This window comes from Delphinapterus leucas, chromosome 2 (assembly GCF_059928025.1).
Source record: "Delphinapterus leucas isolate spDelLeu-1000000601 "Yukka" chromosome 2, BTC_Dleu_Yukka2, whole genome shotgun sequence".
NCBI lineage: Eukaryota > Metazoa > Chordata > Mammalia > Artiodactyla > Monodontidae > Delphinapterus > Delphinapterus leucas.
The window spans coordinates 154,027,716-154,146,481 of record NC_143130.1 but is presented as its reverse complement, the minus strand read 5'-3'; the positions used below and the strand labels follow the sequence as shown (position 1 = coordinate 154,146,481).

Genomic DNA, 118,766 nt, shown 5'->3' with positions numbered 1-118,766 from the left:
GCCTCTCCCGTTGCGGAGCACAGGCTCCGGACGCGCAGGCTCAGCGGCCATGGCTCACGGGCCCAACCGCTCCACGGCATGTGGGATCCTCCCGGACCGGGGCACGGACCCGTGTCCCCTGCATCGGCAGGCAGACTCTCAACCACTGCGCCACCAGGGAAGCCCTTTTTTTAAATTTTTCATTTAATTTTTATTTTTGGCTGCGTTGGGTCTTCGTTGCTGCGCGTGGGCTTTCTCTAGTTGTGGCGAGAGGGGGCTACTCTTGGTTGCGGTGCGTGGGCTTCTCATCGTGGTGGCTTCTCTTGTTGCAGAGCACAGGCTCTAGGCACACGGGCTTCAGTAGTTGCGGCACACAGGCTCAGTAGTTGTGGCTTGTGGGCTCTAGAGCGCAGGCTCAGTAGTTGTGGCACACGGGCTTAGTTGCTCCGTGGCATGTGGGATCTTCCCAGACCAGGGCTCGAACCCGTGTGCCCTGCATTGGCAGGCAGGTTCTTAACGACTGCGCCACCAGGGAAGCCCCATAAAGATTCTTTTTAAGAGTCAACCTGAAGTGCTTTACACATTGACTTGCTGGCCTCTTATTTACCCTCTACCTCCATTCCCCCAAAAAACAGTTAATAAATTATGTCAGTGAATCTGTAGTTTATAAAGTAGTGGTTCCCAACATTTAAGTGTAAATACTTTAACATCAAAAATGTCTTATTTCTCACTGATATTTTATAGAACATAAATAATGAATGAATTCAGCAAAATGTGTAAGTGAATTTAAATTTAATTGTCTCAATGGTGTATATGTTAAATAGTTGTACATGTTCTACAAATTATTAGCTATTCAGTCTGCTACAATGATATCTCATATAGCCTGAGCCCCATGAATAATATGAATTTTTCTAGTACCACATTTAAAAAGTAAAAGAAACAGTTGAAATTTATTTTCTTTTATTTTTTAAATAATTTTTATTGGAGTATAGTTGATTTACAATGTTGTGTTTTTCTGCTGTACAACAAAGTGAATCAGTTATACCCATACATATATCCATTCTTTTTTAGCTTCTATTCCCATATAGGTCATTACAGAGTATTGAGTAGAGTTCCCTGTGCTACACAGTAGGTTCTCATTAGTTATATATTGATATTTTATATATAGTAGTGTGTGCATGTCAATCCCAATCTCCCAATTTATCCCTTTCCCCCTTGGTAACCATAAGTTTGTTTTCTACATCTGTGACTCTATTTTCATTTTGTAAATAAGTTCATTTGTACCTTTTTTTTTTGTTTTAGATTCCACATATAAGCAATATCATATGATATTTATCTTTCTCTGTCTGACTTACTTCACTCAGTATGACAATCTCAGGACTTCCCTGGTGGTCCAGCGGGTAAGACTCTGTGCTCCCAATGCAGGAGGCCCAGGTTCGATCCCTGGTCAGGGAACTAGATCCCACATGCATGCTGCAACTAAGAGTCCACATGCCGCAACTAAGAAGCCTGCATGCTGCAACTAAGACCTGGCACGGCATGCATGCATAAATAAATAAATATTTTTTTAAAGTACAACAATCTCTAGGTCCATCCATGTCACTGCAAATGGCATTATTTCGTTCTTTTTGATGGCTGAGTAATATTCCATTGTATATATGTACCACATCTTCATCCATTCATCTGTTAATGGACATTTAGGTTGCTTCCATGTCCTGGTTATTGTAAATACTGTGAAATTAATTTTAATAATACATTAAGTCTAATATATCCAAAATAGGATGTCAACATAAAATTCAATATAAAAATGTAAAAATGACTGAGATATCTAACATTCTTTGTTCCATATAAAGTCTTTGGTGTGCATTTTATGGCTACAACACGTCTTACTTCAGACTAGCCACAATTCAAGTGCTCAGTAGTTTCGTGTAGCTAGTGGTTACTACATTGGACAGTGAAACTATAGACTTTGCTAAGTACTTTGGTAGTTTCTTTAATATTACCAGTAAATCTATGGCCCCTGGGAATCATCCATTCACAAGAGATGATAGAGAACTTCTGCTATATAGCATCCTAACTATTCACTTGTTAAAATATAAAATGGAAATACTGTTTTTTACCAGAAGCACTTTGAAATCAGTTATACCTTTAAAATGGTGAGTATTTCTGGTCTTAAGAATATTCCAAAGTCAGATATTTAGTTTCATTTTTATCTAGTACAATGAAGTGCTGAACTTGAGTTTCTGTTTTGTATTCTCTAAGATGGAACAGGATATTTGTTAAGCTTTTTATCTATGCATTATAACTAGAACATAATATCAGGCTAACTGTCTAGTTCCATATTGCAAAGATGCCAGAAAAGTGAATTTTTAAGCTTTGGCTGAAACCTACTCAGCTCCTCTGAATGAAAGTCAGCACTTCTAGCTATAAGTAATTGTTTTTTCCATTCAACTCAAAAATCACTTATTGATCATCTATTCTATTTAATGTGCTGAACTAAACTCTGGAGTAGACCCAGATAAATAAGAAGCAATACCTATCCTCACTCAAAGTGCCTTCTAATTAATAGGAGGAGGTAGATGGAATGTCCTCTCTCCAGCATGATCTCCGTACTTTCTTTAGCCACCACTGACTTAACATTTTGCATATTCCTCCAGGAAGTCTTCACTAACCCAGCTAGTTTGGCTTGGAAGGGTGCCCCTCCTAAATACCTTTCTAGAAGATTGTACTTTCCTTTTAATAGCACTTATATACGGTTGTAATTGCCTGTTTATTTGTCTGTTATATGGATTGTAAGCTCCAGGAGAGTAGGAACCGTGTTTATTTTGTTCTCTTGTAACCCAGCACCTGACACAAGTTGGTGCTCAGTGTTTGTTGGATGAATGAATTGAAAGTTGAAAACTATCTGTACAATCTAAGAACCCCGGAATGAAACCAACAAAAAATTTAACAGGGGTTATCAGTCAGTCAGTCTTGCATTTTGGTTTAAAAACTGTTATATATGTATGAAGTAATAACGACCTGATATTCTTTCAACAAATAATTTTTAGGCCTGTAATATCAAGCACTTTTCTAGGCACTGATGATACGTAGTTGTGAAAAAGAGGGCAAAATCCAGGCTCTCATGGAGCTTATATTCCAATGAATGGTGATAATCAATAAAGTAAACAAGCAAGACATCAATTTTATAGATAAACATTGTGAAGAAAATAAGGGGTGATGTGATCTGGTGGGAGAGCTGTGTAGTGTTACTTTGCATCAGATTGGCTGTGAAAAAGAGGTTTGGTTAAATACAAGCACAGCGTAAGTAGATCATCATGAAGTCTGGTACAATAATAGAAAAAATGGATCCAGATCAAGGAAGACAGAAGTCCCTTGTACCCTCCTATTCAGACCCAATGTGGAAGGTTATGCAGAGTGTAGCATATCATACTTTAAAAGGAATATTGATGGGGCTTCCCTGGTGGCGCAGTGGTTGAGAGTCCGCCTACAGATGCAGGGGACACGGGTTCGTGCCCTGGTCCGGGAAGATCCCACATGCTGCGGAGTGGCTGGGCCTGTGAGCCATGGCCGCTGAGCCTGCGTGTCCGGAGGCTGTGCTCCGCAACAGGAGAGGCCACAACAGTGAGAGGCCCGCGTACCGCAAAAAAAAAAAGGAACATTGATGAACTCTAGAAAGGTCAGAGGAATGTGAGCTCATTAGCTCTCATACCCTTCACCCCATTCTACCAGTTCTCTTCCTCCTGTATTTGCTGTCACTATCTACCTAAAAACAAACCTAGATGTGAGTCTCCTGGACTCAGATTTGCCTCACCAACCATATCCTAACTGAGCACAAAGTTCTAAATGTTCCTCAGATGGATTTCTTAAATCTGGGTCCCTTTTCCACTCACAGTGATAGTACCTCAGCGCTTGTCTCCCAGCCTCCAGTCTTTGTCTTCCATATTGTCATCAGAGTTCTTTGTAAAGTACAGCTTTGGTCTATGTAAGGTGATCATATTGGTTTTTGTCTGTGCTGGGCACATGAGCAAAAGAAGACTTACTAATTATGCGAGGGGGGAGGTATAAACTGGGACATCACATCCCCCAGCAAATCAGGACATATAGTCACACAAATCATATACTCCCCTGCTTAAAAATCTCCAATATTTTCCATTGCCCACAGGAAAAGCCAAATTCTCTAAATAAACATTTGAGGCCTTGTCTTCTGCTTCTACCCCACATATGCCATGGCCTCCAGCCACATTGCCTTCTCTTAGCCCTCAAACATCCTGCTCTCTGAAAAGACATCTGGAGCCATGTTGCTGGCTTTGACTCCCAGCTCCCCTCACTACCTATGTAACACAGAGCAGGTTACTTAACCCTTCTCTCTCAGTTCCTTTTGTAAAAAAAAAGTAACCTTGAAGGGCCTCCCTGGTGGCGCAGTGGTTGAGAGTCCGCCTGCCGATGCAGGGGACTCGGGTTCGTGCCCCGGTCCGGGAGGATCCCACATGCCGCGGAGCGGCTGGGCCCGTGGGCCATGGCCGATGAGCCTGCGCTTCCGGAGAGGCCGCGACAGTGAGAGGCCCGCGTACCTTAAAAAAAAAAAAAAAAGGAACCTTGGAGATGTAAAGTTGCCCAAGGTCACATAACTGATGGAACATGTTTTTCCACTGTATTGCAATTTTTTTAGTGACTTTAGGGCGGGGAGCACCCTTTGCAGATTCCCCACCTCCAGATACAGTATCTGGCAGTGCGCAAAGAATGTTGCACGAGGTCAGTTGGTCAAAGATTTGGAAAGACACGTAGAAGGAGAATGTGAAATCTGGAAAGAGAGTGTCAGGAGAGTTGACTTAAAATATTCTTGACGTTATGTGGAAGATGGAGGGACCCAGCGTAGTCCTGGGTAGGTCTGGAAGAAACAACTGGGCCCACTGACTGAGATGACAGGAGGCAAGTATTTCCGCTGGGGGGGGGGGGAAGGTATAAATTGAGGGGAAAAGGTATAAATTGCTTACTAAACAAAGAGCGCTGTGCGGTGTTGGAAGGGACTGTTTCCCCAGTCACTGCCCTTGAGATAGGCCTGGCGCCCATATGAGACTGGATGACCTCTGGACGTCGAAACTGTCTGAGCCTAGAGTCTGTCATACAGAGTGAAGTCAGAAAGAGAAAAACAAATACCGTATGCTAATGCATATATATGGAATCTTAAAAAAAAAAAAAATGGTACTGATGAAACTAGTGGTAGGGCAGGAATAAAGACGTAGACATAGAGAATGGACTTGAGGACGTAGGAGGAGGGTAAGTAGCATGGACGTATATACGCAACCAAATGTAAAATAGATAGCTAGTGGGAAGCAGCTGCATAGCACAGGGAGATCAGCTGGGTGCTTTGCGACGATCTAGAGGGGTGGGATAGAGAGGGTGGGAGGGAGGATCAAGAGGGAGGGGACATGGGGATGTATGTGTGCATGTGGCTGATTCACTTTGTTGTGCGACAGAGGCTAGCGCAGTATTGTGAAGCAGTTACACTCCAATAAAGATCTATTAAAAAAAAAAACTGGGGACCTGGCCAGCAATCAGGGGAGGGGTCTGCAGACCCGTCGATGACGCCCTTGCCCCCGCCAGAGCCACTGGACTCCACGCCGGTCTCCACCAGGCGCCGCCACCACAGCCCGAGGCCTCGACTTTCCAGACCGCCCGGAGGAAAAGCAACCTCGCCGCTAGGCTAAACTAGCGACCAGCGAAAGCGGAGGAAACCCCGCCGGGCCGGAAGCACCCAGAACTGCTTCCGGGTCAAGGGGGAAGGTCCCACCATGGAGCCTCGCTGGGTGGCGGGGTGGCTGGGCTGACGGGGCCGCGGGCTGGTGTCTGAAGCGGGAGAGGCGCAGCGCCGCCCGGGACACGCAGGCGGGTCCCGCGGCCGCCGCCATGTCGGTGCTGGGCGAATACGAGCGACACTGCGATTCCCTCAACTCGGACTTTGGGAGCGAGTCCGGGGGTGGCGGGGACTCGGGCCCGGGGACCAGCGCTGGTCCGGGGCCCCGAGCCTGCGGCGGCGCGGCGGAGCAGGAGGAGCTGCACTACATCCCCATCCGCATCCTGGGCCGCGGCGCCTTCGGGGAGGCCACGCTGTATCGCCGCACCGAGGTAGCGGCCCCCGGCTCCGGCCGCCCCCGCCCCCGCCCCGCCTGCGCGGCCCTGCTCTCCCTGCTCGTCGTCCTCGCTTAGTGTTAGGTCCCCGAAGGGTATCTGTCTCGGGGTCTTCATCACTCGTTCAACTCTCCTGCACTAGGAGTTCGTTACAGCACTGGTTTTACTGACTGGTCGTTTTTGTTTAAATCAGGCAACTGAACAAGTCATTGAACCTTCTCTGAGCCTTAGTTTCCCCATCTGTAAATTAGAGTTAGTGATAGCTACGTACCTTAAACGTAATATTTACTTTTTAAGGTTATTTTGTGAATCGAACAAAGATACTTTGCAAACTGTAAATTAAACTAGTTTATGAATGTGAGGTATTGTCAAAACTTCCTTCCTATTGTGCTGTACAGCTCTCCAAGGTCGAGGTGGAGAGGAGGGGATAGCTTCAAAATTCCCACATCCGTGGCAGCTCCTCTGCCTTTGCCATATCTTTATGTTCAGATATGAACACGCAGTTGGAGATTTTTCTTGAAGATCATGGGGAAGATTGTAGCGTGTTAGTTTCTTCAGTGATTATCCAGCAGCGTTTATGCGTGGGAAATACTTTTTTATTTTTGGTATATTCTAAGCCATTAGTTCTTAACCTTGGGAGGGACAGGACTCCTTTGCGAATCTAATGTAAACATTCCCTCCCCCCAGTCCACTACTGCACACATACAAATCCTTTGAAGAGATTTGTGGGTTACTGACCCTCAAGTTCAGAATGTATACTGATTAAAACCCTATACCGAGGAGTCTACTTCCAAAAACTAACCATAAACAGGGTTTGATCACTGAAGTCTTAAAACTCTAGTTTTAGAATAGGTAAGGATCCATGAGAACTTGCTGGGATTGCTGAAGGCGATTGATCTATCAGTGACCTATCTGTCTGCAGTTCTGGTGTGTGTTCCAAGGTACTTTTAAGGCTAAAAGATGGAGGAGGAGAGAGGTGGTTGCAAGATTAATGTATAAGGTTAGAGTTACTGTTGGTATTCTGTTTTCTTATTTGTACTCAAAATATGAGAATGAGGAGATGAGCTTTGGCATTCCTATTTTATAGTTAAAGAAACTAAGATAGTATATTTAAGGACTTGCCCACTTAAATTAGAAGCAAATCCTGGGCTAGAATGGAGTTTCACATCTCTTTGTCCATGCCTTTCCATTATTATCATGTTGAACTTGATTACCAAGGTTGTTTTAAGTTTGATTGCACTTTCCCTAAAATTGCACAGTATTATCCATAACACCAAATGTTTATTACAAGGGTTTAATTAGAAGCAGCCCTTTCCCTCAAGAAGCATATATTTCATTGGGAAGACATGTTAGTCTTGTTAGTAACAAATAGCGTTTAAGTTGTATGGGTATATAAGGGGAAAAGAATGGACAAATATTTTAGTGTATGAGCTCTGAAAGTTAAGGAAATGCACAGTGGAAGGTTCATTGATCTTCCCCCAAAGTTTCAAAGGCCTAACGAAGCCATTCTAAAGGATAGGGAGGGTTATTTAGGTGGGGATGCTCCTGGGCTGGGGAGCAGTATCTGTAAGGAATTAGAGATGTTATAAAACGGAGTGAATATTGGGAGCCACAGGTAAGTCTTCATGAATAGAAGAAAACGTGATAACATAAAAGTGACAGTAGAAACAGAGCTGCAGAATGGGACAGGGTGAGGAAAGTGAACTCAGAGCCCTTAGACCTGGCTTATTCTTATCCAGAAAGGATAAATGAAAATCACGAGAGAAATCTAAATTTATAAAATTAGAGGCAATTTTAACATTTCTATTTTACAAGAAACTGTGGTCAGCCATAGGTAACCATTTTCCAGTTCTCTATTTCTCCAATACAATCCTCATCATGACTAGCAGTCTTTCATAATGTCCCTCAATAGAATCTTTGAGACCTACCTCCATCCCATATTTTTTACCTGGAATTGACATCATGTAAATTAAGTGTAGAAACAATGTAACAGCATCTTTTTTTTTGCGGTACGCGTATGCGGGCCTCTCCCTGTTGTGGCCTCTCCTGCTGCGGAGCACAGGCTCTGGACGCACAGGCTCAGCGGCCATGGCCCACGGGCACAGCCGCTCCGCGGCATGTGGGATCTTCCCAGACCGGGGCACGAACCCGTGTCCCCTGCATCGGCAGGCGGACTCTCAACCACTGTGCCACCAGGGAAGCCCTGTAACAGCATCTTAATGCTTTCCCAGGCCTGCAGTAAATTATGGTGCTTGGTTGTATGCAGAACCTTTAAAGTCTGTTCATGTTTAAAGGAAAAAAAGGAGTCAGTCTAGGAAGTTTTCTTTCTAGGCTTACAGATCCGGGTGTGGATTCATTCTCTGCCAGGCGCGAGGAAAGCATGATAGCTCTATTACTGTGTTACAGGATGACTCATTGGTCGTGTGGAAGGAAGTTGATTTGACCCGACTGTCTGAGAAGGAACGTCGTGATGCCTTGAATGAGATTGTTATTCTGGCGCTGCTGCAGCATGACAACATTATTGCCTACTACAATCACTTCATGGACAACACCACCCTGCTGATTGAGCTGGAATATTGTAACGGTAAGGTAGAATTCAGTGGGACTTCCTCCAGTGAGACATTCCTGTGCTTATACTTACCTTAAGGGGGAGAGAAAAAGAAGATACACGTACAAAGAATAAGAACTTTAAATGGATTTCTAGAGTTCAAGAGAAATAGTTCAGGCCCTGGAGAGTTTTGAAATGATCTACAAAATGAGGGGAGGGATTTTTCCCCTGCATACTCAGATTCTCCTTTGTGATGATAATTCCATCTTCAAATTACTTGTTCAGTTGAATTTTACATTCATTTTTCAAGGTTTTTTCCTTATGAAATGACATTAGTCAGGCATTAGAGACATAGCATGGTTTGACACTTGATATAATATATAATGAAATGGCTTGATATATAATGAAATCTTATAGGTAATATTTATTTATATTGACTTCAGCTAAAGCCATTCTATTGAAAAGTGGTCCAAACATCATAGCTGACTGAAAATGAAAATGATTTCTTTGAACACTTTTGCTTGTAAAATAGCAGTATAGCCTGTTTGTTAAGAAAATAGACCCCGAACCCATATCCTAAGCTTCACTACTTTTTAGCTCTGTATCTTGCATTAGCAACTTAACCTCTCTGTGCCTCAGCCTCCTTATCTTAAGTGAGCTTGATGATAAGCAATAGTTACCTCCTAGGGTTGTTGTATGAAATGAATATGTAAAGCTCCTAGCATAGTACTTGATATGTAGCAAATTTTTGATAAATACTGTACAAGCTATTATCCTTATTACGTAAGAGAACCCCCAAAGCCCTTTCTTGAGCTGCATGCTAAAGAGGTCCCAGCATATTCTTCACTTAAATCTCTTAAGAGAAAGCTCCTAGACTTCTAACTTTCTTACTAGATTCTTGTGTACCATGATTGTTCCTGTGTTCAACCCTAAATGCATGAGATTATATTAGAAATTTTTGAAGTAGCAGAAGCTTCAAATAGCTAACTTCCTTTGTGGTTAGGAGGAACTAGAATGAATGGTGTATTTATTGAAACTCTGAGTTACTAAATTGCAAGGGGAAAAAAGTTGTGAAACTTAACCAGGACTACAGTGTAAGTTACAGCTGCAGGTAGGAAATAAAATGAACCATCATCATTTGCAGTCTGTATTACTTGGTAATGAAAGGGAGAAGCAAATTCAGACTTACTCTGCAGGAAGGAGTTAGTAAAGGGAGTAATGATTGGAAACAATCTAGAGTCTACCCTAAATTTTGGGCAACTTTTTCAGCGTGAAGTGGAAAGAAAAAGAAGTTGATGATATACACCTGTATATACAAAACATCACATCACAGCTGTAACCCAAATGTTCTAATAGTCACACTGAGAGAGTTGTTACCAAAATATTGCAGATTCCTTTAAAAGGAGTTTTGGAAAAGAAAGTCATCTGATTTTGAAGACTTTCAAAGTAATTTTATAAATTAGGGCACTATAGAAAGTGTCTTTACTCTCATCTTTTCTAAAAATGCTGTACTTCCCGTTTTCATATTGAGTCTCTTCTGTTAGGGAGGGGAATCTCTGAAGAATATTTCAGATATAGTCCTTGACAGATGGGAAGAGTTTTGTACCCATGTACCCAAGAGCTGAGAAGGAAGAAGGGGTATCTTTTAAGAGGAAGCAGAATCCTTCACTTACTGTGGCACCTGTTAAAACCCTAGGAGCGTTGATCTCTATTAAGCAATTCAAACCTGTTTCTTGTTTTATTGCAGGAGGGAACCTGTATGACAAAATCCTTCGTCAGAAGGACAAGTTGTTTGAGGAAGAGGTAATTCATATTTCTGTGGAAGGAAGCTAGAATTGTAATGTAGTGATTCTTGCATTCTAGTTCTGTATTTACTCTTACAACAATGAAGAGTGTTTTTTTCCTTTTATTCAGACTCCTTCCAGGCTCTGATTGATATTCATGAGAAAGGAAACCTCTAACAAGGAAGCTGACTATAGCTGCTTCCTAAATGGTTTACCTCCACATCATGATTCTCTATGAGCTTTCTTTCCTGGTTCTGTTACTGCATACTGGTATGCCCAGTTTTCTATACCTTTGCATTCTTCCTGGATTTCTTTCCACAAGTCTGCTTCATCATACTATATAACAATATTGGAACTATTTTATAATGATCTGCTTTTTTTTTTTTTTTTTTAAACCCCTACCACTTTTCTTTGCCTACTCAACTACAAGCAAGAAATGTCAAGTCATGTTGAATCATAACCTCTGGTTGCAGCTTCCTTTGTTTTCTGTGTTCGAGTGTGTGTGTTTATATGGTTTTTTTGGTTTGTTTCCAGTCCAAGTATAATTTATTTTTTCTCTGCAGATGGTGGTATGGTACCTATTTCAGATTGTTTCAGCAGTGAGCTGTATCCATAAAGCTGGAATCCTTCATAGGTAATGAGTGAAAGAATGTGGGATGTATTCCTTTCCACCAGTCCAACCCTCACCTTGGGTACCTCCCATCAGCACTATTATTTTCTTGATTAAGCAGTCAAGGCTTTTCCGTTGATATAATTTAGGAAGGTAACAGTGAGTAATGAGGGGCGTTATCTTCACTTCCTAAAGTTAAACTGTGATCTAGGAAGAATCTCCTCAGTAGCTAAGTACTGCTCAGTCATCTCTTTAAGAAGTATTTTAGAGGTGAGTTCATTAATTCATCAGTAAAGCCTAGAAAGCCACAATAAAAGTGGTATTAGATTGGTTGGAACTCATAGTAAATGTTTTCTCTGAGCAATAAAATGGGCAATTGTTTTTAATTTTATAATTAAGTCTTTTAATTTAAGTAAAAAGGGCTTCCCTGGTGGCTCAGCAGTTAAGAATCCGCCTGCCAATGCTGGGAACATGGGTTCAAGCCATGGTCTGGGAAGATCCCACATGCCATGGAGCAACTAAGCCCGTGTGCCACAACTACTGAGCCTGCGCTCTAGAGCCCGTGAGCCACAACTGCTGAGCCCACGTGCCACAGCTACTGAAACCCACGCGCCTAGAGCCCGTGCTTCGCAACAAGAGAAGCCACCGCAGTGAGAAGCCCGCATACCACAATGAAGAGTGGCCCCCGCTCACCACAACTAGAGAAAGCTTGCATGCAGCAACAAAGACACAACGCAGCCAAAAATAAATAAATAAATAAGTAAATAATTTAAGTAAAAAGCTTATTCACTTTGTACAATTAATTATGCAGTTTTACCAGAGCTTTGGCCAGGGGAAACAGCTTTCTATTCACTTCTAGCTATAGGAGAGAACCATTATAAGAACATTTCCACGTCATTATACCCTGCTTAAGTGAGTCATGGACCGTTGTTAGAGATTAATGTTAATACACTAGCATTTCCCTTTTTATTGATTTGTCCATTCAGTTACCATATATATCTTGATAGCTGTCGAGTGGCTACAATTGTGTATTGTTACTTTCTTTTCGACAATTACAAAGAATATTGTTCTGTTTTTTTCACATCTTTCAGTAAAGGAGGCCAGAGTATGAACTAGACACAGTTTATTTGTGTTACTTATGGTCAATTCATCTTTAGAAAGATAGTGATTTTATTTAGGTGATCTGCATAGCCTAATCATTTTGCTGCTGGGATGTGCTGTCTCTTCTGTTCTGTCTCTTCTGTTCTCTTGCCTTAACAAATTTGAAACTTTGGCACCAACCAAGTGTTAAAATTGCCTTGATAATCACTTATTTCAAGGCACAAGTGTTAATTGAAGAGGCAGTACACCTTATAGGAATTATGATTACCTAGGGCACCATTTTTTTTTTTTTTTGGTCTGACCCTCTCAACTTTTCCTAACGACTTCAGTGTTTTTGGGGACATGCCTGTGCTGCGAAACCACGGAGGATGAAGTTAATTCTCTGCCTCCACTCCCCCAAGTCCCCTTCTCAGTGTTAAAACGTATGAGAAAGTGATGACCACTCTTTGGGATCCCGTAACAACCTGAGCAGTGGTAACACACTCTTTTTATTTTGTAATAATTTGGGGCGGGAAGGGGGATGAGATAAAATAGTTGAGTATATGGGTTTAATATACAGCATCTTTTTTTTTCAGAGATATAAAGACATTAAATATTTTTCTGACCAAAGCAAACCTGATAAAACTTGGAGATTATGGCCTAGCAAAGAAACTTAACTCTGAGTATTCCATGGCTGAGACGGTAAGTCAGTGTTATCCTTGACTTGGTTGGTTTTGTTTTGTTTTTTGGTGGCGCTATGCAGCATGTGGGATCTTAAGCAAAGTCCTAACCACTGGACCGCCAGGGAATTCCTCCCGACGTAGTTTTTTTCTTTTCCTTTCCTGCACTGTGAGATATAACTGTACCCCCTAAATTTTGCACACTTTTCTCAATATTTTTACAAGTTCTCCATACTTCTAAAGCAAGTCTTCAGGAGTCTTTTTCCTGGACCCACTGTCATTTACATGCTCAGGTGTTTTTTCAAGAGCCATTGTCCACATAACAGCTCTGACATCATTGGCCTTTCCAACACTGACTAGAGACTTTTCTAAAAGCAATAAAATACTTTACCATTTTTTCCAGCCTAGGATCTTTAGTAGATTTCACTTTATCTCTCATTTAATGTTTGTTCTTAGGGTGTTAGACATCTCTGTGTTTCCTTTGAGTTTTTTCTGGTTCAGAAACCCTATATTACAAATAAAGGCTGATGCCCAAAGAACAATCTCATCTTTAATATGATACACAGTCTGGACCGCAGAGCTCCCTTCTCACCTGATCCTATGAAAGACCATTTGTAAAGAGCAGACATAAGCTGATCTTTAAAGACAGTGATCCTTTTAGGACTTATAAAACCCAATTGTTACTCTTCTGGTTTCACAATGCTTTGTCTTTAAAAGAACTTGAAAATGTAAACTAATAAAATTAATTTTGTCCTGATGATTATTTTTGATAATGTTGAGATGTGCCTACAAGCAATCTAGAAATATCCAAGGATACTGATAGCCAAGGTTGGGAGTCGGCTTCAGGGACTCAGTTTGCTTGTATGACGGTGCCATATTGAGTTTCTGAGGAAGTAGTCATGTTGTTGCATGGATTTTTCTCATCAAGAGTAATCCGATAAAACCAAGATTTAACTTTTTTAACCCAGTTAAATGCAAAGAAGGAACGATATGTAAGCCATCTGAAAAACTGCTTTGCTTTGCTGATGAAAGATGGCTGTCAGTTTTATTAGAATTTCCAGGGTACTCATTGTCTCTCATCTTGGGAGAGGCATGACCTCCATTTAGGGCATTTTTTTTCCTTCCAACACATTCTTGAACTCAGAAGGTCTTTTTAAATTTGGAAGAAATTCACTAGCTGTGTTAGTATTACAAATGTTAAATTGAGCCATTTACAAAGTTTCACTACTATGCGTTTCAGTTAGAACTTTTAACCTGTTTATTCAATTACCATCTCTGCACTACCAGTTTTTTTTTTTTCCATTAGTGAACTTTTACCAAGTATGCTTTTTATAAAGTCTGTGAAGTCTTAAGTGGGTCTTGAATGCCTAAATCCTCTGTGATCCAGGAATCACAGAGCTTTTCTGTCTCCCAAATTACCATAGGTCTTTACCACAGAGATTGGCCCAAGAGATCTGATATGAATAAGATTTCTCCTCATAGTGGCATCATCTCATAAAAACCATTTTGGGATATGCTGATGAATGTTTTGTAATTGTTATCACTAGTTCTAGGAAATTTAATTTAGTTGTTGAAATATTAATATAGTTACCTCAGAAAAGAAGTTATTCTTTGATTGCTTTCTTTGTTGTTCAGCTTGTGGGAACTCCATATTACATGTCTCCAGAGCTCTGCCAAGGAGTTAAATACAATTTCAAGTCTGATATCTGGGCAGTGGGCTGTGTCATTTTTGAACTGCTTACGCTAAAGAGAACGTTTGATGCTACAGTAAGTTGATGTATTATCCCTGCATTGTCCTTGCAAATGGTACAGCTTGGTTGAGAGAATCAGCTTTATCCCTGAGCTTCTGATTTCTTGAACAGAAATCAGCTGTAGGAAAAATAACCAGTATTCAGGCACTGGCTTAGTAGTGTATTACTAAAATTCTATAGACAAGATTTATTTCCAACTTGAATTCCCCACTGAAATAATCATAATCAAGTAGTTTGAGCACGGTCCTTGAATCTGTTGACTATAATTTTAAAACTGGCTCTAGGATCGACTGTGTGATGCAGCAATTTAGATAAGCTATTTCATTTCTTACGCTTCAGCTACATCATTTTATAAAAGCTAAGGCAAGTTATATAATACTGATTAAAGTGTTTTGATCTTTTTTATGAAAAATTACACCCTGACTCTTACTAAAGATTGCTACTGTTTTATAAACAACAAATCCCTTTAAGTCTCTTTTCTTTTCCTCTTAAGTAAAGCCCAGTATAAAGCAGTGCTTGCCAAACTTTAATATACATAGGAAATCACCTGGGCATCTTGTTAAAATGCAGACTCTATTTTAGTGTGTCTGGAGCTAGGCCTGATATTCTGCATTTCTGACAAACTCCCAGATGATGCCAATGCTACTAGTCCATGGGTCACAATTTGAGTAGCAGAAGTGGATTCACATCCAATATCCTCTACAAACCAGATGTGAGAACTTAGGCAAATCACTTCATGTCTTTAATCCTCTATTCCATTAGCTATAACAAGGGAAAAAATACATATTCCTCTCATAGAGATGCTGTGCTAATGTATATGAAAATGCAAATATAAGATAATGCAGAATTCTTTGGCCTTTTATGAGACCTGTTTATTTTTCTAAGTGCTGAAGTTTATTCTGATCTGTCATCTAGTTTTCTTAAATAACATAGTGGAAAGAAAATGAGTTTTGGAGTCAGATAGACTTTGGTTGAAATTATGGCTCCATTTTTACTATCCGTGTAGTCTTGGGCAAGTTACTTTACATCTCTGAATTGGTAATGATAACCTTGCATGGTGTTTGTTTGCAAGGGTTAAAAAACATTATATGTGCAACTTATGTTTCTATTGGTCTCAGTAAAGGTGGTGGTGGCACTGTTATAATAATTTCTTATCATTATGAACTTATTATTCATTGCATTGTCTATTACAGCAGAGTATCACCTGTATAACCATTATTCGGATATATAAATTAGGAGGCAAATTAGTTGGCAAAGGACATACTTAAAGCCAAGGAGCATAGCTAACCTTGCTTTCCTTTTTCTTAGGATTCAGTTGAAGGGTCAGATTATAATATACTCTGAGTATTATTCTATTGGTCGCATATTATTCTATTGGTCGCATATTATTCTATTGGCTCCATGTTGGCCAGTTGGCTTCATTCTCTGACAGCAGTAATGCATCCCTAACCATTTCTTTTTTTTTTTTTTTGCGGTACGCGGGCCTCTCACTGTTGTGGCCTCTCCCGTTGTGGAGCACAGGCTCCGGACACGTAGGCTCAGCGGCCGTGGCTCACGGGCCTAGCCGCTCCACGGCATGTGGGATCTTCCCGGACCGGGGCACGAATCCGTGTCCCCTGCATCGGCAGGCAGACTCTCAACCACTGCGCCACCAGGGAAGCCCCCCTAACCATTTCTTGCTGATATATACCAACGGTTGTAAAAAGAAGTCAGACCTAATTCAGAACTATTGCCATTTCTTTATATGATAGTCACAGGCATCTCAAAGCCCCTAATAGTAGATTATAATGTCATCTTTATATAACCAAGGACAATACAATAATCATTTTCTCATAGAACCCACTCAACTTGTGTGTGAAGATTGTACAAGGAATCCGGGCCATGGAAGTTGATTCTAGCCAGTACTCTTTGGAACTGATCCAAATGGTCCATGCATGCCTTGACCAGGTAAGTGTGACTTAACATATTGATTTCAGTTCAGTGCTTTCCCTTCCAGCCTCAGTGTTTGGAGTATGGCATAGATGAACCTGCACAAAACCACATCCACTTCCCCAGGGTAGGATGTATTTGGGGCTGTATCCGGGAGAATAGGCATTGGCAATTCATGATAGTTGTTTGCTTCAGCCAACAAATTCTTCCTTTACTAATTTGCGAAATGAATTTACCATGTAAATTGTGCTCCCCTTTTTATGATCAAGATTAATTTTTTAAAATTGATTTTATAAAATAATAGAGGTAATTTAGAATTCCTAATGTGCAGAATGTATACAGTTCTAAATGTCACAGTTGCCTTGCAGTGCAGCTCTAGGTCAGTATTATTCAAAGGTGGTCCAGGAACCACAGGCGTTAGAATCGCCAGGGGATGGGGGAGTTTTACAAGAAGAAAATGAAGATTCCTGGGCCCCACCCCAGACTGACTGGATCAGAATCTCTGTGGATAAAGCCCAGAAATCTTTATTTGTAACAGGCACTCCAGGAGATTCTTATGTACTATGTATACTGAAATTTGAGAACCACTGCCCTGACAGTCAAAACAAGTGAGGAAGGTACATTCTCATTCACATATAAGTGTTGATGATAGTGAGCATGAGGCATAGAATGTGACATAAGAAATAGGTTTTTTGAAACAGAAGGATGGTATATAGTGATCTTTGAATAACAAACCTCCAGGCTTCTAAGAGGAAGTAAAATGCGTCTTTAAATCCCATTTTGCCCATTCCATTTATTTATTTAAATATTTATTTTGGCTGCACCAGGTCTTCGTTGTGACGTACAGGATCTTCATTGCGGCATGTGGGCTTCTTAGTTGGGGCACATGTGTTCTTAGTTGTGGCATGCACACTTCTTAGTTACAGTATGCATGCAGGATCTAGTTCCCCAACCAGGGATCAAACCCAGTCCCCTGTATTGGGAGCATGGAGTCTTACACACTGGACCACCAGGAAGTCCCTTGCGCATTCCCTTTAAGTTAAAACTAACCCATTGATACTTTTTAGGATCCTGAGCAGAGACCCACTGCAGATGAACTTCTGGATCGCCCCCTTCTCAGGAAACGCAGAAGGTAAAGAGCAAAGAAGTTGCTTCATTTCCTTTCTGTAGATGGCTGACTATTAGAAGCCTGACCAGAGTACTACAAAGAGAGGGTGGTGTTTCCTGACTTTGCCACTCTGCTGCTATTTTCTTCCAACATCTCTGCTTTCATTGCTTGATGTAGTTCCTGACTTTCAGCTCCTTAACCTGTGCTACTTTGTTCTAAATAAATACTGATGAGACCCTGGAGCCCTTCACTCCTCCCCATCTTCTGTGAGTTCTAATCTAGAGTTTGGGCACTAGAGTGTAGTAATTAAGAGAGGAGGGCTCCGGACTCAGACATCCTTATGTTTGTATCTGAGTTGTGTCATTATCTTTGTCAAGTTATTTAACATCTCTGCCCCTTCGTTTTCTCTATAAAGTGAGGTAGGGTGAGGATTAAAGGAGGTAATGCATATAAAGTGCTCAACATATAAAGCCCAGGGCCTGGCACAAGGTGCTCAACAATTGTTGGATAGTAGCATGGGTTTGGACCAGGCCTTTGCTTTTTAGTGCATTTGTTTAGATGGTAGATTGCAATTGGAGGGGTCCTCTTCAGATACCTTTTGCCCATTTCCTGTAGTCGAGGTTGATTGATTCCTGACAGGTTATTTCCTGAGGTTTATTTAGTGTTAAAGATCTCTAGAGGTAGGAAGAAGGTCCTTTATCCCTCATTTTTTGTAGGAGGCTTCAAACCCTAACTCAGAGGAAGAGGTGTTCTTCATCCTTGTTAAATGCTCTAGTCTCTGTTTCATCCTGTTATACTATTTTTTTTTTCTGTTATACTATTTTTGCCTAACAACCCTTCTTCCTCCTCTACCAGTTCTTTGTTTTTGAATCTTCCCAATATTCAAACATGTACTGTGCTCTTTTTCAAGTGTTGCCCTTAGATGCATTAAGTGATACCTAATTCCATAATCTCTGCTGTTTGGTCAGCAACCTTTATTCTGTTGTATTAAATTAATCTTTTTCTGGTTCTCCAGCCAGTGTTTTAGTGCATAGAATTATGTATAATACTCCAGATGCAGCACTGTAACCTTCCATTTATGTTCTTTTCGTATTCAGGCAATATCACCCTTTAGGGCTGGTTAAGCATATTCTAATTCTGTATCTGGCTTATTTTCCAACAATATATTCACTGTTTAAATCTCTTATTTAAATATTTCCATTGATAATGCAATTTTTATTGAGAGAGGTGGAGATTTACATGTAGTACTTTGTTAGAACTTTGTTCTTTGATGGAAAAACAGAAGACAAAGAGCTTTCGAGATAAAGCACAGACACAGGGAATTGTGGAAGTATTCAGGAAGCACTAAGTCCTGTTTGGCTAGAGGTTCTAGACCTGGCGTTCTCAATAGCAACACCTCAGGAACTTTAAAGAAAATGCTGGTTCTTAAGCACCACCCCAGGTTTTCAGCTATAATTGATTTAGGCAGAATGAGAACCCTGAGTTAGCACATGGGAGTGGATACAGGGAAGGAAGGCTGGAAAGGTAGGCAGAGAATGTTGAATGCCAGATGAAGGAATCTGTGCTTTATTCAAGGAATAGTACGGAAGTGTTGGTTATTTATGAGAGGGCAGTTCATGTGGGGAGAGATGCGCCTTAGGAAGAGTTATTTAGCAGTAATAATATCAGTGTTAAATCAGTATAGGACTGATTAAAGTGGATTGAAACTGTGGTGAGACCAATTAGGTGCTACCACAGCCCAGTTGGGAAGTAAAGCTGCCCAGAACCAAGGTGGTGAGACTGGGAAGGAGACGTGAGTGAAAGGGCATTGTATAAGTAGAATCTATAAAACTTGAATATTGAAGAAAGGAAGACATTTGAGTCCAAAATCACTGAAGTTTTAAACCTAGTTCACTGGGAGAATAGAGGGTGCCAGTTATAGAATTATGAGAGTCAGAAAAAAAAGCTGTATTGGAGAAAGACAATGAGCTAAGCTTTAGAGATGTTGAGTTTAGGGAGTCAGTGGGCAGACTAAAGGAAGATGTCAGCAGGTTCCTAAAACGAGCATCAGAGGTTCTCAAGGCTCTCTGGTCCAGCCTGGAACATTCCTCAGAGACAGAAAGCAAATGGCCCCAGACTGCTGTCCCCCTTGTATTTAATGAATTGTCTAATGCTAGGCCTATAGAACTGTTTCAGTTGTATCGAAGTACTTTCTTAAAAGTATTGTAACATTGTGGGAGACATATGGTTTATAGAAGATTAAGTCTGTGAAAGGTTTTAAAGAGACACTAGTGCAATATAGGAACCTATTATTTCTCTCATGTATCTTTGCTTTTCTTTTGGTAGAGAGATGGAGGAAAAAGTCACACTGCTTAATGCACCTACAAAGAGACCAAGGTAATGCTCAAGAGACTCTTGAAAAGTAATATATCTTAAATTACCACCAGGGGGTCTTTCTTTCTTGGGTCTGGACATTGTTTGATCCCAGTAAGAAGCCTTTGGCATCCTTTCAGAAGCCAACATCTGCTTAAATGTCAAATAGTCATTTCAGAGAAAAGGAAAGCTATAATTTTACCCTCATGCTAAAGTGGACATCATTATCATGATGAATGTTGAAAAGTTGAAAAGTGTAGGTGTTATGGATCAGACTGCTATCTGATCTGGCTGAGCTGTGATGAAGCCTTAAGGCAGGAATTGCAAAGCCTCCTATGTTAGAGGGTTGAAATAAGTCGTCGAGAAAGAACATACTTTCTCATACCATAATTGGCAGTTCTCAGGGAAAAGAAAGGAAGCATTTTTCCTTGATATAATTTTTATGTTAAATGTTCCTTTGTTCTGGGGGTTGTCGTCAGGTCAAGCACTGTGACTGAAGCACCCATTGCTGTGGTAACATCCCGAACCAGTGAAGTCTATGTTTGGGGTGGTGGGAAATCCACTCCCCAGAAACTGGATGTCATCAAGAGTGGCTGTAGTGCCCGGCAGGTGTGTGCAGGGAATACCCACTTTGCTGTGGTCACAGTGGAGAAGGAACTATACACCTGGGTGGTAAGTGAAAGCTACGTACTTTAGAACAGTGACGTGCGCCTCATTGTTTACTGGGCCCAGGCTGTCTAAGAATTTTGTTGGTTGAACATGTGCTGCAGAAGTGGCAGCATGGGATGATGGAATGTAAGCTCCTTTGAGAGTAGGGATTTTGTCTGTTTAGTTCACTGATGTATCCCCAATGCCTGGTACATGTTAGGTCGCTTATAAATGTTTTTTGAGTGAATGAATAAAAGAGAGAGAAAGAGAGAAAGAATTAAAAGGCTTGGACTCAGGAGATTGGATTCTCATTTACCACTGGGTGATTTCAGAAGGTCACTTAATTACTCTGTTCTAATTCCATGCATTTCAGAGCAACTCATACCTGTGAAATAGCTTTGTAAACAAATGAAGCAGTGTACCATGTCAGGAGAATTCTAAGACTTCCATCAGTGATTGAAGATGGAATATCTTGAGTAGAATTTTCCTTTGTTCCCCTCTAGATTCTATCCTCTCTTTCACCTAGAACAAACTGCCTATATTTGCTATCTCTTTTCTTATCTCCCACTCATTCCTCAATCACCTACAGTGCAGCTTCCATCCCTCCACTCAATTGAAACTACTCTTGACAAAATGACCTATAAATTGTGAAAATAAAACAGATAAGTACACTTGAGTCCTTGCTTGATCTCCTGTAGTATTTGACATAGTTGGTCACTCCCTCCTTGAAGCCTGGTCTTCCCTTGGCTTCCGCAAGAGCCTGTTCTCTTGACTTTGCTCCTGTCTCTTCTGCTGTACCTTCTCAGGCTCACTTCAGGCCGCTTTTTCTTTACCCGACCTTGTCTTATCTTAGGTTCTCAGTTCTCCCCACTCTTCCTCCTTCCTGAGGGAGCTCATTTTTTCCAGTAGTTTCAGATAACTTCTCCATGAGGACAGGCTTTATCCCCAGTGTGTAACAGAGTAGACACTCAACTATTGATTGATAGAAAGAATGAGTGATTTGGCCTCTGTTATAGAGTTTTAACTTGCTGTTTTTTCCTAAAATCCTTTCACTTAAAGAACTAGCTTCTGGGGGGCTGCCAGAGGTGGATTGAAATTAGTGCCTTAAAAAACATTTGTGTAAGGACTTACAGTTGAGTTATTGAATGGGAAGAATTACTTGTATCTTTAGAACTGTTGAAAAGTCATGTAGGACTATTCTCAGTGCTTTACAGCAGCGTCTTTGATGTTACCAGATTCCTTATGACTGTTACGTATTTCAGGGAAACTGTGACCAAAATTTGTAAAACTTTTATAAGGATTTCCAAGAGGCTGTACTCCTGTAAAAAAACAATCAAATTAGACTACGTAAAGAATTTTTTCATCATCACCCATAATTAAATAGACAGTTCACCTTAGACTTGAAGAAGAAAGACAAAATTGAGAATGGGTCCTTTTAAGGCCCGATGGATATCAGCCTGGATACTTTAAAAATCTTTATCTGTTGGCAGGGGTTTTTTACTATCTACCATTAAAAGGTTTAATCCTCTTACCTTTTTTTTTTCCCGTTTCTATATTTCCAACTGATTTTTTTCCTACTGTTTTTCTTAATAAGTGATACTACAGATTAGATTAAAGATTTGGCGTGAAAAGTTTAAAACTTCACAAGACCTATTTATTTCACAGAACATGCAAGGGGGTACTAAACTCCATGGTCAGCTGGGCCATGGAGACAAAGCCTCCTACCGACAGCCAAAGCATGTGGAAAAGTTGCAAGGCAAAGCTATCCGTCAGGTGTCATGTGGCGATGATTTCACTGTCTGTGTAACAGGTAAGCCAGCAGCAGAAAGCACCCAGGTGCATTTAATGTGGGGTATTTTAGTTAATTCTATGCAGTTTTAGTTGGGATTTTACAACGGAAGACAGCATCCAAAGAACCAAAGACAGTGAGCAAATACTATACACATTAATAACAACATGCCCAACTTGCTATAGCATTAGAGTAGTGATGAGCAAGGAGAAGGCAGGTGGATAACAGAGAAGAGGTGGAATTAGGAGAAATATATCGTATGTCCCAGTTGTGGGGGGAGCAGAAATAACCTCACTACCTAGTCAGGTGTAGATAACGCTGAGTCAGGAATTAGGAGCTCAGATTTAGTTTGGGTCTTGCCATTACTCACTTTATGATGTGTAAAATAGAGATGGCCCCGGTAAAATTTTAAGCCTCTTTAATATATCATCCCACCATTCTTTTTTTAACTGTTACTGTAACAGTGCACATGACCCCCTAAATACCAACAACTCTAGGCTTGATAGACAGTCTGTCAGATTTCTCTGATATAATCATCCCATGTGAGCTCATTGGCTGAGGTCATCCTCATTCCAGCCCTGCCCAGCTTTCTGATGAGACAAAATAAGTCATTCCTTTGATGGGTTCTGCTTTCCTTCCTTTCACAGATGAAGGTCAGCTCTATGCGTTTGGATCTGACTATTATGGCTGCATGGGCATGGACAAGATTGCTGGCCCTGAACTATTAGAACCCATGCAGCTGGACTTCTTCCTGAACAATCCAGTGGAGCAGGTCTCCTGTGGAGATAATCATGTGGTGGTTTTGACACGAAGCAAAGAAGTCTACTCTTGGGGCTGTGGTGAATATGGTAGGTGTAGCCTTGACTCTGTCCACGTATTCCCAGGCGGACAGCCTGACCTCTTGCTTGTGTGCCTCTAAACACATCATGCAGCCTCTATCTGAGAAGTGTCAATTCAGTAAAAGAGAATCTTTCTTGTTTTTTGGCTGCGTTGGGTCTTCGTTGCTGCGCGCGGGCTTTCTCTAGTTGTGGCGCGCGGGGGCTGCTCTCCATCGCGGTGCGCGGGCTTCTGATTACAGTGGCTTCTCTTATTGCAGAACATGGGCTCTAGGTGTGTGGGCTTCAGTAGTTGTGGCACGCGGGCTCAGTAGTTGTGGCTCGCAGGCTCTAGAGTGCAGGCTCAGTAGTTGTGGCGCACGGGCTTAGTTGCTCCATGGCATGTGGGATCTTCCCAGACCAGGACTCGAACCCATGTCCCCTGCATTGGCAGGCAGATTCTTAACCACTGTGCCACCAGGGAAGTCCAGTAAAAGAGAATCTTATAGACTGTTTTCATTGGGAAGGAAGCATTCATTTTATTTTATTTTATTTTTTTAAGTTGAGGGGTACAGTAGATTTGATTTGATTTGATTTCTTTCTTTTTTATTTATTTATTTATTTGGTTGCACCGGGTCTTAGTTGCAGCAGGTGGGCTCCTTAGTTGCTGCTTGCCGGCTCCTTAGCTGCAGCACGTGGGCTCCTTAGTTGTGGCTCGCGGACTCCTTAGTTGCAGCTCGCCAGCTCCATAGTTGTAGCATGCGAACTCTAAGTTGCAGCATGCACATAGGATCTAGTTCCCTGACCAGGGATCCAACCCGGGCCCCCTGCATTGGGAGCGCAGAATCTTATCCACTGCACCACCGGGGAAGTCCCTGGAAGCCCTCATTTTAATGATTTTCTTTCTTATGTGTGTCTCAGGAAGGCTGGGTTTGGATTCAGAAGAGGATTATTATACACCACAAAAGGTAAAATCAGAGGCAACTTCTTCCTAGAGCCTATCTAGGTCACACAGACTCCAGTAATATGTCCTCTTTACCTGACTCCTCATATCAAGGTGTTTATCCCTGAAATATTTCCTATCTGGGAGACTGACAATCCGGGATTCCTAATTTAGCACTATGTGGTCTTGTCATCTGACTAAATCTTAAAGAGTTGCGAAAGAAGATGCAGCCACTGTGGACACTCTGGAGTCACATCTTGCTTGGGGATGAGCACTAAAATCAGAATGTATAGCGAAAAAGTCACATCAAGCTAAACACACCCTGGATGGGAAATATTGGAAAGCAATAGAGTATCCCTTAACCCAGCACAGCCATTTCCCTTCCCCTTTCCACAGTTGGATACCAAATGAAGTAGTTGTTTGTATTTAGGGGTCATATTGTATGAAATGTAATATCTAATTCCTCTCAGTACTGCAAGAGCTGGCACTGTGAGAGCTGGCACGGGAGCTGAAACAAGCAGAGAGAGCACGGTCACATGCACCCTAGGACACAGGCTCACCCACTGTTCACTATTAACAATGTTTATTTACATTTTAAAAATTAACATATATCTGTGGGACCATTCTCAATCAATAGGATTCACAGTTATTCCTCTTCTTCTGAAAAGACTATAGGAGAAGGTTTGAGGTTTGAGTTTTCAGGTTTCACAGACATCCATCATGTCCCCCCACCATTCTTCAGCCCTGTCTAGTTAGCTGCAGAGGGATGTGAGCCTTCAGAAGTCTTGGCTGCTGCCTCAATCCTTGGTCACCTCACTTATTATATGACCAGACTGGCACCCCACAGGGCTACTGAGTTTCTTCTATAACTATCATGGGATCTCTGCATCTCAGAGGACTAAATCAGTAATAGATCGAAGCTTCTCTTTTCCCAGTGTTTTCTGAGAAGTCTTCCTAAGTAGGACCTATTGCTAAAACTTTTAGCTGACCTGGAATTGCCTTCTTTTACTTTATTATAAAAGTTGAGCTCCTTGTTGAAAACAGTAGCCTCTAAGCTTCTGGGCAAATCTGAAGAAAATAGAGCAACCTTTATTTCCCTGTAGCCATTCTGCTAAATGCAGAGCATCATTTTTGAAAGAATTTGAGGGTTTTTCCCTAATACAAGTTATGTTTGGGAGATTTTCTGATTTTTTTTTTTTCTTGCAGGTGGATGTTCCCAAGGCCTTGATTATTGTTGCAGTTCAATGTGGCTGTGATGGGACATTTCTGCTGACCCAGTCAGGCAAAGTGCTGGCCTGTGGACTCAATGAGTTCAACAAACTGGGTCTGAATCAGTGCATGTCTGGAATCATCAATCATGAAGTGAGTACCCCGTTTGGTATCCTAAATACATCATCAGAACTTCTCTAGGTTGGAATTTCTTTGGAAATGCTATTATTGGTTTGTGACTGTGGAATTTGACTTAAGAATAAAGTGACGATCTCACAGACATTATGTCCAGTAAAGTAGCCAGCCACAAAAGTGTACATACTATATGATGCCCATTATATGAAGTTTAAGAACAGGCAAAATTAACTTATGATGGCAAAAGTCAAAACAGTGGTTGCTTCTGGGAAGAGGGGCATAGGTGTTAACAGAAAGAGTAGGAGGGATCCTAGGGTGATGGAAATGGTCTATATCTTGATCTGGATGGTAGTTTTACATTTATATACCTTTAGAAAAATGTATCAAGCTGTACAATATTGTATAGTATGTTATACCTCAATAAATAAATTGATTACAATCAGTGACGGAATTCAAATTCTACCTTATCACTGAAGTAGATACAAGAAAATTAACATTATGAAAAGAAACATTTTTCCATGTATCACCTCTCTAGGGAGTTTTTATGATTACTCTCAAATCACTGATCCTATACAGGCTTATTAAATGTAATTACCATTCCCCTCCTTCAAGAATGTCATAAATTCGCCACTGATTAAGTACTAGTCCCCTCTTTGTGTTAGTATGATGAGTTTTTGTCATTTTCTAAAGAGTTATATTGAGACAAGTTTGCTGTCTCAATGGAAAAGGTAAGAATTAATTTTTAAGGGCTTCCCTGGTGGCGCAGTGGTTGAGAGTCCGCCTGCCGTTGCAGGGCACACGGGTTCGTGCCCCGGTCCGGGAAGATCCCACACGCCGCAGAGCGGCTGGGCCTGTGAGCCATGGCCGCTGAGCCTTTGCGTCCGGATCCTGTGCTCTGCAACGGGAGAGGCCACAACAGTGAGAGGCCCGCGAACCAACCCCCCCCCCAAAAAAAAAAGAATTAATTTTTAAGCAATCTCTAAAGTAGTGATTGTGAAATGGGAGAGTGCAAATTTGGAGCAGGTCTGGGGAGGGTGTCCATGTACTTTGAAAAGGCGTATTCAGAATTACCATTACTTGATTTGGGTTTTGTTACAACATTGTGTTTGTTGTGAAATTTTAAACTTACATGGGAAGATTTATTTTTATGCTAATCTACAGGGGGAAAAAAAAAAAACAAGGGCTTCCCTGGTGGCGCAGTGGTTGAGAGTCCGTCTGCTGATGCAGGGGACACGGGTTCGTGCCCCGGTCCGGGAAGATCCCACATGCCGCGGAGCGGCTGGGTCCGTGAGCCATGGCCATTGAGCCTGCGCGTCCGGAGCCTTTGCTCCGCAACGGGAGAGGCCACAACAGTGAGAGGCCCGCGTACCGCAAAAAAAAACAAAAAAAAAGGAACGTGGTTTTTAACAAGTTGAGAATATTGTAGGTAAAATTAGATCACAGTAAACTGATGGGCTGGACAGAGTCTTCAGGATTTTAATTCCTTCCCCTGCTTTTGTTAGGTATGTAGAGTGTATAACCAAGACAAAAGTCAATGATTCTATCCTTATATAGATGCCTTCTGGGATGGAGAGTTCATGTTGTGCATACCCTAATTTAGGAATCTTAAAACTTCTGTGGTCAGAAAGTCCTGTCTCATACTAAATTCTCTGATTACATATTGAGCTTATTTCTTCGTTTATTCTATTGGAGATGAAAAGCTACCTGGCACCTTCTTAATAACATGATTCGCTTGAAAGGCCTTTTGATCACCACGACAACATTTTCAGCCTGTTTCCCCTCCATTTTTTACTTCATGAGTCTTTGCTTTGTGTTCTACCTTGTTTCAGGCATACCACGAAGTCCCCTACACAACCTCCTTTACCTTGGCCAAACAGTTGTCCTTTTATAAGATCCGTACAATTGCCCCAGGCAAGACTCACACTGCTGCTATTGATGGTGAGTTGATGTACGACTGTGTACACAGGCCTTAGTATTTCAGGCTCTTTTATTCTATCAGGTAGTAGCGCTTCTTAACTATATGTACACATTCTCCTGATTTCCCCCATCATCCAGTATTATTTCATTAACAAATTGGGCATTCAAATAAATGTTTTGTTGGTAATCATTATAAGTATATAATCAATACATTCCTTAATGAGAATACCACACCTATAATTTCTGGCAACTGCTATTTGTATTTAGCACCATCTATAAGTTTTCTAAGTTAAATAGTACCCATTTTCCACATTTAAAATAGAATATATAATATTGAATCACTTCCTGGGTCTAATTGGTCATAGTTCTAGATGCCCTAGCTGCCCTAGGTCCAGGATTGTGTAGCTAGCTTTATATTTGTATACTCTAACAACCAGAAGCTAGTCTATGGGACTCTGCATTGTCTGCATTTTCCCTCTGTTTCATGACCCATTTGTACCTGGTTATTTATTTTTGCTTCTGTCTCAGAGCGAGGCCGGCTGCTGACCTTTGGCTGCAACAAGTGTGGACAGCTGGGTGTTGGAAATTATAAGAAGCGTCTAGGAATCAACCTGTTGGGGGGCCCCCTAGGTGGAAAGCAAGTGATCAGAGTCTCCTGCGGTGATGAGTTTACCATTGCTGCCACTGATGGTGAGTCTGTACATGTTATTTCAGGCTTTCTGGATAGATGGCTATATTTTAATTTTTGCTTGCAAAAGAGGTGGACTGGTTATTTGTGTAGCTGGATCATATGTTTACTTTTTTATCTGTGTTAAATTGGTGGCCAACTTTTATGCCTATGGAGTTTCATTAACTTTTCATGTGTCCAACATAGTGATTGCTGTAAAAAGGTCAGATTTCTAGAAAATGGCAAGTTAGTACTCTTAAATCCCTGCTTTTTTTACTTTAACTTTTTTGGTACAATGTTTTAAGAATTATTAAATACTTATATATATACCTTGCCCAGTACCATGTTGGTTCCAGTAAATGTTGGGTGGCTAGAGAGGAGAACAACATAATTTAACCTTGTTCCTTGGTTGGGGTCAGCTGCACTGCAGTGATGTCTTTAGGGACTGCTAAGGCTTGAAGGGCTATATACCATGTGTTTCTCAACTTTCTGAATTGGTCTAATGGAATTTTCTTCTCTCTTTCCTCTCAGCTATTTCTTCTCCTCAGCATCCTGCTCCTATCACTTCTCTTCTTTTTTGCAGCTTCTGCTAGCCTTCACTCCCTTTCCTCTTTCTTGTGCTTTCTTTTTTTCTTTTTTCTCTCTTCCTGTATCACCTTCTAAACTCTCTTGATTTTTGTAGCCACTTCTTTCTTGTGACTAGTGAACAACAAAAAAACATATTTCATCTTCTTATCTTTTGACTCATTTTGGCTTTTTTTGTTATTGCTCATGCTCTGGGACGTCTTTGTTTTCTTTCAGTCTGTGTCTGTTACTTACACAAGAGAGGTCCAGCAATAGTGTCAGATAAGTGATCTGTTACCATATTTAATTAAGTGAACCAGCCTTCAGAGTAGCACGTTAACCTTCCCTGCTTGTCCCAAAACAAGTGGTTTTAGGGAACAGACTGGTTAGTTCAGGCTAGATAAATGGAAATGGTACCTAGAAAGACAGAATCAGGATGTCACTGAGGATTAAAAATAGTATAGCAAGTTCAGTAGCACTTTCTGACAGGTCCTCAGAGAGGTAATGTTTCTTCAGTATCTGTGTACTTCTCAAGTTAAACTTCAGAATGACGAGTATAGAATTAGACTCTGTGTCTGGGCATATTACCTGTTGATAAATGTTCCTCTACTCCTTTGAACTGTACTTGATCACCTCATTCACATAGCAGACATAAACTGAGTGCCTACTATGCTCCAGGTCCTCCTTTAGGCTCTGGGACTATAGAAGTGAGTCTCAGTAAAAATAGAACCATTGTATGATCCAGCAATTCTACTCCTGGGCATATATTCGAAGAAAAGGAAAACAGTAATTCGAAAAGATACATGCACCCCAGTATTCATAGCAGTACTATTTACAATAGCCAAGACATGGAAGCAACCTAAGTGTCCATCAACAGATGACTGGATAAAGAAGATGTGGTACATATATACAGTAAATGGGATATTACCCAGCCATTAAAAAGAATGAAATTCTGCCATTTGCAACAATGTATATGGACCTAGAGGGTATTAAGTTTAGTGAAATAAGTCAGAGGATGGCAAATACTCTATGTTATCACTTACATGTGGAATCTAAAAAATGAAACAAATGGATGAGTATGACAAAACAAAAACAGACTTACAGAGAGAGTGAGAACAAACTAGTAGTTGCCAGTGGGGAAGGAGAAGTGGGGCGGGGCAAGATAGGGATATGGGGTTAAAAGATACAAACTACTATGTATACCATAAATAAGCACCAAGAATATATTGAACAGCACAGGAAAATATAGCCATTATTTTATAATAACTTGAAATGGAATATAATCTATAAAAATATTGAATCACTATGTTGTATACCTAAACTAATATAATATTATAAATCAACTATACTTCAATTAAAAAAAAAAGTGACGGGGCTTACTGGTGGTGCAGTGGTTGAGAGTCCGCCTGCCAGTGCAGGGGACACGGGTTCGTGCCCCAGTCTGGGAGGATCCCACATGCCGCGGAGCGGCTAGGCCCGTGAGCCATGGCCGCTGAGCCTGCGCGTCCGGAGCCTGTGCTCCGCAACAGGAGAGGCCACAGCAGTGAGAGGCCCGCGTACCGCCAAAAAAAAAAAAGTTTCAGAAAGCCCCTGTCCTCAGGGAACTCACAGTCTAGTAGGGTAGGGGAGACATACATATAGACAGATTAGTGCAGTCAGGTAGGTTCAGTGCCATGACTGTAGTATCCAAGTCTAAAGCCTGGAGTGTCCAGGGCACAATCCTCTCCCGTTTTTGTTTTTTTTTTTTTAATATTTATTTATTCATTTATTTGGTTGCACCAGGTCTTAGTTGTGGCAGGTGGGCTCCTTAGTTGCAGTTCCCGGGCTCCTTGGTTGCGGCATGTGAACTCTTAGTTGTGGCATGCATGTGGGATCTAGTTCCCTGACCAGGGATAAAACCCAGGCCCCCTGCATTCGGAGCGCAGAGTCTTATCCACTGTGCCACCAGGGAAGTCCCTCTCCCTTTATTATCTAATTGAGCTTATTACCTTAAATCTTCCCTGTGCACTGGTAGCTTTAATTACTGTACCTGACTTCTAGACTCACTGATTCAACAGTCCCTTGATTTGGATGTCTAAAGATAAAGTGGCTTTATAGCCCGGTCTTCCCAGGTTGGTCCTGATTCATGCCTAATGGGCATCTCAAACAAACTTACTGTATTCAAAATCAAATTTCCGATCTTCTTTTCAAACCTGTTCCTCCTGCAGCCTTCCTGTTTCAGAAAATGGCAGCTCTATCCTACACCCCACGTCCCATCCATTCACAAATTCTATAGATTATCCTCAGAATATATCCAACCACTTTTTACCATCTTCACTATTACAACTGATCTCCCTGCTTCCATCCTTGGGCCCCTGCAGTCAGTTCTCCTCATGGTAGCCTAGGGGATCCTTTTAAATACCTACTGTTCAGAATCTCTACTAGTTTCCTATCTCAAACAGTAAAAACCAAAGTCATTGGAATGGCCTGCATGACCCAGACTCCAGTCACCTCCTGACCTCTTCTGTGGCCACTGTCCCCTCCTTTACTTTGCTTCAGCTGCAGAGAACTTCCGTGTTGTGTTTGTGATACATACTTTGCACTTTGCTATTCCCTCTGCCTGGAAAGCTCTTCCCCTAGATATCCACCTGGTTCTCTCCCACTTCAATCAGGTCTCTGCTCAAGTATCAACAAGTACTTCTCTGACTACCCTGTCTAAAGTAATGATACCCTACTATTATTGTTTATTTCCACTTTTCTTTATTGTTTATCTTCCTTCTTAGCACTTAATGCTACCTGAAGTAATTTATTTATCAGTCTCTCCCCACTAGAATGTCAGTTCCACAAGGGCAGCAACTTTATTTTGTTCTCTGCTCTCTTCCTAGCACCTCAAGCAGTGCCTAGCATGAAGTAGATGCCCAATAATTATTTGAATGAATGACCAAAAATGTTGAATGAGTGAATGAATGGATGGCAGCATGTAGGAGCGGTGGTCATTTTTACCTGGGTGGCATCAGGAGTTGTTTAGGCTTTATATAGGGGAATAAATAGCATTCCCTTGTTTTGTACATGGTGGAAAATCTTTTTAGCTCTAGGGCATAAAGATGGGGAACCCAAAAGAGTTGGGAAGCCAGTGTTCTGTTCAATTGTCTGCTGTTTAATTTTTTTTGTCTAGATAATCACATTTTTGCCTGGGGCAATGGTGGTAATGGTCGCCTGGCAATGACCCCCACAGAGAGACCGCATGGCTCTGATATCTGCACTTCATGGCCTCGGCCTATCTTTGGATCTCTGCATCACGTCCCAGACTTATCTTGCCGAGGCTGGCACACCATTCTCATTGTTGGTAAGGGCTCCATATGTGTTGGTTAGGATGGCTTTGACAGAGGATAGACCCACACCTAAGTTACTAATGGTCACATTCTGGCAAACAGAAGTGTCCTGAAGAAAAGAAGCTACTCGTGTAAGTCTTAATAATTGTCAGTGATACCATATCTAGTGGTAGGAATAGAACATTGTTTGCTGTCTTATGATAACATAAGGGCTCTGACCCCCTTGCGGTAGAATTTACTTCTAGTAGTCCACTAATTAGTTTATCTGTGCTCATGCTTTTGTGAGAAACATACAGTACAGCTTTAAAAAGAAACTAAATCATAACTGCCTCCTGCATAAAGATTCCTTTGTTATGAACAAATTATAAAGGTCTGTGTGAAGGTTTACAAGTTCAGTCTTTAGGTCAGTGGTTCACAACCTTGGCTGCGCCTTAGAATCCCTTGAGGAGTTTTTAGAAATCCCATTGTCCTGACCAATTAAATCAGAACCTCTGGGGTGGAACCTAGGCATTGCTACTTTCTAAAGCTTCCCAGGTGATTCCAAAGAATAGTTAAGGTGGAGAATTGCTACATAGTTGAATATAGAGTAGCTATTGGTGCTTGGCTTATAATATTTTTATCTGGTATGAGAGATAGCAGTTATCTCCTAGATTAACTCCCTATCCTAGGCTGTCACTTTTCCTGTCTCTGGCTGTAAACAATGCTTACCTACTGAATATTTTTCCACAGAGAAAGTATTGAATTCTAAGACCATCCGTTCGAATAGCAGTGGTTTATCCATCGGAACTGGTAAGTAGCAGTATCTCAGGTACCAGTGGTTTTCTGAGGTGTGAGTCTTTGGGTTGAATTCCGTGCAGTCTCCCAAAAAAGGAAATAGGAAATATCTCTGGGAAATGAGGAATACAGTGATCAAGAGGGAAGGTCATAGTTTGGTAGATTTCACAATAAGTTATGACTTCTACATTGCGGTCAGAGGGAGAGTACATCTTTGCCACCACACATGTGGGAGTAATTACGTGGCTTGCCCAACATTGTATCGTGACTTACGTACTGTTCCTTTCCTTTCAATGCTAGGGGCTATGGGTTCTGTCTACCCTTTACTTCCATAGTGTTCCCAGGGGTATTCCAGTCTATAGAAGTAGTCCTTCAGAATAAGCCCTTAGAATTAAAAGTTGGCTGAACTTTCAATGTAGTTGGGAAAATCAGCCCAAACCTCTCTAATACTTTTCCTTTGGCTGCTTTCTTCATGGTTCTCTTATTTGGGGCCATGCTAGGAAATTGAATCTGTGTTCCTTCTGGTTTTCCATTTGCTAGGGTACCTGTAGTCTTTGATGTCTCAGAACTGGATTCTGATGTTTTGTGCAATCAAAACAGATGAAGACCCAGAATGAAAGCAGACTAATCCTCCAAAAAGACAGTTGAAAATCTGATCTAGACTTGTTGAGCTCTAGTTTACACAAACACACATCATACCTTTTATTAGTTTCCTTTAGTAACCCATTGCTCAGCATCTGTTTGTGCATATTAATATCTGTCACAAATGATAAAATACCTTTTTGCTAAGCACAGCTGTTATATTACAGCTCTGTTTTACTAGAACAGTATTTAAAGGAAAAACTTAAGATTAAAAGCACATGTCCATTGTCTGGAAAATATAAACTCTGTAAGGGCAACGATTTTTGTCTTTTTTATTCAATAATTTTATCCACATTGCCTAGAAGAATGCCTGGCAAATGGTAAATGCTCAGTAAATATTTGTTGGTTGACTATGTTATAACCATCCAATGGAATATTAAATGTGTTAAAATGAACAACATCTACAAATATTTCCATAATGTGAAATGTAAAAAGCAAGTTGCAGCAGACTACATGCCTTTTTATAAAGTTCAAAAACAAGCAAAATAAATAATATATTGCTTAAGGATACCTAAGTATGTGATAAAGTTTTTTTTTTTTGCAAGAAGAAATGAAAAATACAAAATTAATCAGAGTAGTTATATATAGGTAGGAGGCCAGAGAAGGAAGGAATTCACAAGGCAGATGGAGCAAAACAGGTATTATTCTTTTTCAGCCCTGTCCCATAGCTCTTTCTGCGATAATGGAAATGTTCTATGTCTGTGCTGTCCAGTGTAATAGCCACCAGCCACATGTGGCTGTTGAGCAGTTGAAAAGTGGCTCTTGCGACTGAGGAACTGAATTTTTCATTCTGTTTAAATTTAAATAACCATATTTGGCTAATGGCTACCGTATTGGAAACTAATTGTACTTTCATGTAGCAGATGCATGTATGGTTATTTTGTTAGGCATCAAAACTTACACATATGTTAAAAATAGTCTTAATGTGTATGTCAAATGTAACAATTTTTAAAAGCCATTTGAAACAAAAAAGCAAGCTTAAGAGGTTATTTTGGCATCTACAGTTCTGCTGCTTCGGTAGGATCACAGTGTGGCATGGTCAGTCCTCAAGCCAGGTTAGCTGGTGATCGTAAATAAGCTTTTACATTTAACTTTAGAATATACCATGCAATTTTTTTTTCTTTTAGCTTTGGCAAATTACTTTCTTAGTTATATTTTTCTTTGGCTCATATTAAAGCTTAGTGTCATTTCCTGACTGTACATCAACTCATCTTCATTAAATGTAACTTGGAATATGCTGCATGATATTTAAAGAACCAGCCATCATATTTTTAAAATTCTTACGAATAGTCATTAAAGAATTTAGTGGTTGAGGACTTCTCCATTCAGGTGTTTCCCCAGAAAGGGAGATAATGGTGAGTTTATCTGGCAACTTTAAGAGGTGTTTGGCTCAAATGTGAAAAAGCTTTGTATATAAGGTGAACCTCTATGGAGGATGCTGGAGTCTGGGTATATCTGTTAAGGCATGGATGCTGTGGTTGGGGTGAGTATTCAGTAATGCGGTAGAACATTGATAATCTGCTGTGGACATAAGGATAAGCAAGTTTGGAAAGTAGAAGTGAATATTGCTATAAAGATACTGATACACAATACCTTGTATAAAAACTAAAAATTTAGTCCCGAGTATCTGATGTACACTGTTGCTGTTCTGCTTCACGCAACTCTAGGAACCTCTCCGGGGGTCGGTGGGGCTATCAGATGGTAAATCTTGCTGCATAGCAAAGCTTTCTATTTCTGTGCTGTGTATCTGTCAGTGGTTCAGAGCTCTAGCCCAGGAGGTGGCAGCGGTGGCGGTAGGGGAGAAGAGGAGGACAGTCAGCAGGAATCTGAAACTCCTGATCCAAGTGGAGGCTTCCGAGGAACAATGGAAGCAGACCGAGGAATGGAAGGTTTAGTCAGTCCCACGGAGGCCGTGAGGATCAGTAGTGGGGCCAGCAGCTCCTGTCCTGGCTGGCTTCGAAAGGTAATTCCTTTGGTAGTGGTACCTCTGTAGGGACTAGAAAGGATCTGTTTCCCATGTCCTATCCAAGCGTTTTGCAGCAGGCATCTAGGTTTCTGATTTCTACCTGAACCGAAATCACCAAATCTCTAATCCTTTTTCTTCCTGACAAGAAAAGGTATAAGATGTGCTCATACCTGTATTACTTAAATGAATGGAAATTAATGCAGCCTTCCTTGAAGGCAGTTTTTGTAATACATGCATGCAAAGATTAAGCTTCTAGATTTTGTACTGTGGTTCGTAGAAGTAGAATATTGGGGCATTTGGAATGCCTTATGGTAGAGAAATGCTTAACAGTGGTTATCTATGAGTGATGGAATTACTGGTGATTTTTATCATCTCCCTTTGCCCATCTGTATTTTCACATTTTCTACAGTCAACATTTATAGTTAGAGAAATTTTAAATTTTTTACCCGCCCCCCACCAAAGAGAGAACGTGTAGATTTAAAGCTCCCTCTATAATAAGATTAAACTTGATAGCTACATAGGAATATGAATGGAGGAAGCAGCACACAGTTCTGTCTAAAGCTTTAGGTCAGCCTTTAGCAACCTGGCAGTTGGCCTCACTGCCATTACCTTAGAGCTTCCCAACTTACTGAATAGCCTGTGTAGACTGTGTTAGAGAAACATGTCAGACACTCCAAAATGTTCTTGGATTTGAGTTTGAATTCGCTTCACTGTTCACTCCTCAGAGGAAGGAATGGCAGGATGTTGACAGGTAGGGCGAGCTATGTTGTAACCACAACTGTCCTGTTCCACTAGAGGGTGCTGATGTCACGACAGAGTGAAAGCTATAGCAAGAAGGGAATTTGGTCGAAAGTAAATGGCTCAAACAGAACTGATGAGATTCTTTCTTTTACACATAGGAGCTGGAAAATGCAGAATTCATCCCTATGCCTGACAGCCCATCCCCCCTAAGTGCAGCTTTTTCAGAATCTGAGAAAGATACTCTGCCCTACGAAGAGCTACAAGGACTCAAGGTGGGCTCTGAAGCTCCTTTGGAACACAAGCCCCCAGAAGGAGCCTGGGTAACTGAGCTTTTGCCTTTAAATCACAACTAGGTAAACAGTGGCTGTAAGCTCTGCCCACTTCTCCTGGCCTCACTGTCTTCCCCTGTAGCTTCATTGGTTTCCCAGCTGCCCAGCATCAACTCATACTGTCTGTTCAGTAGTGCTTAAAGCCTGTATGCAAGGCGAAACTGATTTCTGTGGAAAAGTATCTACCCTTTCACATTTCTGACAGGCCCCCATCTTTCTATACCAGATGATTGTCTTTTCTTTTCTCTCTGCCTCAGAAGTACCAAAACTGAAATTCCAAAATTCAAATCCAACTTTTCATGACACTGCTAGGGTAGGTTGGAGGTTCTAAATGTAAGTAAGAAATAATACTTGTAGTCTACTGGGGGAGCAATGCATGTATACCTAACTTTGGTAGAAATCAAATTGTGGTAAATATCTCAATAAAACTGTAAACCAGGGATCATCAAACTTTTTCTAAAGGGCTACATAGTAATTATTTTAGGCTATGTGGACCATACAGTCTCTTGCAACCATTCAATACTGATATCGTAACACAGAAGCAGCCAAAAATAATGCATAATGAATGGGCATGCTTATGTTCCAATAAAAACAAGCAGTAGGCTGGATTTGGCCCATGGGCTTTCATTTGTTGACCCTTCCTATAAACAAAGTACAGTAGAAGAAGGGAGAAAAATCCAGGCTAGGATAATTGAAAAGCTTCCCAGAAGAGGAAATAAAGCCTTTGAAACTTCAAGGTAAACATTTTAATTCCTCTGTCAGTTAGCCGTCTTGAATTGTTTTGGCGATCCTATTTACTGAACACCTCTTAAATCTCTTCTAAAGTGTGATCCACTACATTTCATGAATATTGACCCTTTGAATCATGGTATCCTCACTGTGATCAGAAAGACTTGTTCCATCTGGGAAGATCCCCCATGCCATGGAGCACATAGAGTAGAGTGTGCCACAACTACTGAGCCTGCGCTCTAGAGCCCACAAGCCACAACTCCTGAGCCTTGTGCCACAACTACTGAAGCCCGCACATCTAGAGCCCATGCTCCGCAACAAGAGAAGCCACCGCAATGAGAAGCCCGCGCACCACAACGAAGGGTAGCCCCTGCTTGCCACAACTAGAGAAAGCTGGCGTGCAAAAAAAAGAAAAGAAAAGAAAAACTTGTTCCAAACCAAATTGTGCATTCTCTCACTTCAGCATTTTAAATAGGAAAATATCAATGACTTTAAAATTTTTCACAAAGTTCTCCAAAATAGATGATTATTCTTTTACCTTACCATAATGCAGACTGAGGCACTGAGAGTTCTCTTGCTCTGTTATGTTAGAGCCAGGTTCTATTGTAATCCCAGCAGTTTTCAGTTTCTCTTCCATTTACTTCGTGTATATGTGTTTTATATTGTTTATATTTATATTGTTACTTTAAAAGTAAAATCTGGTAGCACTTAGAGGACATTTGGACTGGGGAGCTGTAGCATCCGGGCAGAACCTCCTATGACCCTTTTCTCCTGTCTCTCTAGCCACCTCGGCTGAATCCTGCAGGAACATGCGCTGGGAAGGGAACACCCTTGACTCCTACCTGTGCATGCAGCACTCTGCAGGTGGAGGTTGAGAGATTGCAGGGTCTGGTGTTGAAGTGTCTGGCTGAACAACAGAAGTTACAGCAAGAAAACCTTCAGATTTTTACGCAGCTACAGAAGCTGAACAAGAAATTAGAAGGAGGGCAGCAGGTGAGAGCATTAAAAGGATAATTGAATTTCTAATTCTGTTTTGAAGAATCACAGAAACAAAACACCAGTGCCTGAAATAGGCTTACTTCTTTGCAAGTACTTACCTTTTGATGATGTAATGTTTGTAATTAATCCCAGATGCTTGGTCCTTCTTCAGGCACCTGGATTGAATCATTTCATCACCTAACTTCCATTGTATTTTTGTTACCTTTGCTTTTTCTTCTACTTATTATGAAAAACTTTAAACATTACAGTTCAGTGGACATCCACCATCTAGGTTCAACCGTTGTTAACATGTTGCTGTAATTATTTCAAATGTGTTTGTGTATGTTTAAAATATGTGTAGGTATTTGTGTATTTGAAATATGAGTGTGTGTATGTGCATGTATATTTTTTCCTTTTTCTTTTTTTGCTAAACCATTTTCAAGTAAATTATGAAAGTCATGACATAGCCTCCCTAAATACTTTATTACACATATCTAAAAATAAAGACGTCATTCTTCTGGAGAACCACAGTACTATTATCACACTTAACAAAAATAACACTAGTATTCTCAATTCTCATCTAGTACCCAGTTGATACTCAAATTTTCCCAGTTTTCCCATAAAAATGTCCTTCATAACTGTTTTTATTAGACCAGAAACCAGTCAAGAACCCCCTTTTACACTATTATGTTTCTCATTTCTTTTAATCTAGAACAATTTCATCACCACTTCTACCCCCCTTTTTTTTTAACATTTTTAAATTGTTTTATTCAGTGATCCATACTTCCCTCACTGATTTGAAAGATCACATTTAATATATTGTAAATATCCAAATACACACGGGTTCATTTTTAGGCTCTCTTTTCTGTTGCCTTGAGCTATTTAATTAGTCCTATTGAAAATACTAGAGTTTTGAATGTCTAGATTCCCAGTAAGGAAAGTCCTGTGCTCATTTTTGTTCTTTTCTGGGGTTACATTGGCTATTTTTGCACATTGCTTCTTCTGTATGAATCTTAGAATTCCTCAAAAGTGAAGTTTCTCAAAACTCCCTTTGGTATTTATATTGGAATTTATTAGACTTGCTTTGAATTATATCTTTATTTGAGTAGAGTTGACTTGTCTGTAATGCTGAGTCTTCCCAGCCTTGAATAGTTATTTATTCAAGTCTTCCTTTATGTTCTTACATAAAGTTTTATCATTTCTTAGAAGTCTTGTGTGATTATTTTTGTTGTCATCTACCCCCGTTTTTTAAAAAAATTTCCATGGCATTGGTTTTTTGAAGAAACAGGGTCAGTTGTTTAACAGAATGTCCTACATTCTGGATTTGCCTTATTTTCCTGAGACATTGCTTATCTTATTCTTTTGTCACCCTGTCATTTCTGTAAACTGGAAGTTAGACTTAAGGCTTGATTAGGTTCAAGTTAAAACATTTTTGGTAAAAATACTTCACCGGTGATGCTGCTTGCGTCGTTTTTTTGTTGTTTTTTTTTGTGGTTCGCAGGCCTCTCACTGTTGTGGCCTCTCCTTTTGTGGAGCACAGGCTCCGGACGCGCAGGCTCAGCGGCCATGGCTCACGGGCCCAGCCGCTCCGCAGCATATGGGCTCTTCCCTGACCGGGGCACGAACCCGTGTCCCCTGCATCGGCAGGCGGACTCTCAACCGCTGCGCCACCAGGGAAGCCCTTGAGTCGTTTTTAAAGGGCCATAGTATTGCTCTATATAGAGTGAACTAGGTTAGGGAAATACTGTCAACCTTGGCTTTGCCATTTACCAGGTTTATGTGTTTGGACAAATTACTTTGTTTCTCTGAGCCCTGGTTCTCACCTGAAAGAAGAAAATAGTTGTTGTATGGTTGTTTTGAGAATTAGATGAAATAATGTCTATGAACGTACTTTGGAAAGTTAATATACACACTTGAAGTAAGCATGGAGTGATTGGCAGCTGTAGGAGGGAGGAGGATTGTTTTGCCTAGGGCTGTTTGAGTTTTAAAACTGAAGAGTTCTGCATCTCAGAAAATCCTGCAGTCCTGGGCAAACCACGACACTTGGTCACCCTACCTGCAACAAATGTACAGGTGTGGACTTTATCTAAGGTCCTATTATTAAGGTAGTAGTATGAGCTTCTCACAAAACCATGGCTACACATTCTTAGAGGTGGGCATTGAAAATCTAGTCCTGAAATGCTGTAACTAGGTGGCAATGTTGTTAACCTGGAACTGTGTTTTATCTGGACAGGTGGGGATGCATTCCAAAGGAACTCAGACAGCAAAGGAAGAGATGGAAATGGATCCAAAGCCTGATTTAGATTCAGATTCCTGGTGCCTCCTGGGAACAGACTCCTGTAGACCCAGCCTCTAGTCTCCTGAGCCTGTATAGCCTCCAGGAAACTGGAATCCAAAGACCTTCACAGCACACTTACTGAACGCAGAGAGCGCTTTCCTGGCTTCGTTCACTTGCAGACAAGGAGCGTGAGGCGGAGGCTCTGAAGCACTTTCCATGTACACTTGGAGAGTAGCATTGCCTATTAGATAGGATCTAGGAGTGGTTTTGTGTTGGAGAATGGAAGGGCCCCATGGCCCTGGCTTTGTCCTCAGTGACTGCCATAGCAACAGCAGCTCTGTACCTCATCTGGTGATCCCACCTTTGAAGAGGAGACACAATGCTCACCTTAATTTTGCTGGTAGCAGCTTACATCCCACTTACCATTTTCACCATTAATTGGAAGCTGCCTTGGGAATTCAACACCAGGCATTGCACCTCTGGGTGGAGGAGGTTAAAGTGTAAAGCTGGAGTGGGCTGGAACCAGGTGTGGCCCATCCAGGGTCATCTGGAGAGTGGTGAAGTGTTCTAAGCCCTCTCAGGAGCCTTAGTCCAGGAAAGTGTGTCTGGTGGAGTCAATCTCCAGCTTGTTTTCAGAAAGTTCAATTATTTTGTGCAGCTAAATGCTTGAGGAGGAACAGTGGGCTTAGGTTGCTTTTCCTCTGAGGGTTGAGTGAGACTTCTTCAATGAGGAGTAGAGAAAGAAGGGTAGGTCCCTCCTTGTCACACAGCAGGAGTGTGAGGCTGTGGCCAACGCAGGGTGGGATTTCCTAGCTTTGGAAGATTCCTCTGAGAGATGAGGCGTCTTGTAGAGAATTGAGTCTGTGGGGCAGTAAGAATGGACTTCAGAGGAAACTGTGAGGGGAGGCCCTCCTTCAGCTGCCTCTACTCAGTGTCTTCGAGAGGGCCTAGAGTGACTGAGTCTTCTGCCCCTGAGAAGACTTCTTGTGCCTCTGCCTTCATGGCTCTTAGGGTTCTAATCTTGACATCAGCAGCTCCAACTGCTCCCTTTCTGTATGTCTAGTCAGTGTGTTTCCCCTTTTGGTGTTTTATGAAGCCATATCAGTGAATCTGTATCATCTTTCCTACTTGAGTGGCCCAAAGCCAGCCCCCAGACCAGGTAGTCCCTGAAGCCTAGCAGAACAGGAGGAGCCTGCCAAGTGAGAGGAATTTGGCTGAGAGCTCCCTTCTGATCCCCGTGTCTTCATGTCCTTGTAGACAGGAGCAAGCTAGCTTTCCCGGAGAGGGAAAGTGTCCTAGAAATGTTTGATGGTTTTCACTTAAGGATGTGAGCGTTGTGTTTCCACCTAGCCTTTAGTATTTTGAGTCACAGGAGCTGCCTTGATGAGTCTCATATCCTACCTCCCTAGAAAGAGCTAAATTAATTTTTGTTTCATTTTTCCCCAACCAAAAAATGAATGTTTGATATCTGTTTAATATTTTGGAAGGACCTGTGCAATGGAAATTTTGCCATTTCCCTAAAACTGGTGGTGTAAAGGCTGCTGCTCCGGGAAAACCCCTCAGCTGGGGATGGGCAACTCTATTCAATGGGATCTTCTTTGGTTTAATATTCCCATTGTTTTCTCAATTCTGGGAAGCCTAGTACAATGGTACTAATGTAATCACTGAAGCCTTTTCTTAAAATAAGGGAAGGGGCCAACCCTGGATTAAAGTTACAAGTTCTGGGGACTTGGGGTTTGCAACAAACCCTAACAATGGGTTTTGATTCATCATGTAAATGCAACTTTGATTTTTTTTTTTTTTTAAGGACTGACTGGCCTTTCACGTTCCTGTATCCCTCATGCTCACCACCTCAGCAGGCCTGAGAGGCAGGGTCATTTTGGGTGTTAATCATGAGTATTGCTTCTGCCATGGAACCGAGGAACATGGGCATGTTGCTGAGACTATGGGATGAAAGTGAGCACTGAAGGGAGGGTGAGAGCTGGGCTCTTGGTCCGGAGGGGAAGTCACTCTAGCAGCGGAACGCTGGGGTCGTTTTCTCTAGCACGTTCCCTTGGGAAGTCTAGGTTTGCTGTTAATCTGGCCGAGAATCTAAGTTCTGTGCCTTAGAGACAATTTGCACTTTGCCAAATTGTGCCTGGGATAGCCATATGATTTTTCCCACCAAAAAGCTACGCAAACAGAAACCAGTTCAAAGGTGGTAGCCATGCATCAGATAAAAAGTAAAAGGTGAGGCAGCAGAAATGCCTTTGAATGGTTTTCTGTAGCTAATTCTCTTAAATTGCATCCTACTTTTCTTCTTTATGTAGTGCTAGGTGTTTTAAGTTTTCCAGTAGTATTGCTTTTGAGTTATAGTATAACCTGAGTTACTCCTCTGCTCTGACATTGTTGCTGAAGAATTAGCTTATTGTTAGCCAGATGTTTGAAAGGTTGAGGGTGGAGTGGTTTGACATTTCTGTTTTAAATAAACATTTAAACTCTCAATCAGTGCTATGCCTCAGTGAGCCTACGCATGGACCTTAGTCACTGGGGATAAAACACACAGACTCTAGGCCTTCGTGAATTTTTGATTCAGTGAGTCTTTATATAAATAAAGAAATAAATGGTCTTGTAACAGAAACAATGCAAGGGACTTTTGCACAGAAATAATCTTTGCTTCTTGCCAGTTTCTTTTTCTTACTAATAGAATCATTTTTGCTGCTACAACTTTTTTTCCCCCAAAACTTCTAAAATATAGTGCTTAAAATGCAGAAGGAGAAAAAGATGAGCCATTAAAAGAGGAAGGGTCATGTCTTGTACTTATCTCCACAGTGGGCTTTTTCAAGGTACTGCCAGTTTATGTTTGTAAAACTGTTTTCCCTCACAAAGGCTGAACTGTGTTTGGTCTCCCTGGCATAGCCAAGTTGTAACTTCTCTTGGCTGAACATTTCACTAAAGTTTAGAGCAAGAGCAGACTTAACTCACATTTCATTTGATTTTGCCGTATATTTGGAAACATTCATAATAGAACAACTCTGGTGCAAGGATGTATTGTAAATGAATTATTTCAAATGAGCATCCTTGGGCCTCCAAAGAAATATTATTCATGATAGTGTCAGGGCAGAGTGGGCTGTAGTCAGGACTACGAAACAAGTTCCTTCCTGCCACAAAGCAAAAAAATCATTTATTGCTTCAGTGATTAACTATGGAAATAAACATGCTGATCACTAAACCTCACAGAATTACGAACATTAGGGAGAAAAACACTATATCACATCTCTGCTACCTCCTGTGTAGTTGTGAAAAGTGACAAACTGATGACCTAAAGCAAATGTTGGCCAAAGGTGCTGTGCTGCATTCAATACACTGCATATACTTTTTAACGAAGTGAGTTTCACCGTAAGATTTTTTCTCATTGCTTAACCTTTTGAACTTTAAAATTTATAGCATCTACTTGCACTAAAGTTTCTTGGATAAAGTAGTATAAAACACGGACATTAACAAGCAGCATTTATTTATCCTCTGTCATCCTCTGCTATCTAGGAAGAGATGTAGATAGAAAAAAAGTTCTTCTTCCCAAAGATCTGATCAAGCTAAATTTAAAAGGCTAATAGATATTCCTGATATAATCAAAGGCCTAAACATGTTGAGATCGAAGGGAACACTATGGCATTGACTATTCTTTGTTCCTCTAGCAGCATAAGAAAGCACTCCCCACACACACAACATTTGTTCTCCCTGGAGGCCCCTGGTCTGTGACCTTTATAATGTCATCCAGGGGTTCCAGGCCAGGCAGACAAGGCAAATAAGTGAAGCACGCCAGGCGGGGCTGTGGTGATCTGCGTGCTCCACCCCGTCTGGAAGGAGCAACTGATTCTAAATCCCACTCAGTTGGTGCTATACAGGGTTGCAGGCCCAGGGTTTCCAGAACTTCCAGTTTCTCAAAAGATGCTCCATATCCCAATTTTTTAATGTCAGGTTATATTTTTAATACTATGTCAGTCAAATAAAACATACCTGTGGGGCAAAGCAGTCCACAGGCTACCACTGTGTGACCTTGGCCACCACTCATTCTAGTCACCTACTGCTTTTACCATCAAGTGTGAAACTTAAAGTGGGTACCTCATTAAACTTGACTGGAGAATGTATATATTGGGTTAAATATCCAGTGTCTCTCTGTGAGTTTTCTTTGAATGACCAACCAAAAGGCCCTATTATGTGATACCTCTCTTTCTTTGTAACAGTTATGAAGAGCATAAAGCAATATATGCAGTTTTTTAAAACATCATTTTTTTAGCCTGGCATCTAGCAGCTTCACAGCTAAAGCCTTAAACTTGCATATCAAATTGGTCTGATCTGTTAGCCCAGCCGCTCAGCAGGAGCTGCAGAGGAAATGGAACAGGAGTGAGTGGCCATCTGTAGTTTAGTAAATGTGGTTTTGTGGTCTGCACAGTCCCCTTTGCCCAGGTCAGGTTAGGTGATTTTTCTCCAGTGTTTTTTTTTTTGTTCGTTTGTTTTGTTTTAACATCTTAATTGGAGTATAATTGCTTTACAATGGTGTGTTAGTTTCTGCTTTATAACAAAGTGAATCAGTTATACATATACATATGTCCCTAGACCTCCTCCTTCTTGCGTCTCCCTCCCTCCCACCCTCCCTATCCCACCCCTCTAGGTGGTCACAAACCACCTAGCTGATTTCCCTGTGCCATGCGGCTGCTTCCCACTAGCTATCTATTTTACGTTTGGTAGTGTATATATGTCCATGCCACTCTCTCACTTTGTCACAGCTTATCCAGTGTTTTAAACTAACAATTTGAGTGATACTCTCAGGACAGTAATCTTACTAGTATTTCAGATCTGTTGTGTTAGCTTCATCCTACCTGAACTGATAGCTTCTCCCCCATCAGACATTACCTTATCACTTCTCCCATTTGACAAGTCTAAGACTCACCCATTTTATTATTTGTTTAATTTTAAATTCCCCAAACCCATTTATTGAAGGCCTAATTATGAAGGTTACTTGCAGTAGGCATGATTCTGCCCAGAGAAAATTTTAGATCTGCTATCTTTTCCTTCAAAGTTTACTTTCTAGAATAGAAGTTTACTGTGATGTGATCAGCAGGGACATGTGACACCAGAATGTCCCAGGTTGCTTTGATGGTATATTTTGCTGCTTCATTTTAAAAGTCATTAAACCAACCTGATTTGAAAGCAGAGTGCTAGCAATAGCTGAAACTAAAGTTCCTTCCTTCCTTTTTTTTTTTTTTTCTGACATATGAAATCCATTAGGAAGGAACAACTACAGAGACATAGTGTGCTTTTCCCCATCCCTACCCTGTAAAGTATTGTACATAAAGATGAGGGTCCCTTTATTACACAGTACAACATGGGGAGGCTTTAGGACATACTGGCGCCTGAACCTTCCATACTTGTATATTGACTTTTGGCCAGGACCATGTATCAGGGAGGTCATTTGTCTTACGGCAAAACTGTATTTTTTATAAGATACCATGATCCTCGGATACCAACGAGCCAACTTCTTGCAAGAACAAGAGGAGTTAACAGAAGCCATAGACATACATGCAGAGGCAGTGGCAAGAAGGCACAGCAAATGCAGGCACTTAACTAGCACAAACCACAATCAGGCTTGCAAGAAGAGAGCTTTAATGTAGCCTACTCGCTACTCTTACGTGTCCTCACCCATCAGTTCTTAGGGCAATAACATGAGGCGCACCAGCCGGAGGCGGTGATTTAGTGGGAAGCGGAGGCTTCCTGTTGCCTCCTGCTGCTTAGCAATGGGTCTCTCTCTCTTCACCGATTTCAGCTCTGCAGGCACACCTGGGAGATGTAAAAGTTTTAGTTCTTTCTGCTCTGCATCAAATTATTCTACTCCCATTTACTGCTGAAGCGAAGCAGAGCCTTCTGGACTATCAAGGAAGTTTCCACTGTTGTCTGCTCAACTGCAGTGCTTCCTTGGAGGTGGAGGGCGGTTCTTGATGGTCTTGCACTTAGGAATGTGCCACTCTGCCACCTTGGGAGCAAAGTGGCGGCTACAGTGAGGACACTGAATATAGTCTGGATTTTCTGCAGGCAGGATGGGAGGCAGGTCGGAGGGGTTTCCACCTTTGGCAATTACCTGCTGGACCTCTCGAGCCTGACGGAGGGTACGGATGAAAGATTCGTGCTTCTGTTTCCAGTTGCTCTTCCAAGGAGGTTCAGCCTGTAAGTTGAGGGAAGACTGATCATTTAACTTGGTGTCTATCTCATCCCCCTCCTGAGTCTCCGTTAGAATGACAGTAAGGAAATTAAGCTCAAAGAGAACAGGAAAGAAGCAACAATGATAACTGACTTGCCAGAGTGGAGGCACTTAAACCAGGGGCCCCCAGCGCCCCCGGGGCTGCGGACTGGTTCTGGTCCGCCGCCTGTTAGGAACCGGGCCGCACAGCAGGAGGTGAGCGGCGGGCAAGCGGCGAGCGAAGCTGCATCTGCTGCTCCCCCATCGCTCGCATCACCGCCTGAACCATCCCCCTCCCCGCCCCACCCATGGAAAAACTGCCTTCCACAAAACCGGCCCCTGGTGCCAAAAAGTCTGGGACCGCTGACTTAAACTAAGGGCCTGCAAAGGCGGATGGTACTGAGAGGCAAGCCTATTTCCCAGCAGAACCCCTGGGAGGCTCAGTGCTTGGAAATACAGGTAGTGGGAAGGGGGAGGTGAACAGGTTGGCTCCCAGGGTTCCTCTCCACCTTGCACATCCAAGTGTCCAACACTTCCAGCACCCTCTCTGGAGAAATTGAACCAGACAGGTTTCAGACTCAGGACATCCAGGCACAGTGGAGAGCAGGGTTAATCTAGGGGCTGAAAATGGAGATTAAGGGCAAGTGTACGCAATGTATTGTGGAATTAACTGTCAGCTTCCTTCCCCCACTCAGCTCCCGGAGTACCAGACACAGGCACCCTCATAGGAGGCAGGAGTTCTCTGGATGCACCAAGCAGTTGAGAGAAAAGTTGAGATGCTGATTCTGAGGGACCCCAATTAAAAGACTCACTGTTTGACAACCCTAATATGAAAGCCCTCAGTCAACAAGCCCCACTTAAACTTAAATATGAACGGACAGTCAGTAAAGCTCTAACAAGGAAGAGACCAAACAAGTACAGGAACACACATGCATACACGCTCAGGAAGTAGCAACAAGGCAGGTAGCAGAAGAAATTTTTTTACAAAAAATCATAATATCAAAGTAGTGTTAGAAGAGATTTTATCTATGAAACAAGAATATATATACTATGAAAAAGGAATGAGAGAACCAGAAAGAACTATTATAAATTAATACTACAATAGCTAAAAATAGAACTGTTGTAAAATAATGTCAGAAAAGTTACGCAGAATGGGAAAAAGGATCAAGATGGAAAGTAGAAAAGATCAGAAAATTAGGAAGTCAATCTAGAAAGTCCAACACTGACTAATAGGAGTTCCAAAAACAGAAAGCACAAGGAGGAAATTATTAAAGAAGACAATAAACATTCCTAGAAATAAATATCACTACCCTTGAGATTGAAATGGCCTACCCACTATCCAACACAATCATTGTAGAATAAAGAGAGAATCCTATAAGTTTTAAGAAAAAGAAAAAAATCTATAGGTTTCATATAATGGAGCAGAAATCAAAATGGTATCAGATTTGTCAACAGTAACATTGGATGCTAAAAGCTAGTGGGAAAATGCCATAAAAGTTCTAACAGAAAATAATTTTCCAGCTAGAATTCTCTACCTGGCCGATTCATCAATCAAAAATAAAGCTATTAAAAAATAAATAAATAAATAAATAAAAAATAAAGCTATTATATCGATATTTTAATTCATCCCAAGACAAAAAATATGCCTCCCGTGCACCTTTCTTAATAAAGCTTCAGCAAAGCAAGGAGTAAAGCAAGAAAAAGGAAGACACAGGGTGCTGGAAACAGGAGAGAAGCAGAGAGAAGTTCCAAACAACAGGTCTGCACCAGGCCTGGAGAAGAACCAGTCTGGACTGGAGCAGGAAGAAAAAGAATGGTGGGATGGAGGTTCCAGAAGAAAAAAAAGTCAAACTGATAGAAAAACATTAACAGGTGTCTGATACTGGGCAGATCATTCAGGGGAAAAAAAATACAATTAGGTATGTAGGAAACCAAGCAAATTAAAACATGGGTCAATTATTAACTCTGGGTGAATGTGGGCAGGGGCAGAATCTGTCCACTCAGCAGTGAACAAAATTTATGTGTTTATTATCACATAAACAGCTGACTACTGGTTTAAACCAAAACTGTGATATCACTACAATGGAAGGATAAGGGAAGGAGAAAAGTGGGAGGAGAGGGGATAAGAACCCAGAGTGTCCATAAGAAGTCAACAGATAATGTGCAAAATTGATAAATCAAGCAAATAAGTATATTATTTAGAAATATGGAAATGCATACCAGAAGAGCCATCTATCAGAACTGCCTGTGGGAGCTAGATGAGGGGCCAGAGAGGGATGAGGCAAAATACTGTTGATCTGCATTATAGGTCACTCAGTACTACATGATTTGTCAAATGTATTCAAATACTACTCAGATGAAAATAATATTAATTTTAAAAAGAAGAAAAAAGAAAAGCAAGTAGCTGCTTGGTGATGAATATAGGAAGAGATGTTATCAAAGGAAAAGGAAGGATCCATCAGGAAAATCTTACTGAAACAGACAAGGCAAGAGAATCAGAGTGTTAGAGATGGTATTTAGGAACCTTTAGAATTGAATTAGGGGAAAGTTCCTCAACTATATGATACTTATATTTTAATTCTTCATTGTATTGAAGTTTATTCAATTAACACTTATTAATCACAAAGCACAAAGATATAGTCTCTATGCTCAAATACATAAGGTCTAGTAGAGAGACAAGAGTATGAGTCTGCTGGAAATTATGTGAATATTAAAGAATAAAAGAAAAATCACCTGTTCTTGCAAGTACACTGAAGGAATAACAGAGAGACACAAACCACTCAGCTTACAAAAGCACAAAGCTTTGGAATAAAACTTGGGACGGTCCAAGGAGAGGAGTCCATCTCAATCCAGATCCTTTCTGCCTTGATGTCCTCAATGCAACATATTTCCTCAAACTAGTTTCCACAAAGCTAGGGCATCTGATCTCAGAAACCCTTTTTTTTTTTTTTTTTTTTTTTTTGCTTTATTGCTACTGTATTTGGGAATTTAAGAAACACAAGATTCTTTTAGGTTCTGGCCAGAAATAAACCACTGTAGTGGGACAGAGAATACCCAAGTGGATTATGGGGTTGACCAGAAAAAAGACAGGATAGAACAGGAACTGATGATCATATCATTATCGGCAAGGGCAAAATGTTGACTTCTCGTTGGAAACCCGATTTCAGGGAGATTGTCGCTAAACGTGGAAAGGACTTTCTTGTAGTGATCTCCCATATCGTACTGAAAGAAATAATTAAGACTGCAAAAGACTTCTCTTAACAGCCACCACATAAACATGAGTTTTTAAAGGCCCCGCAAATACACACATAAACTGTAAAGTGCTAACGGACAAGAGGTGTTAGCGTGGCAGTGAGAGGGTTGGAAGGAAATGAAAATAGAATAACACTCTCATAGTTTACGAGACTCAGAGCTGGACGGGCTTTGAGATCATGTGGTCTAGGCTTTCGCACATTTTGATCATTTGCATACCACTTTCACTTCATCCCCCTTACTATTTTTCTTTAAATTCATGATTCCTAGAAATCAAGGGCTTACTATGTTTTACTTTTCTAATACACATTACAATTACTGAAATAAAAAATGCATGTCAGCATGCCACACTTTGAGAAACACTCATTTACAACCCCAGTGTTATAACCTTGACAAGGTGGTAGAAGCTTCACCAGACAATCTTCTCCAGGTCTGACTATCCAGATGTGCCTATGAAGTTCCCCCAAATGTATGGAAGCGTCTCAAAGTCACTTTTTACAACACTTTTCTGCAGCTAGGAATGTTCACCAAAGACGAAGTCCTCTAATCCAGCAATCCCACTTCTGAGCATATATCTGGAGAAAACCATAATTCAAAAAGATACATGCACCCCAATGTTCATAGCAGCACTATTTACAATAGCCAGGACATGGAAGCAACCTAAGTGTCCATCAGCAGAGGAGTGGATAAAGAAGATGTGGCACATATACACAATGGAATATTACTCAGCTATAAAAAAAAGAATGAAATGATGCCATTTGCCGCAACATGGATGGACCTGGAGATTGTCATACTGAGAGAAGTAAGTCAGACGGAGAAAGACAAATACCATATGATATCACTTATATGTGGAAGCTGAACTGGGCGATTGGGACTGACATGTATACACTGATGTGTATGAAACTGATGACTAATAAGAACCTGCATTATAAAAAACCAAACAAACAAAAAAAAAACAACTAATACTAAACTTTCTTTGGGTTATTTGTATGGAAATATGTTAATATAAATGTTTCAGACATTACATGAAATTTCTAAAAATCTTATATGTTCTGGCATAATGTTATAAGTCATAATTCTAGTTATTACTTTAAAATGTATATCTCAGAAATAACTAAATTTCCTTGTCAAATGCATTACTATGAACTTTCATCAAATCTTTAACCGTGGTCATTTTTAAGTCTCTTGTCATTTACAGACAGTTCTGGGTGTGCTCTGATGCTTTTGCAAAAATGTTTCTATAAAAGGGTTTCATCTCCAAGGAATTCATGGAAAAGACTCTGACAAGTACAGGTTTCTGGTAACTGACTGTACTGCTGAACTGAATGAAGAAGCATTTTCAGAACTCTGATGGAAAACTGATGAATTCATAAAAGTGCTAACAAAATATCAAGATGAAAAAAATTAATCACACGGGACTGAGTGCACTGATGAGGATGATTATAATTTTAGTGACTTTCTGTTTGAATTAAAAAAAAAAAATCCCACAAGGACTCAGAGGCCAAAAATATACAAATCAATTTTCACTGCAAAGTAAAGGAGCTGTTGCAGTGGAGGATTACTGGACTGAATGTCAATATTATGACATAGAAAAATATATATATATATATATGTGTGTGTGTGTGTCATCTTGGGCATGTTACTTAACTTTTTGCCTCATATCTAAAATGGGATAGTAGTAGTATTGTTGGGAAATTATGTGAGATAGTATATGTAATCTAGAGCACTTAGAATGGTATATGGTTCAACCAAAAAAAAAAAAAAAAAAGGTACAAATGAGCTTGTTTCCAGAACAGAAATAGAGTCACAGACATAGGGAACCGACTTGTGGTTGCCAGGAGGGAGTGCTGGGGGGGAATAAATCGGGAGATTGGGATTGAGATATATACACTACTGTATATAAAATAGATAACTGGACTTCCCTGGTGGTGCAGTGCTTAAGAATCCTCCTGCCAATGCAGGGGACACGGGTTCGGGTCCTGCTCCAGGAAGATCCCACATGCCACGGAGCAGCTAAGCCCATGCACCACAACTACTGAGCCTGTGCTCTAGAGCCCACGAGCCACAACTACTGAGCCCACGTGCCACAACTACTGAAGCCCGCGTGCCTAGAGCTTGTGCTCCACAACAAGAGAAGCCATTGCAATGAGAAGCCTGCACACCGCAAGAAGAGAAGCCCCTGCTCGCCGCAACTAGAGAAAGCCCGTGTGCAGCAATGAGGACCCAACGCAGCCAAAAATAAGTTTTAAAAAATAAAAACAGGGCTTCCCTGGTGGCACAGTGGTTGGGGGTCCGCCTGCCGATGCTGGGGGCACGGGTTCGTGCCCCGGTCCGAGAGGGTCCTGCGTGCCGCGGAGCGGCTGGGCCCGTGGGCCGTGGCCGCTGGGCCTGTGCGTCCGGAGCCTGTGCTCCGCGGCGGGAGGGGCCGCGGCGGTGGGAGGCCCGCGTACGGTTAAAAATAAATAAATAAATAAATAAAAATTTAAAAATAAAATAGATAACTAACAAGGACCTACTGTATAGCACAGGGAAGTCTACTCAATATTCTGTGATGACCTATATGGGAAAAGAATCTAAAAAAGAGTGGATATATGTATACATATAACTGATTCACTTTGCTGTACACCTGAAACTAACACAACATTGTCAATCAACTATATCCCAATAAAAATTATTAAAAACATAAAATAAAGTCTTCTAACCTTAAGGTGTTTACGCTCTAAATGGGGAGAAAAAGAATTCCAAACAACTGTGTTTCATGTATTTACTAAGAATGTATATCAAAATTAGCCAATCTTGAAAAAATAGATACAGCTTATAGGAGTGGTAGCAAGTCCTAATCTTGGGAGGTGGCAGAATATATTGCAGAGAGCGAAGAATTCTCTCAGGGTAGTGAAATGCTTCATAATATTTTTCTTTATATTTTTCATTCTCTTAAATTTTCTAAAGTAAGTGTTTATTACTTTTATAATCAAAAGGACACACACACATATATATATATAATTTTTTTTTTTTTTTTTGCGGTGCGCGGGCCTCTCACTGCTGTGGCCTCTCCCGCCGCGGAGCGCAGGCCCCGAACGCGCAGGCTCAGCGGCCATGGCCCACGGGCTCAGCCGCTCCGCGGCATGTGGGATCTTCCCAGACCGGGGCACGAACCCGTGTCCCCTGCATCGGCAGGCGGACTCTCAACCACTGCGCCACCAGGGAAGCCCAAGGACATATATTTTTTAAGTCTAGATCTTTGGAGTCATTCTGACCCAGATTTATATGCTGACTGTCATTTAAGACTGTTTGTGATCTCAAGCAAGTTAACCTCTCTGACACTTGACTTTTGAACTGATAAAAGATAATGAAATCTTCACAGGGTTGTGGTGAGGATCATATGAAAAGCTCCCATCACTGTGACTGGCACACAGTAGTAATCAATAAATCAAACGTTAATTCTCACTTTCTCTCCATATGACACATGAAATTTTTTTAAAGAAAATGGATGAGTATATAACAGGCTCTTAAAATGATCCCCACTCAAGGCAAATCCATAAGGCGCTTGTTACCTTGACTGAGGCTGGTCCCTTCCAGTTCAAGTACTGCTCTAGTTCTGTACCCTTGGCCCGGGCCCTGGAGGAATCAAACACTTTCCTCTTGGAGCTCTGCATCCTGCGGCAGACGTTGGAGTGTCTCTCCAGCCTGAGCAAGAGAAACTTTCGGCCACAGTGGCTGCACTCGCCCAGTTCTGGCTCTTCAGTGGAACAGCTGGAGCCCGAGGAGTGTGGTGCCCTAGACGAGCTAGAATTGCTGGTGGACCTCCGCAAAGCACTGAGTGGCGCTTCTGAAGCTTGAGAAAACGTCTCCTTCAATCGCCCTGAGACTCGGTCTCGGATGTTGTTATTGCTTGCCACCAGTCTTTCCCTTTTGAGCTTCTGAACTCCATAATCAGAGAACTGGAATGGACTAGATCTTTCTTGAGACCGTCCCCAAGTTTCATCCTCTCCTGTATCTCTACTGAAGACCTCCTCAGACATGAATTCTGGGGAGAAGATAGGTTTGTATGTGGTATTGCCTTTAACTCTCCTCCCGGGGAGTACCATTCTCTGCAGCTCTCTTTTTTCATTTTCCTCAGCCTGTTCTTTTTCCTTCTGGATCCTTCTGAGTTCCTCCTCTGTCTTCTTCAGCTTTTCCCTCAGAAGAGTCTCTTTTCTGCGGATTTCCTCCTCTAAACTCTCCCCTGCAGCCTCTAGTCTTTGGATCTGCATCCACTCCGTCCTGTTGGGGTTTGCCATGACCCTGTCCTCCTGACTGGCAGCAACTGTACCAACCACAGATGAATTCACCCAGTTCCTTGAAACAGAGCTATTGTATGAAAACTTTCTTGGCTCAGGGGGTCTTGGAGAGACATTCTGGTCCCCATCAGTGCCAGCCTCACCTGTACTATGGGGCTTCCGGTGAAACACAGGTTTCAGTGGGTATGCCCGGTCCACCCCAACTCGCTTCTTTGTAAAGGGGATGAATTCCTGGTTATTTGCTTTGGGATACTGGGATTGAGGGCCTGGTGAGTAAAACAAACACTTTGCTTGGCCCTGGGGATTGCTTCTTGAGTCTTGCTGGCTGATTCCAGCACAGCAGGGATAAGAGTAGCTCTGGGCTTTCGTGCAGGTGTTCCATTTGGGGTGAGTGTAGAGATTATCCAGAGTCAGCTCTTGGTTGCTCAAAAGCTTCTGCTGGACATTGTTCCTCGGGTGCCCCATAGAGGACCGCTGGGAAGAGTCACCTTTTTCAGAGGGGTCTTGCTTAGCTGAGTGGAACTCTGGAGCTTCCGTTTTATTATGTGGGAGCATAATGCCCACAGTCAGAGGCAGTGCCAACTGGAGACCAGCCATTCAGGGCGTGGACTGAAAGCCTAGGGTAGATTTAAACCAGATGTATGTGAGAAGTTTGTCTGAGGTTCATGTCGGCTGCTAAAGTAAACTGTTTCTACATTTGTCCTACCCACATTTTCTCTTAGACTTCTTAGGGACAGTGGAGCTGGGTCTGCCAGAGCTTTCATTCAATAAGCATTTGGTGAACACTTATTATGTCTTGCGGGTGCTTATTAGGTCCTGAGGATAGAAAAAGGAATGTGATACAGGTGTTCCTGTCACCTGGCTTTCCTTTGTATCAGTACCAGCCTCTGCCATACACAGCATACTCTGTAGCAGGTGGAAAGAGCTATTGGATTGAAAGTCAGTTTTTAGGCCTGTGACACAGGACAAGCAGCATCCCCTCGCTGGCTCCAGTTTCTTCACCTGTAAACTGAGGGGTTCTCTCAGAGTTACAGGACTCGAATTTAGGGACCTTAGGACTCCAAGTCTAGCCCCATCATTTTATAGGTGAGAAAACTGCGGCCCATTGCTAAGTGACTGGCACAAAGAGCTCTCGGGGCTTCCCTCCTGCTGAAACAATGCTTGACCCCAAAGAGCACAGCTGCTGCAGCTCAGGGCCTGCAGCAGGTGCCTGACTGGCAAACCCTCACCCAAGGAGTCCCCGCGGCACAGACGGCAGGTCTGTAATCTGAGACGCGGGGACCACCTGATCTGGCCGCCGCGGGTTTTAGATCCGGAACGCCTAAGTCGCATTCTGTCCTGGAGGGCTCAGCCGGGAAGCCTCTACTGGAGACTCCGCTTTGGGGACAAGCCCTCGCTCTACAGTCTGTCGGGCCCTTGGGAGGTCAAGGTGCTGACCCCATGTCTCCCCGCCCTTCCGCGTACCTGAGGCTCTCGGGAACAGTTGTTGCTCAGGGGAAACCCCAGGACTTAGTTTTCCCGACCACGAACCCTCCCTCCACCGACGGCCGCGCAGGCGCTCTCAGCTGGCCTCTGTTTTTCCCGTTGCCTGGAGACGGGAGAGCGTGGGCGCCCAGCCCCACCTCGCCGCGAATTCCGCGGTGGGTGGGTGGGTGAGGCGTGCGCAAGCGCAGTCCGCACACCACCGGGCGCCGCCCCGGGCGCGGGCGCGGAACACCAGGGTGTCGCCTGACCCGTTGTCCCGCCAACTCTGCAGCTCCGTCCAGCTCTGCCCTTAGGGGACGGGGGAATGGGGTGGGAGAGGCTTTTCTGGGGCTCCATCAAAGAGCTTGGATTTTTCTCAGAGCGATGGTCTCAGATCCTGGGGTGTGCCCTTCTCTGGCAAAAGACGGAGCGCCTAGATGTGCCCTCAAGTCATTCTGCCGCAGGATTCCGGTGCCTGCCCTCTTAGCGGGAGTGGGCCTGCTGATAGCCTTTCTTAGCACGTTCGGCTGCCTTGTACGGGCCCCAGGTACGGCTGTATACTATCTCTCCATGCTTTTCCTCGCAAATAGTTTGGAGCTTGCGTCAAATTTTAGCAACTCGGCTAGGTTTTGCTACGCAGAAGGGGGGAAATTTTTGTAGCCAATCTAATTATTTTGATATAATGTTTTACTCTCACGTGGTAACTCTGGGCCTCTCTTCTTAGGGCCCAGGAGTGACTCAGACAAGTGTAATGATAATAAAGTTAACTACCAGATCGAAAATGCTCAGTATAACCTGGTTTCAACACTAAAGATAGTCCATAACTTGCTAACATCAGAAGAGAGTTTATTTGTCTTCATACTTCAGTTCATTTGTGTAAGCTGTTTGGAACAGGCAGCTTACTTTTTTCCCTGTAACTACTTAAAAGATTCATGCACATGGAAAATAATATAGACAGCAGTGGTCGGTGTTAATACTTCAACATGTCATAATACAGCTTTTACATGTTATAAAGAAACGCCTTGGTGGTGCTCCAAGGCAGTCCTTTTATGCCTTGTTTTCTTTCCTAGTTGACTCTCCACTGCCTTCTCTATGTATGCATTTTCAGACATTTCCCACTCTTCTCAACGTCCCAGTTATCTCAGCATGGGGCTTGCCTGTCATCAACTCTAGAAGCTCCCCTCCAGCCTGGCAGAATTTCCCAGGGTGCCTCCCTCCATCTTGACTTCTTTCCCTCTTTATGAGGAAGAAGAATCTTTGTCTTCCCTTGAGTTCTCTTGACTTAGTCCCTTTCAGTACCCTCCAGGAACTGACTCACTTTACCCCTGCATCTTGTTAACCTCAAGTTGTATCTATCCACACACGCTTCTGTGGTTTTAGAATATGCTTAACTTTGCCCTGCACAAAAAGCCTCATTTCCCTTGGCCACACCTTTCACCTTAGGGTCCCATTCCTTTCTCCTCTTCTCCACGTCTTAATAGAAAACTTTACATTTCCTGCTCCCACTTCCTCAACTCCCCTTCATTGTCCAGTCCATTGTGGTCTGGTTCCCCGCTGTCCGCTTTATTTAACTGCTAGGCTACCAGTGACTTTCCAATGACCCTAAAGACAAAAGCTGCTATTTCTTCAGCCTACTCATTTGACACTGATTTTTCTCTCCGTTGGAACTCTTCTCACTTGCTCCTGTGTGCCTTCTTGGTTTCTTCTTTCATGTCCTTGCATTTATGTCTTTTCCTCACCTTCCCCCCAAATGTTAGGTGTTCTCCAAGGCCCTCGTATTTCTCATATAAATGTAGTTTCAGACATTCTCTTCCTTAATGATTTCAGCCAAATGCTGAAATTTCAGGTCTCACCTATGTTTAAATGATATCTAGCTTAGTTCTCTCTCCTTAATTACGGACTCAAATTTCCAAATTCCCATGTAGCACTTGCACGTGAATGTTCCTCAGGAACCACAAACTCAATATGACAGAAAACGAAGTTGTGATCACCTCCGCATTCCCCAATCTACTTCTCCAGTGTTTCCTCTCATGCTGAAAGCATCAGTCATCTTCTACTCCTCCCACTTTGTCACCCCCTCTCTCTAACTGGTCAGCAGGCTCCGTTGAAGTTACTCTGCGATGTCTTATATATGCCCCCTCCTTTACGTTTCTACAACCCTAGGTGAGAGTCTCCCTCACTTCTCACTGGGATGGCACCACTCTCCTAACTGCTGTTCATCTGCTCCCCAAACCTATCCTTCTGGCTGCTGCCAGAATAATTCTCCTGAATACTTCTGACCCCATAATTCTCCTACCCAGTGGCTTCTTCTTTACCTATAGGATAAAGTTGAAATGTGTAACTTTGCATGGAACTTCAGCTTGCCAGATTAGGTCCAGCCTACCTTTCCAGTCTTGCCTCCCCAGAGGCTAGCCCAGGGCATCTGAACCTTGGCTGTGCTTTAGGACTACCTGGAAAGCAATTTCTGGGAGTGAGGCCTGGGTATCAGTATTTTACAAAGCTTTCCCCAAGGTCCTAATGTGCAGCCAGGGTTGAGAATCCCTGGTCCAGCCACACCTGACTACTTGCACTTTCTTACCTCAGTGGCCTTACTCCAAGCTCCACGTACTGGGAGGTGGTGGAGCATAGCATTCACGGGAGTAGGTTCCGTACTCAGACTGCTTGGAACTAAATCCCAGCTCCATCACTTACTGCTTGTGGTTGTGTAACCTTGGGTAATATGCTGGTTCCTCCAAGAATGCTTTCCCACTCTTCCCAGCCAGAATGAATCTCTTTGCTCCTTCGTGTTCTCATAATATTTTCTGTCCTTGTTCTAGCACAGGGCTGGCTCATGATGAGCTCTCAGTGGATGCTTGTGGAATTGAATTAGCATGTTGTGCATTGTATTGTCATCATTTGCACGCGTATTTGTCCCTTACACTAAATAAAAAACTCTTTGAGGGCAAAGATTGTATACCATCCATCTTTGTATATCCTGCAGTGTATATACATAGTAGATACTCAATAGGTTAATTCTACAGAGAAACTAGTTTTTTAAAAATAAATTTTAAATAACATCAGCCAGTTACTCTGTTCAGCATTATTTTCAAATATTACCAAGTGTAACAATTCAGTTCAGCTTCCCACCCCACTCCCGCCCCAACGCCAGCACTGAGGTTGTATGATTCTCCAGGATCTGGATCCTCACTTTGTAGTGGGGAGCTGATGGAATAATGAATCTCCATGGCTTCCATTGCAAATCCATCTCACCTTGCCAAGTCTGCCAACCTGGCATATTCACAAATGGAATCTTATGTTATGAAGGGATGTAAGGTACGCAAGCACTCCAAAGAGCAACAATAAACACCACAGTTTTCCTTCATACACATTCTTAATCTTAAGGGTATCTGTATTCAAATGCCTTCAAGGTGACCCTACTTTTTTTTTTAATTAATTTTTATTGGAGTATAGTTGCTTTACAGTGTTGTGTTAGTTTCTACTGTACAGCAAAATGAATCAGCTATACATATACATATGTCCCCTCTTTTTTGGATTTCCTTCCCATTTAGGTCACCACAGTGCACTAAGTAGAGTTCCCTGTGCTATACAGTATGTTCTCATTATTTATCTATAAGGTGACCCTATTTTTTTTGTTGTTGTTGTTGTTGCGGTACACGGGCCTCTCACTGTTGTGGCCTCTCCTGTTGCGGAGCACAGGCTCCGGACGCGCAGGCTCAGCGGCCATGGCTCACGGGCCCAGCCGCTCCGCGTCATGTGGGATCTTCCCGGACCGGGGCACGAACCCGTGTCCCCTGCATCGGCAGGCGGACCCTCAACCACTGCGCCACAGGGAAGCCCAAGGTGACCCTATTTTTAACAATCATCACCCACAACTCCCCTTGACAATTCCCTTCTCCCGAAAGAAATTCATGCAACTTGGTCACTTGGCTTAGATTGACTGATTCAGTTGTGATTATGGGTTATTTTGCTTGTGCTTGTGATTGATGGATTGATTGCTTTAGATAAGCATTGTTTGTAGTTTTCTTAGTAAGGTAGACTCTGGTGGGCCGCTTCCAGAATCACAGAGGGAGAAATAACCTCCACTGGGACCTCCTATACAGTTATCTCCACTACCAATTCCAGCCTTAGGCATGACTCAGAATTGGAGGAGAACTGAGAAAAAGGGCAGAAAAGTTGTATGTCTTCTATTTAATTTGTTTATCTGTTTATGATGTTTAGTGTTTATCATCTGTCTCCAGAGTTTAATCTCCTCCGGTCCAGGGATCCTTTTTGTTCATTAACGTATGTCAACCACCTAGAAATGTGCCTGGCACACAGAGGCTCTCAGTAAATATTTACAGAATGATTGGATTTATCTCAAGTGTTTCTTCGTCTTTGTCTTTATCCCCGCGAGAAAATGAAAAAAGGCGTGCGCTTAGTGACAGAGGTGGGGTGAGGGCTCGGTGTGCAGAATCGTAGCCGAGACCCTGGACAGATCCCGCCCCCCCGCCAATCGGAAGCTCTGGAGCTACTAGACACTGGCGTCCCGAAATCCCACCCCCTGGGCGGGCTCTGGGCCGAGCGCGCCGTGCGTGATTGGCCGGTGGAGGTGATGGGCCTGAGAGACAGCAAAGGAGGAGCCGCGTTCTAAGCTACCGGGCGCGGCGGTTACGCAACCGGGGGAACAATTGGCCTGCTGGTCTCCCGGGTAGTCCACCGGAGAGGAGGACGAGGAGAGTGAGCCTGGGGCAGGGCCCCGGGGCCTGCTCATCAGTTCAATTAGCCCTAAAATTTTAATAGGGCATTCTTGTGGGGGCGCGGAAGCCAGGTTAGCGTGGGAAGAGGGAGGGATGGAGAGGGAGCGGGACCGGGGATGGGTGTAGGGAGGTAACTGGATAAGCAGGTAATTGCCCCAGAAGAGGCCTCTGTGGGCTCCCTTGCCCGGGTGTCTTCCTGTTAACTTCACACACCCGCGCTTACACGTGACCGCTTACTTACTCCGAAGTACTGGCACCTTAAGGTCAGGGAGAGGTCACAGTGGTTAACGATGGAGAGGTGTGTGTGTGACCCATTCTGCCTCAGGATTGGGGGCCCGGGAATAGGATAATGAGTCCTTTACTTTTCTGCTTTCATGGTCTCTGACAGGTCTGAGCGTGAGTATGGCAGAAGGGGACACCCTGATATCAGTGGATTATGAAGTTTTTGGGAAAGTGCAAGGTGTGTTTTTCCGCAAGTACACTCAGGTATGTGGCTTACAGGCTTTGGGGACATACCTAGGGTATGAGCATGGGAACAAGAGACATGTTCCTGAAAAATATGCATTGGAGAACCTTTCTGTTTGGTAGCTGGATGGCAAAGAGGTGGTTTGTAAAACAATGGGTATGAAAATGCTTTGCAGTGGGTAAAACACAATGCAAATGGAAAATTTGTCTACTGTTATTATTGGTCTTTTCTAACAGTGGTACTTGAGTACCTAGACACATATGGGTGAGCTTCTCTTTTCCAAAGGGGAATAGAGGGCTTCCCCAGTTCTACCTGTTGTGGCATCATCAAACCAAGTCACAATTCTTGTAGGAAAGTTAACATTGATCAAAGAGATGGCATTTAAGTGAACTTGTGACATTTAATTGCTTCCTCTGCAGCTGCTGCATTTTCTTCAGACCTCTTTCCTTTTTCAACCTCTCCCATTCCCCTGTGTAATTCCTTTCCGCTCATTTTAGCTTTTAAAGAACAATTACCTTTTCCAGGTGAAGCTTTTCTAATGAAAATACTTTATCCATTCCAGGGTAAGTAATGGTAACACTGAACGTGGAGCCTGGTATTCCTATTTGATATTAGGGAGTAGTTGAGGGGATGAACAAACTATTGACAGCCTCTGTCTTAATATCACTAATCCTCCCTCAGTGGGCACACACAGATGCAATCTCAGTTTGCCTTCTGTCTTCTATAGAGGGGTATCAGGCTATTGCCTTCCCAATGTATCTCCAACCCCAAAGATACTGAGTTAAGACTGCAGAACTTGCCAAGTGTCACATTCCTGGGACTGTGGTACTTAAAATTCAAACGTGAATCTTTGAAATATGAATGTTAAATATCACTACCTCTTTTTCCAATTACTTGCAAATCATTTCCTCCTGTTTCATGCTCATATATGAAGTGCCTATTGGAAAAAAAGAATTACTGAAAGTCATAGCAAGAGCTATGTTCCAATTAGCTTTGCTACTAATTATGTATGGTAAGTTCCTGTGATTTAGTAAATGGAGGTGGCAGCCTCAAAGATTAATTAAAGTTGTTGAGCGAAAAGGACCAGATGGCAGTATACTCCATCTTTCTCTACTGCGCCTCCCACCCCTCAATTTAAAGAGAGAATAAAAGAATGCAGAAAAACAAATATTGATTTGGAAAACTGCAAGGAAAATGTCATCCTTTTTTCCCCTTAATTAGACTTGTAGTTTATTCTTGACTACTTATAATCATTTTATTATATATGTTCATTTTAACAATTATTTTGTTTTGCTACAGTCTTTTTATGTGTTGATATCATCTAGCCTCTTAATTTAATTCCATCACTCCTAGAATGAGTGATAATACTTGAAGGGATTTTTTTTTAAAGTTGGAATATAATTCACATTCCATAAAATTCACCCTTTTGGGACTTCCCTGGTGGTCCAGTGGTTAAGAATCCACCTTCCAATGCAGGAGACATGGGTTCAATCCCTGGTCGGGGAACTAAGATCCCACATGCCGCGGGGCAACTAAGCCCACTCACCGCAACTACTGAGCCCATGCACCACAACTACAGAGCCCACGTGCTCTAGAGCCCGCACGCCACAACTAGAGAGAAGCCCGCGCACCGCAACGAAGAGCCCCTGCACTGCAACGAAGATCCCGCTTAAGGCAACTAAGACCCAACGTAGCCAAAACTAAATAAATTAATTAAATAAATAAATAAATATTTTTTAAAAATCACCCTTTTAAAGTGTATAATACAGGTCTTCCCTGGCGGTGCAGTGGTTAAGAATCACCTGCCAATGCAGGGGACACAGGTTCGAGCCCTGGTCCGGGAAGATCCCACATGCCGCAGAGCAACTAAGCCCGTGCGCTGCAACTACTGAGGCTGTACTCTAAAGCCTGCGAGCCACAACTACCAAAGCCCACGTGCCTAGAGCCCATGCTCCACAACAGGAGAAGCCACTGAAATGAGAAGCCTGCCCACCGCAACGAAGAGTAGCCCCTGCTCGCTGCAACTAGAGAAAGCCCACACGCAGCACCGAAGACCCAACGCAGCCAAAAAAGAATAACAATTAAATAAATAATAAATTTATTTTTTTAAGTGTATAATACAGTGGTTTTTTAGTATTCATAAAGATGTACACTAATTCCAGAACATTTTATCACCCCAAAAAGAAACCCCACACCCATTAGCACTCACTCTTCATCCCCCCAGCCCCTGGCAACCACTAACCTCATTTCTATCTCTATGGATTTGCCTATTCTGGACATTTAATGTAAATGGAATCATACAGTATGTGGCCTTTTGTGTTTGGCTTCTTTCACTTGACATGTTTTCAAGATTTATCCATGTTGTAGCTTATATCAGTACTTCATTTCTTTTTATGGCTGGGTAATATTCCATTGTATGGGGAATTCCCTGGCAGTCCAGTGGTTAGGACTCGGCGCATTCACTGCCAGGGCCTGGGTTCAATCCCTGGTTGGGGAACTAAGATCCCACAAGCCTTGCAGTGTGGCCAAATAAATAAATAATAAAATAATTGTTAAAAAAAATATTCCACTGTATGGATATAACACATTGTATATATCCAATCATCAATTCATGGGCATTTAGGTTGTTTCTACTTTTTATCTGTTATAAATAATGATGCTGTGAACATTTATGTACCTGTTTTTATGTAAACATTGTTTTCAGTTCCCTTGGGCATATATACCTAGGAGTAGATTGCTGGGTCACATGATAACTCCATGTATAACGTTTTGAGGAACTGCCAAAGCAGTTTTCCAAAGCAGCTGCACCATTTTACAGTCCCACTATCAATGCATGAGAATTCCAATTTCTCCCAATTGTCAACAGTTGTTATTGTCTGTCTTCTTTATTATAGCCATCCTGGTGCGTGTGAAGTGGTATCTCATTGTGGTTTTTTGTTGTTTTGTTTTGAGGTATCAATGAATTTAAAAGGATTTAACTCATATAAAGCATGTTCTCCTATGACCATAATGAAACTAAACTGCCATCAATAACAGAAAACTGGGAAATTCCCAAATATTTGGAAACTATAGAACACATTTTTTTAAATTGTGGTAAAATATACATAATGTAAAATTTGCCATTTTAACCATTTTGAGTATACAGTTCAGTGACCTTAAGTACATTCATATTGTTGTGGTACCATCACCATCATCCATCCACAGAACTCTTTTCATCTTGCAAAGCTGAAACTCTGTACTCATTAAACAATAACTCCTGATTCCCCTTCCCTAGCCCCTGGCAGTTACAGTTCTACTTTCTGTCTCTATGAATTTGACTACTCTAGGTAACTCATATAAGTAGAATCATATAGTATTCGGTTTTTTTCCTGACTTGCTTATTTCACTAGCATAACATCCTTAAGAGTCATCCATGTTGTAGCATCTGTTCAAATTTCCTTCCTTTTTAAGGCTCTGTAATATTCTGGTGTATGTGTATACCCTCACTGTGGTTTTGTTTGCCTTCTAATGGTTAATGATGTTGAACATCTTTTCATGTGCTTATTGGCACATGGAAGAAGATATTTCTTCTTTGGAGAAATGTCTCCAAATCCGTTGCCCATTTTTTTAAAATATAAACTTATTTATGGCTGCTTTGGGTCTTAGTTGCTGCACGCGGGCTTTCTCTAGTTGTGGTGAGCAGGGGCTATTCTTTGTTGTGGTGCGCGGGCTTCTCATTGCGGTGGCTTTTCTTGTTGCGGAGCATGGGCTCTAGGCACGCGGGCTTCAGTAGTTGTGGCACGTGGGCTCAGTAGTTGTGGCTCGCGGGCTCTAGAGCACAGGCTCAGTAGTTGTGGCACGTGGACTTCAGTAGTTGTGGCGCACAGGCTCTGCAGCATGTGGGATCTTCCCAGACCAGGGCTCGAACCCGTGTCCCCTGCATTGGCAGGCGGATTCTTAACCACCGCGCCACTAGGGAAGCCCTTTAATACATCTTTATTGGAGTATAATTGCTTCACAATACCATGTTAGTTTCATTTGTACAACAAAGCGAATCAGCCACACCCATACACACGTCCCCACATCCCCTCCCTCTTGAGCCTCCCTCCCATCCTCCCTATCCCAACCCTCTAGGTCATTGCAAAGCACTGAGCTGATCTCCCTGTGCTATGCGGCTGCTTCCCACCAGCCAACTATTTAACATTCCATAGTGTAAGTACGTCGATGCTACTCTCACTTCACCCCAGCTTTGTCCTCCCACCCCATGTCATCAAGTCCATTCTCTATGTCTACCTCTTTATTCCTGCCCTGCAACTAAGTTCATCAGTACCATTTTTTTTTTAGATTCCCTATATATGCGTTAGCATACAGTATTTGTTTTTCTCATTCTGATTTACTTCACTCTGTATGACAGACTCTAAGTCCATCCACCTCACTACAAATAACTCAGTTTCATTTCTTTTTATGGCTGAGTAATATTCTATTGTATATATGTGCCACATTATGGAAAACAGTATGGAGGTTCCTTAAAAAACTAAAAATAGAACTACCATATGACCCAGCAATCCCACTACTGGGCACATACCCTGAGAAAACCATAATTCAAAAAGAGACATGTACCACAATGTTCATTGCAGCTCTATTTACAATAGCCAGGACATGGAAGCAACCTAAATGTCCATTGACATATCATGGGCAGTTTTTGATTACTAATTCAATCTCTTGTTATAGGTCTATTCAGATTTTCTATTTCTTCTTAATTCAGTTTCTGTAGTTTTTGAGTCTTTCTAGGTATCTGCTCTTTTAATCTAAGGTATCTAATTTGTTAGAATACAACTGTTCATATTATTCCCTTATTATCCTTTTATTTTTTTTTGTAAGGTTGGTGGTAATGTCCCCTCTTTCATTTCTGATTTTAGTACTTTGAGCCTTCTCTCTCTTTTTTTTTTAATTGATCAGGCTAGCTTAAGGTTTGACAACTTTGTTGGTCTTTTTAAAGAATCAACTTTTGGTTTCATTTATTTTTTCTTTCTTCCTGCTTTCCTGCCTTCCTTTCTTTTTTTCTTTTTTCTGTATCTATTAACTCCTGCTCTAATCCTTATTATTTCCTTTTTTGTGCTTGTTTTGGATTCAGTTTGCTCTTCTCTTTCTAGTTTCCTAAGGTGGAAGTCTAGGTTATTGGTTTGAGGGTACTTTCTTTTTAGATTGAGACTAGAGTTGGTGATTATATTCGTTAAAATGTTTCCAGGGGCTTCCCTGGTGGCGCAGTGGTTGAGAGTCCGCCTGCCAATGCAGGGGACACAGGTTCGTGCCCCGGTCCGCGAAGATCCCACATGCCGCAGAGCGGCTGGGCTCGTGAGCCATGGCCACTGGGCCTGCGCATCCAGGGCCTGTGCTCCGCAATGGGAGAGGCCACAACAGTGAGAGGCCCGCGTACCGCCAAAAAAAAAAAAAAAAAAAATGTTTCCAGACGACCATCCAAGCAGAAATATTATTATGAGGGAGAATTAGCTTTTTGGAATTTTCGTAGGAGAAAACACTGCTTACTTGTTTAGATATATATTCAAAACTGAACATGACTCAGCAACATTATGTTATCATTTAAAAATAAAAACAGGGACTTCCCTGATGGCACGGTGGATAAGACTCCGTGCTCCCAATACAAGGGGCCTGGGTTCGATCCCTGGTCAGGAAACTAGATCCCACATTAATGCTACAACTAAGAGTTCGCATGTCACAACTAAGGAGCTGGTGAGCTACAACTAAGGAGCCCACCTGCCGCAACTAAGACCTTGTGCAACCAAATAAATAAATATACATATATATGTGTGTATATATATATATATATATATATATATATATATAATAAGAACAGAATCGAGTGCACAAATAAAACCCATAGGAAATCCCCATTCTCAACACCAGTCAAAGTTGGGAGTGTTTTGTTCACTCTCAGAGTTCAGATAAATCGTATTGCAATTTAAAATTTAAATAAATTAGTTTTGAGCAGTACTGTTATAACCTCCTGCTCAAAACTCAACACAATCATTCCTATAGCTAATTACCACATAAGGTAACTAAGAACTAGGGATAGCCCATTCCCCTAGGTTAAAAGAAGTAGAAGAGTGCAGTTCTTACACAAAGTCAGCTGGATGTGGAGTCTTATTCAAATCCATTCTCTGCATTCTTTTTTAATGCCACAGTCTACAACACTCAGTCATGCTGTAGGTATCTCTTATTTTTCTTCATTCCTTAATTTCCTCTGTATCCTTTAAACTGTTATTTATTTGACCAAAGTCTCTTGTTCATTATGCAAACATGTCTTTGCTTTGAACGTAACTGATTTGATGAATACTTCAGTTCCTCATCAAACATAGTTTTGCTATGCATAACATTTCCTTTGGCCAACTCCAGCAATTTCCCATATTTCCTAGGTCACTAGTCTGGCACTTGGACATGCAATCAAGTTAACTCCCGTTTTCTTTTGTAATCTGACCCCTTCTATTTAGATAGAATGTAACAATCAATAACTTTTATAATATCCTTAATTGGAAATTTTACAAAAATAAAGTTGCCTCTAAAACATTGCTACCTTTCCCCAATTTTCAGTCATTCCACAGTTAATGATTTAAAGGAAACAGCATTGGAAAGTCTAAGAAAAGAGCAACTACAGTGATTAGATGATTTTCATAAGCTTATGCAACATTAAAGACATTGTGATTATTTAGACGGAAGAAAGTCAAGCGAAAACAATAGTTAATGTAGTCTCATGAGACTTTGGTGTTTAGAGGCTGATCACCAGCTGCTTTTTCCTTCTCTAGGAGGATGAGAGAAAGTGGGCTTTGGATGCACCATAAAGACCTTGGGTTAGACAGTTTCTTTACCGTGAGAACAGTGGATTGCCTTGCCCAGGAAATTGTAAAATACTCTCTAATGATCTTTAAAGAGATATTGGACGCTTAATCATCTGGATTTGTTTAGGTGTGGTCTTGGTTAAAGAAAAAAAGAAGGATCAAATAGCTTCATGCTTTTTCTATTTAATATACCCAGTAGATTCTTGATTAGGAGACGGAAAATGAACAAGATATACTCCAGTATCCTAACAACAGTCATCCTTAGGGAATCATTTTGAAAACATCTGATTTGGTCTTAAATCTTTAGTACTTAACCAAATTGACGACATAGTGAGAAATTCTGGTGCCTGGTTTTATAGGGTGGAAGAAGGAAATGGAGTCAAGTGGTCAACACTGCATGTTAAGATCAGCAGTGAGGTTCTCCTTGCTGTAGTTCTGTTTTGACTGTTCTGGACAATATCAAATTAGTTTCAGTGGCTTGATTCTAGGCCAAGATTCTGGCAAGAGATTGTAGTCTAATTTTGTTTTGTTCAATCTCACTGGATTTCTCTCTCTTGTCTTTTTCTTTCCCTTAGGCTGAGGGTAAAAAGCTCGGATTAGTAGGCTGGGTCCAGAACACTGACCAGGGCACAGTGCAAGGACAATTGCAAGGTCCCACCTCCAAAGTACGTCATATGCAGGAATGGCTTGAGACAAGAGGAAGTCCCAAATCGCACATTGATAGAGCAAGCTTCAACAATGAGAAAGTCATCTTAAAGTTGGATTACTCAGATTTCCAAATTGTGAAATAACGGTCTGAATTTAAATTTTCCAAGATACTCAGTGGTTTTGTTTTTTTATTTTTAATAGGGATAGAATTATTCTGTGTTCAATATTAGAATTTGTAAGTAAGTTATTTTAGTATCAGATATTTGATAGTTACTGTATATTATGTGTATGATGGAAGGATTACAACTGTACACAATTCTAACCAATAAAAACACAGAACCTTCTGTGTGGGATACTTATTTTCTTTTTGGTAAACTTCATTTTGGGCAAAATAAGAGGTATCTACTTAATAAACATCTTTGGGAAGAGAATTTTGAGGTAATTTAAAGAAGTCTGAAAGAAAAAGCAGTTACTTTTAATCATTTCTTTTTAATAGTTTCCATGAACTTTTCTTCAGGAAATTGTACCTAATAAGAACAAATACCACAAGTTCAGTTTGTTAGCTGTTCAAATGATATTTTGGACCAATTGTTTTTCATTTTCTGGAGTTTCTGCTGTCATCCCTGTCCTCTGCGTAAGGAATTCACATAAATTGATATTATGGGCTAAATTATCCCCCCCCCCAAATTCATATGTTGAGTCCTAACTCTGGATACCTCAGTATGGGACTACACTTGGAGACCGGCCTTTTATAGAGGTAATTAAGGTTAAATGAGGTCATTAGGGTGGGCCCTAATCCAATATGCCCCAGTGTTCTTATAAGAAGAGGAAATTTGGACACAGCCCTGTGTGCACAGAGGAAAGAACATGTGAAGACAGAGGGAGAAGACAGCAATTTTACCAGCCAAGGAAAGTGGCCCTAGAAGAGATCATCATTTCAACACTTTGATCTCAGATTTCTAGCCTCCAGAACTGTGACAAAATAAATTTCTGTTGTTTAAGCCACCCAGTTTGGTACTTTGATATGGCAGCCTTAGCAAACTAATACAAGCGATAAGCATTTTGCTTCATCAGACTTAGATATCTCCTGATTTGGTTTAGTCAGCCATTAAAAAAAGTACATATCAGGGCTTCCCTGGTGGCGCAGTGATTGAGAGTCCGCCTGCCGATGCAGGGGACACGGGTTCGTGCCCCGGTCCAGGAGGATCCCATGTGCCGCGGGGCGGCTGGGCCCGTGAGCCATGGCTGCTGAGCCTGTGCTCCGCAAGGGGAGAGGCCACAGCAGTGAGAGGCCCGCGTACAGCAAAAAAAAAAAAAAAAAAAGTATATATCAAATGCTTATTGAGTTTGACAAGTTTATCATAAATTCCAGTTTTTTAAAATACAAGGTTTCAATGAAAACAGGACAAAGCAAAAACTGTAGGTTGGTTAACGAGTCCCATAACACCTATTCTCACAATGCCCTTAGAGTTCCACTCTCATTCATTAGAAAAGAAAGCTGCGGTGGTATTGGGAAGATACCAAAAAAGTCAATGAAGGGAGTCTTGTTGTCCTCATCTGTAAATTAAGAATAGAGCTATACAGTTTCTTGGTCTTTTCCAGCTCTGAAATAATACTATAGATCTCTAGATGGAAGGCTTTGGATTTAGTAATTAACTGAGTACCTAACATAAGCCAGGCACTGTTCTTGCCATGGGGATACAGCAGCAAATAAAAATAGACAAAATCCATACCTTCATATAGCTTACATTCTAGTGAGAGAAGATAGACGATAAGCAAATAAAATATATATTGAATTAAATGGTCGTACGTGCAAAGGAGAGATGAGAGAAGGGGAAAGAAGAAAAAACAAGTAAAAATTGCTAGAAACAGCTTTTCACGCCATGCTAAAACGGGAAAAGGATTGAGAATTCGGGGTACTAGGGAGAAGAGACCTTGGGACACATGAGTACCGAAGCCGGGAACACCTGGTGCGCATGCGCATTGGGGTGTCACGGACTAGAGGGTGTTCTCGGCGGGGCAGCTGAGAAGCGCATGCTCGCGGGATCGCGCGTGCGTGAGCCTCGCGTGCACGAGCCTTGCGAGCCAACGTGCGCGCGTCCGGCGTCCGAGGCGGTTGGTGTCAGGGAGTTGTTGAGGCGCGATACGAGGTGACTTGGGGAAAAGCACACGACGAGAGGATGATTCCGGGAGCTCTTCTACCACTAGAAGGGCCCTGGCGACCGCTGCGGGCCAACTTTACGGGCCAGCTGCGCAGGGGCTCCGGGAGGCCCCCTGGCCTGCCTTCAGCGGGGCGCCCAAACCTGGGCAGGCTGGGGTTTCTGGTTGCCGGCTGGGGTTTCTGGTTGCCAGCTGGGGGAGGGGATGGGGTGGAGCTTGGGTCTGGCGGGGTAGGCGGCCTCCGCCCTGCTCCCCGAAGCTTTCTTATTAGCTCGGAACCCGGATGGAGTCGTCCCGTTTGTCCCAGGAGCCCTGAAAGGACTGGGATATAATCAGGAAATCGTTGAGTTGGGTAGCAGTCGGAATACTTATTGAACGTTTACCTCTCATTTTTTGCCAGCTGCAAAGTTCATGATGTTAGAAATCGTCAGATCTGCAATTATCGCTCTGATTTTACCGGGTCTGAAAAACTAGCCCTACCACTTGCGAGAGGTCCCCCCCATGCTGCTCTCAGCTGTGAAGGGAGGGGACCTTTAATTGCACTATAATCTTATTTTTTTTACCTGTCAGAAAACTTAAAATCAAGTTTAAACAGCCCCTTGCCATCATGATTATTGCCAAGGTAGTTTGAAGCCATCTGTAAAGACCAAAATACAAAATAATAGTAAGGGCCTTCTGAAAACTTATCAAAGTAATACATGAACAAGATTTAAAAATCAAATACAGAACGGCTTACAATGACAAGGAATTTTCCTGTCCTATCCTTTCCCATTCTTAGTCTGTTTCCTCTGAGATAACTACATTTGGCCAATAATAATAATTATTATTAATCTTAATCTCTTCTTGACATAATTTGATTTTATTTCCTCTTGTTCCTTCACCCTAGTTATTACAGTGTCTTAACACTTCATTATAAGTTTTTTCTAAAAGTCATGGTTATTGTGTAATGTATAAATGTTATGAAACTAGCTTGGACTTTTTTTCACGAATAATTTCTAGCTAATGTTTCTTAGCGTAATTTAGGCATCTGTTTTTGGTGAAGTGATTAGCATTTTGAACATGTTTTTGCAGGTCAACTTCAAGTGTGATTATGATTTCACTTTAGGGCATATGGGATTTAGAGAGGAGCAGTAAAAATTATGAAATTATGAATGCTGTTTTGGATGTTAAAATCACTGCACCAAACAAGAGCCGTGTGATCTGCCTAGAGATCAGAGCTATAATTTGTTTTGTTTTGTTTTACAATGTGGTTTAGTAAGAGATTTCATTTACCTCAAATATTTCTTTATAAAGCTTGAGAGAAATGGTTGATGCCGTGTAACTCCGAAGCTTTAAATGTGTGTGTGTGTGTTTTGTTTTGTTTTTCCTCCCATAGGCAATTATTTCCAGTCAGAAAAGGGAACCAGTGCCTGGCTTTCTCACCAGCTTTCTACCTGCCATGATCAAGTGCTTGTCAGTTGAAGTACAAGCCAGGTTGCGTTCTGGTTTGGCTATATGCTCCTTAGGCCGGTGTGTTGAGGAGCTTGCCCTCAATAGTATTGATGCTGAAGCAAAATGTGTGGCTGTCAGGGTAAACATGGAAACCTTCCAAGTTCAGGTGATAGACAATGGATTTGGGATGGGGAGTGATGATATAGACAAGGTGGGAAATCGTTATTTCACTAGTAAATGCGACTCTGTACAGGACTTGGAGAACCCAAGGTTTTATGGTTTCCGAGGGGAGGCCTTGGCCAGTATAGCTGACATGGCCAGTGCTGTGGAAATTTCATCCAAGAAAAACAAGTCAATGAAAACTTTTGTGAAGCTGTTTCAGAATGGAAAAGTCCTGAAAGCTTGTGAAGCTGACTTGACTCGACCAAGTGCTGGGACAACAGTCACCGTATATAACCTATTTTATCAGTTACCTGTAAGGAGGAAATGCATGGATCCTAGACTGGAGTTTGAGAAGGTTAGGCAGAGGATAGAAGCTCTCTCACTCATGCACCCTTCCATTTCTTTCTCTTTGAGAAATGATGTTTCTGGTTCCATGGTTCTTCAGCTCCCTAGAACCAAAGACATATGTTCCCGATTTTGTCAAATTTATGGACTGGGTAAGTCCCAAAAGTTAAGAGAAATAGATTTTAAATATAAGGAGTTTGAGCTTAGTGGCTATATCAGCTCTGAAGCACATTATAATAAGAATATGCAGTTTTTGTTTGTGAACAAGAGGCTAGTTTTAAGGACAAAGTTGCATAAACTCATTGACTTTTTATTAAGGAAAGAAAGCATTATATGCAAGCCAAAGAACGGCTCTGCCAGTAGGCAAACGAATTCAAGTCCTCGGCATCGGTCTAACCCAGAACTCCATGGTATATATGTAATCAACATGCAGTGCCACTTCTGTGAGTATGACGTGTGCCTGGAGCCAGCAAAAACTCTGATTGAGTTTCAGAACTGGGATACTGTTTTGGTTTGTATTCAGGAAGGAGTAAAAATGTTTTTAAAGAAAGAAAAATTATTTGTGGAATTATCAAGTGAAGACCTTAAGGAATTTAGTGAAGAAAATGAGTTTAGTTTATTTAGTGCCACTCTTCAGAAGCAAGTGTCCTCTGATGAGAAGTGTGACCAGGTCAATTTCCAAGAAGCATGTAATAATATTTTGGATTCCTGTGAAATGTTTAATTTGCAATCAAAAGCTGTGAAAAGAAAAGCTCCTGTAGAAAACATAAGCACACAGAATTCTAGGGATTCGGAAGCTATCAGAAAAAAGACAAATGATTCATTTTTGTACACTTACAAATCCGATGGGCCAACCTATAGTAAAATGGAGTCATCTTTACAAAACGAAGATAGCGCTTGCTCAGAGTCAAGGATCTTAGAACAAGAGACAGCTGAAGCATCAGAATCAGGAGCAAATGAGAAACATAAAAAATCTTGCTTGGAACTTAACTCTTCAGAAAATCCATGTGGAGCCAGTTCAGAAATGTCTGCAATCCCTTTTCAGACACTTTATCACTTTGAGGGGAGTGGAGAAGGTCTAGAAATACAGAAAGTAAGTACTACTGCTAATGGCATGGCTGCCAACATCCTGAAAAATAATAGAATTCAAAATCAACCAGAGAGATTTAAAGATGCTACTGAAATGGGATGCCAACCTCTGCCTGTTGAGACAACATTATCGGGAGCACATGGTGCTCAGAGAGAAGAGAAAAGAAAAGAAGAACCTAGTAATTGTGGAAGAATAAATGTTTTTAGTTATGGGCAAGTTAAATTATGTTCCACTGGTTTCATAACTCATGTGGTACAAAATGAGCAAACTAAATCAACTGAAACAGAACATTTATTTAAAAATTATGTTCAACCTGGTCTTGTGAGTGCCAAAGAAACATTTGGAAATAGAACATGCCATTCATTTGAGACTCCAAACACCAAAGATTTAACCACCACTTTAAGTAAAGAATTTGCTCAACTGCCCAACAAAAGATTGTGCAGAACAAATATAAGTTATGGGCTAGAGAACAAACCTATAGCAACTTATAAAAATTTTGCTATTTTTCAGGAAAGTAGTAAAAAATCGTACACAGGTTGCTTACTACCTGACACATCCTCTTTCACTCAGGGTAGACATGGTTCAGATGGTAGTAAGAAAACAGGTAAGTTGATTTGTTCTGCCAAACCCATAGCTCATAAGAAGCTAAGCTTAAGTTCACAACTAGGATCTTTAGAGAAGTTTAAGAGGCAATATGGGAAGGTTAAAAATCCTCTGAATACAGAAGTGGAGGAAAATATCACTTTAGAAATCACTACCAATCTCAATCCTCAGGTTGAACCTGACATTCTGTGGAAAGACAAAAACCACTTAGACAACTCTGGTATTTGTAAAATCACTACTATGAAACATGATGATTCAAATAGTAGTTGTCAACCAGTAAGTCACATGTTTTATTCAGAAAAGTTACCATTCTCCAAGGAAGACAGTTGTTTGGAAGAACAGATGCCTTGCTTAAGAGAAAGCCCTATACCTCTACAGGAGTTATCTCATTTTAACAGAAAGCCTTTGGATGTTGAGAAGTCACCTGAATCACTAGCCTCTAAATTATCCAGATTGAAAGGCTCCAAAAGAGAGACTCAAACAATGGAGATGACGAGTCATTCTGATGAACTTTCACAATCAGATTCCAGTAGGAAAGACAGTGACTTGTCCAGTGGGTTAACCCTAGATTCTTGTAAGTTATTTAAAAATGAGCATAAAAAACCAGAAAGTGGCAACATCCCAATGTCGGACTCTGTCACACAGGGTAATCCCTTCAATAAAGACAGTGAAACATATTCTAACAATACAACAGAGAACTCTGTGATGTCAGAAACTCCTTTAGTACTGCCCTATGATCATTCTACCGTTATCGGTAAGGATTCAGATGTTCTTATAGCTTCAGAACAACAGATTGGAAGTCCTGACTCTCCGAGTCGAATGTTAGTGAGTCACGGAGAAGATTCCACAGCTGGCCAAAAGGGAACTTGTTGTCAGAGTGAGGAATCTATAGCAAGAACTTGTTCTGAAAATGAAGAGTCCAACACATGTTCTTTGGATTGGCAGCAGCATTTTGATGTAGCCCTGGGAAGAATGGTTTACATCAACAAGCTAACAGGACTTAGCACATTCACTGCTCCTACTGAGGACGTTCGGGCTGCTTGTACTAAAGACCTGACAACTATGGCTGTGGATGTTCTACTTGAGAATGGTAAGTATATGGTGTTCACTGGCATGAATGCTTTGGAAGGTGGGAATAATGGCTAAGGAGTAAGATAATCATGTTCAAAGAGATTATCTCAGCAGATAGAATATTTTGAAGCTTAATTATAAAATGTATGTGAAAATTCTCCAGGTCTATTATTATTTAAACATAAAAATACAGTGGAAGAATGATACAGAATGGAAGTGTATGTATATGTGTCTATGGGTGTAGGTATGTGCAAGAGGGTGAGACAGTTTTTAGTGAAAATGGTGCTATTGATAGTTGAGAAGATCTACAGTGTTTCCCTACCCCACTTTCCCCTCTCTCCCAAACACACGACTCTCTAAGAAATTGGTCTTTAAAGGCACCTGCAATGCCAGTGTGGTATTTTTCTGGAAGTTGCTCTCTGCAGCTCCCAGGTAAAGGGCCAGAATGATCCTGTAATCATCCTAGGTTTCCCAGGACAATCTAGGGCTCAGTACAGTAGTATATTTATAAACTTTTTTTTTTTTTAAAGAAAAAAACTGGACCATAAATTTTGGGGAATATAGTTTAAGTATGTATTTTTATAATCATACTTTTCAAATGTACTTTATTATAATACATATGCTAATAATCTTGATCTGTATGAGTGGCTGTTATTCAAAAAGACAATAATGTGGCTTTTAGATCAGACCACAAGGCCACATTGGGGCCTAGGCTAGGACTCTGAGTTCCCAGGTCTCAGTCAGCATTAAAAGTGACATTGTTTTGGCAGCGTGTTGAGAGCCAGATGTTGGGAGATGGTAAAACTGATTTCCATCTGGCAATAATCTTGGTTTTGCATCAGGATGATAAACACTAAATGTTCATCTGTATTAAAAGTCTTGAATGTTGCAAAAGAATGTAAATAGTATGAAGGTAATTGCAAATTAACTTATAATTTCTCCCTAGGATAAGTATCTCTAACAGGAGGCTCTGATTTATTTAAGGTTAAATAAGGCTTTTATTTTTCAATGGTTTCCAGTTTTTCTCCTTGTAAAAAAAAGAATCACTGTAGTAACTTTCAAAATATTAAATGGAAGAAAACCCTTTTCTTCAGTACTGCTCCTGAGACTAGCAGGCGGCTCGTAAAGACACACGTGTTTTTCAACGTATGTAGTTTTGTGTCCTGATTTATAGTGAATGCTTATCAGAGGTAAATCTAAGGCACTGGCACCTCATCTTCCTGAAATGCAACTGCTTCTGATATGGTGACAAAAAATAACTGGATCACATTAAGCTGAGGTGGCTGTTGCTAAAACAGAGGGGGGCAATCTTGGCTGCCATGCCCACCCGAAACATCTGCCCCTGTTACACAATCTAGACGCGCAAAACACTGCAACCTGCTCAACACCCGCGTTAGCAGGCCTTGTGGTGGACTTTTGAGAGTCACGTTAAGTCAGAGATTCATAATGAAAAATTAAGTAGGTGGGGTCTAGAAACCAGTTCGAAGAAAAGATGGCTTCCGAGCACCCTCCACTCACAGGGAGGAAACGGCTGGAAACGGCTGGTGCGTAGCGGAACAGTGGGACTTGTTGAACCACCCAAAAAACATCACATGAGATGAACTGTTAAGAGGTAAATTTAACTGGACAGAAGAGAGGCTCTATAAAGGTAATTTTAAGGACTAGGGTCAAGTCTCCAAGCCCTGGTAGTTTTTTTCCTTAAAATGTCTTTAACGCTGTCCTTTCTGTTAATAGTGACACAACCTTATTTCACTTCACACTTTACTTTTATCATTCTGAATTTATCTCTCTCCAGTTTTTGTCCAACACGTTTATCTTTTTGAAATAATAGTTTCATCACGTTTTGCCCCTGTTCAAAACTGTCAAATTCAGCATTGTTCCTAAAACTCAAATCTTATCATCCTTCAGAGAGGAGGGTAGAATTTGGGCCAGATCTTACTGGACTTTGGAATTTAAGTCGTGAACCTTTCATTCATTCATCTATTCACTTATCCACTCATTTGCTGGTCATTCACACTGTGTTTGGAGCTGCCACATTGCAGATTAACTGGCTTTGCTTTCAAGAGTCCACAGTCTATTAGGGAGGACAGCCATCTAAACAATTATAATATGATGAGATAAATGTTAGACACATACTGGGCACACACACATATAGAGAGACACATATATTGGGAATAAGAGGCATGAAAATTGGGGATCTATTCTTCCTCATTCTGTCTGATATAGATGGCTAATAGGACTAAGCATTAATGCAGATTCCTAAGTTAGCAGAATAATTTCATTAAAGAACTTCTGACTCAATCTGTTGTTTATGTCTTAATTCAGTTTGTGCAGAAAGAGATTTTATGTAACTTAATTTTTTAATACTTTATTTTTTGAGTTCAAATGTCTAGGTTTTTCTTTTTTATATTTAGGATCTCAGTACAGGTGTCATCCTTTTAGAAGCGACCTTGTTCTTCCTTTCCTTCCTAGAGCCCGGGAAGAGAGGACTGTGATGAGACAGAATAACAGAGGTAGGGGCATTAACAGAGATTGCCAGAACACCTAGTACATACTGTGCCACCTAGCTTAAAGAAAACAAAGCAGGGTTGTGTTATTGAGCTTGATCAGTGCCAGCTGTGCCTTCCTGGAACCAGGAATTCCCCACAGTCCTGTTTAACAGCAGAACTAAGTAATTCAGTGCATGCATTTAGATCAGAAATTACTTTTCCAGACGAGGTCAATACTGTGTGATCATGCAGTCTGTGGTGCCTTGTGATTGAGAAAATGTTTCTTATTTGTAAAGATTGGAGCTGAGTCCATATTGCATTAGTTTTATATAAGCAAAATTCTTACCTGCAAAAAAAAGCTACAGACATTTATCATTTTTCTTTTCTTCATTTCTAAAAATAGATAAGGTATATTTTTACCTAAAGAAGTGAGGCTACTAATTTGAACTGGTTTTTCTTCTGGACTTGTATTCTGAAATATCTGGTGCAAATAGTTTGGAGAAAAAGCTATAGTGCCAGAAGATACAGTCATCAAGTTTAGTTTAAAAAGTAACAGATCAAAACAATTTAGAGATACAGCAAACGCTGCACATTTGCAGTATGTGGGAACAATGTGTCTGATCTTTGGTCTTGAGGCTGCACCACACCAAGCATGAGACACCATTCACCATTCACCCACTTCCCTGAGGCTCTTGATGCCAACTTTACTTGTCCCCTTTTGCTGTAGCTACTGGGGACGGCGCTGTTGGTCCCGAATCGCTTCAGTCTTTGTTCTCAGAATGGGACAACCCAGTATTTGCCCGTTATCCAGAGGTAGGTCTGCAGCAGTTTTTCTTTGCTTGTTATTTAAAAATTTGAATTTCGTTTAAATTGGGTATGGACACGAATGACTATATTCATTTGTAATTATGAATGGCAAGTGAGCATGTTTCCAAATAATTTATTTGGAAATTAATATTTACTGTAGAGAGGAGGAATCAGAATTCATAGCCGTTTGGAAGCTCGGACATTTTGGATTATACATGTGTAACCACTTTGTGAATAGTGAGTGTGTTTACCACTCTCAGAAACCCTGACTTGCAGCTTTGGCAAAGTATTTAGGGTGGTGGTAATAAAAACTGTTATCATTAGGTAAAGCAGTGAATCTTCTGCTAGAGGAGATTCATCGGTTAAGATGTCTTTAAGGACTTGCTCATGAAGCGCAGGCAAACTGTTATTCTGAAAGTATTGGTGTTTGTCAGTAATTTTCTGTATAAGCAAAAATTATTATTTAAGAGTAATAATTCATAAAGCCTTTTGAATTTTTATAAGTTTCCTGAATTCAACCCACCTCTAATAGGTTCTGTGAAAATGAATGTTTGTAAAGCACCTTGAGATCTTGGGTAAAACAGTTCTGCAGACATAAAAGATTACAGTGTAAATGACGTTTGATCTGGGTCTTTCTAGGTTGCTGTTGACGTTAGCAGCGGCCAGGCTGAGAGCCTAGCAGTTAAAATTCACAACATCTTGTATCCTTATCGTTTCACCAAAGAAATGATTCACTCCATGCAGGTAAAAGATTGACTGTAAAATCTCATTAAAATATGTGTATATATATATATATATATATATATATATATATATATATATATAAGACTTAAGCTAGACTAACTCGTGTGAAATTGGATTTATTTGATGATATAGACCATCCTGGTCAAGGCACATGTGTTCTTTTTAATCTTACTGAAACTTTTATCATCAGAAGAAAAAGCGAAGGATTAATTATAATTACACAGATAAAAGTGTCCTTTGTAGTGTGAGCAGGTTTGGAGGGATGAATTATGGATTCAGGCTCACAGTTTCAAGGATTATATATTGACTTTCTATATTGACAACAATTTGTATTTGTAAATCAACCAAGTAATGTAGAGAAATTGTCCTTAACTGTGCAGCAATGCCCCTTTTTAAATGACCCTCTATTGTATGAGGCTACAAATGATATGGCTTAGGAGACCCCAGATTGAGGAGTTCCATTAACAGAGGGGACCCCTTCTCTCATCTGCTTTTCTAGTTTGCCCTCTCTCTACGCCACTCAGGCTGTCTTCATCTCCTTATTTTCAGTATGGAAACAAATTAGGAGGTTAGACCGATCTAGGCAGAGCAGAGCCACCAAGGTCTGAAGCCACCGGTGGCTTTTAACTTACTGCTTTAATGGACTAGCTCCTACAAGATGGGTTTCCTTGCTTTTGCATACATTTTCCAAATTTTTTTCAGACCTATTTGTTAGCAATCTCTGGTTGTATTAATAAATCTCTAGTCATATCACCTGTTAATAAGAGTCATTCTGTTGGGAACATTTCAAATCTACTTGAAAGTTTTATTAGCATTAATCCTCTTAGATGCCTCAGTCTGTTTCCTTGTAGTCTCTCCTTTTGTCTTCTGATCACTCTACTTGCCTATTCTTTTTTCCTTCCTAATGACTCCCTCAGGTTCATCAGCACCTGGCCTCAAGTCTTAGATATGAATGTTATAATGCAAACAACTTTAAGTACAGTTTTGTCTCTCTCTATGCAGATAAGCCTTTGTTAATCTTTATTTAGTATTGTACCACTTATTTGAATGTATGGCAGGTTCTCCAGCAAGTGGATAACAAGTTTATTGCCTGTGTAATGAGCACTAAGACTGAAGAGAATGGTGAGGCAGGTAAGAATGAGGTTTAGCCTCAGTAACCAGCTGGTCTTCTTTTTTTTTTTTTAAATATATTTATTTATTTGTTTTTTTTTTTTTATTTTTGGCTGCGTTGGGTCTTCGTTGCTATGCGCAGGCTTTCTCTAGTTGTGGTGAGCAGGGGCTACTCTTCGTTGTGGTGCGTGGGCTTCTCATTGCGGTGGCTTCTCTTGTAGTGGAGCACGGGCTCTAGGCACGCGGGCTTCAGTAGTTGTGGCTTGCGGTCTCTTGAGCACAGGCTCAGTAGTTGTGGTGCACGGGCTTAGTTGCTCCACGGCATGTGGGATCTTCCCAGGCCAGGGCTCGAACCTGTGTTCCTTGCATTGGCAGGCAGATTCTTAACCACTGCACCACCAGGGAAGCCCCAGCTGGTCTTCTGACAACCTCCTTTTAAGGTTATTTTTTTTATATACGACACAGTTTCAATGATTTGGACAGATTAGGAAAAACCAATCTAAATTGATATTATGAAACAACAGTTTTAAAGTACATTTAGTTTTATATACATAGACATGTATACACATGTTAAACTATTAAGAGTGGTTACCTTGGGAGTGCGAATGGAAATGGGCAGAGGGGAAATTTCATCTTTTACTCTTTAAAATATTTTATAGTCTTTGACTTTTTAATAATGTTTTAATGTGTTCCCTTTATAATAATAGAAAGTTTATATGATGAACTCTGATTTATCAAGAGTTACATATAATCTCTTGGTGACCTGCTTTAATAAAACAACAAGAATTTGTAAATAATAACATTAACTCATTCGACAAATACTGATTGAGTGCCTATTGCACGCCAGGAGCTGTGCTAGGGGTGCGATGGTGGGAGAAAATATGCATGCAAGAGAAACAGGTAGTTACGCAAACAATTAAAATTTTAACTAGTGTTATGGAGGAGAGAAACAAGATGCTGTAAGAGTCTGTATCGGGAGATTTGATTTAGTAGGGAGGTCAGGGAAGGTTTTGTGGGTAAAGTGAGATCTGAAGTATAAGTTAACTAGGTAAGGAAAGGAGGGAGGAGTATTCTGGGCAGAGGGAATAATATGCAATTTGTGCTTTCCTCTCCTTCAGTGATAGGAAGCAGGGCAAGCCCTTCCTTGTGTGAGAGCAGGAGACAGGCTAGACAAGTAGGTTGCAGCCAGATCTTAAAGACCAATTACAAGCTTTGTCTTCCTCCCAACACCAATTGGAAACAATTGAAGGCTTTTTGTTTTCTTTTTTATTGTTTGTTTTCGCAGCGGCACATGTCACATCACATTTGCATTTTGAAAATACTGCTCTGGCTGCAGTGTGGAGCCTGGAGCGCGTGTCGAGATGGAGTCCCAGTTACTGCAGAGAGACTGTTAGGAGGATGTTGCGATATCTAAGAAATGATGGTTAGCTGGGATCAGGGTGACCTAGAGAGAAAGATATTTAGGAGATAAAGTCAGCAGGACTTGGTGATGGATTGGATATGGGGAAGGTATATCAAAGATGACTCCTGGTTTTCTGACCTATGTAACTGAGTGGATGATGTTGCAGGACGACGAGGTTGGAGAAGAAGCAGGCAAGAAGGGTGAAAATCATAAGTTCAGTCTGAAATCCCTTTGAAATGTTCAAGAATGTGTCAGGAATATTACAGGTCTAGGATGCGAGAAGCATTCTGACATGGAGATCTAAATCTGAGCTGTCAGCATAAAGTCAGTCACTGAAGTCACGTGTATAAATTTTATCACCTAGAAGAAGAATGAAGAGTGAGGAGGGGAAGAGAGATTCTGAATCTAGAGTAATTCCGCCATTTAATAGCTGGGTAGAAAAGGGTGAACCAGCAAGAGAGGTTATGAAACAACAGAAATAGGAAGAAAACAAGCAAAGGTTGTGTTGCAAAGCCAAGACTTTGTACTAAGTGCTGCCGAGAGGTTAAGATGAGGACCAAAACTATCTGCTAGGTTTCCAGACAGTGGAGGTCAGGGACTTCAGACGAGAGCTGTTTCAGAGAAGACATAGGACAGGAGAGACTCCAAACTCTGTGACATGGAAGAGGGACTAAGGAGAGTGAGGGTGCGAGGCTTTTTTTTTTAACTGGGAGACTCTCGACCATTTACAAGGAATGCTTGATCCCGTCAGGCTCTGGAAAAGGCCTGAGTGGCTGAGCCCTGAGCACCACTGGAGGAGGTGGCTCCCGATGGGTAGACCTGCAGGCGAGAGCTTCTAAAGTTTGAAAGCAGTTCATTCTCTTTGTACTTCAAAATATTCTTTTTTATCTTGTTTACAGTATAAATTTATTTAGTAAATGTCATCACAGATCAAAGGTAAAGTAACCAAAAGTTTTGTCGTAATTATCATAAATATAGAATTAGTGAAGGTCAAATTCTAGTAGTCCTACTACTTCTAGAAAGTGAATAGATTGTTTTCTAAAGTTTTGATTACCTGGAATTCTTTGTTGTTTAATACCAAAATCTCTACTAATGGCACCTGAGACGGGTGTAGCCACAAAATCCCCAGACAGTTAAATTGCTCTTGAGATTCTGGATTGTTACGGTATTGGTTAGCTGCCATCAAGGAGTACTTTTATATAAAGAATTTTTCGAAATCAAAATGTAAGTATTTTTATTGTTGCTCACAAATACCAAAAGCAACCTATTCCTATAATTGAGTTACTTTTATTTTAATATTTGCACATATTTTTAATGGATATACTATTGTTTTACATTATTGTGAAATTAATGCCATATAATGGCATTTTTTATTGCATGTTTCCACCTATAATAAAATACAGTTGTTCAGTTATGATCCTCTAAAGAATAAGGATTCATTCATTTATTCTGTAAATATTTACTGAGTGCCTGTTATGTGCCTAGTGCTATTATACATGCCAGGAATGTAACAGACAAAAATCCTTGCCCTGATGAAGCTTCTATTCTGTTATTTTGCAATATCAAAAATACAGCTCTGACATGAGTAAATTACCTTCATATATTCTGCTCCATTCAATGAATGGAAAATATCATGAACATTTTGTAGACTATAAATCATTCCTCCAGAGTCAGGTGCAGGATTGATTTCGTAGGGTCCCTGACTCTTGGTGATTCACACTGGCTCAGGTTTTGAGTTTGAGGTTACTCCCTCATAATTTATTATTTATTCCATTGTTCTGCCCAATACAGGATGTTCAGTATTCATCACAACCAGCTGCAACTCCTCCTATCCTCAAAGGAGTTTAAAATTCAACATTTTGGGGCCTGTTCTGTGGTTGAACATGCTGTCAGAAAAATCATAATCTTTTTATTTTTCAAGTCAGTAGCTCTTACGCCATGAATTTGATGGTGTCATACAAACAATTTTTTTAATCTTTAGTAGAAATAGGAAAAACAGGCATTATCTAGTTTGATCAAATTCAAGAGGAGAACTTTTATTTCAATATAATCAGTAACAATAAACCTCAACCCTTTGGCCAAAAGTAATAAAATTACAAGCTAAAAAGATGTACTAATGTAATAGAGAATCAGTCCTCCTGTCAGTGAGAAAGGGATTTATTTCCCTGTAGGTTTGGCTTTGGGGTCAGGACATTCTGCTTCTCTCTTGCACCTGAGAGTGCAAAGCCTTGCTACTCAAAATCAAGGTCTGTAAATAACATCATCTGGGAGTTTGTTAGACTCGCACAATCTTGTGTCCCACCCCTAACCTACTGAATCAGAATCTGCATCTTAATAAGATCCCCAGGTGATTTGTCTGCTGTTCAGAGTTTGCAAAGCCCGAGTCTAAAGCAAGGCAAACTGTGGCCAGGGGGCCGGATCCAGCCATAACCTGTTTTTGTACAGCCAGGGAGATAAGAATGGTTTTTACTTTTTTTTTTTAATTGACGTGTAGTTAATTTACCGTGTTACATTAGTTTCAGGTATACTACATTTTTAAATAGTAAAAAAAGAGCAAAGGAAGAGTTATATTTTTCGACACATTAAAATTATATGAAATTAATATTTCAGTGTCTGTAAAAAGTTTATTGGAACACAGCTACAATATTCACACGTCTATGGCGGCTTTGGTTCAGAATGAATATTTGAGTAGTTGTGACAGAAACCATGTGTCCCAAAAGCCTAAAATATTTACTGTGTGGCATTTCACAGAAAAATATTGCTGACCTCTGATCTGAAGTGTAGGAGAATGCTTCATGGGTTCTGGGGCAGCTTGCGAATCAAGGTCAGCTGATTATAAAATGTGTGGTTTAATGATCCTTCATTGTATCAAATTTGAATTAATAAAGCAAAATCAGTATTTAAACATTAAGAATGTAGGGCTTTCACCATGTTTTAGAAATGAAATACTAATGAACTAAAGAGTTTTTCATCAGGAATACATTTGTTTTAGTTTTTCCCATAACTTTAACTTTTTAGGAAATAAAAGATACAGTTGTTATTGCTCAGTTTGTATGCTTCTCTTATGCTCATGTTGTTAAATAGTTTGAATTAAGCTTTTTCTCCCTCAACACAACATGATTATTTTAATCTTGACCTGAGAATTTGAAACCCGGTGGTGCTTGCTGGTCTTCTAGGTGGAAACCTGCTAGTCTTGGTGGACCAGCATGCTGCCCATGAGCGCATCCGACTGGAGCAGCTGACCATTGGTAAGGATCTGCTGAGGACTAGGAAAGATTCGAGACTCCCCAGCAGAGTTAATGTACCTGAAAGAGTTTTTCTAACTGTGACTGTTGTGAAAAAAGGTGAATTGTACGTTTTAAAAAATGAAGCTGAAAAAAAAAAAAACTGTAAAGAAAAAATGAAGCTGAAGCCTGCAGGTATGGCTTCTTTTATAATTGAAAGAAGGTAGTAGTTCACTTTACTAATTCAAACATGTGGGTCTTAACACATGGTCAAAGGCATATTTGCTGTATCCTTATCATCAACCCTAAAGATTAGGCTACTTTATTACAACTTTCAGCACAAAGATATGCCCCTCCACATGCCCATGTGATCTTGGTTTACCTTCACAGTTCATCAGGCAGAGACTACCAAGCAGCTCAGAAGGCCCAATATATTGTTTTTATTTTAAAATTTAATTTGTTTTTGAATAGGTAGTATAATCCAATAGGCTCAAGTCTGAAAGGTACAAAAGGGAATAAAATAAGGCCTCTTTTCTACCCTTGCCCTTCATCCAACCTAGTTTCTCTCCCCAGAGGCAACCTGTATCACTAATTTGTTATGCATTCTTCCAAAGTCAATATGTGCTTTTTAATCTTTGCTACCCATTTTTCTCATATGAGGCAGTCTGTTCCCCAAGGTGTAAAATACCAGAAAAATCTTTACTCCTGTGGTCAAGTAATAAAAAACCCAAATGTTGTAGAGTTAGTTGAGGACCTAGGGAGGTATTTCATGGACTAGAATGGCAGTGATGTTACTTCCATGTTCACTTTTCCTTATAAAATGAAGACCTAAGAGTTGGGAAAGATACAATAAAAAGTATTAGAAAAACTTTCTTGCTCTAGGCCCTGGACCATTTGAGAATAGTACTGACTGATTCTCTTCAGAGCCTGGGAAATCCTTCTGGAAGAATGAGGGAGCCTTCTTGAGCCACTGGGTTGTGAAGTAAACCCCTTTTATCTCCCCAGTAATCCATATTAGTCAGCCTCTGTTACTGAAACCACATTTGTTGACTATCTCCAGGAACATCGCATTGTTCATTTGAATGTAAGATTAAGTCTTATATTTCTTATTTAAGAAAATACTGCTAAAATGAATAAACAAACTAGATATTTACTAGTTTGACTTTAATAATGGAAATTCAAAGCCTAAAACTGAACATTGAACATGCTGCTAAGCATTATAATAATTCCATGACTGTGTCTTCATTTTTATCTGAATCTGGAAGACTTCACTTCCTGCTCTTAACCCATTCATCTTTCTCTCAATAGGTTCCTATGAGAAGCAACAGCCACAAGGCTCTGGTCGAAAAAAATTACTGTCTTCCACTATAAGTCCTCCACTAGAGATAACAGTGACAGAGGAACAAAGGAGACTCTTATCGTTAGTACCACCATGAGGTTGTGATGTTGCTAATGTACATTCTCTGGCCAGGGTATAAGCATAACTATTGTTGCTTATCTCAGTTGAGGCACTGAGACCAAGAGAGGTTACATGACTTGTTCAAGGTCATAACAAGTTTTAAGTGGTGGAGCAGGCACTCAGATGCAGGTCGTCTGACTCCAAATGCTGTTCTTTCCACTATATCACAGCTATTGAGTATAGGATAGAGTTTCCCTGATAATTTTTTCCAGCAGTTGGCTTAGAGTACTCTTACCATTTCTTGGAACGGTCAATATTTATGCTGTGCTGTTTCTGAAAGTGAAGTTACTGCAGTAATTGCTTCCATTCTGCTTTGCCTTGGTACATTCTAGATTCTTAGTTTTTGTTACCATAATCATACTGGGAAGAAAGTAAAACACCAGGCCACAAGGAGGGGGCAAATCATACAATGAGTCACAAGATAGGACATTTTCCTACTTCGGGGTGGCACAAATTATTGGAAATAAAAAAGAGAGAATTGTCTCTAAATTTATTTAAAGTTTGGGAATATGCCACTGCCAATAAATCTTTTTCCCTGGGGTATAATTTATCTTAGAGGCAGATCCATTTATTTACATTCCGTTAATTAGGACTTCTCAGTTCCTCCCGCTGTTAATTATCTCCCTGCTTTTAATGCTGATTCAAAACATTCTTAACCCTTTTATTTGTGCCAAAGGTCTTTAAGTGCCAGCAAGGAGAAGTTAGCAATTCCTCAGTGAAGAATAAAACATTTAGGAACAAGACATAGAAACAAATTGACATAGAAACAAATTGATTCTCTCAACGGAAAAGAGGAAAAAAAAAATGAAGGTTACTGTAATTCAAAAAGGAAATTTGATAATAAAATCTAAATAAACAACCATGAGTGTGAGAAGAATATTGTACGTTTTAAAGCTTTTGGCAGCTTTTGAGAAACTATCAAGCATTTGGAACTGATACTGAAATGTGAATGAAGTAATTCTTTTACATTTGAGGTTCTCTCTTTAGGTGTTACCACAAAAATCTGGAAGATCTGGGCCTTGAAATTATATTTCCAGACACTAGTGATTCTCTGGTCCTTGTAGGAAAAGTACCACTCTGTTTTGTGGAAAGAGAAGCCAGTGAACTTCGAAGAGGGAGATCTACTGTGACCAAGAGCATTGTGGAGGTAAGACACAGCTGCAAAAGCCGAGAAAACTGCTGAGTGCTAATAACCTCCTACTTTGTTCAGAAATTCTCTATATTCATCTTTTATTCAACAAGCATTTATGAAATAACCTGCTGGGTGCCAGGTGCCAGAGATTCAAAGATGAATTAGCTCAAGGTGAGGGAGAAGGACATTTAAATAATTATACTATAATGAAATTTGGCCAGCAGAGGTATGTTCAAAAGTGCTACGGAAATACAGAATATTTACTGTGCCCAGGAGGGTGGAGGTCAAGGAAACTATCACAGAAAAGCATTTGTTTTTTTGTTTGTTTGTTTGTTTCAGGAAAAGTCTTGTAGAACAGTAGGAGCCTGCCAAGTACACAAGAGGGGATAAGGTCATTCTAGACAGAATAACAGATATCAGAGACTTGAAGCAGATCCCGTGCTTAGGGAACTACCAGTACACATGGCTCGGATTAAGATACACACAAGGTAGTGGTGGGCCTAGATGAGGCTAGATAGGTTGTCGAGGCCAACTCATAAAGGGATTTACCATATTCAGCTGAATAGTTTGCATTTCATCCTGTAGGCAGCCAATGAAGAAGAGCAAAATACACTTTAGCACTGCATTTTAAATACTTTACTGACGTGTTTCGTTTTTTTAAAACAATTTATTTTGTATTTGTTGTCTTTTCTTTCCTCCTTTCCTGTTTTCTATTAGAGTTTTCTTTATTTCTCTTTTTTTCCCCTCTACTGGTTTAGAAGGGGAATTTTAGCTTGCATATATAACACAGTTTAAAGGTAATTTGTTCTTCTGTTCTCTTCATAAACCGTACACAAACCTTACCACCCTTTCTCTTGTACCACTTTTCTCCCATCTTCCATTTTGTTGCCTGTTTTAATTCCACCTTGTCTTTAATTCCCCTGGTAGACCTTAATTTTATAGTAAATGTTTATTTAGCTTAACCAAAATGTTTTCCATTCTTTGCTCACTATTGCTTCTTGCATCCTATTTATTCTTTGTGTTCAGTTTTCTTTTCACTGAAGTAAATCTCTTAAAAGTTCTTTTGTTAAGAGTCCATGAATAAAATATCTTTGAAAACATCTTTATTCCACCTTCACATTTGCATGATTGTCTAGCTAAAAGTAGAATTCCATTTTCTTATTTATTCCTCAAGCATTTCAAAAATATTCTATTACTTCTGACATTCTATTTTTGCTACTGAAGTCCATTGTCAATTTTATTATCATTGCTTTGTAGGTAACCTGATTTTGTCTCTGGTTGCTTTTAAGATTTCCCTGTCTTTGGTGGTCTGCCATTTCCCTATGATATATCTTTGTGTGGATTTATTTTGATTTCCTTCTTGAGATTCATCTTACATATTCAATTTGGAAAATATAGTTATTATCACTTCAAACATTGCTTCTTCCCCCCTTCTCTCTCTTGCCTCCTAGAAATGCTATCAGATGTCTACTGGACCTTATCATTCTATTCTCCATGTCTTTTGCCTTCTCTTTCATATTTCCCATGGTTTTATCTCTCTGTGATGTATTCTGGGAAATTTCCTCATTTATCTTCCAGTAAACTAAGTTCACTCTTCATCTACTGTTTAATTAGGTGTTTAACTTGTCCCCTGGGTTGTTTATTTCAATGACTATTATTTTTTTCCAGAAGTTTTATTTGGCTCTTTCTCAGATCTATCTGTTCGTTTTTCATGGTGTCCTTTTTTTATTCATTGTGGTTTCTTAACTCCGTCTTTAGCTCTTTCTGTTTGGAGCACAGGAAAATCCACATCAACTCAGTCTATCATTTTTTCCAGAAATCTGAATTACTTTAGCAATATTTAAAAATAAAAAGTAGAAGATAGATTTAGTGGATAAAGTGTGGGATACATGGATATAGGAAAGATTTGAGGTAGAGAGCAGTTGAGAGGCTAGTGCACTGGTGCAAGTAAGACAGTATGAAGATTTGACTAAGTCAGTAGCAATGGGAATGGAGAGGAGGGACATATTTGAAAGGTAGAATCAAGAGGACCCTGTGAGCAAGAGAGTATAAAAGAGATAAAGGAGAAAAGATAAGTGATGATTCTGAGGGTTCTCACTCAGATGACTAGAGGGATGGTGCCGTTGACAGAAAAAGGAAACAGGAGGAGAAGTACACCTGGCTAGGGAGTTAGATTATGAGCCTTAGTTTAGACACATTGAATGTGCCTTCAAATGGAGATGTCCAGTGGATGGACAGACTTTGAGATCTAGCACTTGGGAAAGAAGTCAGGGCTGTAGTATCTATTTGGGGGTTAACAGTATACAGTTGGCCCTTGAACAACATGGGTTTGAACTGTGCGGGTCCACTTATACTCGAATTTTTTTCAAAAAATACACACTACACTACTACAGGATCTGCGGTTGGTTGAATTCCCAGATGTGGAACCGCGTCTACGGAGGGCTGACTGTAAGGTTATACAAGGATTTTCTACCGCACAGAGGGTTGGTGCCCCTAACTCCTGTGTTGTTCAAGGGTCAACTGTATATATTTTGATAATATCAGAATCTGGAGAAGGGTCTAACAGACGTGCAGTTGTTCAGGGAGAATATGAAGAAAAAAAGAGAGCCAAGCATGGAGGCTGTGGAACACCAGCATTCAGGGTGTATATGTTTTGGCAAAGGTCCAGAAAGCTGCTGCTGAAAAGAAGAGACTGTAAAGGATGATTGAAAATATTTGGTCAGAGAAGGAGGAGGAAAACCAGGGAAAAGTAATATTGCCACAGCCAAGGGAAGTTTTAAGCAAGAAGGGAATGGTCAACAGTGGCGGGAGAGTAAAGCCTGAGGAGTTGGATTTGGCTGTCAGGGGACACTGCCTGCCTTGTGGAATCTGGTCCTAGGGGTGGGCAGGGGGTCAGGAGTGAGGGAAGGGAGAAAGGGGAGCTAAGGAGCCCTCTCTTTCCAGGACTTCGGCTACATACCAAAGAGATGGGGGCGACAGCTAAAGGTTAAGGGTGTCAGGAAGTGTGGGGCAGGACACAGGTGGAGGAAAGGTTTTTGTTTCTTTTCAGATGGGAGAGACTTGAGCATGTTTGTAGTCTAAGTGTGAGAAGACATTTGAGAGGAAGAGGCAGCTAACATGCCAGCTTTGGGATCATCTTGACTTTACCCTTCCCAGAATTGCCCTTTGATCAGACCACCTCTGCTTGGCTTTCAGCAGCGCTCTTTTCTCCCAACAGAGCTTATTTTCTCCAAGGCTCCTCCTCCAAATTGTCTTAAATCCAAGAGATAGGATCTGTTAGAATCTTTTATAGTAATTCAATCCTTAAGTATTTAACGAGAAAATTATAATGAAAACTTTTCCTAAAGTGACTTCAAAGAGTACTGGCAAGAAGTTTACCTCAAACTGAAACAAGGCTTATGGTTTCAGCAAGTCTTGATTATATTAAGTCAGGCTGATCAGGAGAGATTTTGTTGATTCTGAAAGAAGCTGGAACAGTTCTGGTATCTTGAAAAAGTGGTAGTTACTTGCATCTAGCAGTTGAAAGATCACTAAGACATCCTTCTGTAAAGTTCTATCCTCTAGCCTAATGAATGAGCCTTTTAAATATTAAATTATCTAGCATTAGTGTTCAATTTGAAATCGAACATTTGAAATATGAAATGAATAGAGAATAAGATCCGTTTCCCCTTCTCCACGCTTACAGACTGATGTTTTACAAGTCCCAGATACATAAGCACAAGAGAGAAGAGCAAAGAAGTTAGGTTTGATCTGTATCCACACTAAACTTTGTTAGTGGGCCAGGTACTATGAGACATCTTTCTATTTAGGTTTGTTTGGGGAAATATGTGGCTTTTAAAAAATACATAGTATCTACCAACTAGCTCTTGGTAACTGTGCTCATTTATAAGTATGGTGGACTAGTCTGTAAATGAGGCAGGGAAGAGAATTTTCTGTTTTGTTTTGAAGTTTTAAACTTTTAAATTCTTTTTATTTTTATTTTTTTAATTGGAGCATAACTGCTTTACAATGTTGTATTCTGCTGTACAATGAAATGAATCAGCTATATGTATACCTATATCCCCTCCCTCTTGGACCTCCCTCCCACCCCCCTCCCCCATCTAGGTCATCACAGAGCACCAAGCTGAGCTTCCTGTGCTCTATAGCATGTTCCCACTAGCTATCTGTTTTACGCATGGCAGTGTATATATGTCAATCCTAATCCCCCAATTTGTCCCACCCTCCGCTTCCCACCCCCCGTGTCCATATGTCCATTCTCTACATCTGTGTCTCGATTCCTGCCCTGCAGATAGATTCATCTGTACCATTTTCTTTTCTAGATTCCACATATATGTGTTAATATACAATATTTGTTTTCCTCTTTCTGGATTACTTCACTCTGTATGACAGACTTTAGGTCCATCCACATCTCTACAAATGACCCAATTTCGTTCCTTTCTATGGCTGAGTAATATTCCATTGTATATATATTCCACATCTTCCTTATCCATTCATCTGTTGTTGGACATTTCGGTTGTTTCCATGTCCTGGCTACGGTAAATAGTGCTGCAGTGAACTTCGGGGTACATGTGCCTTTTTCTTTTTTTTAAACATCTTCATTGGAGTATAATAGCTTTACAATGTTGTGTTAGTTTCTGCTGAATAACAAAGTGAATCAGCTGTATGTATACATATATCCCCATATCTCCTCCCTCTTGAGCCTCCCTCCCACCCTCCCTATCCCACCCTGCCCATTTTGAATTATGCTTCTCAGGGTATATGCCCAGCAATGGGATTGCTGGGTCATATGGTGATTCTATTTTTAGTTTTTTAAGGAACCTCCATACTGTTCTCCATAGTGGCTGTATCAATTTACATTCCCACCAACAGTGCAAGAGGGTTCCCTTTTCGCCACACCCTCTCCAGAATTTATTGTTTGTAGATTTTTTGATGATGGCCATTCTGACTGGTGTGAAGTGATACCTCATTGTAGTTTTTGTTTGTTTGTTTGTTTGTTTGCGGTACGCGGGCCTCTCACTGTTGTGGCCTCTCCCGTTGCGGAGCACAGGCTCGGGGCTCCGGACGCGCAGGCTCAGCGGCCATGGCTCACGGGCCCAGCCGCTCCGCGGCATATGGGATCTTCCCGGACTGGGGCACGAACCCGTGTCCCCTTCATCGGCAGGCGGACTCTTAACCACTGCGCCACCAGGGAAGCCCTCATTGTAGTTTTTTAAATTTACTTTTATTTATTAATTTTTGGCTGCGTTGGGTCTTTGTTGCTGCGTGCAGGCCTTCTCTAATTGCAGCGAGCAGGGGATACTCTTCATTGCAGTGCGCAGGCTTCTCATTGCAGTGGCTTCTCTAGTTGTGGAGCTCGGGCTCTAGGCATGCAGGCTTCAGTAGTTGTGGCTCGTGGGCTCTAGAGTGCAGGCTCAGTAGTTGTGGCACATCGCTCCATTGTGGGCTTAGTTGCTCCACGGCATGTGGGATCTTCCCGGACCAGGGCTCCAACCCGTGTCCCTTGCATTGGCAGGTGGATTCTTAACCACTGCGCCACTGGGCAAGTCCCTCATTGTCGTTTTGATTTGCATTTCTCTAATGATTAGTGATGTTGAGCAGCTTTTCATGTGCCTCTTGGCCATCTTTATGTTTTCTTTGGTGACATGTCTATTTAGGTCTTCTGCCCATTTTGGGATTGGGTTGTTTGTTTTTTTGATATTGAGCTCCATGTGCTGTCTGTATATTTTGGAGATTAATCCTTTGTGTGTTGCTTCATTTGCAAATATTTTCTCCCATTCTGAGGGTTGTCTTTTCGTCTTGTTTATGGTTTCCTTTGCTGTACAAAAGCTTTTAAGTTTAATTAGGTCTCCTTTGTTTATTTTTGTTTTTATTTTCATTACTCTAGGAGGTGGGTCAAAAGAGATCTTGCTGTGGTTTATGTCAGAGTGTTTTTCCTAAGTTTTCGGGAAGAGAACTCTCTGAGTCTGGTTTAAAAAGAAGTCTATCATGTTGTAATCTTAGGAAGCTAATTTTTTTTTTTTTTTTTTGCCGCACCGCTTGGCTTGTGGGATCTTAGTTCCCCAACCAGGGATTGAACCCAGGTCCCAGCAGTGAAAGCTCTGAGTCCTAACCACTGGATCACGAGGGTATTCCCAGGAAGCTAATTTATACATAGCCATTTCTAGGAGTAAAGAAATCCTGTGTTTTCTTATAAAGAAATTATTAAATATGCCATATCTCAGAACAGTTTTTAACCTCCAGAGGGTAAACAAATTAGTAGCACGAAATAGTGTCTGCTTTAAATTTCTTTAGTCCTTTTGTAAATATTAACATCTGCAGGGATGTTACTATTGAAAAGGCTACCCTAGGGACAGAGATATGCAAAGGAGGAGAAATTTCTCAACAAAATGCCTCAGAGAGTAAGCTTTTTGACCTGAAGGGAATTGTCACACACACACAAAATGCCTGTGGGAACTAAGTGACTACTTATTTTTATGATATTTAAACAAGTGTTATACTGAGTGCATAGTTGTATTGACCATTGTCGTGTATTTATTCTGTTTATGTGCAGTATTAAACATGTTCTAGCTAAGATTATAAATGCAAACAGAGAGCCTCTTAGTGAGAAACCTCCCTGCTATTCAGTTGAGTCATTAGGCTACCAGTTATATAACCTCATGAGTTGATGAGCTATCTCTGGAGAAAGCTTCAGTAGCTAAATACATTCTCCATTCAGTAAGAGTTCTTTCAGTTGTCTTGGTATTTCGTATTCAAAGTGCCTTACAACAAGTAAATTATTTGCATCTAGGTGCTATATTGCTGGAATTCTTTTCTTCAAGAGGCATATTTTAAAGAAGAAAATTGGAATACTTTGTAAATTATCAAAGGGCTATTATAACATAGCAATCGATTAATGCCTGTTTTCCTTTTTCTCCTCGTAGGAATTTATTCAAGAACAATTGGAGGTAAGCTTTTCTCTTATTTTGGGGTTTTACACAGAGACACCGCACACAGAAAGCTCCATTGTCCCACTTGCTTTTCCATTAACAAAGGATGTGTTTATGCATTAGCTACTCCAGACCACAGGAGGCATCCAAGGGACTTTGCCACTGACTGTCCAGAAGGTGTTGGCATCCCAAGCCTGCCATGGTAAGACTCTCAACACACTAGCTATTGAGTGCCTTTGCGTGCTGCGCGCTGGCAGGGTTCGGCAGTTATGAAAGAAGTAGAAGACACGATTATCACCTGCCTCTTGGAGGGTTCAGTTTGGATCAGGAAACAGTACACTAAAAATGAACCCGAAAAAATTACTTTTACAAAGCAAAATACCACCATATATATTGGACCATAATGCAGACTGACTTATATGAGTGGAGCAGTAACTGCATTTTTGAGTCAAGTTTTGAATGAGCTGTGGGACATGGATTCAGAGGAAGGGAGAGATTACTACAGGGGAGGAAATAGCCTGTGCAGAGATCCAAAGGCAGAAACAAATTAGTTATGTGAGGAGCAGCAAAGAATATCAGGAAATTAAGCTGGTGAGGAAGCACAGAAACCTAGAAGGTCACAGCAAAACCTTTAGACTTTATACAGAGGGCAAGAATCATTGAGGGTTCTCGAGTAGCGCAATTTGATAAAATACAGAAAACGGTATTGGAGGAACTTACTCTAGGGATGATGACAGCCACAGAATCCCCTGCAACTATCATTTGACCATGGTGGGGTGTCCACTCCAGACACCGTCCCTCCATTTGATCTCTCCCCATCAACCTTCTCCTCTCTTCACTTCCTGTCTTTTCTGGCTTTGTAACGTCAGTCGCTCATTAGTTTGCCTCCTGTAAATATCACAAACTCCTTCCCCCCTTTATCCTATCTTTACTCCTCATATTACTCCTTCCCCAATTTCATCATCTCTGCCTTCAAAGTGTATCTTAAATGTCTCCGATGTGATCGGTTTCCACTGCCGCCTCCCTAGTTCTTGCCACTGTTGAGTCCTCTGACTTAGTCTCCTCACATCTATTCTGGCTCCCCTTCAAGCCATTCTTCCCTCAACACCCAGAGGAATCTTTTTGAAACATTCCTCTGAGCACGTCATTCTTCTACCAAAAGCCTGACAATGACTACCCATTGCTCATAGGATGAACATTTTATTCTTTACCATGGCCTGCAGGGGTCTTCATGGTCCAGCCTCTGCCTGCCTCTCCAGTTTCTTCTCACATCCCTCTCCACCTTGCCCTTCACATTCCAGCCTGCTTCCTCGGTCTTGGTCTTGTGTGCTAAATTCTGCGCTTGCCTTTCTCCTCTGTCTGAAATGCCCTTCTGCTCATTCTTCAATTAGCCATGTTTTTCTTAACCTAAGATCTCAGATTAAATATCATTTTGTCAGGAAAGCCTTCCCTGAGCCTCCTAAACTGGGTTTGGTCTTCCGGTTATATATTCTTCGATATTCTATATTTTATAGTACTTATAATTTAAACTATTGTGTAAGTGTTTAATGTTTGTCTCACCTATTAGATTGTAAGCATCATGGGGGTGCAGGGCATCCATCTCATTCACTGCCTGGCATACCTCCAACACAGAGTATATACGTAATAAATATTTGTTGACTGAGTGAATTAATGTATGCATAAAGGCAGTTTCTGACCATATGAGAGTTTAGAGTAAGAAGATTATGCTAGAAATAGAAAAAAGCAGCAAATAAAATGGACACTGTAGGGAAACAATTAGAGATCTTGATAGATTAGATTGGCTCTGGATGAAAGACGACCTTGATGTCACAAACCTAAGACGTAGGCAAAAATATTGCTCTCGCCTCTTTGAAAAAACTCTGCAGGCAAAATCCTAACAAGTTAAGGGATGCCTGCTACAGGGATTAGACAGACAGTGACTCCATAAGGAAAAGCTGAGCGCAGGTCTGTCCTGAAGCCAATTTCAAGCAGTATTAAAGTCACATGAAAGGAGCCTCAGAACCACGTTGCTCTTCCCAGATATTTGGCTCTGACCCAGGGCCAGCACCGGTTTCCCACCGTACACACCATACCCTCTTGTTTCTGTCTCTTGTTTAGGGGCCATTAAGTTTAATGACGACCTGAGCCTAGAGGAGAGCTGTCGCCTTATTGAAGCTCTGTCCTGGTGCCAGCTGCCTTTCCAGTGTGCTCATGGCAGGCCCTCCATGCTGCCATTAGCTGACATTGACCACTTGGAGCAGGACAAACAGGTGGAGCAATGACTAACAGGAGACTAGCTCCTATTAACCGAATGTAATCTGTCTTAATCCTTTCCCAATTACGAGAGTTTTGAAAAATATGCATTGGAAGTTGTCTTGGAAGTCTCACCATTTCATCTTCTAGCTCAAATTCAAAATGGAGTTTAGGCTGAACTATCTCATTATACATATGATGCCTTTGTATTTTTTAAGTTTACCACATGTACAGACTGATGTATCCTGAACATTTGTTGCCTACGGGCTCTAGGTTTGATAAGATGCAGAAGTTCTCTCTGGGGCCACAGAAGGTTGGTAGAAACACAGCAAATTCACTGCTGGCAAATGTAGCCGAAACAGCCAGTTGCTTGATAGTACTTACTGGAAATGGTAGCCATCTCCAGGGATCTCTAGAGTAACGATTTGAGGACCTCCAGGCAGGAAACCAAGCTTAGGACATTTCACATTATGCTTTGGCCCTGACTGCTCAGCAGGCCAGGAACAATGATGTGGATAATGCAATAAAGGCACCGAGTGGTTTAAACTAAAGAGCATTTTCTGTCCTTGTTATAATCTTAAATGAAACAGAACGTGAGAGCATAATAGGAACGTCCACGTTGCCACTTTCCAAAATCTTTTATTTTGCTTACCTTTCCTGTCAAGGGCTATAAAGTCTTTTCTTGCATGGAGTTTTCAGGTACTAATGTTTTCTGACTCATCTAGTACATTTTACTCCATTAAGAACTTTTTGTTTCATATGACAGTGAAAAAAATGAAAAAAGTTTTGTCTCCATTCCCGAACAGATGTGCCTCTAGGCTGAGTTTTCAGTCCCATTTATCCTAAGGAAATCTATAATCTTTTCCCAATCCAGAAATTAGAAATCAGAACTGATTTGAGTAGCCACAATTAGGAAATACTTATATGCTCCTTGGCTTTTCATACTGCTAATTGGAGTTATTCTCTTTCTTCCCATAGATTAAACCCAATCTTGCTAAACTTCGCAGAATGGCTCAGGCCTGGCATCTCTTTGGAAAAGCAGAAGGATGTGATACAGGGCAAAGCCTGCAGGCATCTGCGCCTCCTTGTGAGCTGCCATGAGAACAGAATTATTGTCTCTAAGGAACCAAAGGGATGCTGACTGTAGGCCTCTGGGCAGAGACTGTGAGCAGCAGGCACTGGCAAGGTCTTGACTGAATAGGCCCAGGGCACCAATCAGCATCTCCACCTTCCCTGAGCAGATGATCCCTCCAGTTAAGTAGCCAGATGGAATTCAAACCTAAAGACAGTTCATTCATTGGCATCCATGGACACTGGAGGTTGCCCTATAATATCTACTTCTTGTAATTTATTTGGGGATAAAATCTAATGATTAATTGTTTGATTGTCTGGTTGTTTGTGAGATTTTTGGGGGGTGGGATGGGGTTCTTTGGTTTTGTTTTGCAATTTTTTTCCAGCCTCATAGTTTGCACTGATGTGATCTACCTGATGCTGAACTCCCAGGAGTCAAGCCTGCCTTCCCTAGACCTCCCACAGCCTGCTCCCACAGCCCCTCCTTCCCCCCCAGCCTCCTCCACTTCCCTCTGCTGCTGCTTTACATTCTGTATCTCAGCCTTAAAGAGTTTCTCCATGCTCATTAAAAACGTGCTGGGTAGTCTTCCACCAGGCCTGTAGTTGGATTATTTTAAGGATAAAAACGGCTGACAAAGAGAAGCAAGGACCAGGATGGAATAGAGCAACTGTAAAGCACTGCTCCTCGTTCTTTGTTTTATTGCCTCCTTAAAACCCTTCAGCTCTGGAAAGCAATCTGCAGATTCAGTGCAATCCCTGTCCAACTACCACTGGCATTTTTCACAGAACTAGAACAAAAAATTTCCCAATTTGTATGGAAACACAAAAGACCCCGAATAGCCAAAGCAATCTTGAGAACGAAAAATGGAGCTGGAGGAATCAGGCTCCCTGACTTCAGACTATACTACAAAGCTACAGTAATCAAGACAGTATGGTACTGGCACAAAAACAGAAATATAGATCAATGGAACAGGATAGAAAGCCCGGAGATAAACCCGCGCACATATGGTCACCTTATCTTTGATAAAGGAGGCAAGAATACACAGTGGAGAAAAGACGGCCTCTTCAATAAGTGGTGCTGGGAAAACTGGGCAGGTACATGTAAAAGTATGAGATTAGAACACTCCCTAACACCATACACAAAAATAAGCTCAAAATGGATTAAAGACCTAAATGTAAGGCCAGAAACTATCAAACTCTTAGAGGAAAACATAGGCAGAACACTCTATGACATCAATCACAGCAAGATCCTTTTTGACCCACCTCCTAGAGAAATGGAAATATAAACAAATGGGACCTAATGAAACTTAAAAGCTTTTGCACAGCAAAGGAAGCCATAAACAAGACCAAAAGACAACCCTCAGAATGGAAGAAAATATTTGCAAATGAAGCAACTGACAAAGGATTAATCTCCAAAATTTACAAGCAGCTCATGCAGCTCAATAACAAAAAAACAACCCGATCCAAAAATGGGCAGAAGACCTAAATAGACATTTCTCCAAAGAAGATATACAGATTGCCAACAAACACATGAAAGAATGCTCAACATCATTAATCATTAGAGACATGCAAATCAAAACTACAATGAGATATCATCTCACACCAGTCAGAATGGCCATCATCAAAAAATCTAGAAACAATAAATGCTGGAGAGGGTGTGGAGAAAAGGGAACACTCTTGCACTGTTGGTGGGAATGTAAATTGATACAGCCACTTTGGAGAAAGTATGGAGGCTCCTTAAAAAACTACAAATAGAACTACCATACGACCCAGCAATCCCACTACTAGGCATATACCCTGAGCAAACCATAATTCAAAAAGAGTCATGTAGTCCGCCTGCTGATGCAGGGGACACGGGTTCGTGCCCTGGTCCGGGAAGATGCCGCGGAGCGGCTGGGCCCATGAGCCATGGCCGCTGAGCCTGCGCGTCCGGAGCCTGTGCTCTGCAATGGGAGAGGCCACAACAGCAAGAGGCCTGTGTACCACAAAAAAAAAAAAAAAAAAGAGTCATGTACCAAAATGTTCATTGCAGCTCTATTTATAATAGCCAGGACATGGAAGCAGCAACCTAAGTGTCCATCAACAGATGAATGGATAAAGAAGATGTGGCACATATATACAGTGGAATATTACTCAGCCATAAAAAGAAACAAAATTGAGTTATTTGTAGTGAGGTGGATGGACCTAGAGTCTGTCATACAGAGTGAAGTAAGTCAGAGAAAAACAAATACCGTATGCTAACACATATATATGGAATCTAAGAAAAAAACAAAACAAAACAAAAAAGGTCATGAAGAACCTAGGGGTAAGATGGGAATAAAGACACAGACCTACTAGAGAATGGACTTGAGGACACAGGGAGGGGGAAGGGTAAGCCGTGACAAAGTGAGAGAGTGGCGTGGACATACATACACTACCAAACGTAAAATAGATAGCTAGTAGGAAGCAGCCGCATAGCACAGGGAGATCAGCTAGGTGGTTTGTGACCACCTAGAGGGGTGGGATAGGGAGGGTGGGAGGGAGGGAGACGCAAGAGGGAAGAGATCTGGGAACATATGTATAACTGATTCACTTTGTTATAAAGCAGAAACTAACACATCATTGTAAAGCAATTATACTCCAATAAAGATGTTAAAAACAAAACAAAACAAAAAAACCCTTCAGGCAGGTGCAAGCCCACAAGGGGCAGTGGCTGGAGCTGGCACCCCAGGAGGCACGCAGCTCCGGAGCCTCCGCCTGCCCACGTGAGGAGCTGTCAGCTCCAGCCCCGCTCTGTCACAAGCTTGTTGATCATATGAAAATTCTAGAAACGGGTCCCTTGACAAGACATCTAAACATGTTGGGACTGGATTTGTGGGGGCTGTACACGTGGTGACGTAATGAAATTCCAGATTCAAGTGGATGAAAAGAGGACGAGCGTGGACGCCAGGTTTAAGATTTGGCTGTGGCTCCGATTGCCTCCAGTCGGTGAGCCACCCCGTGGGTAAAAGGGAACCGGCGGAGGAAGACTTGACCATCAAAACACGGACATAGGTACTTCCCTGGTGGCGCAGTGGTTGAGAATCCACCTGCCAATGCAGGGGACACGGGTTCGAGCCCTGGTCCGGGAAGATCCCACATGCCGCGGAGCAACTAAGCCCGTGCGCCACAGCTACTGAGCCTGCGCTCTAGAGCCCGTGCACAACTACTGAGCCTGTGCTCTAGAGCCCGCAAGCCACAACTACTGAAGCCTGTACGCCTAGAGCCTGTGCTCCGCAACAAGAGAAGCCACCGCAATGAGAAGACCGCGCACCGCAACGAAGAGTAGCCCCCGCTCGCCGCAACTAGAGAAAGCCCGCGCGCAGCAACGAAGACCCAACGCAACCAAAAATAAATAAGTTAATTAAAAAAAAAAAACAAAAACACGGGCATAGCCAAGGAACTCTCCTTCCTCCTGTGGCTGCACTGTTCCCTGCTGGCTGAAGGTGCAGCCCAGGCCGCCCCGGCGGATGACACAGGGAAACAAGAACCCAAGGGGGCAGAGGCGGAGAAGAAAGGAGCCCTTGGTGAAGCAGCCTCTGCCAGGTCGTATCAGCTGTTTTCTTCCCCTCTCCCACAGTAAAAGAGCTATGGGATACACACATGTGCTGTTCACAGTGTGGCTCAAATGCCAGCAAAATACAGTTTAATTGTTCTGAATCCTGTGGTTTCTTTCAGCCCACATTTATCACCTTAACCCAGTTCATGTATATTTTGAATTATGTATATGATCTCAAAACTGAAATCAATAATGAAGTCTCAAGTCTGGTAGTCCACAAAGTGCACGAATATCTGATTTCGCCTGAATCTATTTTGGGGAAGATTACCAATAGAATGTCTTGGTCTAATGATTTGATAGAACCAATTATTGTACATAAAACATATTTGCATATAAGTAAAAAATAAAAGAATGTAAGACAAAAAAATAAATAAACCCCCTTTCAGAGACTGATATTGTTCATATCCCAAACCAGTAAAATGGTGAAAGTACTATGCACTTGTTTTAGAAAACATTTTTTTGTACTTAAGTATCTATGTGAAAGCAATCTTCATATCAAAAATGCAGCATTTATTCTTTCAACCTAGCCAGATGTATTCTCTACCCTTTTTCAGGAGGCAAAGGTTACTTTGGTCCCTTTCCAATTGTATCTTGGTTTCATTACAGTATGCCTAACTAATGGCCTCGTAACTTCATTTGGGACCGGGACTGATCTTTCTGCAGACGCTTGTTATGCCACTCTTAATCCGTACTCCCCCTACCTTTTTAGATGACTTGATTTCTGGTTAATAAGACTAAAGTCCTGTAAAAGAAAAAAAGAAAAAGCAAAAAAACAGCTGGTAACGTTTTTTGCATCTGGGATGCCATACAATGAGAAAGATGTAGCAATGAGAATATCTACTTTTGTATTTCCTGACCAGCCTGCTCCCACTGGTCTTTGTAGCAAATGGAATGATTTCCTTCGTTTTTTAATACAGGAAACAAATTTGTGCTTACGGGAGAAAAATTCGTTTGCCGGCAGCCCTGCAGTGAATCTTACGGGAGTGATGAAGTAGTGCATTCACAGAAGGTTTAGGGAAAGCCTTCACTGGTTTTCAAGGGGATCCTCGTAGATCCTTGTAGAATTACGTAATTGGAACCCTGAAGAATAGGCACCACTGGCCTTTATTATTCTAAATACGTATAAGTGGTTTCATAGACTGGGAGGTCTAGCCTTAGAAAGGAGGGTATTTTCAGGGGCTCAGCCTCCAGGCCCGGTGGGGTGCCGTGGCCTCTGGACCTCTGTCTCCCCTCTCCAGAGCTACATGGAGGTCAGCTGTCCTGGGAGTTTTAAAAATCTTTTTAGGTCAGACCAATCTGTAAGATTAAAAAAAAGCGTTACGATACCTCTTATATTATGGTGATGGGGTGTGATTTCACAAGGTCTTGCTAATAATCTCAAACCCCTGTGTTCTTCAGAAGAGCAGAGGACTAGAAAAAGTTCTCCAAAAATCATGTAACCAATCATCCTGCCCAGCCTGACTCTAGCAATGCAGGAGATAATTATCCTATCTTAATAATTTATAAACTCAGTAGCATGTATCAGCATAAAACCAACCAATTAGCCCAAAATATCTAACATTACTTTTATTGCCTGTTAGGGTTCTGTTTCATTCTGTTTTAACTCAGGTGCCATAACAGCAGAGATACATTTAATCTTCAAACACATGACGGTAATCATTAACACCTATATGGTGTTTTAAGGTTTACAAATAATATTTGCATAACTTATTTGAATTTCTTGGCAACCCATGAGATAAGGTGGTATTATTCTCCCCATTTTACAAAGTGGGAAAGTAAGTTTGAAAAATATTCTCTAAGATCACATAGCTAATAAGTAAAGCTGAGAGTGGTATCCAAGTTTTCTGGCTCCAAGAACAAGAATACTAGCTACCATTTTTTTTAAAGATGTTATTTTATTTTATTTTTAATGTTTATTTATTTATTTGGCTGTGTCGGGTCCCGGTTGTGGCACACGGGCTCTTTGTCACGGGCTCCTCTAGTTGTGGTATGTGGGCTCCAGAACGTGCAGGCTCAGTGGTCACGGCACACGGGCTCAGTTGCCCCGCGGCATATAGGGATCTTAGTTTCCTGACCAGGGATCGAACCTGCGTCCCCTGCATTGGAAGGTGGATTCTTAACCACTGGACCACCAGGGAAGTCCTGATACTAGCTTCCATTTACTGAGGGCTCACTATATACCAAATGCTTTGTATACATGCTCTCTAATCCTTACAACGGTCCTCTTAGGAAACTAGTATCTCTCTCTTGCCGTGAGACTACTGAACCTCAGAGATGTTAACCGGTTTGCTGAGAGGGAGAATTCCAGCCCAGGTCTGTAGGACTTCACACTGCACACATTCCCATTATTACCCACACTGCCCTATATCTTTTTAATTTATTAGGGATTTATCAGTTTGTAAACCTAGTGGTTTAACTGTACTTGATTCTGGTTAGCGGAGGCTTTGTTAACTTGAGAGATGAGATGTGTAACGAAGCCATTCTTAACGAGTTCCTTTGTCAGTAACACTCATCAGAACTGTATTGAGAAATAAAGGTGCATACCTTCAAGAAGCTTAGCTTCAGTCAGAGAGAGAGACAAGGAAACTAATGATAGACTAGGTAACTTCCTCTAAGTGTAGGGATCACCCCGAGTTACAGCTATGTCTTTATTATTGAAATAAATGGAAATTAACAATTCTACCGTCAGAATTAAGGCTATATAGATGGCAATAGGAGCTAGTATCAGAAAAGCTTAAGGCAAAGCTTAGAATGTAGGCTAGAAGGAAAAGGAGAGTCTGGGGAGGGGGCTAGGGCAAAGTCCAGAACCCAGCTGGGGATCTGGAACTCCATGAGTAGTTGAGAACGGAGAGGGTCTAGCAATCAGACGTCAGAGCAAGGCAAAAGGTCAGACACAAATGAACAGCTGGGATCTGAGCCTAACAGATAATAAAAAGAACAAGGCAACCATAACAGGTCACAGCAGGAAGGGGCCCAAGGCCAAGTTCTAGAGATGTGCAGGGGGCTGAGGAAGCCATGCCAAGTAAGAACAGATGCAGCCCATCAGTTCCTAGACGGCACTGACAACCAGGCTCAGCCCGAGCTTCAGGTGGGGGCCAGTACCGGCGTATCTGAAGGAAGGGAAGAGCAGTTTCTGGCACAAAGAACTAGACTCTCCCTACCTGTTTTCCACTGAAGTGCACCTCCTTCCATCAAAACCCTTCACAAAAGCAGGCTAACAATGAGAACTGACTGGTATGTTTGCCACTGTATATCGTGCCAATTTTCACCCCTTCTCAGCTGAAGTTGCTCATCAACAGTGAGATGGCAAGAAGGTGGGCTCAGAAGAGAGGAAAAGAAAGCTTGGGAAACCAAAAATCTGGATAATCTGCACGAAATAAACACTTCCTTCCTTCTATCTCTCCATTTATTCATTTATTTATCATTCAGTAACATTTAGTGAGTCCCTCCTAAATGTATTGAGGCAGAAATTGTGGAAGAGATAAAGAAAAAAGAAGTTATCTTATGGTTTAGGATTTTTCAAGACCTTGAATCACTTTCGTCCCATGCCCATTTGTCACAGAGCACTCAATCTTATCCAGAAACATCTGATAAAGTTCAGGCAACCTGATCAAAGCCTGTGGGAATCTGAGTGTCTTACATCTGAGTGTCTCCATCTATCGAACCAGCAAGCTAGCATGACTCAAGTAGCGGTGTGAAGAAGCTGGATTTGGCCAGACTTTCCCTGTACAACTTGCCTGACTAAACAACTTGCTCTAAGGAGCATCCAATCGATCAAAAAAAAAAAAAAAAAAGGTAGTTTGGAGTTAGCTACTGCTAGTAGTTTATCATTACTTAAGTATTTCATGACCTCTCTTTTATAGTAGTTAACTGCAGAATTTTACATATAAATTATGAATCTTTGGAATCTTGTCAAGTTTATAAGTAGCTTCCTTCTTCTCTAGGCAGGTCTTAATTCAAAATGTAAGTAGGGACTTCCCTGATGGTGCAGTGGTTAAGAACCCGCCTGCCAATGCAGGGGACATGGGTTCGAGCCCTGGTCCAGGAAGATCCCACATGACGCGGAGCAAGTAAGCCCGTGTGCCACAACTACTGAGCCTGCGCGCCTAGATCCTGTGCTCCACAACAAGAGAAGTCATGACAATGAGAAGCCCGTGCACCACAACGAAGAGTAGCCCCCGCTCACCACAACTAGAGAAAGCCCGCACACAGCAACGAAGACCCACAGTCAAAAATAAATAATAAATAAATAAATTTATAAAATAAATAAATGTAACTAACATGCCTGCAAAAACACTACTGAAAGGCCCCTTCTCGTCAGCACAATATTTAATTTAAACATTAGGCGATCGTCGTTTCAAGTGTGGTTAGGCTTGAAGGCAGCCCTCTGCTGTGTGTTGTGAAGACTGAAAGCTTAGACTATAGCTCTTTATTGGTTGTAATCGCTTAGCCATTGCACAACATCCTGGAACAACTGTTTGGTGAATGAAAGGATAATCCAAAGCAGAGATAAAAAAACATTTCCAAACCACATTTCAAAATAGCTCCTTTGTGTCAACTAGATGCATGTCTGCAGAGGGAGTTTTTGCAAGGACAGGTGGATAGTGTAGGCCTTTACAATAATTACATCACCATCTGGTACTATCTTTATGGCAAAGCATTCTGATGTACTGAGTTCTACATATGTGGTATTACAGAGTCATGGAGCTCAATGGTGGAACTGTGAGCCTGGCAGCCTTCATAAACCCAAAGACTGCTGCAACAGATTACTTTGAGAAATGGCTTTGAAGCATATCTGTGAAACTTACGATCTTACGAGTACTGGCATTTTTTTCTTTGAGGTATCACTTTACACTTCAGTTTTTCTTGGTAGAGTATTTTTCAGAGACTTCTCTTAAGAGGCTATGTTGGGAATTTCTATTCCTTATTTGAGTTCCAGGAATTGTGCCTTTCCTGCCCTCCGTCCAAACTGGAAGGCATAAACCGTGGGAAAAAGCGTCTTTACAACTGTGTTGAGTAAGTGATCTAACTTGGTTTATTAAGCGTATTCAGGAAGACTTCCACGTCCATGTAATCCTCTATTAATTTTCCAAGCTACAACAGTTTTTAAATGAGCTTCTGGATTCTGCTGCAAAAGCAGGGGTGAGAGGCAAGCCCAAACAAAGGCTGATAAGGTAGGAAGGTGACGCAAACGCCTTAGCTTCTCCCTGTTCAGATCAGGTTCTCCCTTTCCAATATTTACTCTTCCTCAACGGGGAAAAGGGAGAGAGAGAAATAGAAAAACCAGGCATATAAACAGCTTTGTGGGATTTACTTGACTGAGGTTCTAAAGAGTACGCATTTGTGCAGTTCTGTTCTAGGCACTGTAAGTGTTGACCAAAGAGACAGCCTCTACCCTGGTAAACTTCGTCCATCTCAGTTCTGCCTGGGCAGGATGTTGGTGCTAATTTTAGACCCAGGGACCAAGATGCACAAAGGACAAGTATCATAAAGCACTTTTGGAGCCAGAAACAGATTTAAGTTCCTTGACTCACTGCTGCTCTTACCCCAGAGCACATGGTCGTACCCAAGTGAGCTGCCGTCAAGAACTGGTGCCTTCAGGAGACAATTGCTCGAAATTGGTAGCTATAAGCCACTTCACTGAGAAAGCGTGGGGTCTTAGATGCTTTAAGAAATAACTGACAGAGACCTAAGTGAGCCAGGCTCTTCTGTGTCAGAGAGCTTTTAGGTCAGTCCTTTAGACTGACCCTCTTCAGTCTTGCTTTTTCCCTGTCTCAAGAAAGATAAGAATCCTAAGGAAAAGATCTGCCCATGTCAAGTAGCTAACAGAGAGTAGAGCCCTTTCCCTCATCGTCTACCTCTGGCCAGTGTTTATCAAAACAAGGTTATCAAATGCCCTGTTAAAATCCCTTGGGTTGCTTGTTAAACATGCAGATTCCCAGAACTTCCTCCCGTACCTCATAGACACTGCTGCAAGAGGCAGGAGGCTGGCTTTGTGACAAGCATCCCAGGGGGTTCCCCCTGCACACTCAGTGGACCTTGGACCCCTGTTTTGGACCAAACTTCCCAAACATGGCATCCAGATCATCTGGATAACCTGGGGAGACTTTTTGAAATCATAATTACTAAAGTAGTACACATAAAAAGTAGAAACAATATACCAACACACTAAATAAAATTAGAAGCTGTCCCCCTTCTTGTCACCGTTTGGTGTTATTCTTCCAGACTTTTATCCTATGCATGCATATATTTTGTTTTAAGGAAGTTAGTTAGGGTCATATCATGTAGATTGCTCTGCAGCTTGTTTTCCCAGCTTGATTTTGGTTTTATACAGAATATAAAATAGACTTGCTTACAAATCTATCCCATTCATTAACACAAGGGTCACCACTCAGATGCCTACCAGGGTTCGGCAGACAACATAAATGAGTTTAGTGGACATGGCTTGGAACTGCAGAAAACTGGGGGTTTTCCATTTAATGGAATTAGAAGCTACCCAACTATAGCCAAATGCTGCCATTTGGGAATGTGGGCCCAGAGTTGCCAAATCTTCAGGAGTAGCAAGAAATCTGAATTTGTTTAATGTGTAACCTCCAGATTTTAAAATACTGGTAAATAATTCAAATTAAATACTAGATGAACCATCTAAAATGTCTAATCCAGACACTGATCTCAAGCCACCCTTTGAAACCTCTGTTGCAGTGTATACATAATGTTCCACGGTACATCATACTTATTTTAAAACCTGTCTTGTTTTTAACTAACAGAATACAAAATGCTATATTGCTGGACACTTAGGCTGTGACATTACAGCTGCTACAATGGACATTCTTGTCTGTGTCTTTGTGTGCTTGTAAAAATAATTCTAGAAGACTCAAAATTGCCCTGGAAAAGGTTGTACCAATTTACAATCCTATTAACAGTACATGAGGGCGTCCTTTTCTGGGGCACTCTAAGCAGATTCCCATGTGCCATCCCAGAGATCAGATGCAGTAGGTCTGGGATTGTATATTTTCTCAAACTCCCAGATGATTCTGATGATCAGTGAGTTTGGAACCACTGTCTTGGATTATTAACAAGTTGTTTGGGATGAATTCCAGTCAATTATAAAGGAATCATAAATACTTTCATCTGCCTTTCTGTTTTAGGCTGTTACCTCTGATTATTGCCCTCTATGAAAACACCAAAGGGCTCTGCTGCTGCTGTTGCAGGCACTTCAGTCAGAGCAGGACAGTAAATAAACCAACTCAGGAACCTTCGAGCAGCCTTTATTGGCACAGCCTCAGAAAAGGCGTGGTAGTCATTTCTGAGCAAAAACCTGTAGCCCAGCAAGGTCTGCAGTGCTGTGTTTAACACGCCACTGAACCAGAAAGTTTCAGTTCCTGAAACAGACGCCCCAAGTCACTAAGAGGCTCCAAAATCAATAGGTCAAGCCCTGCTGCTCTGTTGAGACCTGAAAGGCAAAAAATCGTCCTGGATGTGCATCCTGGTTATAGGATGACTGAAACGGTGGGGAACAGTATCAGTATCAAGTTTTCTCAGCTTGACTCCAGATCACTCCCCCACTACAAGGAAGATGTGTTTCAGCCGTGGCACTGAAGTCTCCACTCCATCCTGTGTTTGCCTAAGCAGCTTCTGCCTAGGACGAGTGGTGGTCATAGGACATGATCATCAGGATGGTAGAGCTCACTCATCAGGCGGTAGATGTAGGAAGGTGCATTCCCACCAATGTTGGAGATAAAGAGGGTAATGAGCTCTGGGGGAACGTAGTCAAACACAGGGCAATGAACACTGACTTTCTCCAAGATGTCCCCTGAAAGGTAATCACATGAGCGAAAGATAAAACCAAGGCTCCTGTTCTAATAATTAAGTATCTTATAGATTCTAGGCTCAGTAATGCAAGTACACTCGCCACCCCAAGGAAGGGAAACTGCAGCAACATACAAACCAGAAGAGATGACTTCAGTTCATGATACACCCTATGCTTATAACTGTCTAATGCCTTTCCATAGATAACCCTTAGAATAATAGTCAAATTTGGGATTGCAACCTTCAAGATCTGGCCCCTCGCCACCACACTACACTAATTATAGTTCATATTACTCTCTCTCTTGCTCATTACTCTCTAGCCACATGGCCATCTTCTTCCAACTGGCTAAGCATGTACCTAAATCAGGCCCTTTGCACCAACACCTGGAAAACTCTTTCCTTCATCTTCACATAGCAGGCTGTATTCCTTCAGGACTCAGCTGAAATGCCATCTCATTAAGTCCCTTCCCCGGACTAAGGTAGTCCCCTCGTCACTTTCCATCTCATCCTTCGTATTTGTTTTCTTCCTAAAACATCCCATGACCTGACATATTCTTGTCTGTCTTTTGCAACATAATGTAAACTCTGGGGGAGCAGGGCCTATCTATGTTATTCACTGTTATATCCCTAGTGCCTGAAATAGTGTTGGATACACAGTGGGTACTCAATAGTCATAAATATTTCTTGAAAGAATGAATGTTTGGATAAATGGTGAAGTTATTCAATTTCCAAGAAGAATCAGCACCCCGAGTACTATGCTTTGCTCCAGGAGGGTGTTAAAGCCCATGCGAACTGTTGACGAGGCAGCAGGCTCACTGAGCAAAGCTGCCTTCAGAATACGTGAGAGAAATGGACCCCAACACACAAAGGTGTCCAGGCTAGAGGCGAGTTTCAGAAGTAACATTTCAGAGCCTGCTTTCTTTGGCAGTCACGTTACCAAAATGACTCCCTGCAGCAGCCGAAAACAAGAACATTTTCTCATTGGGTTGTCGCCTGTGTCTCAAAGAACTTTCAAGGCCAAACCCAGTCAGTGCTGGGTGATCCAACCCGCCATGGCCCCAATAACGCAGCTAAAATATATTAGTTTTAGAAGAAAATGAACATGGATTAGATCAGGACCCCGAGCACCCTAAGCTGCTAAAGAGAACAGTCCCCACAAGAAGTATGATAAAAAAAACACAACCTGACGGCATTCAATCCCATTGGCCACCAAAACCCAAAGACCGCAACACACATACACAAAAACCCAAAACACACAAGCGCGTGTGCCACATACATTCAAGCAACTTCTGTACCTTCTGTGAAAGGCAGGACTTCTTCAGGAGCCACAAACTTGTGAAATGAATCTTCTTCATTGGGGAACTGGAAAAGAATTAGGGAAAAAGAAAAAAAAATGAATTAGGGAAAAAGAAAAAAGAAAAAAAAAAGAGAGTGTCAGCTCACCTGACACTTCCACTTTTAGGTATACACCCAAGAGAAATAAAAAACATACATCCACAGACATTTGATTACAAAGGCTTACAGCAGCATTATTCACAAAAGCCAAAAGGCAGAAATAACTCAGATGCTTATCAACAGATGAATGGATAATTAAATTGTGGTATATCCACGCAATGGAATACTATTCGGCCACAAAAAGGAACAAAGTACTGTGCTACAACTCGGATGAAGCCCCAAAACATTATGCTAAGTGAAAGAAATCAGAAACAAAAGGGTCCATGTTGTATGACTCCTTTTATGTGAAATATCAAAAATAAGCAAATCCATAGAGACAGAAAGCAGATTAGCCGTTACTAGGAGATGGGGAGAAGGAGGAATAGGGAGTGATTACTCAATAGGTACAGAGTGTTTTTCTGGGATGATGAAAAAGTTTTGAAACTAGAGAGTGGTAGTTGCACAATGCTGTGAATGTAGTAAATGCCACTGAACTATACAACTTTAAATGGTTAATTGTATGTTATGTGAATTTCACCTCAATTTTTAAAAAAGTAGACACCTATAGATAGGCTGATATGTTCAAAGCAAGTAGTTTCTATCACTGGTGAAATTGCTCTTCACTTTGTAACTTCCTGTATTCAGGCTACAGAGGACAGTCCCTGGAACAAATAAAACCAATTCTATGTTTCTAGTTTCAACTTACTTGGCATTTTCAGAAATGGTGTCAGCGAGTGGTGGCAATGTAAACAAAGGGCCTTCCCCAACTGCGTATTGTCCTGACCTTACAATTTTGACTTCCTGAAGCTGACAGGTTGTAACTATCAATGGCTTTTCCTGGATCAAGACTTCTGTGGCTTTTTCCAGCCTCCACTGGGTCTAATCCATTGAGTAAATGCAGACAAAGAGAAGCCCCAGAGTGAGAAGGTTGAAGGCCCACAGTTCAGACCTACACCTTGACTTCCTTCTGTTGGCTAGAGACAGACGAGAGAGCAGATGGAGACAGACAGACATACCTGTGGGGAAAGCTTGAACATAGGTGCACAGACGATGAGTGGGGTGGAATGGTGTTTTGCTGCCAGTGCTAGAGTATGAGTTCCTGTCACAGCTCTCAGGGCACCGTTGGCCAGGATGGTCTTTGTGCCAATGATCACCTTTGGGACAGGAAAGAAAATGTTAGCCATCCTAGGAATAGAGCCCTAAACAGGCCATTGGGCACAAGAGCCGGAATGCTCAGCCTCAGTCTTGGTGTACTGGGAGGTCACACGCTGGTACACCCAAGGGAAAGGGAGTCTAGGCTCAGACCACAAGTTCTAGCATAAAAGTGGGCTCGCAAGGGAAGAATGAACATAGTACAGGACAGGAAACTGCAATATCTACTGTTCTTAGCCCTGTCTTTCCTGGAAATCTATCTTTCATACCTCCTGAGAAGCAGGGAGCCTTTCTTCCACCATCCACCACCGCCAAGCTCTCTGAGCAGAAGTGAGCAGCCCTTTACCAGATCCCTAGCAGCTGACACACCTACCTTAGTCCCACTTAATTCTTTTCAATGCTTTAAACAAAATGAGGCTCCTCCAAGTGAGGAATAATGATTCAGATAAAGGGGGAAACAAAATCAGTTAATAGATTAAAAAGGCCCATGTATATATTTTTAAAAGGTGCTAGAAACTTTCCTCCCTTCTCATGGATATTGGGGGTGGGGTGGGGGTGGAGAACCAACATTTTAGAAGTATAATCTTCATGAATTCGACACACTATAACCCAAATACACCCACCTTGTTGACTCTTGACATAACAGCAAAAATGGCAGCATCCGTCATGACAGTCGTCTCAATACCTGTTTTGGACAAATTGACTGCCATCTCATGACCCTGCAATAGGAGAGAAAGGCTGATGCTGGGAGGAAGAGTGAGAGAGAATGAAAACGCTCTGGGGATTCTGTGATACTGGGCATATCCAGTGCGCAATTTCCAACAGATAACTAACTCATCTGGTAGGTATTCTCTGGGAAGCAGGAGGAAGCCCAGGGGACTCTAATAAATGTTTATTACTCCCCAACAGCACTAGGACAGCCACAAAACTGGAAATATGACTTTCTTGCATAATCCAGCAGAGCTGACAAGACAGATCCTAGCTCATTATTTTACTGCATCCTTACATACTTGCTTTTTTGGAGACCTATTATTTACCTAAAGATTGAGTGAGGTTAGACCAAGCATCAGTCACCCTCAAGGTAATTTACCCTATTTTGATTCCTAAAACAACCAATATTTATATTTTTCTTGGGCCTAGCAGCTCACCCAACTTTCTTATTTTTTTTTTCTTTTTTTACCCAGTTCTATGAAAACATTTATTGAGCCTTTATTTTACAGAAGTGAATACCGCTGACTCTCTCAAGGAGTTTTTAGGAGAGGCATATATATATATAAAGCTTTATATATATATATATATATATATATATATATATATATAAAACTCTAACATGCAGTAATAGATATAATAATAGAGGTACTGAAGTAGGAAGTAGTATAGAGCTAGAATTGATTCATTTACTATTGAAAGGGTTGGGGAGAAGGGGGAGAAGAACAGCCGTGAAAAACAGTTTCCCAGAGGAGATAATATCTAAACTGGGTCTTAAAGGTTAAAAACAAAGGTTTCATTCTTTATATGGTATGAAAAATATGTCACCCAACTTTCCTAAACCAATGTTTAAGAATGTTAACAGGATGAACTTGAAAATTCCCTTAGCGTTTTACTTTGTCTTCTCACTGTGCCTTGCTTATCAATTCAAAGATGGCATGGAGCCCACCTACCCCTCCTTTATTCTCTCCTTATTTTAAATTTTTCTTAGCAACTCCAGCAGTCCCCATACCTGACAGAAAGGTGCACACTCTGCCACGATGACATGGAATTTCCTCTTTCGGGCAGCCTCTTTGAGGAAGGCCTCCACTGTTCGGGAGAAGCCAATGGTCATGATCACCTCATTGGAGTGGATGTGCTCCAGAGCCTGGGCTGCGATGTTCTCCGTTGTCCCTTCTGCAAGAAGCCAGTTTTTCAAGAAAAATATGACACTGCTATGCTACAACACAGACAGACACTACAGAAAACAGAAAGGGATGTGCACCCTTCTCTAGACTGCCCACCTAGCAGACCCTGGTAACACGTGGTCAATGGACTTAATGTGGAATGTCACCTTTCCTTAAAAGCCCTGCTCCTCCACGATCTTCCATCTCCCAAGTTCTCAGCCTACCCTCTTGCCCAGCAGCACCCCTATTCATCAACTTACTCCCCGTGCCCCTGCCGGGTCCCAACACCAGCTCTTTACAATTGACTTTGAAGACAATGAATTTAGGCAAGAAATGGTCCAATTTGGGAAATTCTAAAGTGCTGAGCGTGGGGTAAACAGAGCTTCCCCCAAAAGAACTCCTCCTCCAAAAGGTGGCCACAACACCTCCAACTGACAGGGAGGCCACAGTAGAAAAACTGGGGGGGGTGGATTTGGAAGCAGCAGCTCAGTGCACAGACAGACTCGGCTTCTTCCTAGCCTGGGAACACTGACTGCAATAAGTATCTACAGTTCTCCCGAGTCACATAGACAAGGTGGGTGGAGGTGGCCTGTGTGTATGTGTATGTGTATGTATATGTGTATGTGTGTCTGTATAAAAATTCAAGAGGAAGTTTAGTGAAGGAGGGTCTATCAACTGTGGTTTTCCGGGGTTCATCTTCTTTAAAATAAAAATAAAGCTCTTCCCAAATAGAGTCTCCACCACAGCGGATCTGCAGTCGATAAGGGGTTAGTCTGTAAGGAAATGTAAAGAGGGTTATCTTAGTCTGCCACCTATTCCAACCCTTCCTAATCAGGATGAGGGCAAACTTCCGAGAACCAGAGGACTGGTAATCTCCCATCTCTGCTGATGACAACTTCCAGGGTCTTCTGTTCCCTCATCTGCCTGCCACCTGTCTGTAAGGAAATGTAAAGAGGGTTATCTTAGTCTGCCACCTATTCCAACCCTTCCTAATCAGGATGAGGGCAAACTTCCGAGAACCAGAGGACTGGTAATCTCCCATCTCTGCTGATGACAACTTCCAGGGTCTTCTGTTCCCTCATCTGCCTGCCACCTGTCCTGTCCACCTAGGGATCAGGACTCACCCAGTTCCACAAGCAGCTCATTAATTGCTTCAATGATGTTGGACTGGAGTTGAGCATAATGGGAGCGGAAATCCTCGCTCAGGCCCCCGGATGTCAAGAGTTTGTGCAGGGACTCCTGCTGATCGCTCTCGTCGCTGCGTCCGTGGAGTCTATGGAGGCAACAAGACCCAAAGAGGGAGGTGGGGAAGAGATGTGGTCATTAAGGTAACAACAGCTGCTCAGCTCCAATAAAGGCTCCATGTAAAAAGCGTCACTGGGTCCAACCCCCGGCCCAGGACGTGGGCCTGACCTGCCATACTCCTCCCGGATAATCCTCAGCACTCTCCGCACCATGTTGCCCACAGTGGTCTCTGAGGGTTGAGCGGCCGTCATCCTCCGGCCTTCTCTGCGGATCAATTCCATCAGCTCCCCTGTCGTCCAAAGAGAGAGGGTAAGCGCGGCAAGGGCGCGGTGGGGCCTGGGCGACTTTCCGCCCGGGGATCGGAAACGGAAAGTGGCGAGGGAGGCGATGGAGCTAGGCCTGCCTCACCTGCATTGCTCCAGCGGTGGTCCGTGATGATCCGGCGCAGCAGCCCCAGGGTCTCCCGGGCCGTGTCCTCGGAGCTGTGCCGACCGCCGCCCCGCTTCAGTGCCTCTACGAAACTCTCGATCCTCTCGGACAACTCCGAGCCCTTGGCCTCAGCCCCCGGCATCTCGAAAAAACCCGCCTCGCCGGCGGAATCCACACCTGCACGACCCCCAGACTTGCACTTCCGGGGCAGGAGAGGTCGGCTTCCGCTCTGCGAGGAAGACTCCAGTTTGGGAGACGGCAGGGCCACGCCCCTCGCTGCCACATCCCGCCCCCCCACCTGCCAGAGCCAATCAGAGACTTGGAGCTCGAGTTGTTCAGTTACGGCCGAGCGTCCGCGCGCCTCCGAGGTTGGAGGACCGGAAGTGACCTTTCTTGCCTCCTCAGACGCTGAAGACCTTGCAAGTGAGGCCTCAAGAGGGTGGCTAGACCAGTTGTGGAAACAGCCAGTCTGAACGTCCCCCACCACTACCCGAGGCTACGCTGGAGAAGTTGCCGCCCTCTTTCCCGGTCCGTCAGCTCCGGTGACGGCCCAGCCTCCAGACACAGACGCTCAGAGTGTGCGTCCAGGGTCAGCTACCCCATGGGCCGACGCCCCATTATAATGCTGTTATAATGCTGTTACTGGTTCGTTTGCGCCTCTGTCTCTCTAATAGATTGAGCTCCCTGACGGCAGGGACAATATATATATTGTTTGTTTGTTTGCCTTTGCCCTTTCCTTTTAAACGTCTAGCACGCATAATGTAAGAGGAATCGGGGATGAGGAGATCGAATACCCACCAATAAGGAGATTCAAAGTGGGAGTTAATATGGGAGCAAAGATGATATCCTTCCATCTGGACAGACTACAGAGACTAGAGAGTATAACATAACACCAAGAGCTACCATTTACCTAAAGCTTACTAGGTGTTGGACACTGTGTGTGAATTGTCTCATCTAATGCATCTCTGTGAGGTAGGTCCTCTTATCCTCATTTTACAGATCAGGAAACAGAGCCACAGAACTTAAGCAGTTAGTAAGGGGATGCGTTTATATTTAAATCCAGGTGTGTCTGAACCCAAAGTCTGTGTGTAATGAGAATCTCTAATTATTTCCTTAAGATAAATTCTTAGAAGTGAAGTCCTTGGGCACACACATTTCTAAGACTGTTGTTACAGTTGACAAATTGCCCTCCAAAAAAATATATCAATACGAAAATCAGACAAAGATAGTACAAGAAAAGAAAATTGCAGACCAGTGTCCCTCATGAATGCAGATACAAAGATCTGCAACAAATTATTAGCAAACCAAATCCATCAATACATAAAAGATTAATGTATAATTATCAAGTAGAATTTAAACCTGGAATGCAAAGCTATTTTAATATTCAAAAATCAATTTGAGAAACCATATTAATATTCTGAAAAGTAAAACCTCAGGATCATATCAATTGATGCAAGAAGCATTTGACAAAAATCAACAGCCATTGAATATAAAAAAGAAAGCACAAAACCTCTCAGACAACTAGCAATAGAAAGGAAATTCTTCAGCATGATAAGGGACATCTACAAAATCCTATACCTAACGTCATACTTTATGGTGAAAGACTGCTTTCTCTCTAAGATCAGGAACAAGGCAAGGATGTCCACTCTCACTACTCCTATTTAATATTATACTCAAAGATCTAGCCAGTGCAATAAGGCAAGAAAAAGAAATTTTAAAAACATACAGACTGGAAAGAAAGAAAACTGTCCCTATTAACAGAAAACATCATTGTCTACATAGAAATTCCCAAAGAATCAACAATAATAAGAAAAAGCCTCCTAGAACTAATACATGAATTTAGCAAGGATACAAGGTCAACACACAAAAATTTATCATATTTCTGTATACTACTGATGAATAATCAGAAACCAAGATTGAAAACATAGTAGCTCCCAAAAGCCATAAAATATTTGTCAATTTTACTGTGTGTTAAGTTTAAAATGTCCAAAAAATTCTGAGTTTACATGCTTGCTGGCACTTATGTTCTGGCCAATTTTGGATATTGTCATTATTTTTCCAGGTATAAAGCCATTAAAAAATAAGGTACGTACTATTTTATACATACAAAAGAATATGTGCATATGTATATGCAAGTTATGAAACTTGACAACAAAGTGAACACCCATGGGCCCATCTGTCAACTTGAAAACTAAAAATCTCAAATTCATAGACACAGAAAGTAGAATGGTGGTGGTCAGAGGCTCAAGGGAGGGATTATTTATTGTTTAATGTTCAGAGTTTCAGTTGTACAAGATGAAAGGAATTCTAGAAATGGATGGTTGATGATGGATGTGCATTTATATTGTACAACAATATAAGTGCATTTAATGCCACTGAACTGCACACTTAAGGGTTAAAATGGTAAATTTTATGTTATGTGTATTTTACCACAATTTTAAAACATAAATAATTTGTGATATTTTAAAAAAAAACACCCAGAATACTGCCAGTACCATCACATCAATGTGTGTGCTCTTTTCCTAACCCATTTCCCTGCCTTCTACCACACCCAAGGATAACCACTAAACTAAATTTTGATTGATATTCCTTTGCTTTATGAAAAAATAATTTATATTTACAATCCCTAAACAACATAGTGATTAATCTTGCTTGTTTTGGAGTTTTTTTACAAATGGTATTATAATGTAATCTTCTACAAGTTGCTTTTTTTACTTAGTATGACATTGCTAAAATTCATCCATGTTGTTGTATGTATCTGTAGTGCTCTTGTTTGCACTGCTGTGTAATGTTCCATCATGTGACTATACCACAATTTATGTATTCATTTTCCTTCAACAGATATTTGGGTTGTTTCCAATCTTTTTGGGGGGTGAGAGAATATAAACTATAAATATTCTTTTGTATATCTTGGCATACCTACAAGTGGAACAGCTGGGTCATAGGCTATGTGAATATTCAACTTTACAAATAGTGCTAGTATTCCAAAGTGGTTAAATCAATTTATGCTCCCTCCAGTAGGGCTTAAAGAGTTCTAGCTTACCAACACTTGGTATTATCAACTATTTTGGGGGGTGGGGGTGGAATCAGGTGGATATAAAAAGATATATCATTGGAATCTTAATTTGTTTTTCTGATTACTAATGAGGTTGTTCTTTTTTTTCTTTTTCCATGTTTATTGGCCGTGTGTTTTTTCTCCTTTGTGAAATATCTACTTGTGTCTTTTACCTACTTGCTTTAGGTTAAAAAAAAAATCTTTTTCTAATAGATTTGTAGGCGTGCCTTGTATATTCTGAATACTAATTTTTTTCTTAGTTTATGGCTTGTCTTTTTACTCACTTTGAGATGTCTTTGAACAGAGTTCTGGATTTTAATGTGATTAAATGTATTAATCTTGTCTTTTATAGTTAATGCTTTTTGTGTTTTATTTAGGAAATCCTTCCCTAATCTAAAGGCATAAAGATAATCTCCTGTATTTTAAAAATT

At 41.4% G+C, this 118,766-nt stretch overlaps 5 protein-coding genes across 20 annotated transcripts; 3 read left to right on the top strand and 2 right to left on the bottom strand.

The window, feature by feature from the left end:
• The first annotated feature begins 5,750 nt into the window (after window positions 1-5,750).
• Window positions 5,751-46,089, top strand: NEK9 (NIMA related kinase 9). 2 transcript variants are annotated; one of them, XM_022576522.2, is made up of 22 exons: window positions 5,751-6,108; window positions 8,518-8,695; window positions 10,407-10,462; window positions 11,007-11,077; window positions 12,730-12,835; window positions 14,449-14,580; window positions 16,401-16,511; window positions 17,561-17,625; window positions 19,927-19,977; window positions 20,433-20,625; window positions 22,267-22,411; window positions 23,038-23,238; window positions 24,127-24,173; window positions 25,355-25,510; window positions 27,322-27,430; window positions 27,938-28,099; window positions 31,795-31,965; window positions 32,681-32,740; window positions 35,122-35,330; window positions 36,233-36,346; window positions 37,916-38,125; window positions 40,344-46,089. In XM_022576522.2, exons 1-22 carry the CDS (start codon window positions 5,890-5,892, stop codon window positions 40,464-40,466), a joined length of 2,889 nt encoding a protein of 962 aa, XP_022432230.1. In that variant the 5' UTR covers window positions 5,751-5,889; the 3' UTR covers window positions 40,467-46,089. The 2 variants fall into 2 exon arrangements, with proteins under 2 accessions (XP_022432230.1, XP_022432229.1); XM_022576521.2 differs by having other exon boundaries at window positions 36,233-36,394.
• Window positions 42,173-68,358, bottom strand: ZC2HC1C (zinc finger C2HC-type containing 1C). The gene is made up of 2 exons (XM_022576523.2): window positions 53,409-68,358; window positions 42,173-46,587 (listed from the first exon to the last, which is right to left on the bottom strand). The coding sequence occupies exons 1-2, from the start codon at window positions 54,729-54,731 to the stop codon at window positions 46,324-46,326; spliced, it is 1,587 nt and encodes a 528-aa protein (XP_022432231.2). The 5' UTR covers window positions 54,732-68,358; the 3' UTR covers window positions 42,173-46,323.
• ACYP1 (acylphosphatase 1) lies at window positions 55,875-68,625 on the top strand. 2 transcript variants are annotated; one of them, XM_022576525.2, is made up of 3 exons: window positions 55,875-56,145; window positions 60,723-60,820; window positions 68,209-68,625. In XM_022576525.2, the coding sequence occupies exons 1-3, from the start codon at window positions 55,983-55,985 to the stop codon at window positions 68,422-68,424; spliced, it is 477 nt and encodes a 158-aa protein (XP_022432233.1). In that variant the 5' UTR covers window positions 55,875-55,982; the 3' UTR covers window positions 68,425-68,625. The 2 variants fall into 2 exon arrangements, with proteins under 2 accessions (XP_022432233.1, XP_022432234.1); XM_022576526.2 differs by lacking the exon at window positions 55,875-56,145 and adding an exon at window positions 60,244-60,405.
• Window positions 68,460-115,517, bottom strand: EIF2B2 (eukaryotic translation initiation factor 2B subunit beta). 4 transcript variants are annotated; one of them, XM_022576536.3, is made up of 9 exons: window positions 115,260-115,515; window positions 115,020-115,140; window positions 114,731-114,879; window positions 113,453-113,616; window positions 112,356-112,451; window positions 111,597-111,734; window positions 110,442-110,508; window positions 102,039-102,079; window positions 68,460-81,737 (listed from the first exon to the last, which is right to left on the bottom strand). In XM_022576536.3, exons 1-8 carry the CDS (start codon window positions 115,420-115,422, stop codon window positions 102,072-102,074), a joined length of 906 nt encoding a protein of 301 aa, XP_022432244.1. In that variant the 5' UTR covers window positions 115,423-115,515; the 3' UTR covers window positions 68,460-81,737; window positions 102,039-102,071. The 4 variants fall into 4 exon arrangements, with proteins under 4 accessions (XP_022432244.1, XP_022432243.1, XP_089764102.1 ...); XM_022576535.3 differs by lacking the exon at window positions 102,039-102,079; XM_089907976.1 differs by lacking the exons at window positions 68,460-81,737; window positions 102,039-102,079 and adding an exon at window positions 82,927-85,747 and having other exon boundaries at window positions 115,260-115,517.
• Window positions 70,353-98,070, top strand: MLH3 (mutL homolog 3). 11 transcript variants are annotated; one of them, XM_022576528.3, is made up of 13 exons: window positions 70,353-70,431; window positions 71,817-75,162; window positions 77,558-77,656; window positions 78,360-78,445; window positions 79,079-79,183; window positions 80,242-80,314; window positions 84,872-84,943; window positions 86,228-86,339; window positions 87,366-87,525; window positions 94,431-94,454; window positions 94,560-94,638; window positions 96,555-96,706; window positions 97,668-98,070. In XM_022576528.3, the coding sequence occupies exons 2-13, from the start codon at window positions 71,880-71,882 to the stop codon at window positions 97,788-97,790; spliced, it is 4,368 nt and encodes a 1,455-aa protein (XP_022432236.2). In that variant the 5' UTR covers window positions 70,353-70,431; window positions 71,817-71,879; the 3' UTR covers window positions 97,791-98,070. The 11 variants fall into 11 exon arrangements, 6 of the variants coding, with proteins under 6 accessions (XP_022432236.2, XP_022432238.2, XP_089764100.1 ...); XM_022576530.3 differs by lacking the exons at window positions 70,353-70,431; window positions 77,558-77,656 and having other exon boundaries at window positions 70,443-75,162; XM_089907974.1 differs by lacking the exons at window positions 70,353-70,431; window positions 96,555-96,706 and having other exon boundaries at window positions 70,443-75,162; window positions 97,668-97,781.
• Window positions 115,518-118,766: the final 3,249 nt, after the last annotated feature.

What these genes read in the sequence shown, in the direction of transcription:
- ZC2HC1C (XM_022576523.2), bottom strand. Translation starts at nt 54,731, where the DNA reads ATGGCTGGTCTCCAGTTGGCACTGCCTCTGACTGTGGGCATTATGCTC. An exon ending in AGGGACCAGCCTCAGTCAAG is followed by an intron (nt 46,588 to 53,408) that starts GTAACAAGCGCC and finishes CTCAACTTACAG; the next exon opens with GCTGAACCTCCTTGGAAGAG.
- MLH3 (XM_022576528.3), top strand. Translation starts at nt 71,880, where the DNA reads ATGATCAAGTGCTTGTCAGTTGAAGTACAAGCCAGGTTGCGTTCTGGT. An exon ending in TGACCAAGAGCATTGTGGAG is followed by an intron (nt 87,526 to 94,430) that starts GTAAGACACAGC and finishes TTCTCCTCGTAG; the next exon opens with GAATTTATTCAAGAACAATT. An exon ending in GGCATCCCAAGCCTGCCATG is followed by an intron (nt 94,639 to 96,554) that starts GTAAGACTCTCA and finishes TCTCTTGTTTAG; the next exon opens with GGGCCATTAAGTTTAATGAC.
- EIF2B2 (XM_022576534.2), bottom strand. Translation starts at nt 115,422, where the DNA reads ATGCCGGGGGCTGAGGCCAAGGGCTCGGAGTTGTCCGAGAGGATCGAG. An exon ending in ATCCGGGAGGAGTATGGCAG is followed by an intron (nt 114,880 to 115,019) that starts GTCAGGCCCACG and finishes TTGCCTCCATAG; the next exon opens with ACTCCACGGACGCAGCGACG. An exon ending in TGAGCTGCTTGTGGAACTGG is followed by an intron (nt 113,617 to 114,730) that starts GTGAGTCCTGAT and finishes GGCTTCTTGCAG; the next exon opens with AAGGGACAACGGAGAACATC.
- NEK9 (XM_022576521.2), top strand. Translation starts at nt 5,890, where the DNA reads ATGTCGGTGCTGGGCGAATACGAGCGACACTGCGATTCCCTCAACTCG. An exon ending in AGTATTCCATGGCTGAGACG is followed by an intron (nt 12,836 to 14,448) that starts GTAAGTCAGTGT and finishes TTTGTTGTTCAG; the next exon opens with CTTGTGGGAACTCCATATTA. An exon ending in CTGGAATCATCAATCATGAA is followed by an intron (nt 25,511 to 27,321) that starts GTGAGTACCCCG and finishes ACCTTGTTTCAG; the next exon opens with GCATACCACGAAGTCCCCTA.
- ACYP1 (XM_022576525.2), top strand. Translation starts at nt 55,983, where the DNA reads ATGGTCTCAGATCCTGGGGTGTGCCCTTCTCTGGCAAAAGACGGAGCG. An exon ending in CTGCCTTGTACGGGCCCCAG is followed by an intron (nt 56,146 to 60,722) that starts GTACGGCTGTAT and finishes GGTCTCTGACAG; the next exon opens with GTCTGAGCGTGAGTATGGCA. An exon ending in TTTTCCGCAAGTACACTCAG is followed by an intron (nt 60,821 to 68,208) that starts GTATGTGGCTTA and finishes TCTTTCCCTTAG; the next exon opens with GCTGAGGGTAAAAAGCTCGG.